The sequence below is a fragment of the Bos mutus genome, chromosome 4 (genome assembly GCF_027580195.1).
Source record: "Bos mutus isolate GX-2022 chromosome 4, NWIPB_WYAK_1.1, whole genome shotgun sequence".
NCBI lineage: Eukaryota > Metazoa > Chordata > Mammalia > Artiodactyla > Bovidae > Bos > Bos mutus.
In genome coordinates this window covers 44,598,760-44,742,938 of record NC_091620.1, presented here as the reverse complement: position 1 = coordinate 44,742,938, position 144,179 = coordinate 44,598,760, and the positions used below count along the sequence as shown (strand labels likewise).

The 144,179-nt window shown below is 37.2% G+C and overlaps 3 protein-coding genes across 5 annotated transcripts; 2 read left to right on the top strand and 1 right to left on the bottom strand.

The window, feature by feature from the left end:
- Positions 1-18,775: 18,775 nt before the first annotated feature.
- On the top strand, positions 18,776-50,043 carry STEAP2 (STEAP2 metalloreductase). Its single transcript, XM_005891858.3, has 5 exons — positions 18,776-19,354; positions 34,693-35,217; positions 38,040-38,567; positions 41,438-41,602; positions 43,726-50,043. The coding sequence occupies exons 2-5, from the start codon at positions 34,726-34,728 to the stop codon at positions 44,011-44,013; spliced, it is 1,473 nt and encodes a 490-aa protein (XP_005891920.1). The 5' UTR covers positions 18,776-19,354; positions 34,693-34,725; the 3' UTR covers positions 44,014-50,043.
- Positions 50,044-56,374: 6,331 nt separating this feature from the next.
- CFAP69 (cilia and flagella associated protein 69) lies at positions 56,375-118,462 on the top strand. 3 transcript variants are annotated; one of them, XM_005891859.3, is made up of 23 exons: positions 56,375-56,685; positions 65,856-65,915; positions 67,367-67,432; positions 69,968-70,077; positions 72,810-72,886; positions 76,334-76,432; positions 79,422-79,571; positions 79,673-79,850; positions 81,516-81,639; positions 84,021-84,069; positions 84,166-84,287; positions 86,940-87,156; positions 91,130-91,294; positions 94,333-94,451; positions 96,119-96,237; positions 102,655-102,736; positions 108,344-108,536; positions 109,920-110,057; positions 110,635-110,711; positions 112,181-112,378; positions 114,018-114,104; positions 115,664-115,768; positions 116,263-118,462. In XM_005891859.3, exons 1-23 carry the CDS (start codon positions 56,566-56,568, stop codon positions 116,431-116,433), a joined length of 2,826 nt encoding a protein of 941 aa, XP_005891921.3. In that variant the 5' UTR covers positions 56,375-56,565; the 3' UTR covers positions 116,434-118,462. The 3 variants fall into 3 exon arrangements, with proteins under 3 accessions (XP_005891921.3, XP_070225524.1, XP_070225525.1); XM_070369423.1 differs by lacking the exons at positions 65,856-65,915; positions 67,367-67,432; positions 69,968-70,077; positions 72,810-72,886 and having other exon boundaries at positions 56,558-56,685; XM_070369424.1 differs by lacking the exons at positions 56,375-56,685; positions 65,856-65,915; positions 67,367-67,432; positions 69,968-70,077 and having other exon boundaries at positions 72,811-72,886; positions 79,433-79,571.
- FAM237B (family with sequence similarity 237 member B) lies at positions 118,461-127,831 on the bottom strand. Its single transcript, XM_070369425.1, has 4 exons — positions 127,701-127,831; positions 127,500-127,585; positions 125,853-126,217; positions 118,461-125,379 (listed from the first exon to the last, which is right to left on the bottom strand). Exons 3-4 carry the CDS (start codon positions 126,212-126,214, stop codon positions 125,358-125,360), a joined length of 384 nt encoding a protein of 127 aa, XP_070225526.1. The 5' UTR covers positions 126,215-126,217; positions 127,500-127,585; positions 127,701-127,831; the 3' UTR covers positions 118,461-125,357.
- Positions 127,832-144,179: the final 16,348 nt, after the last annotated feature.

The following is a 144,179-nucleotide window of genomic DNA, read 5'->3' as shown; positions in this document are numbered from 1 at the left end:
TAAATCTTCAGGGTAGGCATCTACCAAATTGATCAAGCAGGGGAGATTTTTCCAGACTTGAAAAAAACGAATGTACTGGGCAAATCCAAGGTGAGGGGGTAAAGGGAGGCTGAGAATGAGGCAAGAATCTGATGAACCTGTTTTATTCCCCATTGTCCCACTTCCTTATTTGCTGCTTTTCACAAATCCTATTGAATATCAAGATTTGGCTTCTTATGAATAAGATGCTTAGTAGAAAAGCATATTAGCTTTTCCAAGCCCATAAATCCCTTTTAAATGTCCACAGAATTCTACAATTTGATGAAAATGTATTGAAAAACATAATTTATACAATTGTGTCATTAAAAAAACGTTTAACTATTATTAAAGGAGTTCAGTGCTGTTGAATACAAATATTTTGGATTTGCTATTTATGTTTATGAGCTGAAAGGAATTTTAGGAATTGTCTAATTTCCTCACTTTACATTTCTGTTTTATTTTCTGCAAGCAAAATATTTTGTTTACTTTGGGATTATGTTAAAGAAAAGGGAATTTTTTTCAGAAACAAGGAATAGGTGATAACTTTTTTTAAAAGAAAAGAAAATTAAGGAAAAGGGTGCTTTGACTGCATTGAGCAATATAGGAAAGATATTTACCAGACATAAAATTATTTCTAATAGAAAGAAGACATATAGGTTTGTCAGTTTGCTAGAGTAGCCTTTGGTTTCTTTGGTTCTTTTTTAGTGTTTTCTGAGACGGTCAGTTTTATACAGCATAGAATCAAGTGAAAGTGGAACTGAAATAATTTGCAAAGTTGAGAGATGGTTGTGACCAAAGCCCCTTGATTCTGGTTCTAATCTGTCTAGTGAACTGGGTGTGCTCCAAGAGATTAAAATTCACCTGATGCAACAAGTGAGAAACAAGGAAAAAAACTTTGAAGAGCTCTAAGGTAGGAGAGATTATGGCTATTGCCTCCGTTTATGTTAAGTATCCCTTTTTTTGAGTATGTGTTTGTATAACTGATAGAAATCAAATCATCTACTTGCATGTGATTTTAGATGCTATGTTTTTATAATTAGTTCAGTCTCCAACATCTTCAACAAGGAATCATACAGTGACAGAGAACTCAGTGTTTTGTGAGACAGTCTATTTCTATCAATACCAGCCATTGTTTCTAATGCTACTATCCAGAATCTTGACCTGAAAAGATATTCTTTATCTCCTCTTATCCTTCTCCCACAACAACAAATCCCCTTTCAAGACATTGCTACATCTGTTAATGATATAACCATTTGCTAAACTAAAAAACTTGGTGTTCCCTTTTATCTAAAAATCAAGTCTTGATACTAAGTCTAGATTTCACTTTGGAATCTGTAGCTTCTGTCCCTACACAGTTTCATTATACCATCACTCCTGCTTATACTCATTCATCATGCGAAGTGAAGTGAAAGTCGTTCAGTCCTGTCTGACTCTTTGTGATCCCAAGGACTATACAGTCCATGGAATTCTCCAGGCCAGAATACTGGAGTGGGTAGCCATTCCCTTCTCCAGGGGATCTTCCTGACCCAGGAATCAAATCCAGGCCTCCCGCATCGCAGGCAGATTCTTTACCACATCTGAGCCATAAGGGAAGCCCAGAATAAGAAGTGGGTAGCATATCAGTTCTCCAGAGGATCTTCACAACTCAGGAATCAAACCCAATTCTCCTGCAATCGAATTGCAGGTGGATTCTTTACCAACTGAGCTATCAGAGAAGCCCCATTCATCATATAGACATAGATCGACTCTGATACAATATGCAAGAAGATTATACAAGGACATGAGTATCAGAAGGGAACATTGAGGACCATCTTGGAATCTGGCTACCATATAATATGACAGGAAAGATGTCCACTGACAATGTTAGGATCCTTGAAGAAGAGGATATCTTTCCTGATAGGTCTAGCAGAAAGAGCTCTAGAGATAAAACTGATTTTCTTACTTTAGAGTGTGTGCCCATTCATGAACCAATAATTATGACTAGAGGAATGGACTCCTTTAATTGGGCACATCAGGGTCATCTGCTCTTGGCAGGGGATGCTGTCATCTCCACCAGAAACACTGAATCAGAAGAAAGGGGATGCTGCACAGAAAAATTACATATGTCCTCTGTTCTACCTCACACTTGCACTGCTTTGTTAGTCTTCTAAACCTCTTCACATTACCTCACCTCTTTGCCTTCCTTTTCAAATGGTACATGGGCTAACAATTAATCTCCTAAACCTCAACTTGGATCAAGCTTTCTCTTTTATCAAAATCTCCTCCAAATAGCTCCTCACCACTCATTTACATGGTAAATCTTTATTCCATAACCTGGCATTCACACTCTTCCACAACCGGACTCGAACTCCTTTCCTAGTCTAGTCTACAGTTTTGCACCTCTCTGAAAAACTGATTTTCTCTCTCTTCCGAAAATGGCTTTGACTCCATGGCTTTGTTCACACTGTTCTCATTCTTTATCTCCAAGAATGTTTTTACCTCTCTTCATCCATATTCAAAGTCCACCCGTTCTTCAAGTACAACTCTTTCAGTTTACTTTGATATAGCTTTCTATACTCATCCCAGCATGATAGAACACCTCTCTCTCTCATGGTATTTTTGTTGTATCATTCTTTGGCAAGTATGATATACTGCTTTATTCAATTGTGAATTCATATCTTAATAAATAACACATATTATCTACCTATATCTATTTATTTAGATTGCAAACTTCTAAAAGGCAAAGATTATGGCTCTTTTCATCCTATGTAAGGCTTAAAGTAAAAAAATGAAAGCCGCGCAGTTGTGTCTGACTCATTGCAATCCCATGGACTGTAGCCCACCAGGCTCCTCTGTCCATGGAATTTTCCAGGCAAGAATAATGGAGTTGGTAGCCACTCCCTTCTCCAGAGGATATTCCCAATCCAGGGATCAAATGCGAATCTCTTGCAGCTCCTGCATTGGTAGGTGGATTCTTTACCACTGAGCCACCTGGTAGGCTTGGCTTGCAAATTAATAAACATTTGTTTATTTGTTTATTGATCTTACCTCTGTCTTTAACCCAGTATGAATGTCTTTAACCCAGTTTAGGAATTGAATGTCTTTAACCCAGTTTAGGAATTCAAATTTCTGATCAATGTACACATTAAGGAAAAATGCCAAATTTCCACTGACTCTTTAATCACTGTACCATGACACTCACATTTTTAAAATTCCTTTGACATCCTAGGTTCAACAAATTCTACACCTGAAGAAAGACTGTTCAGTATTTAGAAAGATACTCCCATTCTAAAAAGATATGTACTTTCTACCACATATCTGTAGAAAAGATGAATGGTGACTTGGAAAAATTAATTGAATTACTGACAAAAATCTAGATGATTTTAGCCAAAAGTTAAACACTACTATTCCAAGCCATCTATCTGCAATGATTAGATTTACCATGCTTTTAAAGATTTACACTTTAAAGGAGGCTGTTTGGACCAAAGCACAGTCAATGCGAATTGCTTCTAGGAAACTATTTTTGAAGGAATTTGGCTGTTTATGTCTTTGGCCAGAATTACTTGAGAGTTTTGGCCAGAGGTCTGTATTTTACTTTCCTGGTACAAATGTGTACTCACAGTATTCTGCCTGCAAGAATACCTTACCAAAAGGAAACCCACACCACTTCATCACAAAAGGACAAGAACTCTCTCAAGAAAGCTACTGGCGTGCCGTCTAAATGAAGAATCCACCATCATTATATCCTTACCAAGTATCTACTAAGAGATTGTTCTAGGTACTGTGGATAAACACTGTGCTAAGTGTTGGAGATATACAAAATCCAAAGGTTACTCTAGACAGATTCCGAATACAAAACAGTATGCAAGCTCTACACTGGTAGGAGGGTAATGTACTAAACATGGAGAAGAGGGAGTTTTGTGTGGGCTGGGAGAAATTAAGAAAGGTCTCATAAAGAAAAGAGATCTAACCATCGGATCACTTAGTAGAGGTAGGTAAGTTAGTAGACTTCACCAGGAAATAGGACTGAAAATGACATAATCTAGACAAATAGGATGTGAAAAGAGAGCTTACACATGGATATAGCAGGGAAAAGAAGGTAGACAATTTGGAAATACACAAGAGAAGAGTTTTGGTAGCCTATGTTTTGTCCTACAGACAATGGAGATTATTGAAAGATCACCAAATAGTTTTAATATAAAATGAGAAATAAATTGCTAAAATAATTTTTAAAATAAATGAGACAGACAATTAAAAACAGAATCTTTTTTAACAGAAATCACAGATAGCTTAGAAAGGAATTAATAAAGCTTTATGAGTAGGAGAAGGAAAAAGCTACCCACCCTAGTATTCTGGCCTGGAGAATTCCATGAACTGTAGAGTCCATGGTGTTGCAAAGAGTCGGACACGGCTGAGCGACTTTCACTCACTATGAGTAGGAAGTATAGAATTTAAACATTACAGTAGTTAAATCATACATAACTAAAATAATTCAGCACTTTGATTAATATTTAGTGCTTTTTCCTATTTACAAAACAATCTATACTCACAGGAATCCTTAGAACAAGATAACTGAAAACTTGGTAAAAAGGAAAATTATAAGTAAAAATTTTAAAGCTATTGTGATATACAAGGGAGATCAAAAATTTTGCTCCAAAATTCAAGTACATAATTTTTGTGAGAACTTTACTTAAAATCTATTCACAGATACTTTTGACATGATTATATCATGCTTTTAATTAGTTTGAAGCACTTAAGATGTAACAGCTTAGAAGAGTTTTGCTGATAGGTGTTGGCGTATCAATAGCTTCAGAAAGTTAAAGCTCAGGCTTCCCTGGTGGCACAGTGGATAAGAATTTGCCTGCCAATGAAAATTCAATCCCTGGGTTCAATCCCTGGTCTGGGAAAATCCCACATGCTGGGGAGCAACTAAGCCCTTGAGCCACAACTGCTGAGTCCACTAGCCAAGCTTACTGAAGCCTGCACTCCTAGAGCCTGTACTCTGCAAAAAGAGAAGCCACGGCAATGAGAAGGCCATGCACTGCAAGGAAGAGCAGCCCCCCACTCACCACAACTAGAGAAAACCCATGCAAAATAACAGAGACCCAGTGCTGCCAAAAATACATACATAAATAAATAATTTTGTTTAAGTTAATGCTCATGTGGAGAGTAGTGACCAAAAAACAAAAAATTCACACTCACCAGTTAGAATAATCCCTTTAAGTACAGAAACAAACAGCTACTTGTATCAGAAATTAATTGTAATTATAACAAAGTAATTTACATTTCTAATGACCTTGCATCATGAACAAAACATTAAATTACATAGCACTTAATCTGTTTAAGGTCTTGAGAGATTGCTATCAAGAATAATTTTGCTTCCATAGAGATCAGACTTGTGGTTGCCAAGGAGTAGGGGGAGGGAGAGGGATGGACTGGGAGTCTGAGGTGGGTAAATGCAAACTATTACATTTAGAACAGATAAACAACAAGGTCCTACTATATAGCACAGGGAACTATATCCAATCTCCTGGGATAAACCATAATGGAAAAAACATCAAAAAAGAATATATTTATGTGTATAACTGAGTCACTTTGCTGTACAGCAGAGATTGGTAAAACGTTGTAAATTAATTATACTTCAATAAAGAAATTTTAAAAAGAATAATTTTCTTTAAAAATTTTGGACTTAATAGGGAGATTTTAAATTATTTAAACCCATAATTATTCAAAAGAAATTATAAACTTTGATAATAATAATTAGCTTGGGAAAGTTGTCTATTAAAATAGCAGCTTCAAAACTAGAAAAATATGAAAATTAAATAAATAACATAAAATAAAGTTGCAATTATATTCAAAGTCAACACGATCCTAATTATGACTTGTATATATGTTATACATATACTGGGATACAAGGACACAGGCACAGCAGTCACTATTTTAACAAGCTTTTAGTACTATTTCTCAATCAGAATGCCACCACACTTACGAAGAGTGCTTATTATTGAATCAAAATATCTTTTGAGCAAAAAGTTAAAGCATGAGTTGGAAGGTTATATGTACAAAATAATTAAGGGATATTATAAAATTATTACACCTCTTAATGTTTTATTTCGGCTAGAAATCCAGGTTAGCAAAAGTCAAATGGAAAAACAAGGATTTTAAAAGTTCAGTTCAAGATGAGAAATGTTAACTGAAATGTTTGTTTTGTGGCTCTGGACATTTACTGATTTTCCCTGCCTAGATTCTTCCATTCTCAGTTGTTCTTCATCCTGGTATTTAACCTTTCCCAGTGTAGTCTTGGAGAAGGCAATGGCACCCCACTCCAGTACTCTTGCCTGGAAAATCCCATGGATGGAGGAGCCTGGTAGGCTGCAGTCCATGGGGTCGCTAAGAGTCGGGCACGACTGAGTGACTTCAGTTTCACTTTTCACTTTCATGCATTGGAGAAGGAAATGGCAACCCACTCCAGTGTTCTTGCCTGGAGAATCCCAGGGACGGGGGAGCCTGGTGTGCTGCTGTCTGTGGGGTCACACAGAGTCAGACACGACTGAAGTGACTTAGCAGCAGCAGCAGCGGCAGCAGTATAGTCTATCTGCTCTTAAGGAAGATGCCCTCTTCCCCAGCTGTAGGTATGGATTCTGGATCAAACCATACCTGAAGCTCTTCCTTTCCATTTGAAAGCCAATGTATTTCTAGTATTCCTTTGTCATTTTGAATTGATTTGCATTACACTATAAATATGTTTTAGATTTTATTTTATTTCTATATAATTCATATGAAATATATGTGCATAGTTAAAATAATTTTAAGGAAATGAACACTCCTGTAGCAGACATCAGCTCAAGAATAAAATCTTAGTGTATCAGAGGTCCCCTTCCTTGTTATAGCTGACTCCCCACCTGAATCCTCAGAGGTAGGCAGTATGCTAAATTTTTGGTCTATCATTGTCTTGCTTTCCTTTATCATTTAGCTCCTATGTATTCCTATCTAAAGCTATTTTCAAAATAGTGTTAAGATAAACTTTTCACTTTCATTCTCTCACAAGTGAATGGTGGTATTTTTCAGTCCCTCCATGGCTCCTTTTGAGTATGATAAATGTTAATATTAGTGTAAATGGATAATTTTTTTACTCTTTTGGCTCACATTCTTAAATGTGTCTTATTTAATAAATCTATCCATATTCAAAGGTTACAAAGATATTTTCCCATGTTTTTGTCTTTAAAGGTATTTTCCTATATTTTCAAGTTTTCCTTTTAGAGTAAGTCTTTCGTTTTTCCTAGATTTGATTTTTGTGGAAAGAAGTACAATTTCATTTTTTTCATAACACAATGTTTTATAAATTAACATAAACAATAGCACTTCTTTCCTACTGACATACAAGCTCTGGCACATATCAAAGTTTTCCTCTGTGCCCGGGTCAGTTTCAGTGTTCTCTATTCTATTCCCTTAGTCTGTTTGTCTAACCCTGTGTTAAACAATTTTCTTGGCTTTATATTAGCCTTGATATCTAGAAGGGTAAATCATCTTACATTGTTTTTCTTCTCTGGGAATTTCATGACTTCTTGATCTTTTGCTATTCCATGATAATTTTAGAACTAATGTGTATAGTTCCATGAAAAATTCTGATGGTACAACCATTGGAATAATACTGAGAAAATAGATGTATTGGGGGAGAATCACAATTTTACCATATTGAGTTCTTCTACACAAGATTATGAAAGGTCTTCATGCTCATTTGGATATTTTTAAATTCCTTTTCCAATACACTTTAAGTTTTTCTCCAAAAAGAGACTGCTTATCTTTCATTAACTCTATTAGCAGGTACTTGGTGCTTTGGGTCACTGTAAGAAATGGCATCTTTCCTAATTGCATTATTGACTGTTCATTGCAGTACATAGAAATACAATTGGCTTTTATACGTTGATGTTTTTATCTAGCAATCTTGATAACCTCTGTTTAAATAGTATACTTTATCTGTAGATTCTCAGGTTTTCTATGTAAAATTACAGTTGACCCTTGAACAACAGGGATTTGAAGTGCATAGGTCCACTTACATGTGGATTTTTTAGAAAGTAAATACATGCTATAACACTGAATGATTCACAGTTAGTTAAACCTATAGATGAGGAACCATGGATACATAAAGCCTACTGTAAATACATACTTGGATGCTCACTGTGGTGAAGTGGAACCCCCGCTGTTAACCCCCTTAACCCCTGCTGTTGTTCAAGGGTCAACTGTATTTCATCCATGAATAATGATAATTTGCTTCCTCCTTTTTAATCATTTTGCCTTTTATTTCTTCTTCTTTCCTTATTACACAAGCCAGGGCTACAGGTACAGTGTTGAACAGTGATGGTTATAGAGGACATCTTTGTCCTGTTCATCATTTAAGGATATGCTTTCAACACTATGTTAGTAAGTACTGCACATTTTTTGGACAGGCTCAATGGCAGGTTAAAAAAGTTTCCTTTTAACCCTCCTACGCTGTTAGTGGGAATGTAAATTGGTGTAACCACTATGAAAAGCAGTATAGAGCTTCCTTAAAAACACTAAAAATAGAACTACCATATCATCCAACAATCCTACTCTTGAGTATATACTTAGAAGAGAGAGAATGCTAATCCAAAATGATATGTGCACTCCAGTGTTCACAGCAGAACTACTGACAATTGCCAAGACATGGAAGTAACATAAGTGTCCATTAACAAATTAATGGATAAAGAAGATGTTGTATGTATGTGTGTGTGTGTATATATATACATATACATACACGTAATGAAATGTTGCTGCTGCTAAGTCGCTTTAGTCGTGTCCGACCCTGTGCGACCCAATAGACGGCAGCCCACCAGGCTCCACCGTCCCTGGGATTCTCCAGGCAAGAACACTGGAGTGGGTTGCCATTTCCTTCTCCAATGCATGAAAGTGAAAAGTGAAAAGTGAAAGTGAAGTCGTTCAGTCATGTCTGACTCTTAGCGACCCCATGGACTGCAGCCTACCAGGTTCCTCCATCCATGGGATTTTTCAGGCAAGAATACTGGAGTGGGGTGCCATTGCCTTCTCCGAATGGAATGTTACTCAGCCATAAAAAGGAATAAAATATTGCCTTTCAGAAACATGGATGGGTCTGGAGACTATCATAATAAGTGAGGTAAGTCAGACAGAGAAATACAAATATTGTATGATATCACTTATCCGTGGAATCTAAAAAATAATACAAATGAATCTGTTTATAAAACAGAAACAGATTCACAGACATAGGAAAGAAACTTATGGTTTCCAAAGGGAAAAGGGGTATATACATTAGGAGTATGGGATTCACAGATACACACTACTATATATAAAATATAGAAGCAACAAGAAATAACTGTACAACACAAGGAACAATATTCAATATCTTGTAATAACATATAATGGAAAATAATCTGAAAAAAACTATACATATAACTGACTCACTTTGCTGTACAACTAAAACTAACATAATATTGTAAATCAACTACATTTCAGTTTTAAAAGTTTCCTTCTATTCTGTTTGCTAAGAATTTTTTTATGAATAGAGAGTTATGCAGAATGCCTTTTCTGCATCTACTGAGATAATCATGATTTTGATGTATTATCTTTTTTAAAAATTTGCTATTAAGCAAATCAGGTTATTCATTTAAAAACATTTTCTATTTAATTAAAAAATAAAATTGTACCATATTTTAGTAACTTTTGTTTCAAGGTTATGCTAACCTCATAAAACAAGCTGGGGAACATTCTTTCTTAATTTGTTTTCTGGAAGAGTTTGTGCTATATTGGATTGGTCTGTTCTTTAAATGTTTAGATAACTGACCAGGAAAGCTTCCTGTGCCTGATTTTACTTGTTTTTTACTTTTTACTTCATAAAAAGAGTTTAATTAAAGATTCAGTTTCTCAAAAATGTATTAAATTCTCTTACTGCGGTGGCCGACTTTTAAAAATCTCCTTGTGATTCTGTCATACTATGTTTCGAGGCTACATCATTAGAGGCATACAAGTTTAGAATTGTTTTACCCTCTTAGTGAACTGAATATTTTACCATTAAGTAGCAGCTCTCCTTAAAGTCATTTCATCTGGTAATAATATATTTAGATCATGTTTCTTTTACTTGACATTTGACAGGTACCCCTTTTGAATCCTTAATTTTTAGTTTTTCTGTGTTCTTGCATTTTACACCTGATTCGTATAAATAGCATAAATGTTTGTTTCAATCCAGTCTAAAAGTTTTGCCTTTTGATTGGAAAGTTTATTCCATTCATAGTTGTGATTACTGATATATTTAGATTTATTTCTATTTTATTATGTGCTTTCTATCTGTCCCATTTTGTATGCCTTTCCCTCTTCTCTCAAATTTTCATTTTCCCTCATCCTCACTCCCAGGAGACAAATACTCCCTGTATCACTGAGAAAAAAGAAGCAGTCAGAGGAGAACTTCCGCAAGCTTACCCAGAACATCTAGCCACTTCACTGCATCTAGACCCATCTATAGTGTCTTTTCTTCCATTGAGGATAAACTATTCATCCTCCCAACAAAGGCCAGCCCCACCATTCCTGCACTGAATCCCATGCCCTCTTACCTTCTCAATGACCTTGAGCAATTCTTCACTCAGCAATTCCTCAGCAATTCTTCACTCTCTGTTATGTATCATCTGTCTTCTGCTCTCCTTGGGATTGTCCCTATAAGCATACATATACAATTTTTTCTATCTTAAACTGTTCCTGGTTCTGGAACCTGTTTTCTCCTCCACTTATCACTCCAATTCTCTTCTTTATTTTACAGAAAAAGTCTTAGGAAGAGTTGTCTATACTTGGATTGCTCTGTTCTTTAACTTGTCTCCAGTTTCTGTTCTCCCCTTCTCTAAACGAATTGCCATGAGGTAAGTTATCAATGATCTTGTTCTTATTTCTCCTCTTACTTGATCACACAAAAGCACCTGACACTCCCTGGAGTACTCCCCTTTCCTTGAAATACTCCTTTCACTCAGCTTCCAGGGCACTCAACAGTTCCACTTTTTCTCTTACCTTGTTAGGAGAAGTGTCTCTTAATGGTATCTTAATTTCTTTTGTCCTTTACTTTTCATCACCACATGTTGGAATGTTCCACAGCTCAATCCTTGGAATTCTTTCCTTTTTTAACTACCTATACTCCATTGGTGAATTTGTGATTTAAATATTTCAGACTCAGCAGCGTGCTTCATGGCGGTGGGGATCTGCTTTGTCTGTTACTGTGTCTCCCAGCCCCTTAGAGAGACACACAAAGAATACTCAATAAATATTTGTAGAATAAATTAATAGCTTGAAAAACATAAAAATAAAAGTTATTAGTCACTGTTTTAAAGTAAATATGCAAGTGGCTCAGTCATCTGACTGAGTCATCTGACTCTTTGCAGGTCACCCCATGGACTGTAGCCCACCAGGCTCCTCTGTCCATGGGATTCTCTGGGCAAGAATACTGGAGTGTGTTGCCATTTTCTTCTCCAGGGGATCTTTCTGACCCAGGGATAGAACCTGGGTCTCCTGCATTGCAGGCATGTTCTTTACCATCTGAGCCGCCAGGGAAGCTCTCAAAAATAAATCTTCTTAATAACATGCTTCTGGAAAAGATGGCTCAAAACATTAAGCTGCCCATAAAATGGGTAAATTGACTGGAGTGAAATAATCTAGGAAATAATAAGGCCCAATATATATGTACATTGAAAATTGGAGACCTGGGGACTCCTTTATTAAATAATTGCTTAAGAAAAATAAGAGAAATGTTGTCTTGGGCATTTTTAAGCCAATGACCTACCTTTTACTTTTTGCCTTAACAAAGTAGATTGCAAATTTTAGAACGGGCCTTTAAATAGTAATACCTTTGGTGAGCTGCTTAGAGAACAGTACTTGATTGTTCAAATTTAATGAAAAGGAAAAGAAAAAGAGATTATAGAAAGCCCATTGATGGTATCTTTCCCAGAGTCTCTGTTTATTAAACAATTTTATTTCTTCTTTATTAAAATGTCCATCAATTCTTTTGTTCATTTGCTGGAGCTTAAACTTCTATCCTGAATTTGTGTGAGCTATTTTAAATAATTTGACAACAATTTTATAAATTTACAGGAAACATTTCCCCTCATCTTATGTTTTTAAAAAACATAGAACTTCAAATTTTAACACTTCGACCTAAATAGAATTTATTTTGGGGTACAGTATGAAATTAAGTATTATAAAATGCTTTGTTATTTGTCAACACTATCAATTCTGAACACATTTGTAGTAAAATAAATGGAAACCTCTTTTTTAGGGTTAGTTGGATTTAGTTATAAAATTTCAACATCTTAAAGGACATTTCAATTTTACTTAAATGTATTTTAAGATAAATAACCTAGGTTAAATATAATGTTAAAATAATACAACAGATTTAAATGGGCTCCTGTTTAACATCTTTCCCACTCCTAATCTTCTCTAATCCTTTTATAGTAATAAGGGTTAAACATGTATGTTTATAGAAACAGTAGTTATGTTTTGTTTCTTAAAGCTAGTTTCTTTCATGGGTATTAATTTGCAAAGTTGATGATGACTCAATTATTTCCAGAAAATGAATCTTAAACTGGGCATCAAAAAGATGATGAAATGACATAAAACAATGTCTTTGTGATTATTTTTTTTTAATGAATGAAACAAAGAGGAAATTGTCTACTGAAAAAAAATTATACGGCTATACTTTTCTAAAAAGGAGTTCATATGAGAGGGATATAAAGTAGATATAATTGATCAAAAGAGAAATGAGCATTATTTTTGCTCTTAAACAAGCCTATCTATCACTGCATAACAAATTGCTGCCAAATCGACAGCTTGAAACAGTTTATTATCTGTCAGTTTTGTAAATTAAGTTATTCTGGCTTGGTGACTCTCATTCTGGAGTCATGCTTTTGCTCAGATAGTAGATGAGGCTCGAGTTACGTGAAGACTTGCCTTGGACATCCAAGATGGTTTCTTCATTTCACACTTCAACTGGATAGGCTCTTCAGGCATCTCTCTCTTCCATGGCCTCTCTATGAGGCCAGGTTGGGTTTCCTCATAGAATGGTGGTCTAAAGTAAATTTTAAGTGGCTACTTGTTTCCCCTATAACATGAGCTCTGAGACCAAGTGACTCAGTGACTCAGACTTAGATGTCACAAATCATCACCACTACTGCACTCTTATTTGTTAAATGGGCCAGCTCAGATTCACTGTGGAGGATACTGCACAAGGGTGGTAATTGCTATAACTTGTTCTTCTGACTAAATGCTCTTCTGCTACTTTGGAGAATTTAACTGTGTATTCAGACTAATAGCAGAGAATAAGAAAAGGGCTGAACAAGCATCTGAAAGTCATGTCCTACTCTTTGTGACCCCATGGACTGTACCCTGCCAGGCTCCTCTGTCCAAGGGATTCTCCAAGCAAGAATACTAGAGTGGGTTGCCATTTCCTCCTCCAGGGCACCTTCCCAAGCCAGGGATCGAAGCTGGGTCTCCTGAATTGCAAGCAGATTACCCACTAAGCCACCAGAGAATCTCCCAACTGAATGATAACACATGAAAGTTTGGCCCCTTGAAGGGCACATTTCTTTATTAAGTGCCAGATGTAATAACAACTTACCATACTATAACAGTGGGCATATTGAAAATGTCATAAAATTTTAGACCTTGACGGAATTTGAAAGTCAATCTTTTTTTTCTGTTTTGTTTTTTGGCTACATTACATGGCTTGCAGGATCTTAATTCTCTAACCAGGGACTGAACCTGTGCCATGGCAGTGAATGCACCAAGTCCTAACCACTGCACAACCAGGGAATTCCCAAAAGCAAACTCTATTTCAAAGACATTCCAACTAAGGCCAAGAATGGTTAAACAACTTGCTAAAGGTTTATATAAATCACTGAAGACATTCTAACTCTTAGTTTACAAATTTGCATGCAACATGCCTCCTTTTATCCACAAGTATTTGAACTAAAAGGCTTCCCTAGTGTCTCAGACGATAAAGAATCCACCTGCAATGTGGGAGACCTGGGTTCGATCCCTGGGTTGGGAAGATCCCCTGGAGGAGGGAAAGGTTACCCACTCCAGTATTTTCACCTGGAGACTCCCCATGGACAGAAGAGCCTGGTGGGCTGCAATGCATGGGGTCGCAAAGAGTTGGACATGACTGAGCAAATAAGCACATTTGAACTAAAACTTTACTAACAAGACAACTGACCTAAGTATGGTTTTCCTTATTAATTTTTAAGAGCTCAGAGAGTGACACCTGTGATGTATTAAAAAGTATATATAGAGAAAAAAAGCCCAAGTTTATTATAGACTAATAATTCTCAAATTTGAGTAAAGTATGAACCCCTTTTTAAAAAAAAAGAAAGGAGAAAAACTCTCAATGGCCACATTATTGACTTAAATTTCTTATTTAAAAAACTACATGATTATAGTTTTGTATCATATTTCAATTATATATTTGTATTATAGTTCAAATACAAAACTTTGTGTAAAATTCTTAGGATTAGAACATGTACATAACTATGAAACCAAAACAAATGTGCAAGTTTGTTGAATAATATCTAACACATATACTAGTTTATGGATAATAGCCATTTTATATGTAGCAACTCATTTAATACCCAGAATAACTCTATAAGGTTGGAGACTATTCATTTAATAGATGAGAAGTCAAGATACAGTTGGTCAGTGGGGACCTGGGTTTCACAATTAATTGAGTATGAAAAATATTGTTGGACAGAAATTAAATTGCTGCTTGTAAATTGAGTGTGGTACTGACTGTACCTCTGTAGATCTTCTGGGTTTAACATACTTAAAATGAGTACTTGAAAAGATACAGGTACCCCAATGTTCATGGCAATATTATTTACAATTGCTAAGACATGGAATCAACTTAAGTGTTTATCAATAGATGAATGGATAAAGAAGAAATGGCATATATAATGTATGTACACACACAGAGAGAGAAATACTACTCAGCCGTAAAAAAGAATGAAATTTTGCCATTCACAACATGATGGACTTGGAGGGCATTATGCTAAGCAAAATAAGTCAAAGAAAGAAAGACAAATACTGTATGATATTACCTATATGTGGAATCTAAACCATACAGGAAACTGCTGCTGCTGCTGCTGCTAAGTCGCTTCAGTCGTGTCCGGCTCTGAGACCCCAGAGACAGCAGCCCACCAGGCTTCCCCGTCCCTGGGATTCTCCAGGCAAGAACACTGGAGTGGGTTGCCATTTCCTTCTCCAATGCATGAAAGTGAAAAGTGAAAGTGAAGTCGCTCAGTCGAGCCCGACTCTTAGCGACCCCATGGACTGCAGCCTACCAGGCTCCTCTGTCCATGGATTTTCCAGGCAAGAGTACTGGAGTGGGGTGCCATCGCCTTCTCCAACAAGAAACTAGTGAGTATAACAAAAAAGAAGCAGAGTCACAGATATAGATAACAAACTAGTGATTACCAGTGGGGAGAGGGGCAACACAGGGGTAGGGCTTAAGAGGTACAAAGTATTAGGTATAAAATAAGCTAGAAGGATATACTGTACAACACAGGGAACATAGCCAATATTTTATAATAACTATAAATGGAATATAACCTTTAAAAATTGTGAATCACTATATTGTATACCTATAACTTACATAAAATAAAATTTTAATTAAAATGAGTTGGAGAGTGACTAATTTCTCCCATCTCTTTTTTCTCTTCTGTCAGCTGTTAACTACACCTTGAAAAAGCACAAATTAATGTTATTTGGTATTCACTTGAAGCGAATGTCTTCTTAGAAACTAAGTCCACAGATACATTCAAATCATTTTTCCATTTTATACATCATTTGTCCATTTTATAATTGGGTTATTTGTCTTTTTATTGTTCAGCTCTAAGGTCTCTCATTAGACTTTGACAGGGTGATACTGCTAGGCACCAATGCCATGATTAATGCAAAAACATGCGTTCTGAAATTGCATACTTATACTCGGTCACAAAGTGGTCATCTATGAGATCCAGAGTCAAATCTGCTTCTACTGAAATTTTGTAGATTATAATTAAAAATATACATTTTAAATGTTTAATAAAATACTGATATCAGAAATATTCCTTCCACTTACTATAGCAAAGAGCAAATTTTTCAAAGAGGTTAAGGCAGTGTTAGTTGCAATAGCAAAAGAATAAAAAAAATGTGTCTTCCTAAAGCTCAGGGTAAAGAAAACAATTCTATACTAGTATTATGGACGATAGCAATTAAAAATTATAAGCATCTGGACTATATTGATGCATGCAAAGTCATTCATGAACCAATGTTAGCCACAAAATATGTCTTAAACAGATATACACTCATACATTCTAATAGATTTATAAATGTGTCTACATCATTTGTCTTCAGACAAAATTTATGAAACATATTCTTATAAATCTACCAAAATTTATTATTATACTTATAAATGTATATAATTTTATCTTCAATATACTTCAAATATATTATATATAAATTTATTAAAGTACATGAATATGCATTGACAAAAAATGTAAAGTAATGGTAACAGAATTTTATGTTTATTGGTTTCAGAGAGCAGTGTTTCAAAAAATGGTTCTATTTCATTAATATTCAGTCCTCAAAAAAGTTTGGGAATTTGTTGGGGAGAAGTAAAGGAAATGTCTTTTAGGTAGAAATTCTCAGAGCCTTTAACCCACTAATTTGAATTGTGAATCTCTAAAATAAAGAAGTTCATCATATTATTTATCTGTTATTATCTGTTATTTTAGTCTGTTATTTTCATCATGATTTACATTTATTTTACTTGTGTAAACGAATTTGTGTAAATCTCATTTGTACTTGTTCACTAATTTATTGTCCCCAAACTATCAATTCTAATGGGACAGGTAAGTATGTCTATTCTTCACCATTTTCCAAGTGCCTTAGCCAGGGCACACAGCAGGAGCTCAATAAATACTTTTGTAGTGAATGCATTACTTGCAAGAGCATTTTGAGGGACTAGAGCTTGAAGTTACATACTTTGGAAATGACCACTCTAAAGTTACTCAATTGTATAATAACTTCAAAGAAAATACTGTGTGAACGTCTCTAGGCCATTAGAAATCCATTTAATAACTTATTGCTGTACTTCAGTGGAATCCATTACTACTTCATGGAACTAAAGGGATTTCTCAGAGAGCATGTCATGACCTGGAAAAATCTTGCGAAATCATTTTTATACTCTGCAACTCCAAATGACAACTGTAGTAAAAATGACAGTAACCATGGAAGAAGTTGAAAGGAATCATGTTTGCATCAATACCAACAATTCTGGGAAACACATCTGGTGACCTGAGATTTTCCATGGAGAATGTCTTATTTTAATAGTTCAAGTAGACATGTCTTCTGGAAATTGCAAATTACTGACTCATTGGTTCTCTTTTAGGATAAGCGATTTCACATATAACTTGATTTTTTTGAATAGTTCAAATCCATGTTAAGACAGCTATTAAAAATATTTAAAATATATGTCTTACCTACCTGTTTGATACAATAACATAGTTTAGGATACTTAAAAATCCTTTGTTTTTAATAACCCTTGTGGAAGTTATATAATGCTATTGTATATTTTAAGAACATGGGAAAGCTAAGCACTTCATCAACTACTAAGTTTCATGCATTTCCTCTACCTGCCCCATAGAAGTGTTAAAAATACTAATTTCATTATTTCATAGTGTTGAAACAAAAAAATAAAAATTGATACAAAATTTAATTATTTTTTTCCCAGTTACCAACGTGGAAAGAATTTTACCAGATGCCAGTGCCACCACATCATGACACATCATTAATGGGTAGCTCATGTCTAAACTTTTGAACTTAATATTTGGCTGTGGGGGAGGGGGCACATGTCAAGTCAAACAAAGAATGTATTTCCAAAGCAGCATTTGCAAAGGTTAATCTCGGTATAGACTGCAAAGGGGAAAGTGCAGTGTCCAGTAATCGATCCAAGACCTGCTTCAAGAGTTTTTCCCCCCTGGTTAATAAAACACCGGAAGAGATTATTTTTTAAACTTAAATTTGCTGAAATGGGGATTTACTGATCTATGAAAACTAATTCCCCAAATTTAAGAATCTTCAGTAAATCGATTTGACATTTGAAAATAAAGATCTCTTGCTTCTGCCTGCATCTTCGGCACAAAAGATGGATACCTGGCTATTTGGCAATCTGAGGGGTTGGGGGGGAGGGGGTATTTATTTACATAATCCTCAAACCAAATCCTCAAACAGCTCAGGAATCTTCTGAACACTCAAGGCCATTGTGGAGTAGGCAGTTAAGTGGCATTCCCAGGAACCCAGGTATCCTACCTCACCTGCCGTTCCCCGCTCCGCTCCCCCCCTCCCCGCTCCCGACCTATTACTCTTTTTCTCCTACACCAAGCTCAAGCACCACCAGCTAGAATGAAGGTCAAAGCTAACAAACTGCTATGTGGTCCGCCAGCTCTGAGGGTTCTCTCCTATCCCAGGGAGTTGTTAAATGTTGTTCATGAAAGGGCATTTCTGAACATTTTATTCCAAGGACACAGTCAAGCCAAAAGATGATTTGGGTGGGTAGAGGCGAGGGAAAGAACACGTACAGGATAAAAAGCGCAGTTTCTTGGAGACTTGCCAGGAACTGAGAGTGGGGAGAGCGGGGGTGTAATTAAAAGCAGAGTCTAGACTGGAAAAGGCGGCTGTACAGCACACAAGCAATGGAGGAGAAAAGTGGGCTCGACTGTTCTAAGCGGCTTCAAAATGAATACTGGAGGAGCCCTGCAGGGAGGCTCAGGCCACGGGTGGATGGATACTCAGCGGCTCCCAGGAGGTGGAGAGGTTAGGGGAAGCGCCAAGTTGTAACCGTACAGCCAGTACTCCCCGCCGCTTTGCTTGCACTTCCTGATGGTCCACGTACTCCCGGGCTCTCCCCAGATCTTCCCCTCACCCTCTCCGAGCTCTCCGACTCCTCCCCCGCCGCCTCAGCTCTCCCACCTAGCCCGCTAGGGGTCCCCGATCCCGCTCCGCGCTCTGCGGGCTCCCTGCGCGCAGCCCCTAGCGGTGGGTCTTGTGAGGCCGGCAACAGCGCGCCTCCCTCCCTCCTTCCTCCCTCCCTCCCTCCTCTCCGTGCTCCCCAGCCCTGCGCGATCCAGCTTGGGGAGGCGGGGAAGCTGCCCGAGCGCGACCGCAGCGGTAGCCACCCTGCAAGCCGCCAGCCGGAGGCACGGTCCCTAGGCCCTAGAGCCCGGGGAGGCCCCCGGGGAATCGGCACTGCTGGAGAGATCTGCGAGGCCCGTCCCTGCCCGGCGCGGAGGGCGCGGAGGTGAGTGTTGGGGAGAGCGCCAGGCGCGGTAGCAGCTGCAGAGTTGGGGGTCAAGATGCGGTCGGTGCCAAGCGCTTCATGCCTCTTTCCCAGGATTCTGCGGCGTCCGCTCTGAGCTTCTGGGGTTCCTGATCGCCTGGTACCTTGAGGCAGGGAGTGGGGAGGGAGTCTGTTCCACGGATTCAGACCCCTACTTCGCCGAGCTCCCAGAAAGTCCTGGGGTTGGTTGGGCCCAGGAGAAAGGAGGCCAGGAGAGACACTGTCCCAGGTAGGATGTGGCCCAAGGGAACGAAGGGAAAGGACGGACAGGTTACCTTAGCCTGCCTGATACTCTTCTATCCACTTTAGGTTCATGCAGCGTATTTCACTGAAGATCCGGCAGCGCTGCTTTGCGAACGTGTATATCTTTCTAGTAGTCATTTTGTTTATTACCCAATGATGTGACCGTGGTGTGTTTAGGCCATTATGTGTTAGAAAGTAATTGGCCTCTTCTTTGAGTGTCCTAAATTATCTAAGTCCTGTATTCAGCCACAGCCAAAACTTGTTGAAAATTATGGCCTAAAAATCTTGCTCTTAAAATAGAGCAGAGAGATAAAGAGAATTTTTGTTGAGAGATTTCCAATTATTATCTTCCTTACTGCCTTGGAGAAGGATTGGTGTCAGTTTTTGCTCCTCAGGCAATACATTTTTTAGATGGAAAAACTTATTCCAGGTCATGGTTAATTATCACTCATCACCTTGAAAGTGGGAGGAGTCGAATTTCAACTCCTGCCCCACCCCCACTCTCTTGACTTTGATTGGATTCTAGTCAAGCTAACAACCCCCGCGCTGGGAACCTTTTTAGTTCTCTGCAAACCACATCCCCGCCACGCCCACACACGTTTTTCACCTATATTATTTCTTCGTCTTGTTGATCTCCATTTATTTATTTTTTCTTTCTCTAAGTCTCTTATTGTTTTTTAGTCTGCAGCTGTCTCTGTTTCTCTTCAGAAGAAAAATACCCATCCTAGAGATTTTGCAGGATATTTAGAAACATAATTTGAAAGGCTACAGTTTCTTTGTCTTAGCTAGTCAGACTTGGAGGGGGGGGGCAGTGTGAGGGGGTAGGGGATGGAGAGGTGTTGAGGGAGTGAGACAATATCAGTAATGATGAATTGAGCAAATTGTGCAGAAAGGAAATGAAAGGCTATATATCCAGGTCACTTTTTATTATCTAGTGACATGGAAAACAGACTTATAGTGAGTGAGCATAATTATAATACTGCAGTTTCAGTGAAGAACATATTCAGGGCATCGGGGAGATGCATTTATTCTGTGTTCAGCCAGTAACCATGACATTGACTTAACTATGACATTGATATATCATCCCCTTTGGGCCTGTGGGCTTGCTGTCTTCATCAGCAAAATGAGGGATCTTATCTGGAGACCTATTACATCTCTTTTGTCCATGATACTTTTGGATGCATTTGACAAGGAAGAATATTTATCGTATTCTTATGTACTATGTGTCAGAGACTATGGAGGGAGTGATGGACAAGACAGACATGGTTCTACCCTCAGGGAGCTGATTTTCCGGTCAGGAAAATAGTAATGAGTAAAGAATAATTACATAAGAAAGGAAACTTAACAGGGGCTCAAAACAAAATTGGAGTGAATCATTTTACTGAAGAGACATGATAGCCTCTTCATAGGATGAGAAAGTGATTTTCTTTCTACTTCAAGAAAAGGATTCTGTGACTGGAACATAGGGAGGAACAGTCATACTGGATAATATTGAAGAGTTATACTGGGGCTAGCTAGTCCATTCAGAGCCTTCAGGTCAGGTTCATTTAGGTCAGAAAGGTGTGTGAGTGAGGGCTGAGTTGTGTCCAACTCTTTGTGGCCCCATGGACTATAGCCGGCCAGGCTCCTCTGTCCATGGAATTTTCCAGGCAAGGATAGTGGAGTGGATTGCCATTTTCTTCTCCAGGGGATCTTCCTGACCCAGGGATTGAACCCATGTCTCCTGAATTGGCAGGCGGATTCTTTACCACTACCACTGCCACTTGGGAAACCCGTAGGTCAGGAAGGTGACTGTAATTCAAAAAGCAACACGAGGCCGTTGATTTTTAAGGAGGTGAAAGATATCATCTGATCTACATTTTAAGACAATCTTAGCTGCTACCTGGAGAATGGTTTGGAAAAAAACGAAGAAATATGTAGAGAGACCCATTAGAAAATGTCTGCAGAGTTCAGGTGAAAGATGAGAGAGACTTGGATTAAGCTGGTGTCATTGGAGAGAGATTTTTAAGAAATATTTTGGAAAACAGAAGTTGGTGTTGGGTTTTACGTTAAGGGTGAGGGAAAGCAAGGACTTGAAGTTCACGTCTAGATTTCTGGCTTGACCGAATGATGGGTATGTATGCTTAGTTGCTCAGTTTTGTCTGACTCTTTGCAACCCCCTGGACTGTAACCTGCCAGGCTCCTCTGTCCATAGGGTTTTCCAGGCAAGAATACTAGAGTGGGTAGCCATTCCCTTCTCTAGGGGATTTTCCTGACCCAGGGATCGAACCCACGTATCCTGCTTTGCAGGAGGATTCTTTACCACCTCAGCTACCAGGGAAGCCCAAATGGGTAATGATATCATTTACTGAGAGGAGAAAATTTGGATGAATGTGAATAGATCTGAGTAGAAAAAGCTGTTTCATTTTGAACCTGTTAAGTTTGAGATGTCTCTGAGGAGATCATAACAAAAGCTGCTTGGAAGGAGAAACGGGATGGTGTCCAGGCCAGAAATGGACAGACTGTCCTTTGATAGGTGAGATTGATAATGGTGAATTTAAGGTGAGCTGAGTTTTCAGATTTTTCTTTAGCAGCTTTCACCAACTTGAGTGCAGATAACAGTGAAAATGGATAGCTGGGTTCTTCCACAACTAGAGATTTGCCAAGTGGATGTGATGGAAAGGAACTACAACAGAATACCACTGCCTGGGTAGCTTAAACCACAGACATTTATTTCTCACAGTTCTGGAGGCTGGCAAGTCCCAGATCAAGACACCGGAAGATTCAATCTGGTAGGGGCCCACTTCCTGGTTCATAGACTTCTCTCTGTGACCTCATGGCAGATAGGAAAAGAGAGCTCTCTGGGTTTTATTTTATCCAGTTGATAAGGGTTCCACCCGTGTGACCTAATCCCCTCCCAAAGGCTGTGCATACTAACACCCTCACATTGGGAGTTAGGATTTCAACATATACTTTGGGTAGGGTGATAAACATTTAGAGTGTAACAAGAGTCCATCTTTTTAAGTGAGTAATGATAAATACACACTGTGAAATCTAGGATGGATAAAGAAACCAGTAGAGTGAGAATATAGTAAACAGATCAGATTTCTCCTGCTATCTGGAATTATCAGTGTGACTATTTGACTAAATTATTGGAAGGCCAAGAGATAGTGCTTGGAGATATCTGAGGTGAGGTGGAGGCAAAGATTCATTGCCTTAGATGAAGGAAATGAAGCCATGAGATTAAATGGTTCATCCATTTGAATGATGAAGTGGTCAGCATGACAACTGCTGGGGTAGAGAGGAAGACTGTGTTAGTATTGGGAGCCAAAGTCACTGGTAATAATGAATAAGCCAGAAATCAGTAGATGATAGCAGTGGGCATAGGGAGAGGATGTTTAATTTTGCCATGAACTTCAAAGGAGCTTGAGGTTTGCAGGACAGAAGAAGAAAGATTCAGTATAGCCTGCAAAGTAAAAAATACACCAACCTCATTGCCTGGCCCCAGAGGATTACCTTTTTTTGGTAACATATCCAAATCAGCAGGCTTTGAAAGTCACCAAGATCTCTGAGAACAACAGTCCTTTCAGAGTTATTATCATCCAACAATTAATGTTCTAGATGTTTGTGAAACAAATGTGGTTCTGTTTTATAAAATTAATATAACACAACAGCTGCCATTCAGCCAGAGGAATGTCAAGGAAACTCCACTAAATTGAAAATCTTAAGAGGAGATGTATCTGAGTGTAATAGAATTCTCTTAGCTTGATAATATACTTCAGGTGGAAGCAGTGACAAATTTCTTCTTCTTGGGCTCTAAAATCACTGGATGGTGACTGCAGCCAGAAATTAGAAGACAGTTGCTTCTTGGAAGGAAAGCTATGACAAACCTAGACAGTGTATTAAAAAGCAAAGACATCATCTTGTCAACAAAGGTCTGTATAGTCAAGGATATGGTTTTTCCAGTAGTCCTGTATCGTTGTGAAAGTTGAACCATAAAGAAGGCTAAGCACTGAAGAATTGATGCTCTTGAATTGTGGTGCTGGAGAAGATTCTTGAGAGTCCCGTGGACAGCAAGGAGATCAAACCAGTCAATCCTAAAGGAAATCAACCCTGAATACTCATTGAAATGACTGATGCTGAAGCTCCAATACTTTGGCTACCTGATGTGAACAACTGACTCCCTGGAAAAGAGCCTGATGCTGGGAAAGACTGAAGGCAGAAGGAGAAGAGGACGACAGAGGATGAGTTGGTTGGATGGCATCACCGATTCAATGGACATGAACCTGGGCAACCTCTAGGAGGTGGTAAGGGACAGGGAAGCCTGGTGTGCTGCAGTCCATGGGGTCGCAAAGAGTCAGACATGACTTGGCAACTAAACAACAACAACATACTTCAGGGATTAAATGCATACATCAAGTCAAAGGTCCACTCAGGAAAACTGTGACCTTGAGATTTCAAGGAGTCTGTGTACTACTTAAATCATAATGTTAAAGGTCACAAATTTGAAGTGTTACAGTGTTAAATATAAGCTAGCAATTCCCATTATTATATAGCTATTAGTCTTAGAAACTAAGAGTTTTGCCAAGAGAACGCACTGGTCATAGCAAACACTCTCTTCCAACAACACAAGAGAAGACTCTACACATGGACATCACCAGATAGTCAACACCAAAATCAGATTGATTATATTCTTTGCAGCCAAAGATGGAGAAGCTCTATACAGTTAGCTAAAACAAGACCGGGAGCTAACTCTGGCTCAGATCATGAACTCTTTATTGCCAAGTTCAGACTGAAATTGAAGAAAGGGGGGAAAACCACTAGACCATTCAGGTATGACCTAATCAAATCCCTTATGACTATACAGTGGAAGTGAGAAATAGATTTAAGGGACTAGATCTGATAGACAGAGTGCCTGATGAACTATGGACTGAGGTTCGTGACATTGTACAGGAGACAGGGATCAAGACCATTCCCGTGGAAAAGAAATGCAAAAAAGCAAAATGGCTGTCTGGGGAGGCCTTACAAATAGCTGTGAAAAGAAGAGAAGCGAAAAGCAAAGGAGAAAAGGAAAATTATAAGCATGTGAATGCAGAGTTCCAAAGAATAGCAAGGAGAGATAAGGAAGCCTTCCTCAACGATCAATGCAAAGAAATAGAGGAAAACAACAGAATGGGAAAGACTAGAGATCTCTTCAAGAAAATTAGAGATACCAAGGGAACATTTCATGCAAAGATGGGCTCAATAAAGGGCAGAAATGGTATGACCTAACAGAAGCAGAAGATATTAAGATGTGGCACGAATACACAGAACTGTACAAAAAAGATCTTCATGGCCAAGATAATCATGATGGTGTGATCACTTACCTAGAGCCAGACATCTTGGAATGTGAAGTCAAGTGGGCCTTAGAAAGCATCACTATGAACAAAGCTAGTGGAGGTGATGGAATTCCAGTTTAGCTATTTCAAATCCTGAAAGACGATGCTGTTAACGTGCTGCACTCAATATGCCAGCAAATTTGGAAACTCAGCAGTGGCCACAGGACTGGAAAAGGTCAGTTTTCATTCCAATCCCAAAGAAAGGCAATGCCAAAGAATGCTCAAACTACCGCACAATTGCCCTCATCTCACACGCTGGTAAAGTAACGCTCAAAATTCTCCAAGCCAGGCTTCAGCAATACATGAACCGTGAACTTCCAGATGTTCAAGCTGGATTTAGGAAAGGCAGAGGAACCAGAGATCAAATTGCCAAAATCTGCTGGATCGTTGCAAAAACAAAAGAGTTCCAGAAAAACATCTATTTCTGCTTTATTGACTATGCCAAAGCCTTTGACTGTGTGGATCACAAGAAACTGTGGAAAATTCTGAAAGAGATGGGAATACCAGACCACCTGACCTCCCTCTTGAGAAACCTATACGCAGGTCAGGAAGCAACAGTTAGAACTGGACATGGAACAACAGACTGGTTCCAAATAGGAAAAGGAGTATGTCAAGGCTGTATATTGTCACCCTGCTTATTTAACTTATACACAGGGTACATCATGAGAAACACTGGGCTGGAAGAAGCACAATCTGGAATCAAGATTGCCAGGAGAAATATCAATAACCTCAGATATGCAGATGACACCACCCTTATGGCAGAAAGTAAAGAGGAACTAAAAAGCCTCTTGATGAAAGTGAAAGAGGAGAGTGAAAAAGTTGGCTTAAAGCTCAACATTCAGAAAACGAAGATCATGGCATCCAGTCCCATCACTTCATGGGAAATAGATGGGGAAACAGTGGAAACAGTGTCAGACTTTATTTTTCGGGGCTCCAAAATCACTGCAGATGGTGACTGCAGCCATGAAATTAAAAGACGCTTACTCCTTGGAAGGAAAGTTATGACCAACCTAGATAGCATATTGAAAACTAGAGACATTACTTTGCCAACAAAAGTCCGTCTATGGTTTTTCCAGTGGCCGTGTATGGATGTGAGAGTTGGACTGTGAAGAAGGCTGAATGCTGAAGAATTGATGCTTTTGAACTGTGGTGTTGGAGAAGATTCTTGAGAGTCCCTTGGACTGCAAGGAGATCCAACCAGTCCATTCTAAAGGAGATCAGTCCTGGGTGCTCATTGGAAGGAAAGATGCTAAAGCTGAAACTCCAGTACTTTGGCTACCTCATGCGAAGAGTTGACTCATTGGAAAAGACTGTGATGCTGAGAGGGATTGGGGGCAGGAAGAGAAGGGGACGATAGAGGATGAGATGGCTGGATGGCATCACCGACTCGATGGACATAAGTTTGAGTGAACTCCAGGACTTGGTGATGGACAGGGAGGCCTGGCGTGCTGCGAATCATGGGGTCGCAAAGAGTCGGACACGACTGGGTGACTGAACTGAACTGAACTGAGTCTTAGAAACGAAAGAATTTTAGGTTAGAAAGGACTGCAGAGTCAAATACAACTTTTTTTTTTAACAAAGGAAACTGAAATTAATAGTAACAAGATGATTTCAGAAGCCTAGGCCTATCCTTTCTCCTTGATACCACATAAATAAAACTTTCTACAAATGCCATAGTCCTCTCATTTATTTAGTCTGTATCACCTGTAAATAACATCAAAAGAAAAGATAGAGAAACTCTAGGGCGGTGCTAGTCCAAGTCTGGCCCATGAACTAGGACCATGTGTATCACCTGGGGTCTTGGGAGAAAGGCAGGCTCTCAAGCCTCCTCCAGACCTAAAGAATCCAAATGTGCATTGTAGCAAGATCCTCAGGTGATCCTACCCACATTAAAGCTTGATAATTGGTCCACCTGGAAACCCTTGTCTGTTCAGGTCAGTGGAACCTATGATGCCTGAAGAATTGAGGAGAGAAGCCCCTAGTTAGAGAAGGAAATGACAACCCACTCCAGTATCCTTGCCTGGAGAATCCCAGGGACAGTGGAGCCTAGTGGGCTGCCGTCTCTGGGGTCGCACAGAGTCAGACACGACTGAAGCGACTTAGCAGCAGCAGCAGCAACAGCCCCTAGTCAGACAGAAGAGAGACTCTTACTGAAACACTCTGAAATTTGAATGTTATGAAATAACAGGAACAAAATATGCCGTGCGGTGTGATGACACATTTTAAGGAATGGCACTGTCCTTTCCAAAAAATGAAGAGAGGAAATTGAAAAACAGTGAGTGGACCTTCTGAGACAGCTCAGAGCCTGCAAGGGAAAGGGCTGCATCCTCCAGCTTCCAGCATCCAGGGGCCGCTGTTAGTCTCTTGCTAGGGTTACTTTTCATTATTACAAACAACAATGTGAAAAGAAATGTAACTGAGTATCAAAAAGCCCTATCTGTTATCTCCAAATACTCAAATGAGTATGTGGTTGAATCCTGCCTCTTTTAGTATAGTTGTTGTCAATCTTGGCTGCGAATTAAAGGATATCATTTAAAATCCTGATGAAAAAATCTCTTAAAAAATTCAGGCTGAACTTTAGACTAATTAAATAAAATCTGGGGTTAGGGGTGGTGGTGACTGGGTATCACTATGTGGTAAAGCTCCTCAGGTCACTGGAGGGTGCAGCTGGAGTTGAGAACCACAGCTTTAGAAGGTTGTTCTCCATTGTGGAAAGAGGCAGCTCTGAGACTGAGATTCTGCCCCTCCACTTAAGCCAAGTAATAGGTGCCTCTATTTCACCCATACTACCGAGCAGAATCAGCAAAAGACAGGCCACAATCTACTGTGTGAAAGCCAGGGGGATGTTTAGGACATTGCAGGAAGAAGGATTTTTTTTTTTTTAAAGAAGCATATACTAGTTTAAAATTTAATACTGTTATTAAAATTTGAATAACAACAGTTATTGCTGGTGGGAATGTTCTAAAACTGGATTGTTGTGATGGTTACATAACTCTAAATATACTGAAAATTATTAATTTATACATTTTAAATGGGTAGATTTCATGATATGTAAATTGCACCTCCGTAAAGCTTTTTTTAGTTGCTATATATGCTTCAATATTTATAGTTTCATCATATTGTTTGGAAGACCAAGAAGCCAGTGCTTGTTTGGTGTCACTGAAGTGTTAATACCTAGCTGAATGCCTGGGGGGTCAGGCTCAAAAAGACACTGGATGGGAGAATGGTTGGGGATGGATGGTGAGTATCCTTATGACCTTTGGCTGTGGACAGATTTCTAAATTGATGTCAAAAATAAATAAATAAATTGATGTCAATCATCAGAGATCCCTACGGTTCACAGCACCCAGTGGACACTGGTGCCTTTTCTAACCTGTTCATGGTATGGCATTGAAAGGGGAAATGGGTTTGTGTAGAGGCTAGAGTACTAGGCCTTTCATAGAACATTATTTATTTGTAAGTTGCTACAACACAGGAAAACTTGTATTTGCTAGCCAGTAAACATAGGCGTGGGCTTCTCTGGTGGCTCAGTCAGTAAAGAATCTGCCTGTAATTCAGGAGACCCAGGTTCCATCTCTGAGTCGGAAAGATCCTCTGGAGAAGGAAATGGCAACCCACTTCACTATTCTTGCCTGGAAAATCCCATGAACAGAGGAGCTTGGCAGGCTACAGCCCATGGGGTCACAAGAGTTGGAAACGACTTAGTGACTAAACATAGGTGTCCTTATCTCAAAGTATAATCTGCAACACGTTATAAAATGGGGAGATTATATCAGCATGATATAACCTGCTATTCCCAGCTTCATTTGGGAATATGACATACCCCCTTGTCATTCAGTTTGCATTGCTATGAGAGTCCAGGTATGCACAAGACCCCTGACTGTGCTTGATGTAACAGGCTTTCTTATAAGGTGGATGGAAGGATGTGTATAGCATCTTCTGTGCCCTAAACATAGAGGAAAAGTGGGTAGGAAGGATGTTGTTGCTTTAATTTATTGAAGAAGATCCTAAAATATTTTTATCAACTGAAGTTGTTGGGCAATACATTTTTAAAATTAAATTTCTAGACTAACCTAAATTTAACCAGAAAGCTTTTTTGTTTAAAATCTTCCTACCATGAATTAGATTGCTTTCTTTCCCTAATAATTTCAACATAATAAACATATAAAGTTTTGTTTTGGTGATTTAGGACCTAGAAATATCATAAAATCATACCCATATAAAATATATTGAATACATACTGAGCCTAGGAAATATTTTGGGAGTTACTTGTTATTTTGCTTATCTCATTTAAATTCAGGTTATTTGAAAAGTCTGGAAGGCTTGGAGTTAGTTAGCATTATTTTGCTCTAATGCTATTATATTTCTTTTCTGAAAATTCTTCAGTTGGTTCTAGAAAACATGAACACAAAAAGACACTCAGATCCAAGTATGAAAAATTAATGAATCATTTGTAATTACCATAGTTTATAAACAGAATTTCAAAGAATAAATCTGCATAGTTTTAATAAAATTAGTTTCATAATTTTGAGGGAATGATTTTTAAATGAGGATGCATACAAATTATCCAAGAGTTTCAGCTGAAAGAATTTAATAATCTGACTTAAGTGGATTTAAATATTCAAATGGTGAATAGTGGTTGGACTGCCTTACATTAGGGCAGTTATTCTCAAACTTAAATGTGCATCAGAACCACCTGAGGACTTTTTATAACAGATTGCTGGGCTCCACCCCCAGGGTTTCTGATTTAGGAGGTCTGGGATAGTGCCTAAGAATTCACATTTCTAACCAGTTCCCAGTACTGCTGATACTGCTGGTTCAGGGACCATACTTGGACAACTGCTGTGTTAAGAAATCACATTCTGATTTTTCTAGCAGAATTGCAGCTTTGCTTCTGGGCTTGTCTAAAGGACTTACAAATTTCTTCCAAAAAATGAAAGCCTAAAAAAAAAGACCCCACCTCTTCCCTCAAAGAAATTCTTTATTGTTATAAACAGGTGAAAGTGAAAGTGAAAATCACTCAGTTGTGTCCGACTCTTTGCGACTCCATGGACTATACAGTCCATGGAATTCTCCAGGCCAGAATACTGGGGTGGGTAACCTTTCCCTTCTCCAGGCAATCTTCCCAACCAGGGATCAAAGCCAGGTCTCCCACATTGCAGGTGGATTCTTTACCAGCTGAACCACAAGGGAAGCCCATAAACAGTTGGGTTTTATGTTTATTTAAATACTGAGAGACTGTAGAGGTTATCTTTTTGCAACTTAAAGATCATGATAGTAAAATCTCTAGTTACATAAAATTAGATGGGGATATTTGATATATCATCTGAGGATTAAGCAGACATCTCCAGCAGCAGGGAAGTTGTCCAGGGTGCTTTCCCACCTCTTCCCAGAAAGATTTTCTCTCCAAAAGGCTTAAGGAGCACTTTTATATAAGAGTTTCCAGTAAAATAAAAAGAAGGGGAGAGGATCTATATAGGACTGCCAACTCAAACAACTTTTATCACTATCCTTATATGAGAAACAGACATTTTGACCCCTAAAGTTAGTTAAGATATACTCTCAGAGAAAAGGACAATTTGGCAAATTGAATAATTTTATGAAAAACTCCCTACTGTATCCATATACTTTTTAATTGCTGTTGACCAGTGATAGCTTCATATTTGGGAGCCAGTGCTCTAGTACTTTGAAAGTAAGGTCACAGAAAGCCAAATTTAATTTTGGGTCCTTGAGGTCTTAAGCTAGAATAAACCTGTAGTGTACCTCCCTTGAAACATTCTGTGTAATTTTGAGATTATTTTGCAAGTACAATTCATATATATAGAATGATTTGAGGTAAGGAGACACCATATGATACTTTTCTCTCCCTGATTTTCTAGAATAACTATGCTCTGATCATACTATCTAATTCTTAATTATATGCTGATATGAGTCTGTTTTTCTTTCTCTTGCTTTTTAATTCAAGTATATCTTGTCTTTTCTTAAATGGAATGTAAACTTAAGTGTAAGCACTGTGCTTCTCTTCTTTATATCTTCTGTGCAAAGTACACAGTGGCCTGAATAAATTCATGCTGGACCACGGAAAAACAGATCTCCCTTTAGATTATAGTTGCATCACTCCTTATCAGTGGAAATGTACAATGTAAGGTATTTATGACTCTTACTTTGTAAATAGGTAAACCTTTTTCAGCTGTTGACATTATTCACTTCTTATAACCCTATTAAAAAATATTTATTTATTTCACTGCACAGGATCTTAGTTGTGGCATGTGGGATCTAGTTCCCTGACCAGGGATCGAACCCAGGGCCCCTGCATTGAAAGCTCAGAGTCAAAGCCACTGGACCAAGGAAAGTCTCTTATAACCCCATTTTTTATGGACATCACAATTGTAAACTTCAGCTCAGCTGTTAACTAAGTGATCCAAAATGATAGCTTACAGAATTGAAAGGAGATTCATGAGATTCTTACTCCAGTGTCTCGGCACCCACAGTTTGTGGAGAGGAGGTGCTTTTTAGGTCTATGTACAGGTGAGTTCCACAGGACCCACACATATTTCTTGGCTCTTTTTTCCTCCCCTCTAGAAGCAGTATATACCTTCATGGTATTTTCAGTGCCCTCACAGAAAATGGGTTGCTACCTGGGGGTTCTTCAAGAATTACCCAGCAATCAATCATGGTTTTTTTTTCATAGTATTAATAAAGTTATATCTTGGTTGGTTTTGATCTAAAACTTGGATTTACTGATGATTGATTAATAGCTATAAATCCAAACTATATAGCTTTGTCATTGTTGTTCAGTTAGTTCTAAGTCCTGTCCAATTCTTTGCAGCCCCATGGACTACAGCACACCAGGTCTCCCCATCCCTCACTATTTCCTAGAGTTTGCCCACTTTATAGTTTTGGGTTTACCTAAAACTATCTGAGCTATGATTCATACTTTATTTAGAGTTAGTATTTCTTTTTGAAGAATAAAACTAATGGGTGACTTTTGGTGATCTTGATAGTTTTAAGATATCCCATACAATGTTTGCACTGCAGTGTTAGAATTAGCAGAGGTCAAAAGACTTATATGTGAAGCTGAGTTGTGTTAACTACAAAGTGCACTGTCTTTGATAAGTTGCTAAAGTTCTCTAAGCCTCTGTTTCTTCATCTTTAACATGGGCATAGTAGGTACTTCACAGCCATCTGAGAATTAAATAAGATAATATATGTGAAAATATTGCAAACTATGAAATAGTATGTGCCATTATCATATGCTTTCAACAGTGTACAAATAATCCATCTCTCAAATCCATTAAAAGTTGTTTTTTTTCCCTCATGAATGCTTTTAATTACTTAAAACTTTGATGAGAAGAGTCTCATTTATTAGACCAACTTCTATTTATAGGCACAGTCATACAATTAAAGGGTTCAGTTAAAACTTGCCATTAGAAATACAATATGAATAAGGCCCAGACACATTAGGACAGAGTCATCTATTAATATGTATAAGATACATGGTATTACGAGGTACCCAGAGATGACATTATTAGGCCCTAATATATTTTTACTTGTTCACATTCTGATTTACAGAAGGGGTTTGAACTTACTTTGTAAAATAAGCAGATAAGTGATACTGTTTTTATTTTTGCTTTCATTTGAAAAGGTCTTGATCATCATGATTCTTGGGAGATGCTACGATCTCTACTCAAAAGAACTTGAGACTGGGATACAGGAAACTTGGTTTCCTGTGTGAGAATCTAGTAACTCTCCTTACCCTTAGATAATATATATGACTAGGGGTAGGTCAGTCAGTTCACCTTGAATTGTTTAATGAAATGAGCATTGATTTAATTACTTCTGGTTTCTTTAACTGCTCCTGATTCTCTAAATACCAGGAATATTTCTCGGAGGATGCTGATAGTTTTGTACCGCCTTAGTGCCTCTGACACCCCCTCCACCCCCGCTTTTCAGGGTGTGTGAGATCACCCCAAGGGAAAGCAAATAATTATCACCCCTTATAACTTGAAAAGTGTGAAATGAAACATGTAATAGACTAAAAAAATAGTGAGTTTTCCCCTCTCCCAGGACCCAAGTTAGACACTGAGATGACTAGGTAATGCTAAGGAGCAATGACATGGCTAAAGAAGGAGAATATACTCATACGAACACAACCATCTCTCTTCTACCTTGCCACTGCCCTCATATCTTTCTTTAATTCCTTACAGGCACCCAAATGAGACATACCTTGCTAGATTGCCTGGGTTCTAATCCTGGTTCCTCTAGTTTCTCTTTTGTGACCTTGTACAAATTATTTTCTGCATGTATCAAGTTTTTTCATCTGCAAAATGGGCACGACAATATTAGTACCCATCTCATAGGGTAGTTGTGAGGATGCAGTCAGTTAATCTATAAAGCACAGGGCTGGCACACAGTGTATGCTATATGAGTATCAACTAATATTATTGTCTTTCTAAAGATTAATTTACTGATATATTTGCAGTCATTGAACATGTTCCACTTCTAGGGTAAAAAGTTGAATTTTCCTGGCTCCAGTAATTTCAATTTCTAAAAACCAGAAAAACATGTTTTTTTAAAAACATTCCACCTGTTCCTGTAAAATCCATTAAGTTCTCTGAAGAGATCCACATCTGCTGTTAGTATAAAAGAAATTGAACATTGCAGATAAAGTGGAAGAGTGTTTTTCATTCAGACCTAACAGTGACACTGATGCCCGGCCATCTGAATAGTATTCTTGAGCAAGTTACTGCAAATAGGAACTTTCCAGGTGTTAGTCACTAAGAAAAGAATTTGACAGATTTTTTTCCGGAAAAAAATAACTGCATTATATTCAAGGCAACCGATGCAAAAAAGGGAAGAAAAAGATTTCGTAAGTATTGTGTAATTTAAGACCATAAACACATTACTAACCCCCTTTATACGGGAAAACTTTCTCGATGATAAGTTAATGAGACATAAGGTGGATGATAGAAGTCTATAGTATTTAATTCTTTATTATATTTTGATGGCTACTTTTCTGAAAATGGTAAACCCCAGATTTCATTTTTTTTAGTAGCTGATTTAGCTTACTCTCATTTAATAATAAAGCTCTTACTAGCTACTTACTAGCTACTTACTAGCTACTGAGGTAGTCCCAAATGACTCTAGACAGTTTGGGGTTATAAATGGTCCTTTGGGTTTTACTATTGTTTGTCCTTCTTCTCTTGTCTCATGAGCTATGATGAGTCGTCACAGTCCTTCTTTACCTCTAGTGGCATTCACACTGGTTGCAACTGTGTTTTTTTAAAAGTTCTCCCTTGCTGAAAACTTCATTCTCGTTCCTTTTGTGCTCTAGAGCCTTGCTGTTCAAAGAGGGGCCCCACAGACCAGCAACATTGGTATCACCTTATTAGAAATGCAGAATCTTGGGCCTCACTCCAGACTTACTGAATCACAATTTGCATTTTAACAAGATTCTCAGATGATTCAAATGTACATTAAAATTGGAGAAGCTCCAGTTTAGCACATCAACTTTGTGACAGTTCATTTTTCTATTTCGAGATCCATTTCTGGCTTACAAATTGTGTCTTGTGGTGTTTGATGTTATATAGCTTGCCAGATTGTTTTATCTCTAGAAACAGGGATGTTGTTATAACATCAAAAAGTGTATTCATGTTTGGTAATAAGTAATTGATGAGTGCTTTATTTTCTCTCCCCTAGGATATCCCTGGTGATCTTGGAAGAGTCCATATCATGGAATCGATCTCCATGATGGGAAGCCCCAAGAGTCTTAGTGAAACTTTTTTGCCTAATGGGATAAATGGTATCAAAGATGCAAGGAAGGTCACTGTGGGTGTAATCGGAAGTGGGGATTTTGCCAAATCCCTGACCATTCGACTTATTAGATGTGGCTATCATGTGGTAATAGGAAGCAGAAATCCTAAATTTGCTTCTGAATTTTTTCCTCATGTAGTAGATGTCACTCACCATGAAGATGCTCTAATAAAAACAAATATAATATTTGTTGCTATACATAGAGAACATTATACCTCCCTGTGGGACCTGAGACATCTGCTTGTGGGTAAAATCCTGATTGATGTGAGCAATAATATGAGGGTAAACCAATATCCAGAATCCAATGCAGAATATTTGGCTTCATTATTCCCGGACTCCTTGATTGTGAAAGGATTTAATGTTATCTCAGCTTGGGCACTTCAGTTAGGTCCTAAGGATGCCAGCCGGCAGGTATGTATTTTTACATTTTATTCTTATTTAGCTGGTATTTTATACTTAAATAGGTAGACAAATATATACCTAAAAAATGAATTCTGATGCTCTCCCATGATTATCATTTTGAAAACTATGTATGAGCTCCTGAAGATTCGTGTCCTGACCTTGTAAGGACATATTTCTATCCTCAAAATGATGTAAAAATCTGAGAAAATAACTTGAACATTCCTATCATAATCAGCTAATTGAAGAAAAAGACAAATATGTAAGAACATATTTCTATCCTCAAAATGATGTAAAAATCTGAGAAAATAACTTGAACTTTCCTATCATAATCAGCTAATTGAAGAAAAAGACAAGATTCGTAGATGAATAATGGGCCATCTCCTTGCTTCCTCAAAAATTAAAACAGTCTCAAACATGTCTTTTTTCTTTGCCTCTCTTCCTCCTACCCTTTCTTCCTTCCTCCTCCTTTCTTTGCAAACAAAAAGATGTAAACAGTGTTTGCCTATTTAGTAAACAGTGTTCCATCTCTGCTTTTATAAGTAAACACATAGAGTAGTGCACCTTAAAATTTTTTCAGAAGTGTAGTTATGCATTATATTGGAGCACGATGATAAAATACTTTTATTATTTTTGCCCACAAAGACAGTTGAGTAGATGTCTTAGAAAATAAATTCAAGTATTTACATCACTGTATGCAGTAAAGAATCTGCCTGAAATGCTGCTGCTGCTGCTGCTAAGTCGCTTCAGTCGTGTCCAACTCTGCGCGACCCCATACAACAAAGACATAGTTCAATCCCTGGGTAGGGAAGATCCCCTGGAGGACAGCATGGCAACCCACTCCAGTATTCTTGTGTGGAGAATCCTCATGGACAGAGGAGCCTGGCAGGCTACAGTCCATGGGGTTGAAATGAGTCAGACATGACTGAGTAACTAAAGCACAGCACAGCATGCTGCATATGAGAGTCATGATTAACTATTCATTTTCAGGTGTTTAATTTGGAAGACCTAGGAAAAGAATATATACTTTCCTAGAGACTGTTCCAGAGAAGGCAATGGCACCCCACTCCAGTACTCTTGCTTGGAAAATCCCATGGACAGAGGAGCCTGGTAGGCTGCAGTCCATGGTGTCGTGAAGAGTCGGATACGACTGAGCGACTTCACTTTGCCTTTTCACTTTCACGCATTGGAGAAGGAAATGGCAACCCACTCCAGTTCTTGCCTGGAGAATCCCAGGGACGGGGGAGCCTGGTGGGCTGCCGTCCATTGGGTCGCACAGAGTTGGTCACGACTGAAGCGACTTAGCAGCAGCAGCAGCAGCAGCAGCAGAAACTATTCTGAAGCATTTTTTTCTTTTGCATATCCACCAAGGTTTAGCAATAGATCAAATCAAGTAAACGAGAGATAAACCTGAATTTAATCCTTTGCCTGTATTAATGATAATTTTAATATTCAATAAAATAAATTATGGAACAAGAGATTGTTCAATGTGAAATACAGAAAGAGTTTCATTTGTGTCTTCTTTACATATGTTTGATTTAGTCTTTTAGGTAAATTATAAAGTTTTATAATTTTTAGTGTTTTTCCCCAATGAATTAAATAAAAAAGTTTAATTGACCATTGTCACACCTGTAATAAACTGAGAATGCCTTTCCTTATTTCTTTGATATATATTTCTCTACCTTCACTGTTCCATTTTAGAAGTTCTAACAGTATAGACTTTTTCATTTATATGGCTAATGTTAGATAAAATTAATAATCCTAAGAAGTCTACATTCTTTCCATTATATAACTAGGTTTAGCAGGCAAGAATTTCAGTGTGGTCTGTTCCAGAGCATGTATATAAACATCTTCAGGGATATATTTAGGAATTTGTTTTCCCTGAACATCACTCAGAGATTTTATAGCAAACTTTAGTGAACTAATCCAGGTTCACTCCAGCATGAACTTGGTGTTCAACAAATATTTGTTGACTTCTCAACCATATTACAATATATAAGAGTATTCGGTAGTTTGAAAGCCCACCCCCACCCCTACTGATCTCGATCACATCAAATGGCAGTTACTTTTACTATTTAAATTAACTAAGCCTAATAATGCCATTTCCCCCCACCAAATATATTATCCTCATTTAAAAATGAAAGAATTTCATAATTCTGACCAATGAAGTAATATACCTGAGATTATCCCTGGTTTTGGTTAATTGGTTTCTAAGCCAGAAGGTAAATTTTATAAATAGTATAGCATCATGACATAATTTAGAAGTTTTCATTGCAAATTCAGCCATCTCATGCTTATTCAGCATACTCATCTTTTCCCTTGCTGAATAGCCATAAAGGGCATTGCCTACAATCGCTCTGGAAGAATCACTGCAGTCCTAGAGCTAAGCTGTCCATCAAAGCCTGGAGAACCAGCCCCAGCCCACGCCCTGCAGGAGTGTGGGAGCTGGATGGGGGAGGGGATCGGCCAGCAGCTTGAATTCCACCTAGACTACTGAAGAGAAGACCTTACCTTATCTGTTCAGAAGCACAAGGTTTAGAAATCTTTCCTCCTGCCTCCCTTCCCCTGAGGACCTGGTTCCAGGTTCACGCTAGACTTTTCTGCATTTTCATTTCATGTCATGGAAACTAGCAAGGAGTTTGTTGTTTTTTTACAATACTATCTTAACCTATAAATAAACAGATTAATAAATTAACAAATGCTTTATCACCTTAGTTTTTTGTATCACTCAAGGTCATCATATGTGATGCTCCATGGATTAAATGGAGCATGTGATTGTTACCAGTTTTATAAGCAACAATGGTAATGATGAGTCTTCTGGTTTTTTCCCACAGGTTTATATATGCAGCAATAATATTCAAGCTCGACAACAGGTTATTGAACTTGCCCGTCAATTGAATTTCATTCCCGTTGACTTGGGATCATTATCATCAGCCAGGGAGATTGAAAATTTACCCCTGCGACTGTTTACTCTCTGGAGAGGGCCAGTGGTGGTAGCCATAAGCCTGGCCACATTTTTCTTTCTTTATTCTTTTGTCAGAGATGTGATTCATCCCTATGCTAGAAACCAGCAGAGTGACTTTTATAAGATTCCTATTGAGATTGTGAATAAGACCTTGCCGATAGTTGCCATTACTTTGCTGTCCCTGGTCTACCTGGCAGGTCTCCTGGCAGCTGCTTATCAGCTTTATTATGGCACCAAGTATAGGAGATTTCCACCATGGTTGGAGACCTGGTTACAGTGTAGAAAACAGCTCGGATTATTAAGCTTTTTCTTCGCTTCGGTCCATGTTGCCTACAGCCTCTGCTTACCAATGAGAAGATCGGAGAGATACTTGTTTCTCAACATGGCTTATCAGCAGGTATGGAGCATGTTTGATATTTATCTGATGCTGGTAAAATACTTGATTAGTATAATTTATAAAAACTAAGATTTAAAATAGTGTAAAACTTTACATACTTTGTAATAGAAATGTTGGTATATTTAGGGAGGGGAAAGAATTATTCTTTAAACAAGGTTTTTGCATAGAATTATATGGCTAATTCAGAATAATTTATAGTTAAAACTTCTGTCATCCCTTTCTCTGCAGAATAAAAGCAGAGAAGTGAAGAGTTGGATTTTATTTTCCTGTTTTGTTACAACTGCAGTGATTACTTTCAGCATCAGTTAATTATTTTATAATTGGCCATGTTCCGTGAAATAATAAGGCAGCTTTTAGTAAACACATACAATAAAATTAAGCCTAGTGAAAATATAAAAAAGAATAGCAAGTCAGGATTGCTGGGTTTTGTTATCAAAAAGCAAGAAAGGTACTGGTTCCTCAGGTGAAGCTTTTCTAGCACTTAACTCTTAAAGAAAATCTCAGGGACAGCCTCGTGGAATTGGCTTGATGATGGCATGTTCCTTAACAATTTCCATTCAGTAAATATCAGGGGTTTCATTGAAGCTCTTTGATGTAGCATTTTTCAGTGAAAGTTGAGCACAGTATAACAAACACATGTGTAAGAGCTTTTGCATTTTATAAGGAAACAAAGCATTATGGTCCAAGTGTGTAGCATCCAGTAATTACACTTGTTTCAACAATAAAACCTAAAATAATTTGAAAAAAAATTACTAGATTGATGTTCTTTAAGCCATTTTCTCTAAAAATCGCTTCACTTAAATGAATGGTAAGGCTTTGATGTCTACTCTACCAGCTTCCTCACCTCCTTCAAGCCTTCCATTTGTTGACAAAAATAATAATCGATAATCAGATTAGAAGAGAGTTTTATCCACACCAGGCTGAAGGCTATAACCTGGGAAACAACCTCTCAGTAACTCTGAGGGGACTGCTCTGAAGAGGCAGGGAAGGAGCCAGAATGTATATGAATTTTTTAGCTAGGAAATAAGTGTGGTCAAACATACATCCTTGATAAAGGATTACTGCTAATCACAAAGAACAGATATTTCAAGTTAATAATTTCAGTGTTTTTCTATGTATTGGAAGATGCAGGAATCTGGGGTCATTGAAATTCTCCCAGAAGTATGCATCTGAACTATCGAGGGGCCAATATTTCATAGCCCAGAAAGCCTCACCCTTCTGTTTTCTTCCTGAATCCTCCTCATGGCCCATTGTGAACTGACAAAGGATCGTGATTAAACCCTTTGTACAACTTGATGGTGGGCAGCATTCTTTTTTTTAATGGTAAAGCTGGATGTACAATGTATGTTTGTACATAAGACAGGCTGTTCTTAGTTATAAAGTTCAAACCAAATCATGTATGAGCCAGAATGTGAGATTTTTTCCCATCAAGTCCTTATCTCCTCAGCAGGGCCTTCATTGGACACTGTTTGACATTCTGCCACCTGCTTCTGACTCAAGCCTGGTACTCCCAGCCTCTCCTACTTCCCCTGCTGTACCTTCTCTTTGTTCAATAGTATTTTCCACCTTCTAACACACTTTGTGTTCTTTATTTCCTGTTCTCTGCCTTCTCGCATCAGAGTGTAAGTTCACAAGAGGAGGAGTCTTTGTCCATTTTGCTCACTGATACATGCCTAATGCCTGGAACTGTGCCTGACACATTGTAGACACTCAAAAAACATACTCATGGAATGAAGGGGTGAATTGGGAGGGCGGGTATTAATAGATAGACACAGGTTGTAGGCTCCAGGTTTACTGGGGTATGCTGTTATTCTGTATTGTTGTATAGATGCCAAATGAGATAGTAAGAACCTTTTCTCCACAGAGGAGCTCTGTGGCTTCTTTCAGAATGTTGGTATTGATTGCTTCAGTGAACTAGTGGCTAAGAAATAGCCTTTCTCTCTTTTGTTTAAACTTCAGGTATGGTTACCTGGTATGGTTCAGGTATGGTTACCTGAACTAAACTTCAGTTTGGTTACCTGGAAGTGGACAAAAAGTAAAGCTGGTATTAAGTTAGAACCTGTTTTCCTTGAATAGATCAAAGCTTCAACCCAAGGAATCCAAACCTTGATTCATACTCTAATTATATTGTTTGCATGTAAACAGACAATTCTAAAAGTAGTTGCTATGCAGAATCCGACATATTCAGAGTTAAAGTCTGGCTTGATTATATGTGCATTATCAATGTAAGGAGAAGACATTTGGAAAAGTACTGAATGAGGCAACTAGACAGTTGAAAAGTATATTAATGAGGTCATTCAAGTAGATAAATATTTGTGCTCCCTAGGGCTTTATCCTCAGGGCAATTTCAACTTCCTGGGGAAAAGAAGGTAAGAAGAAAGAGGTAAATCAACATGTAAATATTTTGTGAGAAAGGAAGGAACAAAGTTTAGAAATCCCCTGCTTGGATTCTAAGTTGAACTAAGGCCAGAATATTCAACCAAGTTGAAACCAACTTTTAAAAGTACTGGAAAACTAACTGCCACTACTTCTTTAGTCTCCCTGTGGAACCAACCACTCAGTATTTCAGTGTTGGGACTCCAGAGTCCATGTCAGCACGATGTATTACAAATGTGTCAACTACCCTTATCACATATGGGTGAGGAAGGAGAGGACCTTAGTCCTCTTTCTGTTTAACTCTCTCTTTTCTTTCCCACACACCTGGAACAAATAGCATCCAGTAATAGGTTCTCCATAACAGTTCATTAAATTGAATTAGTGCAACTTAAATATGTATGTATATGACACATTCTTAGGCCAAGAGTGAACTCTGTGCTGAATCAGTTAATGTTCTACCAAACAAAGGAAATTCACATTTGCTTTCTTGTTAGGTTCACGCAAATATTGAAAACTCTTGGAACGAGGAAGAAGTCTGGAGAATTGAAATGTATATTTCCTTTGGCATAATGAGCCTTGGCTTACTTTCCCTCCTGGCAGTCACCTCTATCCCTTCAGTGAGCAACGCTTTAAACTGGAGGGAATTCAGTTTCATTCAGGTACATGGTGTTTGGTGAGGGGATGGGTGGTACAGAATTTTAACTACAATTAAGTACAATTAAATTTTAAATATGTTCCTTATGAAAGAATGCCCCTGGGACTGCTGTTTATGCAAGTAGCTCGTGGAATATATGCTGCTAGAGGCCAGCTTAGGACCATTCTGGTTTAGTTAATAAAAGACCAGTACAGGACTTTACTGGAAGGTTTTGATAGCACTGCCTACTATGTTATAGATACAGGTTATTTTAAAAAGGAATAGAAAGTGGGAGGCAAGTCAGCTTAGATCAAATTTAATACCAAAGTCAATGTATTATTGGCCAACTCAATGGAGACTTATTTTATATTCTGAGTCATCTTAATCTGTCTAGAAAAGTTTCATTAGTTGTAATTCAAGTGGAGAGAAGCTCAGTCTGAATATTTTAAAGGAAATGTGTATATACACACAAATACAAGCAGTAACAAAACTAGGTTAATGGATTATGACAAGCAGCCAGCCGTATGAATCTTGTTAGTATATGTATTTGGTACATCAGTTGTATACATATGTGTATGAGGGATTTCAAAATAACATTTGTTGTATGATAAGTTAAACATTCACTTTCTCTAGTAATAGCTATTTAATGAATTTGCATATTTTTAAAATATATAATTCAAATTTAGATGCTACCTAAATTATCATAAAACCAGTATTGGTTGTATCCAAATGATTTATAGCACAATATGCAGATGAGTGGCATCTGGTGGTAAACTAACTTTTAGTTGTTTTGGGGTTTTGTTTTTTGCCTATTTGCTTGTGTGTGTGTTTTTTTTAAGTGGTCTAAGAACCTCATTCAGAATAAGGGCCTATCCCTCATCTAAATTAATTTTTACTTTTTGGGGGAAATAAAATGTGAATATTTTTCCAACTGCTAGTTTAATCTCACCTGAAAAGAAATAGAAGGCACTCTGATAAAAGGTGCTGCTGCTGCTGCTAAGTCGCTTCAGTCGTGTCGGACTCTGTGCGACCCCATAGACAGCAGCCCACCAGGCTCCCCTGTCCCTGGGATTCTCCAGGCAAGAACACTGGAGTGGGTTGCCATTTCCTTCTCCAGATAAAAGGTGCTAGACAGGTGCAAAGTATCATGATAAATTTAGATGAGTAATTGCAAGCAGAACAACTTTCTGCTAGAGAGTTCATCCTTCCCCAGTGAAGTTAGACATTACATTATTATGCTGATAGAGTGCTACATTTTGTGTAATATAGACCATTTCTCAAATAAGCAGTTAAACATAATAAAGGGAACCCAAAATGCTGAACTTCTCTATTTTTAAACTGTAAACTTTTTAACAAAATACTCTTATAATCTCATTCAATATGGTCAGTAAAACCATTTGAAATGCTTTTTATGTTACACATTAATACTATAAGATTTTTCATATTTATCTTCAACTATATGTGTGTATACCTATGAGTGCTCTTTAGCATTTAATTATATGCATGTGTATATATGTATACATGTATTACATATATATGTACTATATTATATATAGTATATATATACACTCACATACATTTTAAAAAATATACACAACTGGTAGAAATGTGGATAACCTTTAAAAGAAGTTTTCCAGTTTTTATCAGTATCCTTAAGGAAAAGCCAGATGTTTTGACCAGTAATCCCACTATTAGAAATCAATTCTAAGGAACTAAACCAAAATATAAAAAAGGGCTTAAAGTGATATTATAAAATAGTTGAAGAAGGTAAAAAAACAGTAAATGATCAACAAAAAGGAATGGTTAGGAAAATTATAGCACATCCATTCAGTAGAATACCTTTTAAATTAAACTCATGCTTTCATGTTTAATGACATGAGGAAAAGTTCTAGATGTAATAAATAATCAGAATATTAGAAGATATGCAATTTGGCCTTATTTGTGTAAAAGAGAGTGTGCATATAAATGTAAGAAATATATGAAAATATTAAAATTGTTTAATTCAGTAGATAACAAAGAGTAACTCAATAATTTAAGATAAAGTTGTGTTTTCAAAATATAAACATAGTATATCTGGATGGATTAATTTATGAGTTTGAATAATTTTGCTTCTTATTCTGTTTCTCTTTCTTCTTCCCCTGTCCCAAGTCTACCCTTGGATATGTCGCTCTGCTCATAAGTACTTTCCACGTTTTGATTTATGGATGGAAACGAGCTTTTGAAGAAGAGTACTACAGGTTTTATACACCACCAAACTTTGTTCTTGCTCTTGTTTTGCCCTCAATTGTAATTCTGGGCAAGATTGTTTTACTCCTTCCATGTATAAGCCAAAAGCTAAAGAGAATTAAAAAGGGCTGGGAAAAGAGCCAATTTCTAGAAGAAGGTATTGGAGGAGCAGTTCCTCATCTCTCACCGGAGAGGGTTACAGTAATGTGATGATAAATGGTGCTCCCTGCTGCTACATGAAGTTCTCCTCATGCCATTATTTTTATGACTTCCTTTATCTTCACTTGCAAGTGCTCTGTCAAACTGCTGTGGGCTGAAACCTGTTCAATGAGATCTCAACTGAATTAATGGTAGAATTTTCTTCAAATTTGTTTTCCCTAATGTCACATTTTGCCAATATAAATTTTTGTAGTCAATTTACGTTGAAACATAGGTATGTTTTGTTTTGTACAATTGTAATGCTATTGTTATTTTAATAAACTTTATTCCATAATCAGGCAGAAATATTTGTAGTTAATAGTATAGATACAACATAATGTTAAAAAAAAAAAAACTGTGCAAACCAGCAGAACTTCAAGTTTTAATATAATGTGATGGATATTTTTTCCTGAAGCTTAAGTAAGATTCTAATTATTATTCAGCTTAAGAAATAGAAATGCATAACATACATTATTTTTAAGAAAGGACACATTAGGTTAGCATCTAGGTAAGGGTATATGTTAACATCCCTATATTTCTTTCATAAGATAGGGTTTGAACCAATGTGATTTGTGAGCAAACACAAAGAGACAAACTGAACTTGAACTTGAAATTATATTTAAGATGCATTGTAGAAATGAGATATATACTGGTAATGTGTACCTCATGAAAAGTTTTATTCTTTACCTTGTTGCAGAGCAGTTTTATTTGCATATTAATATACTGACCAGGGAGAAGACAGTAATATATGGCCTCCAAAACTGATTTTTCTAATATAATACAAATCCTGGGAATCTTATAATTATTTCTAGTTAGAGGGAAAGCATTAAGTTTACATACGAATAGTTGTTTATCCGCTGAGTTTTGCTGTTGCACCTTAACCAGTCATACTCTGAATGATATAGGATTTTACTGACATTCATTAAGGGATTATAACATGCCAGGCACTGTTCTAAGCACTTTACGTATATTTCCCATACGGTACTTACAACAGCCCCTTGACAGAGGTGATTATCCTCATTTTACATATAAGAATACTGGATGGAGGATAGAAAAGTTAAGTAATTTGCTCAAGGTCATGCCAGAGCTGGTATTCAAGTCCAGGCAGTCATATTTCAGAGGCTATGGTTTTAGCCACTAGGCTGTTTGGCCCCTGCCCCATCCCCATGCATTCCAATCTAGATGCTTCCTCTTTAGTATAAAGGCACTGACATTCTTTATCGTGTGTCATGGGTGTCAAAAGATATGTGAAGATACAATTGTAAATTTATCCTTGCTTGGGGATATAATTCACACTCACCCTAGGAAAGAATCTTGCCTGGGACAGAACCCTAGAGATCAGTGGCAGTCCATATACCTCTTTATGCACCAAGGGACTCCAGTAGAGATAGGACTGTAGTAGTAGTTAACAGCGGAGGTCCTATGGAGTCCTAAAAAGTCCCTGTAGATTTGGTCATCTCTTTCTCTCTTCTTGAGACATCCTCCTGCATACTCAGCCATTCATTAGGAAGCAGTTTGCAACTATGAAGGATATTTAGATGAGTGGGTTAATTATGAATCTACTCTAGAGACAAAGAATCATACAAATTATTCATGAATTTTTTCAGTACTGACATTACACATTAAAATTGCATTTTGTTCATACTTTGGTTAGAAAGTCCTACATTTCCCCCCCTATTTGCTCTTTCTTTATTAAAAGAGAAAGTTGCAAACAAGATACAATGATATGTATTCCTCTTCCTGAAATTTTAACATTTTAAAACTTACCCAGTAAGGTTCTACTGAAACCAGCTGCCAAAAAGAAAAGGACTTTTATTCAGTAGAAGCTACCTTTCCCACCAGTGGCTCACTCCCTATCACCAAATCATGTCAGTTTGGTAAACTGCTCATGATTCTCTGATATTCTCTCCTTGGTGAATTTTAGTAACTTGTACTTTTTAATTGAGCTTTTCATTTTAATTGTAGCCTTTCCATCTTGATAATCATTTACTTGTTAGTTCTCAGCAGGAATTCAGTGGGGTGATAACTTCAAGGTAATATCTATAAACTATATAGTGGACTTGTGAAATTAACTACATATTTGTAATAATTTCTTGTCCCTTCAGTTTCACTTCATTTAAGCCACGCTTTCGCCAGTTAATGTGAAAATACAGTGAAATAGTTTTAAAACTTAGACTACTATTGAAGTATATTTATATTGTTGCATGTATATATTAATTAGCTAATAAGATAAAATTATCACTATTACAGATAAATGGGGCCTTTGAAAATATGAAAAAGCGAAGTTTATGAAGTGTATGTAAGATGTAACCATTTGTTTGAAATGGTAATATCTTCTTTTGCGTACTACAAAGCTGACATAATTTTGAAGTTTTAGAATAAATATAATATGTGCATGCTCAGTCACTAAGCCATGTCCAATTCTTTGCAACCCCATGGACTATAGCCTAACAGGCTCCTCTGTTCATGAGATTTCCCAGGCAAAAATACTGGAGTGGGTTACCATTTCCTTCTCCAGGGGATCTTTCCAACCCATGGATCCAACATTGGCAGGTGGATTCTTTACCACTGATCCACCAGGGAAACCCAAGTGTAATATGTTCATTATAATTCTAAATGTTTAAAAGCTTTTCTAAAAGTAGAAAAATACTGACTTTTAATTGCTTTACTTAAATAACTTTTAACTGCTTTATTTTACTACTTCCTACCTGATTACTTTTCTTAATCATCATTTCTCATAATCATTCTTTAGAAATCATTACTCTGACCTCAGACGTATGACTGAATTTTGCTCTTGCTAGATGTGAGAAAGTAGTGGGAACTTTAAAGTAGGAGGCTTGTTTTCCTAAACTATATTTTGAGAAGTGTCCCTGAGAAAATTATAAGAATGTAGAAAATATATCTAGTTCTGAAAGTGAAAGTCGCTCAGTTGTTTCTGACTCTTTGCGACCCCATGGACTATGGAGTCCATGGATTTCTCCAGACCAGAACACAGGAGTGGGTAGCTTTCCCTTCTCCAGGGGATCTTCTCCACCCAGGTATTGAACCCAGGTCTCCCACATAACAGGCGTATTCTTTACCAGCTGAGCCACATGGGAAGCCCTAGTTTTAATCCTATGCAAAATAATTTATTTTTTTCCTAAGAGGGAATTAATTATTGGACTGAATCATGCTACCTAGCTTTTATGCGCAGATTTCATATGTCTCCTCTATTAAGGATATTTAAAATCATGTTTAAATAGGAATATATTCATGTTAGCATATATTTTTCAAAGCATATATAGAAATTAGCCTAGATTGTCTACAGGTAGAGGTTTTTATTTAAATTTTGAAATATTTTAAAGTATGAATAAATTATATTTATAGGTATTTATCAGAGATAATTATTTTGTGCTATATATGGGATTGGTTAGTGAGTTCCAATGCTAAACTACCTGATTAATTTCTTATAAATTTTGAGTTGATTAAGGGATTTTACTTTCAAAATTAATTTGCTAATAGTAGCCTAACATATATTCATTCTTACAGTGAAATTATGAAAATTATTTGTATAAAAGGGCTTTTGAGAATATGTCATATCCAATTTTTTATTGTTTATCTCTTAGTAATGTGATAGAATCTTAATTATTTTTAATTGCCTTTTTAAAATATAAATTTATTTATTTTAATTGGAGGCTAATTACTTTACAATATTGTATTGGTTTTGCCATACATTGACATGAATCTGCCACGGGTGTACATTGCCATTAAACTATTTCATAAAAAATTCTGTACATAGAGGTTCCCCCTGCCAAAAAGTTTTTATTTATGAAATTTAAAGTTTCTTATGTGATATTTTAAACAAAGTGCCATCAGTGTAATTCATAAATATTTCTTTAGGAATACTATGAACACTGAACCTGTGTCAATCTATAAAATCTCTATGTTGAAATAAGTATTTAAACAGCCTAAATTGCTGCATTGAAATTATTTTATAAGTTCATGACTTAAAGTAGTGTAACATGTAGTATAATAACCCGAGCCTGGTGTTAAGATTTATATTTGTGATGTGTTGTCCTAAAAATGAGCTGCTCCACCCTCAGTTGTTCATAAGCCACTAAAGCAAATTCTGATACATACTCATTATATGTAATTGCTCTAAATGAAACTGTAATGATTTTAGTGGAAACAATTTGTTCATACTTTTGAACAGTGAATTTTATAGAAACAAATAGCTTCTTCAATTTTGTTTTAAGCAAACTTCTAAAGTGCTAATATTCAGAGATTCTGTCAATATGTTACCAAAAAACATTTAATTTAGCTGAATACATGTACACACCATAGTCCCCCCTACCATGGTTTCATTTTCTGTGATTTCAGTTACTCACAATCAACTGTGGTTTGAAAATATTAGATGGAAAATTCTAAAAATAAACAGTTCATAACTTTTAAATCGTGTGCCATTCTGAATAGCATGGTGAGATCTTGCGTGTTCCCACTCCAGCTGGCCTAGGACGTGAATCAGCCCTCTGTTCAGTATGTCCTTCCCTTAGTTACTTGGTAGCTGTCTTGGTTATCAGATTGGCTGTTGTGGTATTGTAGTGCATGTAATTCTTATTTTACTTAATAATGGCCCCAGAGTACAAGGGTAGTGATGCTAGGAATTCAGATATGTCAAAAGGAAGTTGTAAAGTGTCCCCTCTAAGTGAAATGGTGAAAGTTTTTGACTTAATAAGGAAAGAAAAAAAATTGTATCTTGAGGTTGCTAGGATATATGGTAAGAATGAATCTCCTATCTATGAAATTGTGAAGAAGGAAAAAGAAATTCATGCTAGTTTTACATTGCACTTCATACTACGAAAGTTATACAGTGTGTGACAAGTGCTTAGTTAAGATGGAAAAGACATTATATACAATAAGAGATTTTGAGAGAGACAGACTACATTCACTTTTGCTACAGTACTTTGTTATAATCTTCCTATTTTATTATTTGTATTTTGTTGTAATATCTTACTGTGCCTAATTTATAAATTAAACTCTGTCACAGGTATGTGTGTATGGGGGGAAGAAACATAGTATATATAGAGTTTGGAACTATTAGTGGCTTCAGGCATCCACTGGGGGGTCTTGAAACATCCCCTGTGGATAAGGGGAGGGCTACTGAACAGATTTTTTTTTTTAACTTCCCAAATCATTGGATTAACATCATGCAATCATCCAAAATTAGGGCGGACTATTTGGATTCTCCCAATGGCTAGATGAGCTAATATAAATGACCAAAGCAGGTGTTTTTTTAATGATTTCCAAATTGCCAACTTCAAGGATGATTCTTTTATTTTCTTTAAAGGTCTTTCATAGTTTTGCAGATACTGCATCTGAAGGGGGACTGGAATTGTCTCCCTGTGTCTAGTTACCCTGCTTTAAAAGCTGCTGCCCATCACATTCAACAGCCCTCGCAGTTAAGTCTTCATTTGTGACTGAGTGTGGACCAGTGAGTGTAGAGGTGCAAATAAGTGAATTCTTAGAAGTCTCTTCAAAGAAAAGCAGCATGTGTTCCTTTATCTTAATCCTCTGTCTTGCTGCCAAAACTGTCGTATAATAGGAACTCTTGCAAATATCCAAGAAGACCAAGAGTAAACCCTAAGGAGGGCATGTTAGAAATTAAAAAGGTTTTGACTGCTTCACTACTTTTACTGCCTTTTCCTGTATTTAATTCATTGTAAATTTGGGTTTCTTTATATGAAATCAAAATTAATCCATCCTGGCCTTCAGTTCTTTATTACAATACCGTATAACACTGTTTGAATAAACTAGATTGCAATAATTCTTATGTTTAAAAGTTTTTAAAGGATAGTGTGCAGTTCACATTAGAATTGATTTTCCATTGTTAATTAATTCTACTCATTTTCCTGCTTTTATCTTTCATTGAATATTTTGTATCTGCTTAGAAAATACTGTCTTCTTTATAACTGTGTAATAGATATTTGATAAAACTCCATAATCTCCAAAATACCATTATCAAATTAATGCCATGTTTTTATATCATTCTCATAGATCTGCCTTATAAACATCTAAATAAAAATGTACTATTTAATGTGATTTAATTTCTTTTTTGAAATGTTATGTACAAATGGATTTTTCTTTCTTACTGAATAATCATTCCGGTATTGGATGGAAGCCATCTATACTTTGCTGGCTGTTTCTTTTTAGAAGCATCCAGAAAGCATTCATGTAATTGTTTTGTGTTTGGAGGGAGTTTTGTTTGCTTTTATCAAAGCAGACATGTAGAAAAACATCCATCTAATGAGATGGTATTCTTAAAAGTATTTCACTTCACTAGCATTTATTAAGTATCTTTAAACTAGGACTGAACACAGTATTCAAGCTATAGTCTATAGATCCTGATAGCAGGAACTCTGTCTTACTACTATATTCCTTTGTTGTTCAGTCGCTCAGTCGTGTCCTACTCTTTGTGATCCCATGGACTGCAGCACATCGAGCTTCCTGTCCTTCACCATCTCCTGGAGTTTGCTCAAACTCATGTCCATTGAATCAGTGATGCCACCCAACCATCTCATCCTCTGTCATCCCCTTCTCCTGCCTTCAGTCTTTCCTAGCATCAGGGTCTTTTTTAATGACCCTGATGGCCAAAGTACTGGAGCTTCAGCGTCAACATCAGTCCTTCCAATAAATATTCAGGGTTGATTTCCTTTAGGATTGACTGGTTTGATCTCCTTGCAGTCCAAGTGACTCTCAAGAGTCTTCTCAGTTTGAAAGCATCAATTCTTGGCACTCAGCCTTCTTTATGGTCCAACTCTCACATCCATACATGACTACTGGAAAAACCGTAGCTTTGACTATATGGACCTCTGTTGGCAACTGTATTTCTAGTGTCTAGTAAAATACGGTCCTGCAGAAACCAATGAGATAGTATGACTTGCCTCATTTTTACAGAAAATTATGTTATTTATCAGCCAATTTCTATGTAGCCATGCCTGCATCCTCCTGCCCACACCCTCCCCATCATCATCTCAGCTTCCTAGTTTGCCTCCTGGCCAGTGGTTAGAGCTGCCCTATGGGCCCAGAGAGGAGTCATTGCTATTGCTGTCAGTGCCACCATCACCCCCACCACACTGTCGTACTGATATTCGTGCCTGTGCACAGGATCTGTGGAGGTTCTGGCTCCCCCTGCAGCTGCCTGGAAATGTGTGGGTATTAATATCCTGAGAGTAGAGTTCAGATAAAATACAGGACACTCAATCAAATTTGAACTGCAGAGAAACAACAAATAAGTGTAATTCTGTTACAAATACTGCATGGCTTTTCACCTTTAAATCTGGCAACCCTACTTCAAGGGTGAACTTTGATCAGAGTTGAAGCATAAGAGGGTGCTAGTAGGTAAGTTCTCCCTTCATTTCCCCAGATGGACTGTTCCAAAGTTCAATAATTCACAAGGCCTCCATGAAAATATCCCAAAAGACCGAGCACTTATAACTCCATTGTTCCAAAGCTATGGCACCTCAGTAACACCTATATTTGTACATCCTCCTCCACTGCCTGCCTCACTTCCATCTTTTCCTCCCTCTGCTTAGCAGAGACAGTGCCTGCCCCCAACCAACTGGCAGAAGGGGAATGTTTCTTGTTTGTTTGTGGAAGACTCTAGGGAACCTAGGCTAGCACCCTAATTTTGGTAGTAGATTCTTCAAATGGAAAAAAAATATGAAATGATTTTTACAAAGTCAGGCATAGGGCTCTGCAGACTCAAAATCCAGATTGGTTGAGAACCTTGAGTGGATACATCTCCCAGGGATGGATTCACACTGATAAATGTACAGTGATAGATTGTTAAGTCAGAAATATCTGAGAAATACCTGGACTTCCCTGGTGGCTCAGATGGTAAAGAATCTGCCTGCAATGCAAGAGATGTGGGTTTGATCCCTGGGTTGGGAAGATCCCCTGGAGAAGGGAATGTCTACGCACTGCAGTATTCTTGTCTGGAGAACTCCATAGACAGAGGAGCCATTGAGAAATATCAATGTCCTAAAGGCAAAGAAACTGATATTGCCTCAACTAAGCACATTCTACTCTTCAATCTGTTCTTTACAAGAATTCTAATTATAGTCCAAAGGATGTCGGGATCAATTACAGGCTAAATTATGTCCCCCTAAAATTCACATTGAAGTCCTAACCCCTAGTACCTCAGAATAACTACATTTGGAGAAAGGGTCTTTAAAGAAGTAGTTAAGGTAAAATGAGGTCATAGTGGTGGGCCCTAATCCAACATGACTGGCGTCATTATAAGAACAGTAAGAGTAGATAAAGATACAGAGGGAAGACCATGTGATCACAAAGGGAGAAGCCAAGGAGAAAGGCCTCAGAATGAAACCAATCTTGGACACCTTGATCTTGGACTTCTAGCTTCCAGACTGTGAAGAAATTAAATTTCTGTTGCGTAAGCCACTTAGTTTGCTGTATTGGTTCCCACAGCCTTCAAAGACTAAAACATGGTTCATAGAATCAGAACAAGTCAAGTTAGTTACAGAAATTGGGTAATTAACATCACTAGAATAAGCTTGTCCGATTAGTCCTACTCCACAACAAAGACAGTTCTCTCCTGGGGTTACTATAACCTCCCACCATGTAAACACAATAAATAGCTTTTAGTTCTAAAAGTTCAAGAACATTTTCAGTTCATGGAACTATGAACTGGAACTACGTCATGGGGCTGAAGCTTTGATCAGATAAAAGTCACTCTTTATAAGTTAATACCATTTATTTCGTTGCCCCACTAAACATGAATAGCTCTTGCAGCTTCCTATTTAAAAATCACTTGCAATTTGGATTATTAGTACACTTCATTAGAATGGTTGACAACCAAACAATGGTTGACTTTGTTTTTATGTTCCATGTACTTATTACTTAGTATCAAATTGCATGATTCTGTTAGAAGGAGGTAATTACTTTTGTTTCTTTTTTATGCTTTGTTTCTACAGCACTCAACTTGAAAGATTTTTGAAAACAGACTTAAATTTCAGCTTGTATGTATTTTTTCTGTTACATAATTCCCCTACAGGGAACTATAATCACACTTCCCATGTGCTATAAAATTTTTCTGTTTAAAATAAATTACTCTCAGAAAGAAATAATACTTGTGTGAACATTTAGAACACTTGGCACTAGGTTATTGACTACCAGATTCATATATAATCTAAAATATTAATTAGAAATATTCTTAATTCATGCTAGTGAATAATTAAAATTTTCCTAAATATTGTTAATTAGGGTGCAAACAACTATCAAGAAAAAATCAGAAGAAGAATATTTATTTCCTAATATTACATTTAAGTTAAAAATATATTTAGCTTTCAATGTTACTTTTAAAAATGGTGCATAGTTCAAAAAATTATTAAAACTTGGAGTTAATCTTTAAGTCTACAGCAGCTTTTAAGAAATTATAATTTGTAATTCAACAGAAATGTTAAATTCTGCTGAATTGTTACCAGAGTGAAGTATTTTTATTCTCTGTGTATGTCATCTCTCATACATTTCTCTACTATTAATTTATCTTTTTGTGAAATAATTTACCATTTCGGTAGTTAGCCATTTAACCCCACATCCTTCTGGGTTCTGCTGTCATAAAAATGTCTTTAGTGTTCTTAACAGTTTTTAGAAATCGATACTAAAGAAGGATCCATGGGCCTTCCCTGGCAGAACAGTGGTTAAGACTCTGCTTCCAGTGCAGGGGTTAAGGATGCTGGGGGTGGTTAGGGTACAGTGTGGGGTTAGGGACATCAACCCTGACTTGGATGAAAACCCAGGGGTAACATTACAGTTAACCCTCTGTATCCAAGGTTCCATATCCATGGATTAAATCCACCAGTTTGTGTGGGACTGTAGTCTGTATTTATTGAAAAAAATCTGCTTGTGAGTGGAACCCACAGTTCAAACCTGTGTTCTTCAAGGATCAACTGTACATGCAAACCCTTGAACCCTACCCCTACTTACTAAAGCAGACCCTGGAAATGGGGCTCAGAAGTCTTTTAATTAGCTCTCTGGACAATTCTCATGCACATTAAGTTTTGAGAAATACTTCTCTAAACACTATGCCAAAGGCTTGGGGTGTAAAAACCTGGGTAAGTAACTTTCCTTGTTTTAAAAAATCTCAGTCTAGCAGGGAGTCTGCTGAGCCAGTAAATACCATTAAATGTGTGGAGAGTACAAAAACAGAATGACAGACAAAGCAGCACCTAAAATAGCAGAGTATACAGAGAAGGTTTCCTAGAAAAGGTCCCAGGAACTGAGCTTCATAAGGAGTTAGACATTGGAGGACAGTCACGGGTACAAAAGAAGCAAAGGTAATGCCCGAGGAAGTTTGGCACCTGTGTACAAGTGAAGTAATTCAGTCCATATGGCTTGAGCGTGGGGTGACTGAGGATTCTATTCTGGTTGCTTCTCACCTGTCAAAAGATAAAAATCATTAAAGCAAAAAGAAAAAATTGCAGTTAGATCTATTAACTTCCCAGTAATGGACTCACTGATGGAGAAAAGTCAAAAGTTTTTAAGTGCTAGAAAGGGGGAGTTCGTGGGATTTGTGCTAATTAAGGATGGGAAACTGGTACTCTGGATATGGGACAGAATGAATATATAGGTTGGTACACAACTGGTTAAAATAAAAATCCTATTGTTCATTTTTTAGAAAAACGTCTTCAGTTAAGTCCAGTTAGAAGAGTTTGGTTTCCCAGGGCCAGTGAGGTTTATGGACTCTCATCACCTTCAGTCTATTGTGCTAAATCACAAAAGTCAGCTGATATCTCCTAGGTAAGCTCACTTTAAGTGGAAAATTTTCCTTGGCGATCCCTTTTCTTCATCCTTCCTCATCTTGAGATGCCAGAATGAGCACAGAGAGGATTGCAAGTCATTGGATTATCAGCTTTCCAAGCACCATTTTAGGCTTTGGTGCCATTCTCACAGGATTCCAGTCTGTTTATCTAAGTGGTTTCAGTCTCCTCTTGATGTAGTATACTTACACAGTAATTAAGGTTACGTTAACAATACAGTTCACACACCCTTTGCACTTTCTCGGGTTAATAGCAACCTTAGACCTACTGAACCACCTCTGGGTGTGAGGCCTGAGAGGAGCTCTAAAAGCACCAATGAGTAGCTGTAAAGATTAAAAAAAAAAAAAAAAGAATGCTGAAAATGAAGCTAGGGAGTTTCAAGAAAGGGTGAGTGGTCAACAGTGTAAAATACTATAGACAAATATACACCAAGATGCTGCTGCTACTGCTGCTGCTGCGTCGATTCAGTCGTGTCTGACTCTGTGCGACCCTATAGATGGCAGCCCACCAGGCTCCCCTGTCCCTGGGATTCTCCAGGCTAGAACACTGGAGTGGGTTGCCATTTCCTTCTCCGATGCATGAAAGTGAAAAGTGAAAATGAAGTCGCTCAGTCGTGTCTGACTCTTAGTGACCCCATGGACTGCAGCCCACCAGGCTCCTCCGTCCATGGGATTTTCCAGGCAAGAGTACTGGAGTGGGGTGCCATTGCCTTCTCCGACACCAAGATGAGGACATGAAAATGTACACAGTCTTTGACCACAAGTGGTGGTAACCTCAGTAAGGGCAGTTTCCGAGGACTGGGGTTAAACAGAATTGAGGAAACAGGGACTGGAAGTGTGCAGTACTCTTTCAAAGAAACTTGGTTTCTTTGGCTGTGACTCACATCAAGTGCTGCCAAGCCCAATCTAGGTTTTCCATTTCTATTTGTAGAGCCAGAAATGTCATATAGATCATCTTGCTTATTATGTGCCAAGCACCACTTTACAAAACCATCATCTTATTCAGTCCTCTCACAGCAATCCTATTGATGAGAAAAGTGAAAAAGTTATGAGAAAAGTGGAGTTTCCAGGGGTTAACTTGCTCTGAATTCAACGATTTTACTCGAAGGCCTTCCAGCATTGTGTACAATGCTTTGGTGCTCACTAAAGTACAGAAGAGGTAAAAGGCTACGGAATGTAGGTAACACTGGTCTCTTCTTAGGGATGAGATAAACTGCTCAGCTTCCAGTATTAGCATTCTATCTTTCATCATTCCTGCATCCCACATCCACCACCGGCCCATTCTTGTTTTAAGAAGGCCCAGCGCAAACTACAAAGATTGAGACACACAAGCCAAGGTAACACTCCACCGTTACCTACTGAGGTCTTCGCCCCTCTTCCCTCTGGAACGCATGCAAACCTAGCCCCTCCAGAATTTAGGATGTAGATAAGGGTTTGGGGTAATTTGGATCCTCCGGCTTCCGTAGGAGCCCTTTTTGCAGCTTCTGGCTCCTCCCCTAGCAACGCTTTAGCTTGTTAGCAACTTGCAAGCCTGAAAGCGGCAAGGTGTGCGGGTGGGCGGCAGGGGCGGGATGCGAGTGGCGTCGCGGCAGCAGAGGCCACGGGCGGACCCCCGGGACCTTTCGCGACTCTAGCCGCTCTTGGGCGGCTTTCACTTTTCGGTAGCGGATCCTTTTTCTGTCTCGCGGCTGCGGGCACAGTGTAGGAAGGAAGGAGACGCACCCATCCCTCGCTCCACAGCCACAGCCATGTCCAGAGCGGAGGCTGCGGAGCCGGCCGAGGCCCCGGAGCCCAGCAGCAGGATCAAGTTCAGCAGCCCTCGCCAAATCCCGATAGTCGGAGTGGTGACGGAGGATGAGGAAGTGCAGGTATGGCCAGGTGTCTGTGCTTTGGAGGGTGTCAAGGACTGGGCGGGGTTTGAAATCTGGGGGCGGGAACGATGCCTGGAGGCAGCGAGAGCGGAAGTGGGGGCCCGAGTGGAAACCAGGGCAGCCCACGGGACGGAGGTTCCAAGCGCAAAGCTGATCCTTCGAACTGCGCTGCCTGCGAGGGGAGTTGGTTGTCGTCAATCAACCTGTCTGGGGACTTGTGTCTCGAGGTCCTCCTGAGTCCTCCCAGAGCGTCCCAGTAAATTGAGTAGCCGAGGTTTGGAGACTTGGCTTCGAAAAGTGTGAGGCGACGAAAGGCCTGAGAGGGAGGGAAACATTCTTAGCGAAAATTTGATTTGCATTAGGCTTTTATACGTAGAACCCTGTTATCGTGTGCTGTTCTTGATACAGGGGTAAATCCTCACGTGTTTGAATTTGCTGCTACCAAAACCTGCATCTGGAGGGGAGGAAAATACTATTAAAATTAGAAATTAAACAACATTTTTATATGAAATTGGAATCTAGTTTGGGAGGGCGTTGGAGAGAATTGGAATTGAATAGAATTGATTTTATTGTGCTCGTATATTTTGGTTTTTACTTTTTGTCATACAAAACTAATTCTAATTTCTGTTGAGAAATTTCACTTCAGAACCCTGTGGATCTGTAGCAGGGGTCTTTAGAAACTCCAAGTTGTTTGTTTCATACTAGGGTTCCATTGCTCCTCCCCAGAGAGCCATGATCAAGCCTAATATTAATGTGAATTCTACAGAGGAATCCTGCACTACCTCCTCACACTGATGGTGTGGGGCCACTCTGGGAATTCCTGTTGAGGCCTCACAATGCTCAGGCTGCGTCAGGAACCCTGTCTCCTGTGCCCACATCCTGGAGCCTTGGAGAGTTCCTTAGGAGCGGTTGGTTGACTGGGGACCTCTCCTGTGGTGGGAATAGGGTTGCACCCTCTGAAGATAGACAGACATTTAACTTATGGAGCAGCAACACTTTTGCATGAAGAGGAGCAGGTGTTGAGGGAATTTACCTAATCGATTTTGTGGAAGTAGTGCAGTCCAGGCAGGGAGAAGAATTTTGAGGAGCAACAGATGTCCTTTCACTCCCAAGGCTGCAAGGGGGCTCAACGCTACCACTGTTCTCCCAGGCACCTGGCAAAACTGAGAAGTAGGTGAATTTGGCATCTGATGGCTTTCATTCCTCCTTTACTTGGTATTACAAAAGGGGGTGGGGTGCGAAGTTATAGGAGGCAGGCAACCATGGGTTAAGAAGGAGAAAAAGGGGGAAATACTTTTAACAGACCGTTGCCAATATAGTCCACAACATATCAAGTAATGCAGAACAAGCATACCTGTGTATATATGTGTATATTTTCTCCCTTCCCTTTCCCTTTCTTTTTTTCCTTTTCTTTCATTACTATCTCTTCTTATAGAGCCTAGGATTCTTCTCCAGGTAGAAATCAGTTTGTATTGATTAAAGTTCCTACCCTGTTAATAACTGCTTCAAGAAGGCAGTTTAGCTGGGTACTGTAGATTTTCTCAATCATAATCCCCAGTGTGGAGCCTGGGACTCTTAAAAACCTCCCTCAAATGATTTTTGGCCTCGAAACCTCTGAACTAGATGCATGTAAGGTCTTTGCCATCCTCAGTGTGTCAGGTCTACTTCTCTGTCCTGTTTGCAGGGTTTCCTAATGCGTAACCTGTACTTTATCTCTACCACACAGTCTGCTTAGAGCTACCTCTGTGAGGGCAGAAACCTTCTCTGTTGTTTTTTCTGTAGTGTCCCTATTATCCCCCAGTAGCAACCAGCACAACACCTGGTACACAGGAGGGGATATTAACTGTGTGTGGAAGTGCCCCCTATTATCCCCCAGTAGCAACCAGCACAACACCTGGTACACAGGAGGGGATATTAACTGTGTGTGGAAGTGTCCCCTATTATCCCCCAGTAGCAACCAGCACAACACCTGGTACACAGCGGGGATATTAACTATGTGTGGACTGAATGTCCTCCCCTGTTTTTGGAATTTAAATCTTTCCTTTTCACCTTAGGTGAAAGGTCCTACCTTTCCACCATAAAGTATCCCCAATAGGAAGCACTTCCCATTCATTTTCACACTTACAGACCTTCTTCTCATAAATGGGTATAGTCCCCAGCCTGAATCACACAGTTTCTTACCTAATGATCTCTTGTTTTATATTTGTTACTATTTCATTAGTCTTGTTTTGTCTCTCCCATTAGCGTATGGTGCCAGAGAAGGCAATGGCACCCCACTTCAGTACTCTTGCCTGGAAGATCCCATAGATGGAGGAGCCTGGTGGGCTACAGTCCATGGGGTTGCTGAGAGTCGGACATGACTGAGCGACTTCACTTTCACTTTTCACTTTCATGCATTGGAGAAGGAAATGGCAACCCACTCCAGTGTTCTTGCCTGGAGAATCCCAGGGATGGAGGAGCCTGGTGGGCTGCCAAATATGGGGTCGCACAGAGTCGGACACGACTGAAGTGACTTAGTAGCAGTAGCATTAGCGTATGGGCTTCTTAACTGTAGGACATATATCTTAATACTTACATGTCCTTCCCCACTCAACTCTAAACTGAGAGTATATATTTAATTCTTCTTAAGTAGCTTATAAAATCTTCTGTGTTCCAGCCACACTGGCTCCCTGGCTTCTCCTCAACCATGCCAGGTGTACCCTGCCTAAGGGTCTTTGCAATTGCTGTGCCCACTGCCTGGAAGTTTTCCCCTTGATATCCATGGCGTGTTACCTTACCTCCTTCATGACTGTAGTGAAATGTTACCCACTCTCCTCTTTTACCGACAATTGCTTGAGCATCTTAGCACTGTTTACTCCCATTTCTCCAGAGCATTATTACCTTGCAGTACACTGTATAACTTATTGTCTCCCCCAAACCATATCACTTCCTTATGGAAACAGAGATTTTGTGTGTTTCATTCAATACCATGTCTTTACCACTTAGAACAATATCTAACACAGCAGTTCAATTCAGTCGCTCAGTCATGTCCAACTCTTTGCAACCCCATGAATCGCAGCACACAAGGCCTCCCTGTCCATCACCAAGTCCTGGAGTTTACCCAAACCCATGTCCATCAAGTCAGTGATGCCATCCAGCCATCTCATCCTCTGTCGTCCCCTTCTCCTCCTGCCCCCAATCCTTCCCAGCATCAGGGTCTTTTCCAATGAGTCAACTCTTCACATGAGGTGGCCAAAATATTGGAGTTTCAGCTTCAGCATCAGTCCCTCCAGTGAACACCCAGGACTGATCTCCTTTAGGATGGACTGGTTGGATCTCCTTGCAGTCCAAGGGACTCTCAAGAGTCTTCTCCAACACCACAGTTCAAAAGCATCAATTCTTCGGCACTCAGCTTTCTTCACAGTCCAACTCTCACATCCATACATGGCCGCTGGAAAAACCATAGCCTTGACTAGACGGACCTTTGTTGGCAAAGTAATATTTCTGCTTTTCAATATGCTGTCTAGGTTGGTCATAACTTTGCTTCCAAGGAGTAAGCATCTTTTAATTTCATAGCTGCAGTCACCATCTGCAGTGATTTTGGAGCCCCAAAAAATAAAGTCTGACACTGTTTCTACTGTTTCCCCATCTATCTGCCATGAAGTGATGGGACCAGATGCCATGATCTTTGTTTTCTGAATGTTGATCTTTAAGCCAATTTCTTTACTCTCCTCTTTCACTTTCATCAAGAAGCTCTTGAGTTCCTCTTCACTTTCTGCCATAAGGGTGGTGTTATCTGCATATCTGAGGTTATTGATATTTCTCCCAGCAATCTTGATTCTAGCTTGTGCTTCTTCCAGCCCAGCATTTCTCATGATGTATTCTGCATAGAAGTTAAATAAGCAGGGTGACAATATACAGCCTTGACGTACTCCTTTTCCTATTTGGAACCAGTCTGTTGTTCCATGTCCAGTTCTAACTGTTGCTTCCTGACCTGCATACAAATTTCTCAAGAGGCAGATCAGGTGGTCTGGTATTCCCATCTCTTTCAGAATTTTCCACAGTTTATTGTGATCCACACAGTCAAAGGCTTTGGCATGGTCAATAAAGCAGAAATAGATGGTTTTTTGGAACTCTCGTGCTTTTTCGATGATCCAGCGAATGTTGGCAATTTGATCTCTGGTTCCTCTGCCTTTTCTAAAACCAGCTTGAACATCTGGAATTTCATGGTTCACATATTGCTGAAGCCTGGCTTGGAGAATTTTGAGCATTACTTTACTAGCGTGTGAGATGAGTGCAATTGTGCGGTAGTTTGAGCATTCTTTGGCATTGTCTTCCTTTGGGATTGGAATGAAAACTGACCTTTTCCAGTCCTGTGGTCACTGCTGAGTTTTCCAAATTTGCTGGCATATTGACTGCAGCAGTTTGACAGCATCATCTTTCAGGATTTGATGAACAAAGCATCACTTTGTTCGTAGTGATGCTTTCTAAGACCCACTTGACTTCACATTCCAGGATGTCTGGCTCTAGGTGAGTGACCACACCATCGTGATTATCTGGGTTGTGAAGCTCTTTTTTGTACAGTTCTTCTGTGTATTCTTACCACCTCTTCTTAATATCTTCACAGCAGAGGCATACAATAATATTTGTAGGTTAAATACATTATTGTAAACAGTTGACTTGAGTGGGTGTCATGGCTGAGCTTCCTTGCCCAAATTTGTTTTCCTTCTGAGAGCCTCTGAGGACTTACACAATTTGTTGCTTGATGTCATATCCTGGCACTATCTATAATTCTTCCATGTACTGTGTACTTAAAGTGGCCTATCCCTGTTGTGGAGTAATTGCTAGAAGTAATCTCTGGGTCAACTGAGGTGTCAGACAGAGAACTAAGGTACAAAGAACCAGTGTTTCTGCATCAAACAGCCCTGCTAGCCCATACAGTCACTATGTGACCTTAATACGTTAGATCTCAGTTTCAACAACAGCGATAATGATTCTACTTTCATATTGTAGATTTGAGATATGTTAATTAACATATAAAGTACCAGAGACATAAATGGACCATAATAAATGTTAGTTCTTTCCCTGTAACTAGGTATCAAATGAGCAGGAATTTTTCCCCTTTGAAATGTTCATTGGTAAAGTGGGAAAATAAGTGCATCCTATGACTTGAAGTAACTGGAGGTGTAATTTTCTTCAAAGCAGTTAATTAAATGAGCTTTTGATCTTAAAAGATTTCGTTAAATGTTTTTATAATCTTCCATAAAATCTTGTGATGATAATCACAGTTATTTTTATATTTACATTTGTAAATTCTCTCTTGCTGCTGCATTCTGCTTGTGTGATCTTGTTTACCTAATCTCTCCCCATTATTACTTTAAGCCTGTGATTTAGAAATCTCTGCCCCAAATTTAACTCATCTCCAGCCTCAACACAAGCCTCTTCCTCCAGCGTCCCTGTTTCAACAAACAGTGCTACCGCTTATGTCATTCCTCAAGCCAGTCAGTCATCCTTACCTTTTCCTTCTCTTTCCTGCCAAATCAAATCACTTATTAGAACCTGCTGATTCTGCCTCCTTGATGCTTTTCATTCCACTTATTGTTGTGTATCCTGGTGGCCACTGCTTTAGTCAATGCCTGAAGTCACAGACTAGTCTCCCACCTCCAGTCTAGATCTTTCCAGATCAATCTGTACTCAGCAGACAGAATTATCTTTATTGTTACATTCCTCTGGTTAAAACCTGTGGAAATCAACAAAGATCACCCTAATGAGAATGAACACCGACTGTTTATGCAGAGCTTGGTGTAGAAAGAGTCAGCCAGCATTACTTATATTTGGCAGAGACTCCAAGGGAAGCTTCACTGTGAATAAAAGGGAGGCTTCTGCTTTGCTCTTGTTGACTGAATGATTGATTTGGGGAGCATACTTGGCTTTTTCTGGTTGGCCCTGAGTGGCAGATGTGGTCAAAAAATAGGGAATGTGATGATCATTGACCAAATACTGACTTTTCTGAGCCAACAGCTGCAGAGGTTGTGGTTTGACTCCCTAGGTTGCTTGCTGCAGAGGTTGGAGGACAGAGTTCTGTTACCAAGTAAAATCTGGCCATTGCCTATTTTAATATCCAGTCTCTCAAACCATTCAATATCTTCTGATGAGCCTTATCATAGTATATACAAGGCCACCTGTAAAATGGTGTTAATAGTATCTACCTCACAGAATTCAGTTAGTAAATATTTAAAGAGCTTACAACTGTACCATTGTTGTTATTATCACTAAGATTAGTATTCATGATTTGACCTCTGCTTACCTTATCAGCAGCATCTGTAGCTTCTATCCCTTGCACTATCCTCTCCTACCTTTTGACTCACCAATCCTCTAAATGCCATGTTTTTCTTGTCTCCAGGCCTTAACACATGCTACTCCCTTTGCTCCATCTCTCAAACCTTCAGTTTATCTCACAAATCCTGTTCAATCTCACTCTGCCTGCAGATTGCTTCTTTCAGAAGCTGTCCCAGATTCCCATCCCTCCTCCCCATGCCATTCTGTCCCTCTCTGTATAGTTCTGGAACACACCTCTCAACATTCATGAACCATTTTGTAGCATGTTACCTATATTACCTATATCTCATGCCAGATTTGATAGATGCTTGAAGTCAGGACAGATGTGTTCCCCACACCTACCATTTCTGAAATGTAGAAGCTACTTATAAATATTTATAAATGGAAGAAAAGGCTAAGGGAAGGAGGGAGAAATCTTAAAAATATAACATTTGTCATGCAAATAAAACTCTGAGTAACACGAAGTGATAATATAAAATAAATTTAAGATAATATAAGTTAAATCTATGCCTTAATCTTTACCTACCTGGTCATTTAGGGGGAAAAATTCTGATAATAATACAGATTTTAAAAATAAAATTCTGCACTGACATTTCATTTCAATATCTTTTCCAACCCACAAAACCAATATTGCAGAAAATCAGAAAATAAAAATTCACTGTACATTTTTATTTCTCTGAGAATGCAGGGAGAAAAAAGGACAACTGAGGTGGCGGCAGATGGCACTGTTAAAACTCCAAATCTTAAAAGGCAAAATTCTATTTATCAAAAAATTTTTAACAGTAAATTTAATAATTTAAGCAATTTAATAGTAAGATGTAACACTGTTAATGATAATCATAATACCTAGGATAAATAAGTATATAGTACACCTTTTTTGATAATTTTTAAAATGAAAATCATATTAAGTAAACTCAGGGACTTATTCTGCAGACAAAGTTAGAACACTTAACTGAAAATTGTATTTGACATTTCTTAAGATCAGAACATATTAGTTTGTAATTGTGAAAGGAAAGGAAATTCTAGACCTAGGAGGCAATGAAATAATGACTATGTAGAAATATGGAAATGTATGTATTATAGACTTAAAAATCAGAATATAAAATAGTGTTAGCAGTAAATGAAATTATGTTTTTATATGTGGAAGCAAAAACAGAAAATAAAATATAAGTAAATATATAAAACAGAAAATAGTATATAAAAATAATAAGATGTATTTTGATGATAAGAATGGAGGCGACACATGAACTGTGTCTCAAAGGACCTGTGAGGGTTAACCAAGGAGACGGATAGGATCGTAACAACAATGAAAACAGAGGAGGGGGAAGGGCATTAGTGGAGTCACTGAATGATTTAGATGTGTTGTGTTCAGATTTGAGTTTTATTGTTCTGACCAGAGGGGTAGAGGACAGTGTTGAAGGGTGCAAGACTAGAGGTAGGGAGAACAAATAGCAGGAAGGCTTCACAACTGAGTGAGAAATAAGAACTGAATAAATCATTAAGCTGGAGTGGGCCAACTACCATAAAACTCTTCGAGGAAAACATAGGCAGAACACTCTTTGACATACATCAAAACAAGATCTTTTTCGATCCACCACCTAAAGTAATGAAAATAAAAATAAACAAATGGGACCTAATTAAACTTAAAAGCTTTTGCACAGCAAAAGAAGCCATAAACAAAACAAAAAGACAACCCTTAGAATGGGAGAAAATATTTGCAAACAAAGCAACTGACAAGGAACTAATCTCCAAAATATACAAACAGCTCATGCAGCTCAATATCAAAAAACGACCCAATCAAAACATGGGTGGAAGATCTAAATAGACATTTCCCAAAGATGGCCAAAAAAAACACATGCAAAGATGCTCAACATCAGTAATTATTAGAGAAATGCAAATCAAAAACTACAAGGAGATATCATCGCACACCAGTCAGAATGGCCGTCATCAAAAAATTGATAATAAATGCTGGAGAAAAGAGAAACCCTGTTACACTGTTGGTGGGAGTGTCAATTGGTACAGCCACTATGGAGAACAGTATGGAGGTTTCCTAAAAAACTAAAAATAGAGCTACCATATGAGCCAGAAATCCTACTCCTCGGCATATATCCCGAGAAACCCATAATTTGAAAGGATACAGCATCCTGATGTTTATGGCAGCACTCTTTACAACAGCCAGGACACGGAAGCAACCTGAATGTCCATTGACAGATGAATGGATAAAGAAAATGTGGTACATATATACAGTGGAATATCACTCAGCCATAATATGAACAAAACAATGCCATCATTGTAAAGCATCTCTATTCCAATAAAAAAATTTTTTTAAATGATGGAGTGGGCTCAATAAATCTTTAAGATGTAAAATCTGTAGAACTTGGCAGTTCCTGTTTTCTAATATGGGTGATGTAAGAGTGCTGGGAAAAGGGATACCTAGTTCAGGAAGGTGGTCTCCTACCTGTAGTTTAGAAGCTAGTCTTAGGTATATCTGCATAGACAAACTCAGTGTATACGATGTGTATCCATGAAATGTGTAATATGTATGAAATCACTTTATTTCTCAAGGCATGGAAGTGCTGTTATTCCAGATGCTCTCTTGGGCCTTTTGGAACTATTGAAATTTAAAGACATTGAGACTCTAAAATAATACCAAAATTCAGAGGGTATTTTTTTTTTAACTCCAAAATTTATTTACTCCTATAAGTCTCAGCTGCTTTTCATTCTCCCCTCACTCTCTTTTTGTCATAAGGTATTTTTAAGTTGCTAAGAGATAATACCATATAAAAATAATGTGTTTGATGTGATTTCTTGATTCTCATGATACAGAATACTGTGAATTGTGTTTTTAGGGTGCCTTCAAGTCTATGGACCTAAATCGTGTCATCAAACTCTTCGAAGAGACTGGTAAAGTAAGCTTTGGGAGAAAATTTCTCCATTTCACTTAGAAACTGTGATTACCCTGAAAGGTAATATGTACTCCCCTAAATATAAGTCCCATTTCTCCTTTCATTGACAACATTTCAAACAGTATATGTCTTCTGTTTAAATTTAGTATGAATATATTTAACCTGGTAGGTACATATATATGAATATAATATATACATATGTTATACGGGTGAATATAAACAGAAATCATAAGAGTATATTTGACTCATCTAGCCTTTGTTCATGCTTATTACCAAGTAGGATGTGGGCGCAAGGGTAGGAAACATGTATCATGATATAGTACTTAAAAATTTTCTGATATGAAATTAGGATATATACATACTCATACACAGTCATAAGTAATTTATTTTGAGAGAACTCTCATACAGAATGTAATGGAAATAAAGATACAAGACTCAAAACTGAGAGTTTAGGCTTTGGCAGAAAGGATAATAAATGCATGTGCATACATGTTTATAGGACACTCTGCTGATGTTACTCAAGAATTGACTGAATGCCTAAAAAGTCAGTATACACTAGAAAATTATTACAGGATGAAGATTGCATGCTTTCAGTATGTGGGAAGTAGGCTGACCATCGTATCAAAACAATGTCCTGTGATTAACAGGTGCAAAAATTTAGTCATTGTCGTAACATTTTTTAGTTTCTATACTTTTACATAGAAAGAAAAAACACAATAAAAATAATGCCTTTTATAAGAATAATTTCTTTTGTTGGCTCTGATTGTTGTGAAAGTTATTTTTAATTGTGAATATATCTACAGTTTTTAAAAAAGGAAACCCAACTACATAGAGCTCTTAATAGCTTGTTAATTAAGGGTAGCCAAAATATGTGTGTGTGTGTATGTTTTGTTTAAATTGACTGAAGATGTTTAGTTTGAGCCATTATATTCGGTGTATTTTAGGTTAAAAATACAACTTCTGGAGTCAGATGGTCAAAACTGACTTCATACATCACCGGTTATTAGCTGTATGATTTGGAGTAATTAGTGTTTCAACTGAGTTTCCTGTTCCAAAAAAGAAGGGTAATAAAAATACCCTCCTAATAAGGTTATTTTGAAGATTAATGAAATGATATCTATATATATTGCCTAAATGGTATTTGGCATAGAAAAATGCTCAACATACTTCAAGTATTATTAATATTTCTGGAAACAGTTACTGCTTTTATATTAATCTAGTTTTGATTTGCAATTTCCTATTTGAATATATAGTTTATTTTTACCTTCACTATTTTAGGGAGCATTTTATAATGCTTACATTATAATAAAGTAATTTAAGAATTACCTGATAATGTGTCTTTCTTCTTACATTAAGAATTACCTGATAATGTGTCTTTCTTCTTACATTAAGGGAAAATTTTAAAAATCTCAACAGAATAACACAAAACAACTAAAATAGATAATTTGTTTCAGGATGATTTGGAAGAAAGACAACTTAAATCTGTCAAGAAATTGGTGCAGTGTTATCAAAATGGATTTGTATCCTTTACTTATATGTGTATGTTTGTTTCCTTTATCCTAAAATGGGAGAATTTTTATTAGGAAACATGTTAGTTTCCCATTGCTGCTGTAACAAATTACCACAGACTCAGTGCCTTAAAACCACATACATTTTTTGTTTTATAGTCTGGAAGTCTCACTGGGCTCAAGGAGAGGTGTTGGCAGGGCTGGTTCCTTCTGAAGGCTCAAGGGGAGACGCCATTCCTTGCCTTTGTCAGCTTCTATTAGCAGCCAGCATTCCTTGGCTTCCTGGGCCCTTCCCAAGAGGTAGCAAAGGACCACCCCTCTCACCTCTACTTTTGTCATCACTTCTCTGACCCTCTCCTGCCTCTCCTTTCCTTATAAGGACCCTGTGATTGTATTTGGCCTACCTGGATAATCGTGGAAAACTTTCCCATCTCAAGGCTTTTAATCACATCAGAAAATTCCCTTTGCCATATAGTAAGAAAGGTAACATTCACAGGTTCTAGGGGTTAGGATGTAGATAACATTGTTGCTGCTACTGCTGCTGTTGCTAAGTCACTTCAGTCTTGTCCGTGACCCCATAGACGGCAGCCCCCAGGCTCTCCCGTCCCTGGGATTCTCCAGGCAAGAACACTGGAGTGGGTTGCCATTTCCTTCTCCAATGCATGAAAGTGAAAAGTGAAAGTGAAGACGGTCAGTCATGTCTGACTCTTAGCGACCCCATGGACTGCAGCCTACCAGGCTCCTCCATCCATGGGATTTTCCAGGCAAGAGTACTGGACTGGGGTGCCATTGCCTTCTCCGAGATATCATTGAACAGGCCATTATTCTGTTTACCACAGAAAATATCTAACATTTTATGTCTTTTAAAAAATTATATTTTTACCAGATAATATAAAGCGGAAGAAACAGTATAATGCAACATTAACTGTGTAGTGTCAGTTTCTATAGACTCAGAGAGACAGTAGATGTAGTTAGGAGGGACAAGTCAAAGTCCTGTTTCTACCAATTTACTTGAGTATTTGCACTGTTGATAAACTTTTTAATTTTTTCACCCTTATGAAACAGGGATAATAGCTCCTCATGAGGTCACAAGGAAGACTAGATAACACACCAGCATTGCTTGATAATCTTCAAAACATTCTATAAATGTGTTATTCCCAATGAATATACCCCCATGAATATATAGAGACTAGTGTGTTTCAAAACTATGTGTGATTCAGAACCAGTTTGCTGCCAGGGGGTTGTTTTCTTTTTTAATCTTTGCATATACATGGTATTATAAAATACAATAGAATTGTCACAGGAAACTCACTTTCTATAGTTATTTTTCCATAGACTGGTAACATACAGTTCCAGAACTGGCATGGTCCACAACTACAATTACAGTAGTATTGATCTAAATAAACTTTAACAGTTGTCCAACCAGGTTTAAAGGAAATACCAGTCTCTAATGTAGCTTAATATTTCAAAACATCGTAAGCCTCCCATTTAGAGAAATGTGCCTTATAATTTTCTCTAACTCTTTTCTCACCTTATTTTAGCCTTGTTTTATATGGATTTGTTTGGTCAGTCAGCTACTGAGGGCTTGTGGCTATCAAGCATTGTTTACTGGTAGCCGAGAAAGTGTACTAGCACGTGATTTCTTTTCCTATCTTAACCTGGTAACTCAACACCTCCATTGTTTTTTCTTCTTCAGGCCAGAGAGCTGGTGGCAAACGGCTCTGTTTCTGAATGTCTTTAGTAATCTGACTTTAGACTTTATAAAACATAAAGCAAGGATAGGTTAGAGAGGTAGCTTAGTCATTTCCCTAGGAAGTTAATGGAAGTTTGTATTTCTAATACATCCAGTTCTCCTGTCTTTTTCAGAGAAGCTCCTAGAAAGAGACTAGAAGTGATCAGATTCAGTCAAGAAATACAAGTCACAGTTACCACGTCCCCTTAACTATTAAAAAAGTGAAATTTGTTTATGTATCAATTGGGTTTTTTAAACAGATAAAATAAAAGTTGCTTTTACCTGAAAGTCTAGAAGGGTACATTTTGCTTTCATAAACTAGTCTTAAATAAAATTTCAACCAATATAAACCTTAAAAACAAGAAAAGGCAACTGAATAATGTTAATAAAATAATGCAGGAAAGTAAGGTAGGTTTGGTTTGGTTATTCCTGAGCAATGTATGTTTTATATTTGGGTGGAGATGAAGGATATAATTGAGCCATTAAGTTATTTTTTTTCAAAGTGTTATTACTCATTGCCAATAATAAGTTATTGCTCAACTGAGTATGTGATGTGGTAGTTGGTAATCAGATTCTAAAGATGTGGTGAGAAGAGAAAAAATATTTTGAATAAGAGGTTACTGAGACAGTTAAATAATATTCCTTTAAAAAACTGGTTCTGTTTTTCTCTTTACACTTCAAAATTAGTGTAATTAAAGTAGGGTCAACCATGTTTAACGAAATAGATGGAGTTCTATAGACTTTCTTGATAGAAATACTGTACAGAATATGTTAATAAAAATCTTAATTTTATTTCTTAACTAACAATATTAAAGCCCTTAAGGGATTTAGCACAGATATTTAAAATTCTGAATCTGTGTGCAGAAAAAATTAAAACACAGCCCCATTTTATAGAACCTGCATATAATATCATAAAATTATGTGGGTAAGTTTTTAAACTTTATTTTATATTAGCACGCATGCAGTATTTTATGTTTTATCTTACAAAGACATTATGCTTTATGGTGTAGCAAAGCAATATAGAACTCAGGAAGCTTCACTTGATCACTTGATTCCAGCAGCTGATATCTCAAAGGTAGTCCATTTTACTGTAGTCTGAGATTGCTGGCCACAAGAACTTAAACTGCAAGTATATTAAAGTGTTTTCTCATAATAAGTTACCTCAAGTGAATGAGAAATGTGAGATGTAAATGAGAGGTTATAGTATTTTTAGAGAATCCTTGAGAAAATTTATGGATAATACTAATTTCTGTCTAGTTTTTTCTATCTCTTTAAAATATTTGACTCTCAAAGATATGAGAGTCAAAATGTTTTATTTGATCTTCCAAATTTGAATAAAGAAGGATTTATCACCAAATTATTTGGGGGATTATTTTTCAAAATGTAGATTAGAGATCAGAATTATAAAATTTATATATTCCATCCTCTGTACTATTGTTTCAGCAACCATTTGGGGGAACAGCCATATAGTTGCTAATCAAGATGTATATTAAAATACATATTCCCAGTTTTCAATATAATACAGTAGAGGAAATTTCTTTAAAAAGAGATAAACTTTTTGACAATTGAACCTTCTAAACCTTTCTACCAATTTAACTTTAAAAAGTTTCTTTTAATTATAAATAATAGTATTTATACATAGTAAGTATATCTCTCACTTTTAGATTTAGTAGCAATAATATTTCCAATTTTCCTACTAAGTTCATTTAAGTTTTTTGATACCTGAACAAATGATTGAAAATACTTTATTGAAAGTCCTTACCATGCCTTTTTAATAGAGACCATGGAAAATAAAGAAATAAATTATTGCTCTAATGCTGTCAAGGAACTGTAATACACTAATTGGAAATTATTTTTATATTGATGTGAGATAATATTATGTAAAATAGTTTCAGATTTTGAGGCCATGCAATCTTGTTCACAAGCATTACTTTCCGTATCAGTGTTACTTGAGCACTCCACCAAGAATTGGTTCTTTAGGAAAGCTGTAACTGAATGTTTCATTGCATAATATGAGAAATCTTTAGAGATGCACTCTTCACTTACCTTCATAGTTCATAATTGTCCACATTCTTTTTTAAAAGTTTCCTAATTTCTCCTTTTATCATGCACTTTTCCATACCATACCCTCACTTGATTCCCTTTTCAGGTCATTTTGGGGATATAAAAACATTGAAAATTTAAAAAGTAAAATCAAGCCCTTCTGTTTTGGCCTCTAAGTAATTCATTTTTCTCAGTGCATCAGAAGCATAATGCTTACTTTTTTCATAACCTTTTTGGTGGGAAACTTTTCTGATGCTTTATCCTTTAGTTGTTTTCTTTGGTAATAAAAGGAAAAAAATATGACAAGAAGAATTCATTTTAGAGTTTTTCACTTTAGAGATTCAACAATGAGCTGGGTGTCAAGTAGTAAATTACTTGAAATGAAAAATTCTAGAAATGACACCTAAAAATACTAGAAATGAACCTTGATGACATTTATAAAATTTTCCTTTTCATAGTTTAACCTTGAAATATCTTTTAATTCTAATTGGTATATATATATATATATATATATATATATATATATATATCCATATGTGATAGTTCCCAGTGCTGTTTTTCAACCACTTGGTTAATTTTTCTTGAAAAATATGATTTAAAAAGTACTATATATATATAAGATATATATAGTACTTTAATATTATATATGTAATATTAATATAATATATAATATTATATTATACATTATAATTATATAATATATTTATATTATAATATATAATATATAAATATATAGTCTATATATAATATAATAATTACATAATATTATAATATAATATGTAATATATTATATATACTTATATATATAAAAAATATAGTGCTTTAATATTAAAGATATTAAATATCTTTAAATAGCATATAAAGTTCAAATTTTGAACTCCTGAAGTGCTGAAATAGTTGGTATTTTTTATTTAGGAAATTACTTTTATCTCTCTGACAGACTAATGACGTAGGTTCAAGTGCCCTATCTTTTCTGATTTGTGAATCAATAAATTATTTTCAAATAACTTTGGTTATGTTGGTGTGAAATATGATTCAAATATAATTAATATTTGTTAAATTGAATTCTTTAGTGTCTCAAAAAGTATATTTGTTATTTTGTGGATGGTAACTAATCCAATTAATAAGGAAAAAGTCACTAACCCTTAAGAACAAATAGACCATAGATATATTAACTGGAGTTTCAAAACTTCAGGAAGAAAAATCCCTAAACAGCCTTTAAGCTATAGGTAAAACTAGACCTGTGATTTGTATCAGCTTTTCTAGTGTACTCCTAATTTTGATAGAAGTACAGATATAGTATTATCTTACCCTCAGAGAGGAAAGAGGATTCTTAAGTTTTGTATTTATGTAGTATTGCGAGATGGCTTTCTTAACTCTTGGCTTTTATGTCCATCTCTCTTCATTTTTATAAACCAATTTTATTTTGTTTTATTTTGGTCAGCTGGTTAGAAAAACAAATTTTTTTTGGTAGTTAATTCTCCAGGACTAAAGAAACAGGTTATTTATCCTCATTTTAATCTTTAGAAGAGAAATTTTCCTCTGTTTTGCAAATGATGCTTCAGTGAAGGACTTCATTAAACATAACTCATATATTGTTCATTCTTATTGAAGCTTGCCATTTTTGAAAAAGAAAGCATCAGATGAAATAACATATGCTGAAGATACTGCTAATTCAATTGGACTTTTGGGTGAGTTAAGATGATTGGGCCACTGACAAGAAGGAAATATCTCTTTCACTAAGTTTCACTAAGAATACTCCTTCTCTTTTCTTGTTTTCTGGTTGCAGATTAATCATAGTGTGCTTGGTGATATTTTTGTATTATCTTCCACTCAGGTGTTTCATGATACCAACAGGATTTTTTGTTCCTTAATTATAAGGACTGGCAGATACTTCTTTGTGCTTATATGTCTTGATGTTATGTATTTAGTTTGTTGAAATGTTTAACATTTTTTTGTGTGTAAATCAGAAGTACATGTTCCTCTCAGTAATCACAGAAATGTTTTCATCTTTGAACTCTAATAACTGCTTGAATCTAATTGATTGCTGGAATTGATTGAGGGCCCAATTATTTATTAAATAATTTAAGATCATAAAATGCTGGAATATTGGGAACTTTAATATAATATACATAAAGATGCCTGTGTTTTATATACAAAAATATAAAAAAATCACAGGCAGTTGTTTATATTTGGCTTATAGCTCAATTTTATAGAGAAAGAAAATAATAGAAATAAGATAAAACACTATGGCTCCTTGAATCAGCCCGAGACATGACAGCATGTTCCCAAAACAAATCCTAAATTAAATTTATGCTTATTAATTTAGTTTTTGTTTATATAGTAGAAACAAAAGAAATACAAATTATAAGTAAGTATTTACTGAATATTTATGTTCCTAACATTATATTCCATATTGAAAGATGACAGAAACTAGTAAAGTACTAGTATCATTTAAAATTTTTAACATAGACACTAACACTTTTATGTCTAAATAAAGTTTCATAGTCTTCATCTGTAGATACTTTGGGAGGAATTATTGTGGCCTACAGTGGGTGAAGAAGGATATTAGAATAAACATGGGGAGTTAGATAAGATGACCTTAAGGAACAGGCAGGTTGGAAACTAATGGGAAACTTTAATTCTATGAATCTCTATCATCAATAGAAATTTACAGTGAGAAGCCAACCCGGAAGAGGATATGATAGTTATTAACAGATTAAAATGTGTAGATTTGGTTTGGTTGATAACATTTAAAAACTCTCTGTTGCCCTTATTACTTTTAAATATGCATTTGTATAATAAATACATAGCCCTTTCTTACTGTGTCAGTCTGCTGTTTGTTGAATGCCTGCCCACAGAGCATGTTATTGCCTCATTTGAGGGCAATATGAACTCTTAGCTAAAAAATGAACTCCTTTCACTGATTACTTACAATAAGTACTGCTGTTCTGTCCTTTATTAATTGCTGGAAACATGAGTTGAAACTAAATTGTAATACAAAGTTTTGAAAAAAGGATATTCATTTTAACTAATAATTTCCAGTTTCTACTTGTGCTGTTTATAAAAGTGAATTATATTACTTTTTCTCCTAAATAATAGATATTTTTCCACTTAACAGCAGGATTCTGGAAACACGAAGGAAAAAGTTGGTACTCCGCCCTGAGATTATAAAACAGGAAACCATGAAAGATGATCTGAACTTACAGGAACTAAAATGATAGTGAAACAGACAAGAAACCTTAGCATTTCCCATAAACTTGGTTTGGGTAATTTTGTTGGAAAAGTTTAGTTGTTCCTATTGCCTAATTTGTTTCAAAACATAGTTTTCAACCACAAAGGAGGGTCCCCCAAAATTAAGAGAATAATCTTGAGCCTGTCTTTTTTTTTTCTCCAGTGTTAGTTTTTGCAGATAGATTCTCCTAAAGCTAGGCTGTCTCCTTCATGCTCCCTCCTCCTGTCCACTTGCTTACCCACTCACTGACTACCCTCAGAGATAAACATTATGCAGGACCTAATGCAAAACACAGATCTTCAAGGGACATCTAATTATCTCTTTCCCTCAGAGAATCCAAGCAGATCTTTTTCCATCCTGAAGCTGATACTCCTGACTGCAGTTGTTCTGCAGGTGCCCAGAAGGCATGGATCATTTTCAGAATCCCACTGATCATTTTCAGATTCTCTTAGGGATCATACATGGAGGACTTCGCCAGAGCAAATGCAATCCAGTTTGAAGTATAGGCTAAAGCCAATTCAGAAGTTGTTTAGATATGACTGAAAAGGAATCTTCCCTATCCTCCATCCCTGCCACAATAACTTGAACATAAAATTATTACCAGCAGGACAAAGACTGCCTAGAAACACTATCTTCCAGTCTGTCACTAAACTGAGGGGGCAGAGCTCAGCTGGAACTTTTCTAAGCAAAGGATACATTATTAGAGGCAATAGATTACTGGCTGTCTATCTAGGGAGGAAAACTCTCAGCCCTTTTCTAAGGCTAACTCATTTAATTCTCACAGCAATCTTTAAAGTAGTAACTATTTCTATACCAATTTATGGATGAGAAAACTGAGACACAAGTTTATACAAGTAGTAGGATGGCAGAAAGTGAAGAGGAACTAAAAAGCCTCTTGATGAAAGAGGAGAGTGAAAATTTTGTTTAAAGCTCAACATTCAGAAAACGAAGATCATGGCATCTGGTCCCGTCACTTCATGGCAAATAAATGGGGAAACAGTGGAAACAGTGTCAGACTTTATTTTTTTGGGCTCCAAAATCACTGCAGATGGTGACTACAGCCATGAAATTAAGAGACGCTTACTCCTTGGAAGGAAAGTTATGGCCAACCTAGATAGCATATTAAAAAGCAGAGACATTACTTTGCCAACAAAGGTCCATCTAGTCAAGGCTATGGTTTTTCCAGTGGCCGTGTATGGATGTGAGAGTTGGACTGTGAAGAAAGCTGAGCGCCAAAGAATTGATGCTTTTGAACTGTGGTGTTGAAGACTCTTGAGAGTCCCTTGGACTGCAAGGAGATCCAACCAGTCCATCCTAAAGGAGATCAATCCTGGGTGTTCTTTGGAAGGACTGATGCTAAAACTGAAACTCCAGTACTTTGGCCACCTCATGGGAAGAGTTGACTCATTGGAAAAGACTCTGATGCTGAGAGGGATTGGGACAGGAGGAGAAGGGGACAACAGAGGATGAGATGGCTGGATGGCATCACCAACTCGATGGACATGAGTTTGGGTGAACTCCGGGAGTTGATGATGGACAGGGAGGCCTGGCATGCTGTGATTCATGGGGTCGCAAAGAGTTGGACACGACTGAGACACTGAACTGAACTGAACTGAAGTGGTCAAGCAGGATTTAATCTTAGGCAATCTTGTTCTAGCTGCTAAATACCATTCTTTTCTTCTTGGGAAGGAAAGGCTGAGTTGATTGTTGGCCAAGTGGTACAAGGATAGATAGGGTGTTTTGTGTGTGTGTGTGTATGTGTGTATGTATTTAAAATTACATGATCCAGTTTGAATCTCTGATGATGATATTTTAATAATCATGTTACTAACACTTTATCCTTAAAACTGTAAATAAACATATGTCATTGTTATTAAATAGCATTCATTCATCTTTCTGACAGGTGACTTAATGAAAATACAAAATTCTGAATTGAGGATTCAAATTTGTAAGTGTATTATTGACTTTTATCATGCAGAACCACCAAAAAAGCATATTACAGGTAAAGTTTTCAATACTGTTTCAGTAATAACTTGTGTCTTTATAAAACAGAACATTCTCATTTCTCTTTGAACTTGTAAAGACAGAGCGGGGATCATAAATGCAACACATCAAAAACAGTCTTTTTGGCAGTCTCAAGCTCTTCAGTCATTTTAAACAAAAAAATTATGTTTTTCTCAACTTTAGATATTCTGATGTTAAATATTTATAACAGAATTTTTAAGGTTAAACCCAAACTAGTTTAATTATAATTATTACTATTAATGTAATTTAATACTGTTGATAATATTATTATTTTCTAACATTTATAATGTTAGATCCCCAAAGCTAATACCATTCTCCACCACTTCTGGAAAAAGAATTCTGCATGTTACAGCTAAGGGATCTTAATATATAATGATAAAATGAGTCACACTGAAATGGGTAGTATCAAGACAGGGGGCACTTGCAATATGGAGGATATAATGTTACTTTAGGATATATTTCCTACCTTCATAGTTTCCATAATTTATAATCAGTTTAGGAAAGGAGAGAAGATATAAAATACATTTTAAAGTTCTCTTTTCCTTAAGATAGGTGAAAATAAGACTCTGGTAGGAAAAAAAGATTACTTAGAATAGGGGAAAATGGGAAGACATCTGAAGTGAAGAAATGAGTAGAGAGATTATTAACTCTCAGATTCGAGATATCAATGAGATAAACAGGAGGAAGTGTTTGATAGATAGTAGACACTGCATACTAATGGAAATACAGGTTTGGAATTCACCCAAATAGAGATGAAAATTGAAACCATCTGGATGCTTGAGTTTTTCCCAGGAGATAAAACACATACATGGGAAAGAACCAAGAATAACAGCATGGAGAGGGCCCATACTGAGATCCAGGGGGAAATAAACGATCCAAAGAAATTGGCAGTGACAGAAGGTTCAAAGTGGAGGATGAAAAGCAAAAGATCGTCATGTCTTGTATGCCAGTGAATAAAATATTTGATGAAGGAAGTAGTAGTCCTAATGTCAAATACTGTAGAGGCTTCTGTAATTGAAGAGTCAAAGTACCAATTGATGTGATATCTGGAAAACTCTAGTACATCTTTGGTGGAACTATTGCCATAAATAGAACAGATACAAGACCAAAGAATGAAAGGATTGTGAGAATAGAGGCAGTGAATGCAGACTTATATATTGAGATCAGATGGAGAAGAAAAAGAAGGAAGATGGAGAACAACTCAACTGGTAGCAAAATCAAAGAAGATATTTGGTTTCATTCATAATTTTTTGGATAGGGGAAAACTTCTTTTTCCCCTATAGGCAGAGAAACAAGAAGCTAGTATGTGGAAAATGAGAGGAAGAAATTCCCAAAGCATGAGAGGATGGAATTAAGAGTACAAGCATAAGGTTAACCTAGGCAATATATACACTGTCTTTTTAAGATAGAAAAAAAAGGAAACAAATGATGTATAAGATAAGACAGAGGAGTTAAGGTACAGAAAAGTGAGGCTGATCTTAATTTAACCAGGCTCTGAATATTGGAAACCTTAGGCAGTGCTCTCAGTAGCTGTCACACAGTTGGTTTCAGGTGATGGCATGGCTGGATATCTGGGACCACAGCTGAGAAGTCATCAGTAGGGCAATTGTATGAGACATATCCCTGGGGACAGGAATCAGGTTCATGAGCCTTAATATTACAATATCCTTCTATATAAATGTAAACTAAATATATAAAGATACAGTAAGCATGAAGTACAGGCATGCAACCAGGCTATTATGCAAATAAAACCATGATTTGCGAAAATATTTTATAGAATGAGAAAAGGCTTACAATAAAATGTTTAGCGGCTACAATTGAACATAAAATTCTACATACAGTGTATTGTTAAAATTATATGATATATTAAAAATATCAGTACTATAAGAAATATACCAGAATGTTAAGGTTGTTATCTCTGAATGATGAAATTATGCAACTTTTGGTTTCCTCTTTATACTTTTTATATACCTAAAGTGAGTAGCTAGGGCATACCATAGAGAACCCATCATAGCAAAGGACAGGGCCGTGTCCGGGGCTAAAGATCAAATGCATAAAGATGAAATAACAGATGTCTCAGAACCATGGCAAAGAATCTAGTTGGTCTCAAAAGTCAAGAAATCAGGGAGGTAGATAGTATATCACTACGAGAGAAAATAGCTGCATCTCAAGTAAGCAGGTACCCTCTGCTGTGTATTTAATCTCTCTTGAGTTGAGAGATTGTTGGGCAACCACCTGTGCAGCTGTGTCAAAGGAGAGGTGGTGGTGTTGCTCATGGGGGCTATTATCACCAAGAATCATACTTCCTTAAAATACCATTACATTTCACTAGCATTTATCAGAATAGCATTATATTTTCATTGCCAAATTACATTACCAAATTGCATAATTGTGGTTCCTTGAAAGCACTAAAGTCGTGAATTGACTTGAATATGAATACATTTAGTATCTGTAATTGTGCCATTTTCATTTATGGAAAAGTATATCTAGAGACAAGAAATAATGTTCATTTTAGCATTTAAGATATGTCTCTAAAACTGTGGTCCTATTTCAAATTCTACACTAGGGATCAGCAAACTATGGATCCTGAGCCAAAACCAGCCCTCTGTAAATAAACTTTTATTGGAACACAGCCATGCCCACTTATTTTTATACAGTTTATACCTGCTTTCGTGCTATGGTAGCAGTGTTGAATATTTGAAAGAGAAACCTTATAGGCTGCAAAACCTAAGATACTTATTACCTGGCCTATTATAGAGTAAATTTGCCTGCCCCATGCTATCCCATTTTAAAATGCCATATCAGTTCAGTTCCGTTGCTCGGTTGTTTCCGACCCTTTGCCATATACTTTAAAAAAATTTTTGTTGTTGTTGTTGCTGTTTAGTGATAAATTACTCATTTGTTTGTTTAATGTAGATGATTTCTATGTGAAATAATTGCACATATTATTCACTAATTGTTGTTAGGTTACCAGCAGGCTAGTTCCTCATATAAGATTAAAATGGCTGAAGTTGGAGAACTGGCAAAAACAATGATCCAGTCATTGGAGTTGCTTGAAAATCAACTTGTTGAGAAACTTTGGGTACTTAAAGCTCTGCAACATCTCTCAACTTCTGGTTTGTATATTACGTACATAACTGAACACTTCATTCTCAACTATTTTTGTTTTTATCTAATAATGTCGAGTCTATAAAACAATTTTAGAATTTATTTTCAGAAGTTAATTGTACTTTAATGGTGAAAGCACAAGCAGCCAGTGGAATCTGTGCTCACCTCAATGACCCAGATCCCTCTGGACAACTTTTATTTCGTTCATCTGAAATACTTTGGAACTTACTGGAAAAATCTTCAAAAGAAGAAATCATACAACAGCTTAGTAACTTGAAATGTTTGCTGTAAGTATATGGAGTTAGATAGGAATGTTTTTAGCCTTAAAATGATAGCTGGTGACATAACTAAACTCTGTTTAAATTTGTGTTCAATTAGGTTTTTGATTCATGTGATAGCTATGTTTCAGGACTTTTTTTTGTACCATGGTATAAATGTATTTGCATAATAACAAGTCTTTTCTTTCTATGTGGAAGACATTTAAAGTAGTTTGTTAACAAAAGTAAATTGTGTCCTTGAGTATATATAAAGTAAAATTAGATATTTAAAAGGACTCTCTCATTTGTTCATTTAGTAAACCTATTTTTGAGTATTTACTCTCTTCTAGATATTGCAGTAAGAATTAGCAATAAAATGAGTGAGACTTATTCATTGATTTATCAAATAATTACTGTCTGCTCTGTACCAAGTTCAGTACTAGGCTGCGGAAGTACAACTGGAAACAGTATAGAGGTGGTCTCTATACTGCCATGGCTTTCATGGCACTTGTATTACGTTAAGAGAGACAAGTAAATAGGCAACTAGAAGAGAGCATACTAAACATTATGAAAGAGAATTGTTGCAAGGTCCTTCATGTTCTCCAGAAGAGGGTAGATCAGTACATTTTTGTTTGCAAGTGACTGAACCCCTAACTCAACTGATTTAAACCAAATAGGAAATTTATGAGTTCATGTAACTACAGAGTCAAGGATAAAACTGATTTCATGTGCAGCTGTATTCAAGGCTCAGCAAATATCAGGACTTGAGCCGGCTTCATCTCTCTTCACTGTTTTCCACTGTGTTGGCTTAAGTCTCAAGATCCATATGGTTAGACCCAAGAAGTCTAGAATCACATCATCACAACCCCAAACCAAGCAGAAGAGAAGACTTCCTGTTCCAAAAGCTCAAAGAAAACTTTTCTGAGTTCCTGCTAACCTGGTGCTGACCATATGCCCATTCCAGAGTGAATTACTAGTGACAGAAAGAAGGAATGCTCTAACTAGCTTCCTTTTAGTTAAAGGCAGCATCACAAGAAACAAAAGTGGGGAAAGAGTGACGGCCTAAATAAAAATAAGGATACTGTTATCATAAGAAGAGCAAGCAGGTCCTAGAAGATAAAGTGACAAATGCCCATTGTACAGGGAACCTAACCCGTATTTGGAGAGTTAATGAACACTTCATAACAAACCCTAATCTGGTATCTGAATGCTAAATGTGAGTTAGCAACACAAGAGTTTTGCATGTAGAGAGCATCCTAGACAGAGGAAGAGAAGGGAAAGCAGAATTTAGCAAAATTGAAAAATTTAAAGAAATTCAATATAGTAAGAGAGAAAATACAGGGTAGAATGGTGAAAGATGAAGCTAACGATGTTAGCAGAGATCATAGCATGGAAGGCCTGATAAGCCGTGGTAAAGAGGTAGGACTTTATCCTGAGAACAAAGGAAAAAGCCTTTAAGTAATTTTAGAAAGAAGAATGATGTAACTGAATCTTTATTTTAGAAAAGTCACTTTGACCACCATGTATAGACTCGATTGAGAGATTCTTATTTGCTCCCTCAGTGAATTACAGGTAGATTTGGAAAGAGAAAAGATTAGAAATATTTTGAAATGAATAAAAAAGGGAGATTTTGGTGGGAAATACTTGAGTATTTCCATAGAAATATAGCTTTAAAGATATGATTTTATTTTTTAGGGCTTTGAAGGAAGTATTTAAAAATCTGTTTATAAGAGGCGTTAGTCATTATGATCGTCAGCTTAGAAATGACATATTAGTGATCACAACAATTATATCTCAAAATCCTGGGGCACCAATGATTGTAAGTATAAATCAAATTGCATTTTAATTTTAATTGTGGAAGCGGTGGGTGTAGGGGGCAGGAAGGAGTCCTAAACGGTGTTGTAACATTTATGTGAAAGTGAAAGTCATTCAGTCATGTCCGACTCTTTGAGTGACCCCATGGACTGTCCATGAAATTCTCTAGGCCAGAATACTGGAGTGAGTGGCCTTTCCCTTCTCCAGGGGATCTTCCCAATATTTATGTACTTTGTTGTAAATACCAGGTTATGTCATTATGGTCACCAGTATACTTGCGGTCTGCCAATTCTTCTTTGCATCCCTTTGGACAGCTGAGATCTTCCTCATGTACTCAATATTTACTGTTCATGATGTTTTTCATCTCTTCCTGATGATATGAGTTTCTAACTGTTATCATTCCTTTCACCCAAAGAACTTCCTTCACCATTCCTTGTGATGCAGATCTGCTGACTGCTAGCAACAAATTTTCTTAGTTTCTTGTATCTTAGAATAGCTTTAATTAACTTTAATTCTTGACATCTGTGTTCACAAAATACGGAATTCTAGATGCAATTTTTCTTCTGTTTTAGCACTTTAAAGATATCATTCCACTGTCTTCTGGCCTCCATTGTTTTCTATGAGAAGCAGTCATTATTTCAAATTGCTGTTCTATGTAAAATGTATCACTTTGTCCTCTGTTTTCAAGATTTTCACTCTGTTTTTGGTTTTCAGCAGTTTTACTATAATGTGCCAAGATATTATTTTTTCTCTGTATTTGCCCTGATTGAGATTCATAGATCTTCCTGAATATGTTAGTGTTGTTCAGTGTCTGACTCTGCGACCCCATGGACTGCAGCACGCCAGGCTTCCCTGTCCTTCACCATCTCCTGGAGTTTGCCCAAACTCATGTCCATTCAGTTGGTGATGCCCTCCAACCATCTTATCCTCTGTCATCCCCTGCTCCTCCTGCCTTCAATCTTTCCCAGCATCAGTCTTTTCCAATGAGATGGCTCCTGGCATCAGGTGGCCAAAGTATTGGAGCTTCAGCTTCAGCATCAATTCTTCCAATGAATATTCGGTATTGATTTCCTTTAAATTTACTTATTAACTTTGATTTAAATTTGCTGAATATGTAAATTTAAGGAAAAACCAGTGATTCAGTGGCTCAGATGCTAAAGAATCTGCCTGCCATGCAGAAGACCCAGGTTCAATCTCTGGTTGGGAAGATCCCCTGGAGAAGAGAATGGCTACCCATTCTAGTATTCTTGCCTGGAGAATTCCATGAACAGAGGAGCCTGGAGGATTACAGTCCATGGGTCTCAAAGAGTCGACCCGACTGAGCAGGTAACACTTTCACTTTCACTTGGAGAGTTTGAGACCACAATTCTTTAAATATTTTTCCAACACCATTCTCTCTCTCCTGTCCTTCTGAAACTGATTATACTTAATTTCTTTGATATTATCCCACAGGTTGCCTGTGATTGCCTCTGTCTTCTAGTTCTTCAAACCACTAAGATTACAGGTTTACCCTGAATTTTAGCATCTCTTTAAGGTGCAGGGCCTGGCCTCAGTCTAAAAGTCATTTTTTTCATTCATTACCTACATAGCTTCCTAGTCAAGGCTGCAATATGTAGGTGGACCTGTGTTTCTGTGGAAGCCTTTGGTCAGTCAATAAATCTTCATTAGCATCCTTGCAAACACTTGGGTGAATTCCATGAATGTGAATCAACAGGTATAACATCTTCACATTTTCAAGAAAACAGGTAGATCTTAAAGTAGTAGGAATATATAGTTGCAAGCTCAAAAGCCCAAAGTTTGTCTTATAAATTCTTCCTAATGTACAAAGTCCACCTAGAATCTCTCTGTAAGGAATGAGTTCCCTCATGCTGAAATGTTTGCGGTTCTCGTCATTCTTCAGGGCTTTTTGGGTTAAATAGGAATTGTTTGTTTTCTCTTGACCAAGCCTTTCATATATGAGAGTGGTTGATGTCAGGATGAAGAACTGGGGGGTGTTAAGAAGAAAAGCTGTTGAAAATAACTATTTTCTTTCCTTGTTTTGTCAATTGAAGCTGTGGATAATGAATTACATAAGTAACTTATAGTAAAACATTTTTAGGTTCCTAACAAATTTTAAACAGCATCTTATAAAATATTCATAGAATAATATAAAATATTTCTTAGGACCTACAAAATTAAGTTTAATATTAAATAAAGTACAGGCTTATCTGGCTATATGCTTTTATTTTCTTGCTTTCATCCCTTCCTATTATTAGTGCTTTATGAATTCAAATCAATGACAAAGGAGAATGTGACAAATATACTTAAATATTAGGTAAATATGGGAATCTGTAACCTAATTTCCATATAACTAATTCATCCGTTTCTTTTGTGTATTTTTATTAGGAGTCTGGCTTTACCAGGGATTTGATATTATTTGCGACATTTAATGAAGGTAAAAACCATAAAATTTTCAAGTTATAATTATCTTAATATGTCTTATACATCATTTCAGCTTTTATTTTCCTTTTCCTTTTTTTCTCCCTCACAGTTAAAAGTCAAAATCCTTTGGTAAAAGGTCTTAAGCTTTCTAATTCCTATGAAGATTTTGAGTTGAAGAAATTGCTGTTTAATATAATTGTGATCTTATGTAAAGATTTATCTACTATACAGGTAAAAAGTAATCAAAACAAAAACTTAAATTGTCTCACTTTGTAGTATAACTTTTTAAAAGTCACAGCTGCAAATCTTTCATCAGTCCATATGTTTACCATACTACTACTACTACTAAGTTGCTTCAGTCATGTCCGACTCTGTGCGACCCCATAGATGGCAGCCTACCAGGCTCCCCGCCCTTGGGATTCTCCAGGCAAGAATACTGGAGTGGGTTGCCATTTCCTTCTCCAATGCATGAAAGTGAAAAGTGAAAGTGAAGTTGCTCAGGCAGGTCCGACTCTTAGCGACCCCGTGGACTGCAGCCTACCAGGCTCCTCCATCCATGGGATTTTCCAGGCAAGAGTACTGGAGTGGGGTGCCATTGCCTAAGTAACAAACTCTTACTCACTGGAATTTCATCTTTTCAAAATTTTTCATATCTATTAATGAATAGTGATTTTACCTAAATTAAAATCAAACAAGTCAAGGAAAAGCAGGAGAACCTGGGAGATTTATTTATATATTTAGAGCTGCTAAAAAGAGAACATAATATGAAAGGCAATCCATATAGGCCCACCCAGCCTAATAGTCTCCCTGACCATAGTAATAAGGGATGATTTAATGCTAGAAGAATTGCTCATCTCTGTGATGCCCCTTTCAAGCCTTATGACCCTGCTTTTTCTCCACACAAATCTAACTTCTTTGTACACACACACACACATATATAAACACTCGGCTTCCCTGGTGGCTAACACAATAAAGAATCCACCTGCAATGCGGGAGACCTGGGTTCGATCCTTGGGTCAGGAAGATTCCCTGGAGAAGAGAATGGCTACCCACTCTAGTATTATGGACTGGAGAATTCCATGGACAGAGGAGCCTGGCGGGCCGCAGTCCATGGGGTCACAAAGAGTTGGATATATGAGTGACTGACTCATATATATATTATCCATGAATTATCTTAATACTTTATATCCTAAATAAAGCATGATGTAATTTGAAGAACACTGGAAATGAATTTCAGTCTGTATTATCATCTACTTGCTATATGACCTTGGCAAAGTCACCTGAACTTTCTGAGGCTCAATTCCTCCGTCTCTTGTGAGACTGAGATAAAGGCTTTGTAAAAGGTAATAGAAAAAAATGACTACTTATTAACAATTCCATCTGTTTAGTTAATAATACTAAATTAGTTGAAATTTCATTTTAGTCTTAAAACTCAAGTTCCAGGGAGGCATTCAGTCTATTAACATTATTAGTAATAATATAAAAGTGGTGTAGTATGGTGATTAAGGCTTTAGTCAGGTAGACTCCAGTTTCTTTGCTTTCTAGTAATGTGATCTTGAATAAGTATTTTAGCTTATCTCAATTCCAGTTATCTCAATTTAAAAATGGAAAAAATACCTATCTCATGAAATTATTATGAGGATTAAAAGAGCTAAGAAAAATTTTTGGTAATACCACTTTGAGGAATATACCAAAAAATGCTCAGGAAAAAGCCTGTCTTTGTAATTATAACTTTATTATTCATATCAAAAACATGTACTCTGTAGAACCTAAATGTATTTTCTGAAATGTCATGTAGAAAATCAATAGAATGTGTTTTATTATTGCAATGGAGTATCATATAACTATTAAAATGACAGATACAGAGTCAAATGGCACAAAGGTTATGGTAAGTTACTTAAAGCACAGAGGTAAGCAGTGGAATCAATCAGTTTTTTTTCTGTCATATGTTTGTGTTTGTGGCTCAGTAGTGGTAGTGATAATGAATATGTGTACTATTACTTACAGTTCACAGAGTATTTAAAAAAAAATTATTCACTTAATATAGCAATGCTAGAACTAATAGTTATTTTTGCTTTCTCAGTTCTACATCTTGTGCTCTTTCCATGTGGAATAATATAAATTTCAGAAAAATCCATAGATACCGTTGTGAAAATGTCTTTGTAGAATAATGCCAGATGAAAAGAAAATTGAATAGAATATAGCACATGGTGTGTTACTATCTTGTGAACCATAAATATGTATCAGTCAGAATCAACTATAATATTAACTTGATTGTCATATTATCATAGCATTGTACTTTTTATTTTTATTGAAATCATGGATTCAATACAAACTAGATAGAGTACTTGTATAAGTTCTGTTGCCTGTGCTTAAAAATTAGCTGTAGTCATGATCATAACTTCAGACAAAATTGATTTCTTGAAGTGTACAATTTCTTAAAGTATACAACTCAAATATACAATTGAGTTTCTAAAAGGTTTCTTTTTTAGAAAAGCAAGGAAGGCAGAAATAACCACCAGCTTATTTGCCCCAAATTTTTGACTCTTGTGGTTTTATCATAAGCAGGAGCTATGTTATAGCAGTTCTACAGTTATAGAAACTGCATATATAAGTAATATAGATTTTTTAATTACTACTTATTATGTATTATTGTCAGCCATAGAGTGCATAGCCCAGAAAGGGGGATCATAGTGAACTGTTGTTATTATTGAGTTTGGGTTTTGGTTTTTTAGTTTTTGGTACTTAACATAGCTTGGAATCTTTAGGAAGGAAATATTTTGAAATCATCATCAATAACACATCAAATTGGAAATCTTTTATTAAATTTCCTTAAATTGTTTTAATTATGTTTCTAACATAGTACTTTTGCCTTTCTCGTAGCTATTAATTGATGGCAAAGTTATTTTGGCTTTGTTTACCTATGTTAAAAGGCCTGAGAAACACAAAATACTTGAATGGTCTGCAGCACAGTATGAAGAACTACAGCTGCACGCAATTGCCACTTTGTCATCAGTGGCTCCTTTTTTAATAGACGAGTACTTGTTCTATAAGGGAAATGCTCAAGTCCTTGAATTTCTAGCATGGTGTGATAACGAAGGTAAGTGGGCTTTCAGATTCCTGTCAAAATTCCAATTTACATATTTCAACTGAATAAAAGTGAAAATGAAGTCGCTCAGTCATGTCCAGCTCTTTGCGACCCTATAGACTATAGCCCACCAAGCTCCTCTGTCCATGGAATTTTCCAGGCAAGAATACTGGAATGGGTTGCCATTTCCTTCTCCAGAGAATTTTCCCAACCCAGGGATAGAACTTGGGTCTCCCGCATTGCGGGCAGACTCTTTACCATCTGAGCCACCAGGGAATCCTTCAACTGAATGGTGGTATACAAAAAGAAATACAATTAAAAGGAGAACGAAAAATGTTGCTCTGACCTTCAGTGATTTTAATATATTTAAATTCTGTTTAAAAAAAAAAGTCTGAGATTTCATTTGGAGTCAGACGTTAGTAAATGTTAGCTATACCTGATGCATACCTTTCGGTAAAGGAAATCATTCATTTAAACTGATTTAAATTCTTTATATTATTAGACCTATCCAATAATTATATTAAGTCCTATAATATTGAAATTAGTCATTCAACAAATATTTATTGAATGCCTCAGTTCAGTTCAGTTCAGTCGCTCAGTCGTGTCCGACTCCTTGCGACCCCATGAATCGCAGCACACCAGGCCTCCCTGTCCATCACCAACTCCCAGAGATCACTCAGACTCACGTCCATCGAGTCAGTGATGCCATCCAGCCATCTCATCCTCTGTCATCCCCTTCTCCTCCTGCCCTCAATCCCTCCCAGCATCAGAGTCTTTTCCAATGAGTCAACTCTTCGCATGAGGTGGCCAAAGTACTGGAGTTTCAGCTTTATCGTCAGTCCTTCCAAAGAAATCCCAGGGCTGATCTCCTTCAGAATGGACTGGTTGGATCTCCTTGCAGTCCAAGGGACTCTCAAGAGTCTTCTCCAACACCACAGTTCAAAAGCATCAATTCTTCGGCACTCAGCCTTCTTCACAGTCCAACTCTCACATCCATACATGACCACAGGAAAAACCATAGCCTTGACTAGACGGACCTTTCTTGGCAAAGTAATGTCTCTGCTTTTGAATATGCTATCTAGGTTGGTCATAACTTTGCTTCCAAGGAGTAAGCGTCTTTTAATTTCATGGCTGCAGTCACCATCTGCAGTGATTTTGGAGCCCAGAAAAATAAAGTCTGGCACTCTTTCCACTGTTTCCTCATCTATTTCCCATGAAGTGATGGGACCGGATGCCATGATCTTCGTTTTCTGAATGTTGAGCTTTAAGCCAACTTTTTCACTCTCCACTTTCACTTTCATCAAGAGGCTTTTGAGTTCCTCTTCACTTTCTTCCATAAGGGTCGTGTCATCTGCATATGTGAGGTTATTGATATTTCTCCTGGCAATCTTGATTCTACCTTGTGCTTCTTCCAGCCCAGCGTTTCTCATGATGTACTCTGCATATAAGTTAAATAAGCAGGGTGATAATATACAACCTTGATGTACTCCTTTTCCTATTTAGAACCAGTCTGTTGTTCCATGTCCAGTTCTAACTGTTGCTTCCTGACCTGCATACAGATTTCTCAAGAGGCAGGTCAGGTGGTCTGGTATTCCCATCTCTTTCAGAATTTTCCACAGCTTATTGTGATCCACACAGTCAAAGGCTTTGGTATAGTCAATAAAGCAGAAGTAGATGTTTTTCTGGAACTCTCTTGCTTTTTTGATGATCCAGCGAATGTTGGCAATTTGATCTCTGGTTCCTCTGCCTTTTCTAATGCCTACTAGTTACCATATGTTGTTTTATCTGCTAAAGAAACATTTATATTCAAAATAATAAAATCCTACCTTCATGGAGCTTCAAATCTAGATCTCTAGCCACATATTGTCTGCTAAATTAACAAGAGCCATAATTTATATGACTATTTCATCTCAATTCTCATAATTCTTAGAAGGGAAATATATTCTTTAAAAAAAATTTATACAGAAGATACTGCTTTCTTTTCTGGTAGTAACTTTGCTTTGGAAATAATTTTACATTGTGAATTTTTATTAGATCAGGAATAGCACTCATTTATCAATGAGGGAGAGAAAACTATGGCTTATTTTTTTTCTCTAGCTTTTAGTATGATGAGTTATTAAATTGTCATGTTAAATTCAGTTCAGTTCAGTCGCTCAGTCGTATCCGACTCTTTGTGATCCCATGAACCGCAGCACACCAGGCCTCCCTGTCCATCACCAGCTCCCAGAGTTTACCCAGACTCGTGTCCATTGAGTCAGTGATGCCATCCGACCATCTCATCCTCTGTCATCCCCTTCTCCTCCTGCCCTCAATCTTTCCTGCACGTTAAATAAAACAATTCTCCTGCATCTCCTTTATATAATTTATATTTATAGAAATCTATGAGACCAAAGAAAAGCAAAAGGTAATGCTGCTTAACCAAAGGAACCCTGATGGCTAACAGTTATTTAGTACCTACTGTGAGGTAGGCCTTAACCCTTTCAACAGTATTAAATTGTTTAGGCTTCAAAACAAATCTAGGAGTTATAGGTTCTGTTATTAGCCCTGTAGGTCAGTGGATAGAACTCAGTCAGAGGAGTTCAATAACTTGTCCCTTTCAAATAGTAAGTAGCAGAGCCAGGATTTAATACAGGGAGTCTAGTTCCAGAATGCACATTCTTAAACGTATACACATTACTGAGAATAGTATTTTGAACTTTTTTTTTTAGCACCAAACAAAAAGGTACCTCTAAAAGAACCTTTCTAAGAATGCATATTATATCCAAGAAAGAGCAAGACTGACCATAAAGCTAGAGTAATTAAAATTATAATGTACTAAACTTGGAATAGACCAGTGAAATGGAATATATGGGAGGTGGGCATTATCAGAGATGATATTGCCAATCAATGAGAAAAAAATAGTGCTCGGGCAGTCGGCCCTCTGTGAGAAAAATAAAGATTAGATCTTTTCAACTTGTTTTAAAAAGTTAATTGCAAAATGAACTAAAACCCTAAATGTAAAACACTGTAAAAAATCTTAGAAGAAAACATGGGAAATTATCTCTATGATAATAGGGTGAAAAAAGATTTTTTTAAAAAACAGAAGAGTTTAAACTATAAGATTATAAAAGATTATTAAATGTATCAATTACTGTAAAACAGAAATATCTGTGTGACAGAATGACAGAATCTGAATAAGATAACAATCTACAAGTTGAGAGAAGATATTTATTCACCCCTCTGACTGATAAACAATTGGAATTCAGGCTCATAAAGAACTCTTAAATATCAAAAAGAAAATAACTCATTAGAGTAGACAAAGAATAAGGTTTTCCAAGAAAAATTTTCAAAATTTTTGAAGAAAATCTCAAATTTTCAAAAAAAGAAAATTAAAAGACACTCAACCCCACTGCACTACAGAGGAAATGTAATTGCTCTGCAAATTAAGATAACAGTGAACTACCATTTCACATTTAATAGATCAAGGAAAAAAAAATCTATTTTTATACATTGTATTCATATAACCACTTTGGGAAACAATCTGGCAACTTGAGTAGAACTTCATGTGGGTGTACCCTACAGGATTCTGGTGTCACAGGCAAAACACTTTGTGGGAACAAGAGGACATGAACTAGAATCATCTTAGCAGTTTGTACTAGTGAACAGATAAACTGTTATTTATAATGTGGATGTGGAAAACAGTTAAAACTGAGTGATCTCGATCTACTTGTAACCATGTGAATAATTTTTAAAACATAATGTTGAGTTAATAAAAAACAAATGACAAAAGATACATGCAATAATGATACATTTGAGTACAATTTAAAAATACATATTTGTATACAGTAAATAGAAAGAAGAGGGGAATTGAAATCACATTTACTTCCCTAAAAAGAAAAACCCTGAAGTATGACAAAATTTTACCATCTTTTTAAACTTATATAGACAGAAATAATATCTAACTAAATTTCTTGATGTAAACTAAACTATTAATATTTTTCTACAGATTCCTTCTTTAGTCATGGTAACAGTTTTCATGGTGCAGGTGGCCGTGGCAACAAGTTTGCCCAGATGCGTTACAGTTTAAGACTCTTGAGAGCCATGGTCTACCTTGAGAATGATACTATAAACAAGGATCTGTGTGAAAACGGAGCAATTCAGCAACTAATAGGTAAAACATAACATGTTTCTGTCCTGATGAAAGTAGGATTCTTATAAATTAGAAATTTTGTTTTAAATGTTTTTCTATACATTTATTTTGTCTGATAGCTGACAAACTCCTGAATATTTCTTGATTTTTGTTTCATACTATTGGTATAAATTAGTTTGTCTTTACTAAAACATCGGGATTACTTATCCTTTAAACATTTGTTTATTTAATTCAGATATGGTTTCATTTAGGATTATCTTTATCCTTTTTTTAATTGACTATTGTTATGTCTCATTCTGTTAGTAGTAAGATCACCATTTTTTGGCCAGGCCTTTTGGAGTCATTTTAAAAGAGGAAAACATTACATTTTCCAATGCATTTGGCATACCAGAACACTGGTACACTGGTGTATTCAGAAATTTACATAGGCTTTCTGGTGTGAAATATCAGGATATCCTTAATTTCTAACTTAGAGTTGACAGTGCCAAGTCACTTTATCCCCAACATTCATACATGTGAGCTCAAAATTGAGTTCTCAAAAAATTGAGAACCCCTAAAGTTAAAACTTTATGCCTTTTATTATTAAAAAAATAATAAATAGTTCTCTGGCCCTAACCTTTCCTGACTTTGAGGAGTAAGACTTATATTAATCATATTCATGTTCAGTGACTGCCACATGGGTAAGTGATATAGTTTGCTGGATGTCAGTTAATTATAAATGCTTACTCAAAAACTTTCTTGTCTGTTAAGACAAGTGCCCACTCTTCCATCAGTAGTAGATTGGGATGAAAGTGAAAGTCACTCAGTCATATCCTACTCTTTGCGATCCCATGAACTATATAGAGTCCATCGAATTCTCCAGGCCTGAACAATGGAGTGGGTAGCTGTTCCCTTCTCCAGGGGATCTTCCCAACCTAGGAATTGAACCCAGGTCTCCTGCATTGCAGACAGATTCTTTACCAGCTGAGCCACCAGGGAAGCCTGGATCGGGGTGGTACCCTCTAATATTATTACAAATAAACCAAATGAGGATTTTGAAAAAAAGGGGCTAGGCAAAAACATTCACTGTATTGATGAGTTTACTTAGGATGACCAAACCTGAAAGTAGATTTTATCTCTTCTGTGCACATTTCATTATGTAGAATTCAATGTTAAGGCCCCAGCCTAACAGGATGAATACAGTTTTCCATATATCCAGGAAGAAGTCTTAATCTTACCTGGGTGGTAAGTGGGGAAGGAAAAGCAAATAGCAAGGGTTCTTTTCTTCTTAGGACCTTATCCCTTTATCTTGAAAGAAACTGATCTTTATTATGTGAGTTCCTAGAGGTAGGGATCTTCTTTTACTGAGTCTAACAGAGGGCTCCGTAGTAGTAATAAGCTCAACAAATAGTAATTGTATTGTAAACACAAATGTTTATACACCTGTTGTCTAGGCACTGATGTCATAAATATGTATAGAGCAGAACTCTCAGGACCTTGCCTTAATGGAAACAAAAGGAAAGATATATGTCATAGAAAGATAATATGAGTTACCCTGCACCATCAGTAAAGCACCTAGTGAGTAGTACAGAGAGTAAATGGCACAGGGTAGTTTTCAAGGCTGGGCAATCTTAACAGGAAACTTTATGAGTAAGGGTGTGAAGGTAAGGCTGTTTCAAGAGGAAAAAAGAGAAAGAAATGGTCTTTCACACAAGGGGACAGCATTAGCAAAGACACGAAGCCAAAATATACATGATAGTGTGTTCAGAGATAGTTTAAGTGGAGTCAAAGTTTTATGAAGATAAATAATATGAGATAAAGTTAAGTGTTAAGTCAGAGGCCAAGCTAGAAAGAGTTTTGAATGGCAGATAATAATAGACTTTGAACTTCATCCACTTTAAGCACAGGGAGCTATTAGTAGTTTGGATTAAGGAAGTTATATATACAATGCTATTTTAGAAAGAGGAAATACAAAAGAAATATATCTAATGATTTAAAATAGGACACAGGGAGGGTAAATGTAGGGAGTTAAAGAATAAATATTAAGAAAATAATTCAGTATTAACATTTATTACAGATAACAGAGAAAGTGACATAGCTGTACACAGATAGGAAGAAGAGGAGTTAATCTAGAAAAGAGAAGCAGACCTGAGGCAAGCCAAGTTGGATTCCTAGAAGGTGTCCTAATAAGAGAATATAGGCCTTCTGTCCATGGCATACCTTTGCCCTGGCCTCCAGCACACTCAACTAGCCTTCCTAGACTCTGATCCTTCACCTGTAATCCTTCACACCATAACAGGACCAAGAACTGTCCCTTCAGGGACAGCTATGGAAATAGGCTATAGTTTCCATGGCCCTTTTACTTTGAAACATAGCTCCACACCTTGCTGTTAATGCTAATTCCCTTTGATTGCCTTTAAGTGAAGAAAAGTGACTTTTGTTCCTTATATAAAGTTTAAAGGAGAAGTCCTTTTTGAAGCAAAATGTTCTTGTGAATGACATTCCATCAGTGTAAGTGACCGTTTTCAAGTCTTTTAAAATTTTGATTGGAAGCAAGGGAGAACTTTTAAAGGACATAGGGATATTGCTACCTCAGTTGTCAAAGATGCCTTTGGGTAGACATAATTAGACAACACAGAAAGCAGTAACAGAAATAGAAAACATACTTAGGGCACTCTTCCAAATTGACCCTGTTAATCATAAGGACAAGAAGAGATGAGGCAAGCTAAGATCAGTATTTTGGTCATATATTTGCAAAGGCATGTATCTTTGCCTCATGAAACTGCATATTTTTAAACAGTTTTGTTTTCTTGGTGAAGTATCAGGTTGGAGAAGGCTGCTTTAATAATATTCAATTAATTATGTACTAGAAATTCTATATATATCAGAATATTGATTATATTGAGAGCTCAAAGAATCTATGTATCATCTATCTACAGCTTCTAGGAAACCATGCAATGAAAATAACCCTTTTAAAGATAGTTCTAGTTGAAATTTTATAAGAATTTCAGAACAGTAATTGATCAAAATAAAAATACAGTGTTCAATAACTTTACATTCTTTAACTTTCTTCAAATCAGGAATCTTTAAAAATACAATAAGCAAGTATAATGATAAGGAAGAGGCCATTCTTCTGGAAATTCAGTCTGATATTTTACTTATTTTGTCTGGTCTTTGTGAATATCATATTCCTGGGAAGGTATGTATGCCTGTGAATCATTGTTCAGATCTTTCAATCCCATAACATTAGGAACTATTTCTTAGTAAATGTCCATAAATGTTGGTGTTTTTTAATCTTACGATAATTACATAAAGTATATAGATTTAAGTATATAGTTCGATTTTGACAAACATCATCCATTTAACCAATATCCTAATTAATATATAGAATTTTTTCTCTCTATAATCCTTTCATGCTGCTTAGCAGCCATGCCCCTACTTGCCTCTAGGCAACCCACTGTTCTGATTTCTATCTTCATAAATTAGTTTTGCCTATTCTTTAACTTTATATGAATCAGTTCAGTTCAGTCGCTCAGTCGTGTCCGACTCTTTGCAACCCCATGAATCGCAGCACGCCAATTATCTACCCTATTAGTTCTGGTTTTTGTCACCCAGCACCATTTCTGAAATATATCCATGTTGTTGCATATATCAATAATTCATTCCTTTTTATTGCTGAGTAGTATTTCATTGTGTACCAAAATTTGTTTCTCTATCCCTTGATGATAAGCACTTGGGCTGATTCCATTTGGGACCACTATGTTTAAAGCTTTAATTAAAGTTGCTGTACTAGTCTTTTTGTGGGAAAAAAATGCTTTCATTTCTCTTTGGTAAATACCTGGGAGTGCAACTGATGAATCATAAGCTAGGTGTTACATTTTGAAGTAACTGGCAAATAGTTCTCCAAAGTGGCTGTACCGTTATAAATGCTATTTTGTGTTTGAATTGGGTTCGTATCTAAAACTAAAAGTTAAAAAAGAGTTTAATTCCTTTTGATCTTTTTAATGCCTTAGAAAACTCTGAGTCTCAGAGATTAATAACTTACATAATAATACAGATTTGGAAATAAAAAAATTTAAAAATTATGAAGGCTTCAGTACAGTGATTTGAGGGAGAAGCAAAAAGAACAATAAATACATACTTAGCTCCAAGCTTTGGTGAAACTTCTTATATTCTATCATCTTGTGCCTATGTTCTTCTGGAAAATACTCATAGTCTTGCTTACTGGGACCCAGAATAGAATAACAGGACTATAAGAAAGGTACTTAGTATGGGACAAATATTGACTGGTAATAACGTTATATAAATTATTAAAAGTTTTAACTGCTATTGATTATTTCTCTCTTGGAAACATTAGAAAATCTTCCATAATAGAATTTTAACCCCTTAAATTAGTTGTTGCTATCTGGTACTTATCTGACATTATGTTAGACTACATTCACTACAGTGTGAAAAAAAAAAACCATGAGACAAGTCTTATGGGTTTTTTCTTTTAAAGAAAGAGAAAGAGGAAAAATATAAATGGGCATTAAGTTGGCATATTGATTGGTATCCTCTCTTAAAAAATGATCAACTTTACAATAATTTGTCTTAAGTTCCTGAGAAAAGTGAGTAAAAATTAAAAAAACAAAATTACTGTACTGTATTCCTTGCTGAGATAATCCCATGGACAGAGGACTCTTGTGGGCTACAGTCCACAGGGTCACAAAGAGTTGTTCATGACTGAGCAACTAAGCATGCACATACACACTATTTTCTTAACAATGTTGTATTTTCCTAGTTGAACAGTTTTATGGGACAGGATGAAATGGGAAGGGAAATGAGTATTTGTTTATTTCAAGAAATAATTGTAAATAAATCTCTTAGGAAATTTTTGGAACTGGAGGAGTGGATATAATTCTTCATGTAATGAAAACAGACCCCAAGAAGATACAGAGTGGATTAGGCTATAATGTACTTCTTTATAGTACATTGGACAGCATTTGGTGAGTATGGCTGTGCCCACAGTAAAAGAAAATTACCTCTCTATCTATGTATCCATTTTCTTCCCTCAAAACTGCAGAAGAAAGACAAGCCTTTTTCTTTTCAATAGTCCAAAAATGACACTTACAAGTATACCTTAGAAAGTAGTCTTGTCCATCACTCAAATATAAAAACCATTCTTGTATCTAAACTTAGATCCTTATATTTGTGATTTGAATGCTTTCCATTTTGGCCTGGCCTGGGAAAACACAAGCATCTACTGTTACTCATATAGTATTCTTCATATCCTTCAAAAGGATATGAAGACTCTTGAATTCCTCATTCATCTTATTTAAAGAGTTGAAAACCAATTGATTAGGTATTTCCTAGTCAATATTATTTCCCAAAAAGTTTAGCATCCCAAAGGGCAAATAATAAATAAACTGCTTTTCTTAACATCAATTTATGAAATTTTGTCTTGGGGGAAATTACTTGAGTTTCATATATCATTAACACTTATACATTTCTTTTGTTCTATTTGGGTGGAATTCATGAGAGATTTGTTTAAGAAAAAAAAAATCCTCATGACTAGAGACCTAATAGATGTATGTAGAACATTCTGCCAATAACAGCAGAAAACACATTTTTTAAATCACTGTAATATTGTGATTTATAATTTAAAAATTTACATTTGGTCCATTTCTAGTACAGAACCCCCCAAACTCTTATAATTTCTTAATAAGAGCAATGAGAACATCTTTTGTTACAATATTTGGTCTTTTATTTTTAGTTCCTATAAAACTTTCAGAGTAATAAAGGTGAAAGTAGTATCTTTCTTTATTCATAACAAGCGCCTTTCAACTATGTCTGAATTTATGGTACTAAGGTGATTTTTGGAAATCCCCTAGATAACCACAGGATGGGAGCCTGGTTGCCAGGGAACTAACTATATAGTTACTTAAAGGTTGTAACTTTCAGCTCCACCCTCAACGTCCAGGGAGGGGAGAGAGACTGAAAATTGAGTTTAATCACCAATGGCCAGTGATCTCATCAGTTATACCTACACAATGAAGCCTCTATAAAAATCCTAAACCATGAGATTGAGGAACTTCCAGGTCAGTGAATACGCGGAGTTGCTGAGAGGGGCATGGAAGCTCCAGGCCCCTTCCCTATATACTTTGTCTTGTTCATCTCTTCCATCAGGCTGTCCCCAAGTTATATTATCGTATAGTAAACTGGTACTCTAGTAAGTAAGCTATTTTCCCGAGTTCTGTGAGCTACTCTACATCTGGTTGGTCAGAAGCACAGGTGACAACCTGGACTAGAATCTAATTCTGGGGGGAGGAAAGCAGCATGATCTTGTGGGACTGAGCTCTTAACCTGTGAGACTGGATGCTGACTCTAGGTAGTAGTTTCAGAATTGAATTGAATTGGAGGATACCCAGTTGATGTCCACTGCGAATTGAAGAATTGTTTGGTATAGAAAAAACCTACACACTTGGTGGCCATAAGTGAAGTATTTAGAGTAGTTTTGAGAAGAGACACAGAGATTTTTGTTTGTTTGTTTTACAAGCACATATGGCACATTCTCTAGGGTAAGTCATGTACAAGGTCACAAAACAAGCCTAGACAAATTTAACAAAATGGAAATCATTCTTTTCTGACTACAACTGAGTTCAACTAGCAATCAATAACAAAAGGAAACCAGAAAAATCCACAAAAGCATGGAAATCAAACAACACACTTTAGTATAACCATTGGATCGGAGACAAAAACAAAAAGGAAACTAGAAGATATCTCAAGGCAAACTAAAATGAAAACACAACATACCTAAACTATTAATAGAAATATACAATCTACCAAGACTGAATCAAGAAGAAATAGAAAGCCAGCACAGATCAGTAACAATAAAGAGATTAAATCCATAATCAAAAACCTCCCAACCAAAAAAGTCCAGGTCTGGAGAGCTTCGCATGTAATCTGTACAAGGCAAGGATGCCCACTCTTACCACTTTTACTCAACATAGTACCATAAGTTCTACTCAGAGCAGTTAGGCAAGAAAAAGAAAAAAAAGCATCCAAATCAGAAAAAAAGGGTAAAGTTTGCATCTGTTTGCAGATTACATGATCTTAATATGTAGAAAACACTAAAGACTCCACCAAAAGACTGTTAGAACTAATAAATGAATTCATTAAAGTTGCAGGATACAAAATTAACATACAAAACAATTGCATTTCTATATACTAGTAATGAACTATACAGTAAAGAGGAAATTAGAAGCAATGACATTTGTAATTTCTAAGAATAAAGTTCTTAGAAATCAACATTAACAAGAGGTGAAAGACATAGTGGTGCAATCACAAGCGATATGGAGGCTCCTCAAACAATGAAAAATAGAGCTGCCATATGGTCCAGTAATCTCACTTCTGGGAATATACCCGAAAGAATTGAAATCAGTATCTTGAAGTGATAGCTTCATCCTGTGTTCTATGCTGCGCTGTTCACTGTGAATAATTATTCACTATTCACAATAGTAAAGATACAGAAACAACAGAAATGTCCATCAGATGAATGAAGAAAATGTGTTATGTACATACAGTGGAATATTTCTCAGCTTTAAAAAAGAAGGAAATCCTACCATTTGCAACAACATGGGATACATTATGCTAAGTGAAATGTCATTCAAAGAAGGATATCTCTTATACATAATTTCTCTTAAACACTGCATCTAAAATAGTCACAAGTGTAAAAGTAGATAATAGTATGTAGTATGATGGAGTATGTAGAGTGATGGAGCGAGGGAGGCATGATGTGTTGTTCAATGGATTTAAAGTTACAGTCATACAAGATTAGTAAGTTCCAGAGATCAGATCTGCAGTGTAGCACACGGAGGAGCCTGGTGGGCTACAGTCCAGGGGGTCACAAAGAGTCAGACACGACTGAGTGACTTCACTCACTCACTCACATTGCACATAGACCTACTCTAGAATATAGTGGCTAGAGTTAAGGTAAGATGTTGTGTACTTAAACATTTGTTAAGTGAGTAGATCTCATATGTTCAATGGTCTTATTCCCCCCACCAAAAAGAAACACCAACAATAAAAACACACAAAGGGATATAAGGAAACTTTAATAGGTAATAAATGTTTTTATTACCTGGATTGTGATGATAGCAACACAAGTATTTGCATATGTCCAAACTCACCAAATTATATACGAAACTATATACAGATTAAAAATTCCAATTATACTGCAATAAACATGGGGGTAGTAGGGAAACTCTGATGAATATTACTTTCCAAAGGATAAAGTAACTAGATGTATCCCCTGGAAATTCTCTCGTTTTATACAGAGCTGGAATAGTCAGCTCTCTTCCAGATAAACATGGGCAATGGGGCTAATCAATTATCTAGTTTCTTTTTTACTACAGAGAAGGATATAGTGATAACATGATAACCTGATCTTTAGTTTCAACAGCAAAGTCTTATTGACCAAAGTGCTGTATTAAGCATAGTAAAAAGTTCAGACATGAGTATTGAGTACCTTCCTATATACCAATATATTGGGCTTCAGTGGTTACTGCAGAAAATAACTTGATGTTTTATCCCTTTTTTATTTGATATCTCAAAATTATACTAAGATAAAGATAAATGACTTTATCTGTGTCTTTTACTAAAGCACAACTTCAAATACCTTTGTATAATAGATTAGTAATAAATAAGTTGGACATGAGTTTTAGCAAACTCTACTGCTACTGCTAAGTCACTTTAGTCGTGTCCGACTCTGTGGGACCCCATAGACAGCAGCCCACCAGGCTCCCCAGTCCCTGGGATTCTCCAGGCAAGAACACTGGAGTCAGTTGCCATTTCCTTCTCCAATGCATGAAAGTGAAAAGTGAAAGGGAAGTCGCTAAGTTGTGTCCGACTCTTCGCGACCCCATGGACTGCAGCCTACCCGGCTCCTCCATCCATGGGATTTTCCAGGCAGGAGTACTGGAGTGGGGTACCATTGCCTTCTCCTTAGCAAACTCTGCTGTTGCTGCTAAGTCACTTCAGTCGTGTCCGACTCTGTGCGACCCCATAGACGGCAGCCCACCAGGCTCCCCTGTCCCTGGGATTCTCCAGGCAAGAACCTGGAGTGGGTTGCCATTTCCTTCTCCAATGCAGGAAAGTGAAAAGTGAAAGGGAAGTCACTTAGTCGTGTCTGACTCTTCGAAACCCCATGGACTACAGCCCACCAGCCTCCTCCGTCCATGGGATTTTCCAGGCAAGAGTGCTGGAGTGGAGTGCCATTGCCTTCTGGGAGATAGTAAAGGACAGGGAAGCCTGGTGTGCTGTAGTTCATGGGATCGCAAAGAGTTGGACACAACTTAGCAACTGAACAGCAGTAACAACAAAGTTCAGTGTTTAATTGGTAATACCAGGCATCAGATCTTTTTCCTTTTCTTAGAAACTTAAATGAGTGAAGTTCTCATCTATTCCTTTGCATCATGAAAGGACTTTAAATATTATCAAACACTTAGTTCTATATAAGTATCATATTTCTCCTTCATTCTGTTTACATGATACATCACATTATATTTCTTGAATAAGCCTGACCTGGTTATGGTGTATTATGTCTTTATTTTTTATGTTGCTGGATTCAATTAGCAAATATTTTTAGATTTGGGGGAGAATACCATGTTAATGTAAGTTTAATATTTCTTTTTTATCAATATTCCCTGAATAGTTTTGGAATCTAGTTTATTTTGACCTCAGAAAACAAGTTTGGAAGTATTCCTTCATTTTATTTTCTCTAGAAAGAGTTTGCATAAGATTGTTTTTATATCTTTCTTAAATAATTTGTGGAATTCACCAATTCGTTTTCCAGTTGAAAAGAAAACTGGAATTTTCTTTGTAGAAAGATTCTAAAGTATAGGTTTCATTTCTTTAATATGTATAAATATATTAAGATTTTCTACTCATGCATAGGTTCTGATGTCTTTTTATAGGGACTTATTTTGTCTAAATTTTTGTTATTTCCTGCTATGTGAGCATTTATAATATCCTCTTAGTATTTTTAATGTCTGTAGGATATAAAGTGATGCCTTCTTTTCCTTTCTTGGTATTAGTCGTTTCTGCCTTCTCTCTTTTTCCTTGATGGGTTTCACTAGGGTTGATCGATACCAATATTATTAGTCTTTTTAAAGAATCAATTGTTGCATCATTGTTTCTATGCTATTTTGTTTTTCTATTTAATTAATTTTGTGGAATTTTTTTTCATTCAATTTTATCTTTTCTATTTCTTGAGATAGATGCTAGGATCATAGATTTTTCAACTGTTCTTCTGCTCTAATATATCCATCTAAGGCTGTAAATTCTCCTGTGAAGCCAACAGGGTTCCATATGCTCTTATCATTAAATTCAAACTGTTTTCCAGTTTTCATTGTGATCTTCTTTTCAATCTTTGGGAAATTTAGAAGTATATTATTTAATTTCTGAACAGAGAAGGATGTTCTATTTTTTTCTCTTATTATTACAATAATGCTATGAATTAAAGAGGCAAAAGACAGGCCATGATAGGCATGAGAGAGTTACTACCTCAAAAGTGGGAACAAAATAAGTGTGACTCATACCCATAGGTGGTAAAACTTGAAAGCACATGAGTGAAAGAGGCCAAGCTGATGGCCTTTATGCACCAACCCTCACAACCACCACTACACACAACCACCATCACAAAACAGCCAGCAGAAACAGGTCTCTCTCTTTTTTTTCCCCAAGAGGGAGCCATGTTAAATAATTATCATATTATTTTTGAATCATAGATAAATACCATGTTAAATAGAAAAGAGATTTCAATTGACCCCAGCAGGCTTGCCATTCCTGGGAAGACTAGAGGGAGATTGGGCTCAATTTACCACCACCACCAGCAGTGACTTGTTCAGCCCATGTCTGTTGCAACCCAGGAAAACAGTGAAAGGAAACAGTGAAACCCTGGCAACAACCTCAGCCCCTCACTCCATGTGAGGCACTTCACAGCAGGCACTTCAGCAAATAATCTCATGCCAAGATAAGATGTAATTAAAAGCAATTTAAAAAAGCAAGTATTTCAGGTATGCCAGCACTGTAAAAGACAGTAAATGAATAAAGCTTGAAGAAATAGTTAATAGAGCAACCAGAGGAGACCTTTAGGAATAATTAATTTTGGGAAAGCAAAGGAGAACATTGCATCTACAGAAAAAAGGCAGCAATGAGAAACAATTGGGATTAGTTTTTAAATAGTTGAAATTAAACTACACTGGCAAAGTCTCTTCAAAGTTCAATTTTTAAGCAAAGAAATAAACTGATTTGAGAGAAGGAAGGAAAATATTCTTTGAGAAGATATTTTTGATAGAAATAAACTCACAAATTGAATTTAACAATAAAGCCTTGTTAAGTTATTACCTTCCTTTTTATTTAAGGTGCTGCATTTTGGGATGTTACCCCTCAGAGGATTACTTTCTTGAAAAAGAAGGCATTTTTCTCCTTTTGGATTTATTAGCAGTAAGTATAATAACTGTTTAACAAAAATTAAATATGTCTTTATTAGCTCTTTACAAACTGAGTATCACAGAACACTACTCTGTGATTAAATGTGCCCCCAAATAGTGTTTAAATGTTTGTTTTAAACAAAAATCCCTCCTGGAGTTCCATAATGTGCATTGGCATAATAAAGAGTCTGAAAATTCCTCCAGTGAAGAAATTGGTTTACTTAGATGAATGTTCCCAAACATATGACAGCAGGGAATTTGTTTTATGTGGATTTTCCCCCACAAAATTAAAGAAACAGCTAGACTACTTCAAAGTCAATAATCATTTACTAATAACTTCTAGCTTGACAAACAAGGAAAGATCAACATTAAAAAAAAACAACTGTGTGATTTGTAGGTAATGTGTGTCATAGAATAATCCAGAAAGGCTGAGAAGAATGGCAAAGACTCTCATTTATCCTTACAGTAATCCCCTCCTAGCCTCAATAAGTGTGTCCATAGTTAAGATAATATAAAGAAAAAGTATACTTTTGTTTCAGTAAAACTCTGAGAGAGATTCTCATGCAGAGTTCTAGGTATGTCACTGCCTGTGATTGCCACCATTCTTGATATTATTAACAGAATAACGAGCCTACTTTAACTTAGCAAAGATACTAAACTTATTTGTGTCCTTTCATCTCTGTGAAAGAAAATTAGTTGACACCAGAGATGATAGCAAGCTCATTAGATATAAAACACTACAAACAAAAAATAAGTAAATAATAATTATAATAATAAAAATAACCCACCTTGAATGAGTCATAAGCAGAAACCCTTTGAAAGTTCAGAAAATTGAGCATAATACAAAGGATATATGCATAGCTCTACTTGCTGCTAAGTCACTTCAGTCGTGTCCAACTCTGTGCGACCCCATAAACAGCAGCCCACCAGGCTTCCCCGTCCCTGGGATTCTCCAGGCAAGAACACTGGAGTCAGTTGCCATTTCCTTCTCCAATGCATGAAAGTGAAAAGTGAAAGTGAAGTCGCTCAGTCGTGTCTAACTCTGTGCGACCCCATGGACTGCAGCCTACCCGGCTCCTCCGTCCATGGGATTTTCCAGGCAAGAATACTGGAGTGGGGTGCCATTGCCTTCTCCACATAGCTCTACTCAGGCAGACCTAAACGACATATATCTCACCATGTTTCTCTGACTAGAGTATGTCTAGAAGCACATGGTCAGTGTCAGGGAATTCTCAAAGCTACAAAATTAATTTGGCATATCTTCCTGGAATGTAGCTTCTACTTAATATTTGGAAGTAAGGAATGATATTGTGTGTGTGTGTGTGTGTGTGTATATATATATATATATATATATATATATATATATAAAGTAATTACAATTTATTTTAAAAATTAAAAGACATTTCTTACTTATATTCATTCTCCTTCACCATTAGGGTTTCTGGATGGAAAGATATGAAGGCTGGTAGGAGAAGCGATATAGCACAGTGATTGTGAGCACAGACTGGAATCAGTCTGATTGAGGCCTCTTGGAGTTGTTAGCTGTGTAACTTTGACAAATTATTTAACACCTCTGTTACCAATTTCTTCATCTATAAAATAGAGATAACAGTATTATCTACCTCATGCATTGTTGCTAGGATTGTATGAATAATTATGTGCATGTGTGTATACATTTACATGCAGTGGTTTGAATAGTTCCTGACATATTTTTGCTGTGTTTTCTTGAATGTAATTATTAGATTGTACTGAATGAGTTCCAGAAAAACATCTATTTCCGCTTTATTGACTATACCAAAGCCTTTGACTGTGTGGATCACAAGAAACTGTGGAAAATTCTGAAAGAGATGGGAATACCAGACCATCTGACCTGCATCTTGAGAAACCTATATGCAGGTCAGGAAGCAACAGTTAGAACAGGACATGGAACAACAGACTGGTTCCAAATAGGAAAAGGAGTGCATAAAGGCTATATACTGTCACCCTGCTTATTTAACTTATATGCAGAGTACATCATGAGAAACGCTGGGCTGGAAGAAGCACAAGCTGGAATCAAGATTGCCGGGAGAAATACCAATAACCTCAGATATGCAGATGACACCACCCTTATGGCAGAAAGTGAAGAGGAACTAAAAAGCCTCTTGATGAAAGTGAAAGAGGAGAGTGAAAAAGTTGGCTTAAAGCTCAACATTCAGAAAATGAAGATCATGGCATCTGGTCCCATCACTTCATGGGAAATAGATGGGGAAACAGTGGAAACAGTATCAGACTTTTTTTTTTTTTAGGCTCCAAAATCACTGCAGATGGTGACTGCAGCCATGAAATTAAAAGACGCTTACTCTTTGGAAGGAAAGTTATGACCAACCTAGATAGCATATTCAAAAGCAGAGACATTACTTTGCCAACAAAGGTCTGTCTAGTCAAGGCTATGGCTTTTCCAGTGGTCATGTGTGGATGTGACAGTTGGACTGTGAAGAAAGCTGAGCGCCGAAGAATTGATGCTTTTAAACTGTGGTGTTGGAGAAGACTCTTGAGAGTCCCTTGGACTGCAAGGAGATCCAAACAGTCCATTCTAAAGGAGATCAGCCCTGGGTGTTCTTTGGAAGGACTGATGCTAAAGCTGAAACTCCAGTACTTTGGCCACCTCATGCAAAGAGTTGACTCATTGGAAAAGACTCTGATACTGGGAGGGATTGGTGGAAGGGGAAAAGGGGATGACAGAGGATGAGATGGCTGGATGGCATCACAGAATCGATGGATGTGAGTTTGAGTGAACTCTGGGAGTTGGTGATGGACAGGGAGGCCTGGTGTGCTGCGATTGATGGGATCACAAAGAGTCGGACACGACTGAGCAACTGAACTGAACTGAACTGAATGTAGATTAAACCAACCAAGCTAATTATAAATTACAAATAATCTTTAATGAAGTTTGTATATAAACTTCAACCATTGACATTTGCCTCCCTCCTAAAACTGAAGTATGTGGTGGTAGTTTTAGTTAAGTCATATCTGACTCTTGTGACTCATGGACTGTAGCACACCAGGCTCCTCTGTCCATGGGATTTCCCAGGCAAGAATACTGGTGTGGGTTGCTATTTTCTTCTCCAGGGAATCTTCCCAATGTAGGGATCGAACCCATGTCTCCTACATTGCAGGTGGATTCTTTACCACTGAGCCATTAGGCATTCCCAAAGTGAAGTAGAAGAATAAAAAACTGACTTGATTAAGGATTGTGATTAATACAATCTGTTAAAATATTTATTCAGTGTGTAATAACTGGACATGGAACAACAGACTGGTTCCAAATAGGAAAAAGAGTACATCAAGGCTGTATATTGTCACCCTGCTTATTTAACTTATATGCAGAGTACATCATGAGAAACACTGGGCTGGAAGAAGCACAAGCTGGAATCAAGATTGCTGGGAGAAACACCAATAACCTCAGATATGCAGATGACACCACCCTTATGGAAGAAAGCGAAGAAGAACTAAAGAACCTCTTGATGAAAGTGAAAGAGGAGAGTGAAAAAGTTGGCTTAAAGCTCAACATTCAGAAAACGAAGATCATGGCATCCGGTCCCATCACTTCATGGGAAATAGATGAGGAAACAGTGGAAACAGTGTCAGACTTTATTTTTTGGGCTCCAAAATACTGCAGATGGTGACTGCAGCCATGAAATTAGAAGACGCTTACTCCTTGGAAGGAAAGTTACGCCCAACCTAGATAGCATATTGAAAAGCAGAGAAGGAAATGGCAACCCACTCCAGTGTTCTTGCCTGGAGAATCCCAGAGATGGGGAAGTCTGGTAGGCTGCCGTCTAAGGGATCGCACAGAGTCGGACACGACTGAAGCGACTTAGCAGCAGCAGGAGCAGTCAAGGCTATGGTTTTTCCAGTGGTCATACATGATTGTGAAAGTTGGACTGTGAAGAAAAGAGCGTCGAAGAATTGATACTTTTGAACTGTGGTGTTGGAGAAGACTCTTGAGAGTCCCTTGGACTGCAAGGAAATCCAAACAGTCCATTCTAAAGGAGATCAGCCCTGGGTGTTCTTTGGAAGGACTGATGCTAAAGCTGAAACTCCAATACTTTGGCCACCTCGTACGAAGAGTTGACTCATTGGAAAAGACTCTGATGCTGGGAGGGATTGGGGGCAGGAGGAGAAGGGGACGACAGAGGATGAGATGGCTGGATGACATCACAGAATTGATGGACGTGCGTTTGAGTGAACTCTGGGAGTTGGTGATGGACAGTGAGGCCTGGTGTGCTGCGATTGATGGGGTCACAAAGAGTCGGATGCGAGTGAACTGAACTGAACTGAATAATTGCTCATAAAGGTTAAATATTACTGAGAGTTTACTATGTGACAGTGTGTGTGTATGTTAGTCACTCAGTCGTGTCTGACAGTTTGCGACCCTATGGGCTGTAGCCCTCCAGTCTCCTCTGTCCATGGGATTCTCCAGGCAAGAATACTGGAATGGGTTACCATGCCCTCCTCCAAGGGATCTTCCCAACCCAGTGATTGAACCTCTGTCTCCTGTAGCTCCTGGGAAACCCCATATAAGTTATAATAACTCTCTAAAGCAGGTAATATTATCCATAATTTAATCAAACAGGAAACTGATAATGTATGTAATTCAGACAACAGGTTACATGTTTCTTTTGCCATATTCTATTAGCAGTACACTGTAAGAGTTTCTCAACCAAAAATATTTCACACAGAAGCCATAACTGTGTGGACGCCTTTGCTCTACTTGGACTTCTCTAGTGTGCTGCCATCCGTGGGGTCACTAGGAGTCGGACACGACTGAGCGACTTCACTTTCATTTTTCACTTTCATGCATTGGAGAAGGAAATGGCAACCTACTCCAGTGTTCTTGCCTGGAGAATCCCAGGGACAGGGGAGCCTGGTGGGCTGCCGTCTATGGGGTCGCACAGAGTCGGACACGACTGAAGCGACTTAGCAGCGGTAGCAGCAGCATACCTAAATTTTAGTTTACTGAAAACTGTTTGTAGAAAAACAGGAAATATGCTTAATAAGATAATTTTTCTTAAATGCTAATCTACTCTTTTATGGTTGCTGAGTTTCAAACTACAAAATTATACTTCGTTTTGATTTATTTTCACATGTGACTGCCATTTGGAGTTACTATCAGTTAGTCTCTTAATAATAATGAGGTTACAGCAAGGATGAGTCTTAACAAACTTTAATAAACCAGGTAAATTTAAAAGATCCTATAATTACACTCTTATGTATAGCACAGATGACCTTGATCCACTTAATTTCAATATTTCTTTTTCTTATTGAACTAAATCAATGACATTTTTGTTCAGGGTATGTTTATGACTACATCAGAATTATATTCAATCTTTTTATTTCTGTTTTTTAAAAGTCTCTATTGTTTGAAAATGAACTCATTACAATGGTATCTATTTTAACAGGAGATGGTCACAAATCATACTTAGAGTCTTGATTTTATAAGGCAGTCATTTAGGAAAAAACCTACTGATTAACACAATATTTCTCTTTTAAAAGACAATAATTCTTAAAATTTTTATTTTTTTATTTAAAATATATGTATTTATTGCAACATTTTTCTTTTTCTGTTTCCTTGCAAAAGTTAAACCAAAAAAAATTCTGCAATCTAATACTTGGAATAATGGTTGAATTCTGTGATAATCCCAAAACTGCGGCTCATGTCAATGCTTGGCGAGGGAAGAAGGACCAGACAGCTGCTAGTCTTTTAATTAAATTGTGGAGAAAGGAAGAAAAAGAATTAGGAGTAAAACGTGATAAATACGGGAAGATTGTTGGTAAGTGTATTTGTAATTGTTTGTAGAAATAATTATATCCGTATTTTTAGAAAGAGACATTAGGAAAGTATGGGGCCTTCTACCTCTTTGTTTAAAGTTCTTTTCACAGGGGTCTGCAGATTGAAAGAAAACTAAGTAAATTAGTAGGTTCATGTTTTTATAGAATATTTTCAGGAAATGGTATTTGATTATATTCTTTAACTTGGAAAACAAAACTTAACAGGAGCATTTTCTTTGGGTTATCTGCTTTTGTAAGTATTTTCAGTAATATTTCATTTACCAATAAAATTTGAAAAAACCTAAAGCATTTTCTTTGGGTTATCTGCTTTTGTAAGTATTTTCAGTAATATTTCATTTACCAATATAATTTGAGTGCTTAAAAAGTAGAGTGCTTAAGAACAATTTTTCTGGTATTTTGTACATTTCTGTTGATTCTCATTTATAGTTTAACTTTTATGTAAAGGAGGAAACTTTTCTAAATAAAAATAAATCAATGGTCATAAATTTAAATGACTAGACTCTAAATTAATTAAGTTTATAGTACCAGAATTTATATTTCATTTATCTATTCTATAGTGCTATATCGGAGAAGGCAATGGCATCCCACTCCAGTACTTTTGCCTGGAAAATCCCATGGATGGAGGAGCCTGGTAGGCTGCAGTCCATGGGGTCGCTAGAGTCAGACCCGACTGAGCGACTTCACTTTCACTTTTCACTTTCATGCATTGGAGAAGGAAATGGCAACTGACTCCAGTGTTCTTGCCTGGAGAATCCCAGGGACGGGGGAGCCTGGTGGGCTGCCGTCTATGGGGTCGCACAGAGTCGGACACAGCTGAAGCGACTTAGCAGCAGCAGCAGCAGCATAGTGCTCTATTACATTTTCTAAACCTCTTATGATTCTTATTATAATTTTATATGTTAGTATTGTTTATTTTTAAGTGAAAATACTTCCCCTTTAACTCCTGGTGATTTCTCTCTTCAATCCATTTGTATTATTTCTAACTTCTAACCCATAACATCATAAAATAGTTTTTATATTTATAGGATAACATATAGAAACCAAAAGCAAATAGGAGATTAAATCATTGTTAAACTGACATGTTCAGTTTCTGGATCTCAAAATTAGAAAAGTTTTTTATGTGAAAGTTTCACTTTTAAAAAGTAATTTTGTGAAATTTTTATACTTTACATAAATAGTAAAAAATTATATTTTTCCAACAGAATGGGGAAAAATTACTGGTTACTTATGTTTTTAAAAGAGTAATCATGTATCAGGCAGTACTGTATTCTGTTAGTATGATGTCTAGACTAAAATCTTAAAATTATTAATTTACTACAATTTTTATCTGTCCTTTCTATATTTTTATGATATCCATTGATTAGATACAAAGAAACCTCTATTTACTAGTTTTCAAGAAGAGCAAAAAATCATACCACTGCCTGCTAACTGCCCAACTATTGCAGTTATGGATGTTGCTGAGAATATCAGAGCAAAAATTTATGCTGTGTTGGGCAAACTAGGTAAGAAGTTACTTGTCAAATTCTAAAGAGCCTCTCTTTCTTTGCTGAGTATTGTGAATTGATTTCACTTTGGAGTCCGTTTTTCAGACATGATGAATAAAAATCCCTTTATATAGACAAATGCATGTTCCATTGTTATCACAACACAACCAGCTGCCCCTCCTTGAGCTCTGGATTTGGGGGAAGGCATCAGTAATTTTTAAGCTCCCCAGGCAATTCCAGAGTACAGTCAGGATTAAAGACAGTTAGTTTAGATGATTAGACTTAAATACTAGAATTCTGAATCACCTGAGGACTTAACTTCGCTTCTTATTAAGAAAAAAGTCCTCACTCTAAAGACTGTAAAAGTACAGTATCATGGTCCGACCACAGCACAGAAAGCGTTCCTTTTTTAATGACTACATAAGGATGACCTGGCAGAGGTTTGTTACAGGAGGAAGCCAGATGCTCACAGAAGTAACATTTACATAAATCAGGATGAAATCAAAAGGAATCATTTGCATTTTTATGATAGATATATGCCTTTTAGAACTATTTGCTCAGTTAAAGTAATTCTCTCTTTATAAACTTTGTTTAGATTTTGAAAATTTACCTGGCTTATCTGCTGAAGATTTTGTCACTCTATGTATCATACATAGATATCTTGATTTTAAAGTGAGTACCTTCTTAGCCTTTTTATTAAAATCTAGTATGCAAGTCATCAGTTGGGGAAGATCTATTCATATTTGTGAGCAATAATCCACATACTATATAGTTTTTAGTTTTCATTTTACATCTGATACTATTCAAGGAGCATACAATTAATTTATTGGGTATTTCCATGGGATAAGATTTCATCCAACTTTTAGTTTATAAAGGAAGATAGACATTACTGATATAGAAGCCTAATAGATCTTTAAAACATAATTTCTTCTCTTTAAAAGGGTATTTAGAGCTAGAATTGGGACTTCCCTGGTGATCCAGTGGTTAAGAATCCCCCTGCCAATGCAAGGGACACCAGGGATCCCTGGTCTGGGAAGATCCCACATGCCACAGGGCAACTAAGCCTGGTGCCACAACTACTGAGCCTGTGCTCTAGAGTGAGCCTGTGCTTTGCCACAGGAGAATCCACTGCAATGAGAAGCCTGTGCATGGCAATGAAGAGTAGCCCTGGCTCTCAGCAACTAGAAAAAGCCCACACGCAGCAACGAAGACTAAGTGCAGTCAAAAGTTTCAAAAATAATTTTCTTTAAAAGAGCTAGAATTGAATGAATTATTACTTATTAAAATAAATTATTAATACTTATTAAAGTATTGTTTTATCATTACATTATCCAATGGTCAAATATCAATTAATAGTCCTGAGTTGCTTACTTCTCTGGTTATATACTTTTTGGTAAATAAATGCCTTTGAACTTCTAGGAAAGCCTTTTTAAGTAAACATGCTCTTCTAATATTAGTACTATGTATTGAATGCTGTAAATGAATAAATCTCTATTTAAAAAGGGAAAACAAGGCTTAATTTTACCCGTATCCTGGATGAAAATTTTTTTCCTCTAAATTTAAATATACTCAAATGCAGTAATTTCCATATATCCCAGTATATGAGGTGGAGCTACAGCATGATGAAATCAACATATTAAGAGTTTTAGGTCAAGTATTACCTTAGCTAGAAGATGAGGGACAAGGCCCTATTTCTCGGATGACTAGGTACCAGGATTCCAGAAATCTCCATCTTCACTGTTCTATAAATTCATCTTGACCCAGTCTTCAAACAGGGCTTTAGAAAGGAAAGCATCAGTACTTCAGGAGGATGAGAGTAAAGCAACAATTTGTGCAGCTGTGAAAACAGAGTGACTATAAAGGAGAGGGCAGTGATTATGGCAATGAACTACACTTAGATAGTAGAGCCTTCTCTGTGAATACTTATCATTGAAAAACATTAGGTAAGTGATTCCTGAATACTCAAATGTAACTGTTGCCCCAAATCATTCCCAGTGCCACTTATTCCCAAAGAGTAAGTTAGGAAAAGCTGGTTCCGTAAGTGTTAACTTTGGAATGATCACTCAAATACATTTTAGGTTACCTAAAAGTATATCATTTATTTTTGGTTAATTTAACTTGTTTAAACTTTGCTATAACAGATTGGAGAAATATGGAATGAAATATATGAAGAAATAAAATTAGAAAAGCTAAGACCAGTCACCACAGACAAAAAAATTTTGGAATCTATTACAGCAGCATCAGAAAATATTGGAAAGATGGTTGTTTCTCTGCAAAGTGAGATGATTGAAAGCCAAGCATGCCAAGATGTGCAAAATGAACAAAAAGTATATACAAAAGTAAGCCAAAATAATTTCAGTGTATAAACTAGTTGAAATTATCCCTAAGGTATTTGCCTTACTTGTGAATGCTTCAGCACTTAGAGTCATTTTGTGATTTTCTTTTATAGTTACTTTCTGTGTCTTTGTACAGATTGAAAGAAAACATGGAGTGAATAGCTTGAAATTCAATTACTGTAGTCAATGCTGGTCTATGACATTATAATTTTATTTTTCAAGGCTTACATTTCCATTTTTGAAATGTCAGAGTTTCAAAAATTGTGGTCTATTTAAGTGTACACATCTAGAAAATTCTGACAAACAGTGTATCTCTGTGACTGTAAGTTTAACCTCAACGAGAAAGTCGGCCCTTGTCCCTCACTCTGTGACAGGCCCTCACTTGTATGCCAACCAGAGGCACATCTCCTCACCTCAGTGCCAAATCACATGCTGTGAGCACTCTGTAAATGTGCTCTCTGACTTTAGCTAGTCAGAAAAAGCCTGTTGGGAAAATATAAGCCATTTTCCCCCAAAAGCTTTACACAGGTGAGAAACAACACACCTGACGTTTTTGAGCAAATAGGTTAAGTGACTAAGTGAACTTGTCCACCAATGCAGAGATGATATAGACTCCCCATTGCTGCTTGGTGATCCTTTATGACTAAAGTTAAATATTTAGAACTCTTTAAGGTGATTTCCAAAGTGTTTTTCTATTGCCTGATGTTTTCACTTATACTGTTAAATGTTTATGTCTTCCGTCTAGTGGAACTTAGCATCCACTTATAAATTCTGCTCCATCTTAGATACCTCCCTTCTTAAAAGTTTTATTTGTTGGAGAGTTTTTATTGCAATGCCATTTAAGCCATTCTTTTGATCTTTAGTGGAGTATCCCTGATGGAAGTTCTGCTTCTCAGTAGTTATATTGAGTGGCAGTGTTCTGCTGTGTGGACTAGCTATTGCTGATCTGCTGGTTATCGTTGCTTTGTTATCATGGCTCTGACCCCACTTATTTTTTAGCAGTTGTTTAATTAAATACCCTTAGGTTCATAATTTAAGCTTAATAATATACTATATACCAACCAAGGGCATGTGTTTTCTGATTATATATTTAGTGGAGAGTCTGTTGAGAACCACAGTCTTTGTAGTTTGTCAGTAGTATTTCCCAGACTGTAACTCCACAACAAACTCAGCACTCTCACAAAATTGCTTGTCTTGCTGAAGTCATAAATTAGAAGAAGCTCCACCAATATAATCTTGCCTAAACTATTATCAGTGGCAGCAGAAATCTCTTTATTTTCTCTTGTGGATTTGCTGTTGGGTCATTTATGTAACTTGCTCTGGATTATACTCTGTTTTTGCAAGTGATATTTATTTAAAACAGTCTTGCTGAGAACGATTATTGTTATTCTCATATTTTATTTTTTTATAACACCAGTTTTTCATTACATTTCATGGGAAGCAGTTCAAACCTTGGCCACGTAGTGAGGAAAGAATTTTGTTTGTTTGTTTGTTTGTTTTAAGACTTTTGTTATTTAAGTTGTTAAACTCTAATCTTTTTGCTAGTTGGTCTTAAAATTTATATTGGCAAAAACTAGCTCTTTCTTCAAAATAGAGGTATTCAAGCCCTTTGACGAACTCTTACTTATCTTTCTCATTTCAGATACAAGCCACACACAAGCAAAGAGAATTGGCTAATAAATCATGGGAAAATTTCTTGGCCAGAACATCAAATGCTAAAACTTTAAAGGTAGGATTTTTTAAATATTATGATAACCACAAAAAGCAGCCAACTCTGACAGAATTTTTCAGGGAAATATTCATTCACCTTTTTCTGTTGATCTTTCTGTGGGATACCAACACTGTTGATCCTCATTTGCAGTTTAAGATGATAACTGAAACTAAGCATTTTTCACAGTTTCAGAAGATACCACTCTGAGTTTCATTTGGCTTAGCAGGGTGATGCAAGGATGGTGTTCCTGGTTTGCATAAAAGAGATGAGAGTTAGTCAGGAATAAGCAGGAGTGTGCTCCTGCTTTCCATTCTGAGCCTTCTTATTCACTGATTCTGTAAGAAGCAGAGTGAAGGACACAAATAACAACTGTCCATATTGCCCTCTCGATCAAAGATGTTTTCCCTGTGACCACCACAAGAAACATTATATTAAAGATTAAATAGGAATTTGAGAAAATGTGATAACATGCTTCAGCAATAAGCTTGAAAGTAATCTAAAAAGTTTATAATGCTAATTGTTCACTTGAAATATGTAAGAACATCATAGAGTTCCAAAATCTCATTACTTTTTTCCATTTGTGCTTGGGATACACTTTTACATATGTGATAATTTTCCTCTAAATATGAAATCATTAAATGATATATTAGCCCACAAAAATAGTGGAACCATATTAAGATAGGAAAATCAAAATTAACAACAAGCTTATTCAAGATACCATGTCTCCCCCTTCTCATGAAAAGTTCTTCCCAATGTTATTTACAAAATAGCCCCATAACTACCTGTACTTTTAAGGAAGAGTTTATGAAAACCCTTCCACACAGATTAGTTGTTACCTAGGATTTCACCTGTTCTAGTGCCTCAACTATTGAATTTGAAGGTAACTGCAGCAAATTATCAGAGAAGGCAATGGCACCCCACTCCAGTACTCTTGCCTGGAAAATCCCATGGACGGAGGAGCCTGGTAGGCTCCAGTCCATGGGGTCGCTAAGAGTCGGGCATGATTGAGTGACTTCACTTTCACTTTTCACTTTCATACATTGGAGAAGGAAATGGCAACCCACTCCAGTATTCTTGCCTGGAGAATCCCAGGGACAGAGGAGCCCAGTGGGCTTCCGTCTATGGGGTCGCACAGAGTGGGACACGACTGAAGTGACTTAGCAACAGCAGCAGCAAATTATATAGTTTGCATTATTCTGAATTCTTAAAACATTTAAGTGTACTGGATTAGTATTTGTACAAAATAATTTGAAAACATGCATCATCTATTGTAAATTTAGTAGTTTATTCAACCATGTGCAAAAAACTGAGCCTGATTTCCTTAGGAACTATTTTATCCCTTGGTCATATATTGCCAGTACCTCTGGAAATTTCAGTAACATTTTTAGTTGTTTCCTGCAATGTGCAAAGGATATAACTTGCTAATAACTATTTTCTTAGCTTAAATGAATAAATGCTAGATCTAGTGCTAATAAATTATAAACCAGACACAAATATATTTTGTATACTTCTTTGTAAGTACCATAGTTAATGCTTTAATAACAATTTTATTTTCTTTCTAATTTAAAAATCTTCAGAAAGCAAAAAGACTTCAAGAGAAAGCTATAGAATCCTCTAGATATGGTGAAAGACCACCAAATGCGATATTTCACAGAACAGATATTAAAGGCCTTAACGCAACAGTAAGATTTTTTTTTTATCCATAACTTTTCTTAATAGATAATGAATTTAGTTCCCAAAGAATGTTATTTCCATGAGGTTTTGTCTCATACTTTTTCTTTTTGCTTTAAAATGTCAAGTAGTTAAGGCATATTTATCCCTGCCCTTACCTAGTGCTGGTTTAGACCAGACCTAGCCCTCCAGGATTCCCAAGAAACTAATGTAAACACTAGTCAAAGTAGGTCTCTACATCTCATTGACAGGAAGTGTGCAGTGCCTCCTTTGCTTGTTAATAGATCCATACCATATTCCAGTGTTCTTGGTGTCCTCTTCTGGAAATAATTTGGCCCTGATTGCAAAGGCCCCAAAGCCCTGATTTTTCCATTATTACACACTGCCTCCTAGTTACTATATGCATTTTGTGTCTTATCCAAAGTTAGCTAAAGGATGAATAAATTTTCCTCTTAGTGAAAATTTTTATAAATGGCCTCTTAAATGTTTAATTTTGTTTTTATAGGTGCCTTCTGGTGGGGTAGTAACAGTGGAAAGCACTCCTGCCCGATTAGTGGGAGGACCTCTGGCTGATACAGATATTGCTCTTAAGAAACTGCCTATTCGAGGAGGAGCCTTACAGAAGGTGAAAGCAGTAAAAACTGTGGATGAGCCAAAGAAGAGTGATCCCGCATAAAATACTCTAAAGGATTTTTGAAATAAATTCCACTGATAATTTTTAGCTAAATATCTTTATATATAAATGTAAAGCAAACATTTTAGAATAAATATTTTAGTAAAATACTATTAAAAATAAAAGTAAGGAAATATAATATATTGTTATTAAAAGTATCAACATATACTGTGAGAAGAGTTATCATCAGTTTCTTTCTAAAGATTACAGTCCTCTTAACTGAAAATTGTAAAACATATTGTATCAGTTAAGACTCTTTCAACTGATGTGAACAGCTCCAACTGATTTGAGCCAAAAAGCAAAACAAAAAAAAAACCACAATAACAAAAGTCAAATATAAAACTAATTAAAACTATAGGCATTGTTGGATCCAGAAACTGAAACTCTGTGAGTAGATCTTCTCTTTTCCTAGAAGCTCCTGAATTATATTCTCCCAGGTTGATATCCAGTAGGAAAGAGTGCATGCCTACCTCTCAACAGTCTCTGCAACTGTCTCTGCATCTTGGGACATCTGATTGGCCACATGCCCACTCCTGAACAATTCATCATGACCTTAGCCAGATCTGAGGACTGCTTACACCCAGAGCCTGAAGGTCAGTCCCATCTAAAGCATATGGTTAGAGTGGGGTCAGGCTAAGTACATAAGTTATTATAAATATATATAAATATGGACAGCAAAAATTTTGCAGCAAGTATGTTGGTCAAAGTAAAAGTTCTTCTCCTATAAAAACCAAATGTTAGTCAGAAGCTAAACAATAAAAATTAAAAATAAAGATAGTTTTTAAAAAATTTTATTTATACTTAACTGGAGAAAAATTGTTTTACAATGTTGTGTTGTTTTTGTTGTTCAGTCACTCAGTCATGTCCAACTCTTTGTGACCCCATGGACTGCAGCACACCAGGCTTCCCTGTGCTTCACTATCTCACAGAGTTTGCTCTAACTCATGTCCATTGAGTCGATGATGCCAACCAACTATCTCATCCTCTGTCACACCTTTCTTCTCTTGCCCTCAATCATTCCCATCATCAGGGTCTTTTCTAGTGAGTCAGCTTTTCACATCAGGTGGCTAAACTATTGGAGCTTCAGCTTCAGCATCAGTCCTTCCAATGAATATTCAGGGCTGATTTCTTTTAGGATTGACTGGTTTGATCTCTGTGCTGTCCAAGAGACTCTCAAGAGTCATCTCCAGCACAGTTCGAAAGCAGAGTTCTTTGGTGCTCAACCTTCTTTATGGTCAACTCTCAGATATGACTACTGGAAAAACCATAGATTTGACTATCTGGACCTTTGTCCTCAAAGTGATGTCTCTGCTTTTCAATATGCTGTCTAGGTTTATTATAGATTTTCTTCCAAGGAACAAGTGTCTTAATTTCATAGCTGCAGTCACTGTCCACAGTGATTCTGGAGCCCAAGAAAATAAAGTCTGTCACTGTTTCCACTTGTTCCCCATCTATTTGCCATGAAGTAATAGGACCAAATGCCATGATCTTCATTTTTTGAGTGTTGACTTTTAAGCCAGCTTTTTCACTCTCCTCTCTCACCTTCATCAAGAGGCTCTTTAGTTGCTCTTTGCTTTCTGCCATTAGGGTGGTATCATCTGCATATCTGAGGTTATTGATATTTCTCCCAGCAATCTTGATCTTGTTATTCATCCAGCCCAGCATTTCACATGATGTACTCTGCACAGAAATTAAGCAGGGTGACAATACACAGCCTTGTCATACTCCTTTCCCAATTTTGAACCAGTCTGTTGTTCTGACTATTGCTTCTTGACCTGCATATATTGGTTTCTGTCACACATCAACATGAATCAGTCATGTCCCCTCCCTCTTTAAGATCCCTCCCACCTCCCACCCCATCCCACACCTCTAGATTGTCACAGAGCACCAGGCTGAGTTCCCTGTGCTATAGAGCAATTTCCCATTAGCTATCTATTTTAACTCTTAATATATAAATAAATCCCAATGATACTTCTCTTTAATGGGGATGGAAAGTGGGTGTGGAGGGAAACTCTTTTGGTGGTGGAGGTACCTTGCCACATAGAGGTAGATCCCTTAATACTGGATGTAGAGCAATAAGTGTCTGTGTCCCTGTGTGCCATTATGTGTTTCCAAAGCCTGGAACCCCATCAACCCCCTTCTTCACTCAGGAAGCTGCAAAGTTGAGTTCCTGTCCAGGGCTGGGAGAGACAAGACTCTGTTTCCTCAGAAAGGAAAATATGTTGGAATTTGAGCCTAGTCTCTAGACCCATAGGGTGCACATAGCAGTGTACTGGCTAAATGTATAAGAACCAGCTCTTCAAGGGGAAAAAGCTCTTATATATAGTGTTTGCCAATTTGCATGATATAAATATTCCCAGGATGACCAATTTCAAGCTACCAACATGGTGCTGCTGAAAGCAGAGTTGGGAAGATATGCATAGGATCCACTTGCATTATCAAATAAAAGAGGGTTCCAACACCCCACTGGGCCCACCCTCTCCTACTTTCTCCTCCCTCTTCCCCTTACACTTCCTCCTCCAACTCACATTCCTCCAGGATTTTTCATTATTCCCTCTGTGAGGATAGTAGCATTTGCAATGAGAGAAGAAATGACAGCTACTGATGTTGTTCTAATTAGAATGAGTTGCCAGTGACCTCTCAGCCTGGCCTGGCTGCCCACTCTCCTGTGGCTCATAGGGGTACATAATATGCATCAGCTTATCAGTGAGCTTTGTCTTCTCTTGAATCCTTTTCTCTATTACCACCACCCCCAAGAGAACAGCAGAAGGCATAATTTGTTCCTCTTCTTCACAGGCAGTCCTAAGCACAAAGGTTCCATGTAAAGGGGAGTGTAAAGAACCTGTCTGCCAATGCAGGAGACTTAAGAGACGTGGGTTTGATCCCGGGTCAGGCAGATCCTCTGGAGACAGGCATGGCAACCCACTCCAGAATCCTGGTGTGGAGAATGCCATGGACAGAGGAGCCTGGCGGGCTACAGTCCATAGAGTCGAAAAGATTTGGACACGACTGAAGCAACTTAGCATGCACGCACACATGCAAAGAGGAATGACTGAGACACAAGAATGGGTGTGGACAGGAACCTGCAACAATGAGATGGCCCATACAAAAAGCACCAGATACACATTGGGTACATCTGAGATACATACAGAATGGAGATGAAGTGTCCGTGACTAAGAGAAAGGAATGTTTACCCCATTTTGTAGACTATAAGTTCCTTCCTCAGGCTCCAAGCTCCCTAAAGACAAGACAGAGACCATATCTCATTCATTGTGGTAACCAACACCTTAGTTAATTACTGAATAAGTGTGATTGTAGCCCCAGCTCCTGGCAGCCTTTCCCTCAACTTACGCAAATACAGCAAAGTCCTGAACTCAAAGGGAAGATTCAACCAACAAAACACTATACAAGGAATGCTAAACACAGACACGTTATGGTAGTTCAGATGCATTCGCTTCATAAGAGTGGTAGACTTTCTCTAAAATCAGGCACAAGTACTATTACATTAATATGACCAGAGAGTAGAAATAGAATTGATATTACTTGGGTGAATATCAATTTTTGTATATAGTACAACTTGGTATCTCCAGATTTATTAGGACTGACTGTAATCAAAACAGTCTGTGCCTTCTGTAGAACTTCTCCCTGTTGTAAATCTCACCCATCAGAAAGAAGAAAGGTAAAATAGGGCAGGTTATTACCATTCAACAGAGGAAGAAATGTATGTGGATGAAGAGTAGTAAGGTTGCTTAATCCAGACGCTTGTACTTGGTAGACAGACAATACCCAAGATCCCATGTTATAGTTCTAGGCACCCAGCAGTGAGCCCGCAAATCAGTCCCTCTGTCTGACATTGTCACTAATTCTAACAAGTCTCCATCTCTGCTCACATCTGTGCTCCCACTACATCACTCCTGAGCCCATCCAGCCTGGCTGAAAGGTGGATAGTATATTTCCTTCCATGAGTCAACTGAGACAGAATTTTAGCTCCCAAACTTTTACTAATAAACTAAATGAAAAAATAGTCAAGAAAATAAAAATGGAGTTTAGTGAGCCCAGAAGAAAGTGGCTTCTACGCTGTTCAATGAGAATCTTACTACATGAGGGAGGAGTTCATTACCTGATTAGATCCTTTCAGCCAGTGCTTGCTCATATTGGATGAAAACCAGTGAATAATTAGGTGAACAACTATTGCTCTTCTGTTCCTCAGTCTGCCTTCTGGAACACAGGGTACATTTCATATCACAGGGAAAAACTATAATGTTCACCCTAAGTCTTTGGGGATCAAATATCCAGTTTATTTAATCATTCCAGACTATGAATCTGGCCAGCTCTTTCTGAAGTGCTGAAATTTGTTAATATTCCTCTATACTGACACCAACAGAACCAAACAAATTTACAGGTTTAACATAGATACATAGAGGGTATAATAAAACTAGTCCCTCTCATTACTTTGTCAACAAAGGTCTGTCTTGTCAAGACTGTTTTTTCCAGTAGTCATATATGGATGTGAGTGTTGGACTATAAAGAAAGCTGAGTGCCGAAGAATTGATGCTTTTGAACTGTGGTGTTGGAGAAGACTCTTGAGAGTCCCTTGGACTGCAAGGAGATCCAACCAGTCCATCGTAAAGGAGATCAGTCCTGGGTGTTCACTGGTAGGACTGATGTTGAAGCTGAAACTCCAATACTTTGTTTGGCCACCTGATGCGAAGAGCTGACTCATTTGAAAAGACCCTGATGCTGGGAAAGATTGAGGGCAGGAGGAGAAGGGGATGACAGAGGATGAGATGGTTGGATGGCATCACCGACTCAATGGACATGGGTTTGAGTAGACTCCGGAAGTTGGTGATGGACAGCGAGGCCTGGCATGCTGTGGTTCATGGGGTCGCAAAGAGTCGGACACGACTGAGCGACTGAACTGAACTCATTTTTTCTCACCTACGGCCAACACAGCCTAAGCTTACATTAGTCATTGGCAGCCATGTTTCATGAACACTTATATTTAATTTATGTAGATAGTTCCTTTTCAAGGAAATGTAACATAACTTCCCATTCCCTAAAGTGTGGGTTATGCTTAATGCCATGCTTTCAAAGAATACAACATAGAAAGAGAAGGGAAGGTAACTTTACAGCTAAGAAATCTGGTAAATACTACCTTGCATACTAAGTCACTTCAGTCGTGTCTGACTGTGACCCCATGGACTGTGTAGCCTGCCAAGCTCCTCTCCCTATGGGATTCTCCAGGCAAGAATACTGAAGTGGGTTGCCATGCCCTCCTCCAGGGGATCTTCCCAAGCCAGGGATTGAAGCAGCATCTCTTATGCCTCCTGCACTGGCAGAAAGGTTCTTTACTACTAGTACCACGTGGGAAGCCCAAATACCTTAGCCAAGGTTAAACACCATCCGTGGGGTATGTTATGTTGACAGCATGTACCCTTGATATGAAGTGTTGAGGACAGTGCTTTACCTCTGTAGTTTTCATCCCCCAAAACCTATAACCCCCATCAAAACCAGAGAGAAACATCAGGCAAACCCAAATTGAGGGACATCCTGCAATATACCTGGCCAGTATCTGGAATTGTCAAGGTCATCAAAAACATCTTCTTAGAGTCTAAGGAGACATGACAACTTAATGTAAATGGTGTCCTGGATGGGATAGGGTTGAGTGGGGAACAATTCATAGTTTTCTTTTCCCTTATTCCAAATCATCAGACTGGAACAGCAAGAGGACATAAAGGGGGAAAACTAGTGGAATTCAAATAAAATATGAAGTTTAATTTAGGTTGTATCAATACTGGTTCATTAGTTATGACAAACATACCAGACTAATGTAAGATGTTAATAATATGGAAAAATGGGTGAGGCGTATATAAGAACTCTCTGCACTAGCTTGCAACTTTTCAGCAAATTTGAAACTATTCTGAAATAAAAAGCCTATTTAAAGTAAAAAAAAAAAAATTCTCTAGGAAGAGCAGAAGAATTTTAAGCATAGGCACTCAGTAAATTAACCATTGTATCACCTCATGAAGAAATATTTTGGGAGCAATATTAGATGGTTTTATTTGTTTTGTTTCTCTGCACTTTGAAGCATGTGGGATCTTGGTTTCCCATCCGGGAACCAAACCCATGTCCTTTGCAGTGGAAGTAGAAGTCCCAACCACTTGACTTCCAGTGAATTCCCAATATATGTTTTGCTATCTTTTTTCCCTCCTTAGCTTTCAGCACTATGAAAAAACAACTGGTTTTGAATTAAGCTATAAGAGTTCAGCATATACACAAAGCTGTGAAACTGATTGAGTCTTTACCATAACACCACTGCAAGAATGGGTGGGTTTTAATTTTTTTTTTTTGGATCATCGTCGTATCTGACTAGTCTGATGATTTGGAATATGGAAAAATAGAACTATGAATTGTTCCCCACTCAACCCTATTCTGGCTACCATTTCTCTTTGGTTAAAAAAAAAAAAAGCTTATATTTTGGTATCATAAAAGTGATTTTGAATTAATTATATTATTTTCTGCTGCATCTTTGTCCCACAGCAGTGACAATTCTGGAAGCAAGGGTTGTGTCTGGATTACTCAGCAGTGTACCTCCAAGCTCAAAGAATTTGTGTTGAATAAATGATGAAAAAAGAATAAAATTTTCTATATACAAATGACATGATTTGTGCCCAAAACTGGGGTGATTTAACAGAGCATTATATCTAAGTATCATCAAAGAGACTTAAGATGAACGGCTCTAAAACCAGAATGCTCAGTTTATTTTTAACATCTTTAATAATCCAAGGTAGCATGTAAATTTAACTAGGAGAACTATGAAACCATTTTCAGTTAATCTATTTTGGAAGGTTAGAAATTAATTTTATTAATATTAAAAAGCTTATCATTGGTGCAGTAAAATTTTTATGACAACAAGGATTGCTGACAACTGGTTGAATAATTTTTTAGGCTAAAATGACATGATCTTGCTTTATGGCACTCAACTGTTGAAGTTCCGAAAGAGGGCTGTTTTCTAAGGGAAATCATGACCCCATGCCTCTACAAAAGGAAATGAATTAATCAGCTTCATGGGTATTTGGTCATTTTTATAAAAGAACATATGGCCTACCCTCCAACTAGTTGATTTTCTGAGCTTAGGCATCTATCTGTAATTGGCAAGATAAAATATTCTCAATCTAGAAACTTATAATATTAAACTTAAAACCTCATATTATCTGTAACCAGTTATTATACAAAACTTATTTATATGAAATGCTACTTGTAAAAAAAAATACCTGAAAGTTATGCAGTCCATTAGGACTCATGGGACCCCTGAAATTATGTACAAAGTATGAGTGTATGTATATAAAACCCCTAGTAAAGGGTCTATAATGTCATCAGAATTTCAAAGTGGTCCACAACTCAAAGAATGTCAGGTCCCCTCCTTTAATTCAAAATTTATTCTTGGATCAAATGAAACCATCAGACAATTCATATTATTTTTGATGCTTTTGAAATTGTATTTAATTGTGTTTGGGTGTGCTGGCATCAGGTTACATTGAAGGCTAGCTGTCACTGTTGGGATACTTGAAAACACAATGCTGTAACCCATGGCAGCCATTATAAAAAACCTATGGGACAGACTTCTATTGATCCTCAGACCTAGGAAAAGCTAGGCTCCCAAACATATTGCTTGGTCCCCACTGTGAATCTTAAAACCGCTCATGAGTCCCAATTCACATTGGAAATTCAGACTAAATTTATGGCTACCCTTTATCAAAGGTATAGAACTTTATGACATGCATTTAAAAGCACTGACCTAAAACTTTAACTGCATATTATTTGTTTTCTATCTATTTCTCATCATCCCAACCTCTTCATCTAATTCATGTTATTCTATTGTTTGGTATACGTCTTTAAATTCCACATCCTTTTTACAATAAAATGTGTTATATAAAAGGAAATATAAAAACAATTTTGTCTTCTAAAGACAAAAATTCTATCCAATTACATTTTACTAAAGGGCTTCCCTGTTAGCTCAGTTGGTAAAGAATCCACCTGCAACACATGAAACCTCAGTTTGGTTCCTGGGTTGGGAAGATCTAGAGAAGAGATAGGCTACCCACTCCAGTATTCCTGGGCTTCCCTTGTGGCTCAACTGGTAAAGAATCTGCCTGCAATTGCAGAAGACCTGGGTTTGATCCCTGGGTTGGTTGGGAAAATCCCCTGGAGAAGGGAAAGGCTACCCACTCCAGTATTGTGGTCTGCAGAATTCCATGAACTACAGAATCCACGGGGTCAGAGTTAGACATGACGGAGTGACTTTCACTTCATTTTTGCACTTTACTAAAATGAAGTTTCTTACTACTTTTCTGTTTGTTATTCCTTTTTTAAAAATGAGGACAATAAAAATGAGAACATAAAATGAAATTTTAGTCCTTAATGGATAAAAAATAATATATAAGATAGCTTGGTGATGAGACACATATATCAGAAGACACAGAGTATACTACATCAAGATTAAATATTACTTTTTAGGATAATATCGGCATTAGTTTTGGCACAGTTTTAAGGTCAATATTACATATAACACCAGATAAAACTGGTTGTTATTTTACCCCATTGATCATTGTATTAAAATATATATACTGTATTTGCATTTTAAGTGGTGTTTTCTTTTTTTTAAAAAAAAGATGCTTTACAAAGTGCCTTCTAAATTAAAAATTACTGAAAAATTATCCAAAAATATAGAAATGATGACTCAATAGGCATAAAACAATTACACATCAACAAAAATACAACCTTCATCAATATTAAATAACTGGAAATAACAATTTTGATAAATGCTGTAGGAAATATTTGAGCTCATAAATACTGACACAGGGTTAAATTTTCAGGTTGGTGCCATCCTGCTTGAGGTATTTTCTGTGTTCTCTTAAATGTAAAACTCACGTTTTATAAAATCCAGTCCTGTAAAGTCAGAGAGGAAAAATTGTTAACACTTATTTTAATATGATTCTTGAGTTTCCCTCCCTTTAAGCAACCCTACTGAAAATATTAATTTCAAAAGTCTGAACACATGTTGATGTTTAAAAAATTTTTAACAAATGTAATATGAATAATTACAGGGCTAAATGACTCTCTTATGAACTATTCATGGGGAAAAATAAGATGATTATTTAATGATTACCAAAATATATTATATTCCAAGATCATTTAAAATCAAGTATTTGCACATCAGAGCTCCCATGCTTTCTAAACAATATAAAATCAGCAAAAATGAAAATCAAAGCTGATCAAATTAGGAAAAATATGGCAAATTTGCTAGCTTATTAGATAAACTTTAAAAATCAGAAAGATTAAATGTTGAATTTTTAAGAAAACCAAACTGCTATTATCTAAGTACACATTTAAATTCTCTTATCTTCTGTAGAAAATTATACCTGGGAGACATCAACTGTCTTCTGCCCATTCCATGAGATCTTGAAAGCAAGCAGTCTACATACATGTCCCAGAAATCCTGAGCTATGCTTAAGAAGACATTATAATGTCTAGGCCACTGGGATTTTTGCAGGAACAACATGAAATTCCAGAAGGCATCCACATTGTGCTCTATCTTGAGTTCTTTGAGCTCTATCAATGTCAAAGAGCAAGTATTCCAGCACTGGGGATCAATGTCTTCCATGATCCCTGGGTTGTTGCTGGCAAGTACGCCCTTTTGAAATTCAAAGTCAGCATGAGTCAGATGGATCAGCAACATGCAACCCAAAGGCAAGTAGAACCATCTTCTTGTGGCAAAATCCATATTCTGTACAGAAAAAAAGGAATATGTTTTTAGTTTAAAAGAAAATTATTCAATTACTTTATGATCTGTTTAAACCTAAAAATTATAAATACTTATATATTTGGTTTTCATCAAATCAAAATTGCCTACTATGTATTTGTTGGTTTTCCTTTACCTTGCTGACTTTCAGACCTCCCCTCAAAAGGATATTAGAGTAACAACTTTACCAACATTCTGATAAAGTCTTCAGGAGTCACTGAAATCCAACACATGTTTATGAAGTTGTGATGAGATTCATTTCATCAAAGATCTTTGAAGCATGTGCTCCAACCTTTCCCATTTACAGGTTAGAAAATTTCTCTTGATATGGTTCAGCAAGTTCTTAGCTCTTCTGTCTCCCTATCCAAAACTCTTACCACCATACATTTCAATCAAGAGGATCAAAACGCAGCCCATTTTATGTGTAACCATAAGAAAAAGAGTGTGTGGTGTTTCGCTGGCATTTTCCAATCGATCAAGTGTTGAACGCTCAAGCACCATTTTAGGTTTCAAAGTTACTGATGAACTTTGAATATTCATTAAAAAATATGTGTTATGAACTGATTACTAGTGGATCCCTGCCTTTTCTCAAGTTGTTCAGGAGTATGAAGACAATAAAGATGATAGAAGCTAATATGACATGGTGCAGCACAAATGACATTCAAGAAATGTCATTCAAGAAATTCAAGAAAAATCCTGATATTTTCTTATGATTCTGTGCACAAGCTTCTCTAAAAACTGACTGCTCAGTAAATGGGCCTGAAGCCTATAGATGAAGTCAAGGTCTAAATTCGCTTGAATGGCCATACAGTTAACCATTCCAGGCTGGCACTGGAAATGTCCCTGACACAACCTTTACAACCAGGAGTGGAGTGTCCAGAACAGATCCAGGAGATGGGACTCACATTCTTCCCTGTGTACAGAGGTCCTTCACTTCCCCTCCCTCCAGCACCCCGCCTCCCGGCCAAAAGAAATAAATAAAGTTAGGTGAAAGACAAATCGAAGGAAACAAATTTAAATTTAGATTATTCAGGTCGTTTCACACTGTGGAAAATTGTGCAGATTTCCCAAACAGAGCTAACACGACTTCCCCCAAATTGTGTAGAGTTCCCAAATAGAGCTGACAGTAGCCAGTTTATGACACAAAGGGACTGAGTGGGACCAGAGAATTTTCTTCCCCGAGAATTTCAGGTTATACTTTCCCAACCAGTGCTCTCCTCCCGGATCGGGTCACCTGCACGCAGAGGGAGCTGGCGGGGAATGGTACCTCTCGTAGGCGGCAGAGACAGACGTCCTGGTGTGATGTCCTGCGTTCGTTCACTGCGCTCCCTCAGGTACGAGGGTGGCTCCTGCCTGGAGGGGGGACAAGAGGTCTCAGAGGGGACTCCCATCCCCTGCCCAGCCAAGCCCACCCACTGCAGGCAGGTGACAGGCGAAAGCGGTGCTGTGACCTGCCGCGAGCGCTCACCGGGCACCCTGAACTCGCCCTGAGGAACCCTCTAGGCGGCACCGTGCTGCGGAGTCAAGCGGCTCAGGCGCCCTGAGAGCGGCGCTGCGGGACCTGCTGCGGCCGCTGGGGGACCTGCTGCGGCCGCTGGGGGCTCGGAAGTCAGCCCTGCAGACCGAACCACGCGCCTTTTCTAGAGACGGAGAGCCGGCAGAGAGTGGGTGGCTGCTCTCAAGGCCCCGCCCTCACCTTGCTCACCTCCGCAGCTCTGAGACCCAGAAACAAGAACAATGTGAAAAACAGTAGTAAAGTCTCAAGACCATCTCACTAAAATATGACAGGTGAAAAATCCTAAACAAAATATTATCAAACCAAATTCAGGAGGATCTAAGAAAATACACATCAGCATCAAGCTGGGATTATCCTAATTAATGAAACATCAACACATGAAAATCGATTAGTGGATTCACCACATAAACAAATTGAAGAGATAAACCATTTGATAAAATTCAACACCCATTCAAGATTAAAACAAAAAATATTCTTAGTAAACTTAGAAGGGAATTTCCTTAATCTCTTAAATGATTACGGTTGCCAACAAATGTATTAGGTATATTCTTTTCTACTGTCAAATAACGCATGTTAAAACTTCTAGAACAGTGACAAAATTATATATTTCAAATACATAAAGACAAAGCTTAGTAACTAGTCACATTGATATGCTGCTGCTGCTAAGTCGCTTCAGTCGTGTCCGACTCTGTGCGACCCCATAGAGGGCAGCCCACCAGGCTCGTCTGTCCCTGAGATTCTCCAGGCAAGAACACTGGAGTGGGTTGCCATTTCCTTCTCCAATGCATCGTCTCTCCCTGGGATTCTCCAGGCAAGAACATTGGAGTGGGTTGCCATTTCCTTCTCCAATGCATGAAAGTGAAAAGTGAAAGTGAAGTCGATCAGTCGTGCCCGACTCTTAGCAACCCCATGGACTGCAGCCTTCCAGGCTCCTCCGTCCATGGGATTTTCCAGGCAAGAGTACTGAAGTGGGTTGCCATTGCCTTCTCCGCACATTGACATGAGATGGAAAGAAAAGATAACTAATGTTTTTGGTATGCCTGCTTTTGGGGGGTGACAGTAGCAATATGAACAACAGAAAGGAAGATTAGTGGGGAAGTTAAACTTGATCTGAGATGTGTTGCATTAAAATTGATTCTGGATCTTCTGGAGTATCTAAAATTTAGCTAGAAATAAAATTAAGTTGAGCGATCTCTGTTTTGATAAAAATTATTGCTTCCACGAAAGTATACACTGATAAAAGAAAGTTAAGATGAAGATAGAAGACTATGCCCAAACTTAGGGGTCCATGAACTTCAAATGGAATCAGTGAAGGAGGAAGAGATAGAACAATCAATCCATACAAGCTCCAGGGTGGTATGATGTTACAGAACCAAAGGGAGGATGCTATAGTGTGAATGTTTGTGCCCCTCCAAAATTTATGTTGAAACTCTAATCCCCAGAGGTGATGGTATTAGGACATGGAGGCCCATGGGAAGTGTTTATGGGACCAGTGCCTTATAAAAGGGGCTTCCCTGTGGCTCAGATGGTAAAGAATCCACCTGCAATGCAGGAGATCCCTGTTTGATCCCTGGGTGGGGAAGATCCCCTGGAGAAGGAAATGGCAACCCATTCCAATAGTCTTGCCTGAAGAATTCCATGGACAGAGGAGCCTGGCAGGCTATAGTCCACAGGGTCACAAAGAGTCAGAAATGACTGAGCGACAAACACCGCCTTATAAAAGAGGCTCCAGAGGGAACCTGGCCCCTTCTATCAGGTGAGGACACAGCCAAAAGAAGGCAATCCAGAAAGGAGCCTTCACTAAAACCCAACCATGCTGGTACCCTGATCTTGTTCTAGCTATCAGAACTGTGAAAAATAAATTTTTGTTGTTTATAAACTAGCTGGTTTGTGGTATTTTGTTATGTTATCCCAAATGAACAAGACAGAGTATATAGCTGAAGAATCAAAACACTGGTATGGGTCTCCACTTGGAAAACTGGTCTAGAAAATAATATTTTTCATGTGGCAAAAAGGAGTGATGAAACTCAAAAGTACACAATTTATTTAAACATGCTGCTGCTACTGCTGCTGCTGCTGCTAAGTCGCTTCAGTCGTGTCCGACTCTGTGCAACCCCATAGACGGCAGCCCACCAGGCTCCGCCATCCCTGGGATTCTCCAGGCAAGAGTACTGGAGTGGGGTGCCATTGCCTTCTCCGTTATTTAAACATAGCCATAATAAATTCATGTAGAAGCTTAGATTTAACAACTTGTTATTTATAAAGTCAAGTTAACTAATCCATCTAATTATAATTTCATCTAAAACAAACCCTGAATAATATCCAACTTTCCATGTCAGGTATCATTTTTACCAACATACTTCACTAGCAGCAACATATTCATCACCATCTTATCATGATCCTCTTATTCCCAGCATATTCCCATTGTCCCCAGACTTCATCATTTAAGTTATATCCTATCTCTCCCTTTCTCTCTGTTATGTTAGGCCCTGATCCCACTTTAAAGTCCCCTCCATTTAATTCAGCCTTCCTTCTGCAATTAAGCATCCATTTTCACTACAATAGTTGGCATCTATTTGTACTTGGCATCTATGGCTATATATATTGTCTTTTCCCCCCACGAGAACATGTAATCTTTCCTACTATCTTTCAGTTCAGTTCAGTTCAGTCACTCAGTCGTGTCTGACTCTTTGCGACCCCATGAATTGCAGCACACCAGGCCTCCCTGTCCATCACCAACTCCCGGAGTTCACCCAGACTCACGTCCATCGAGTCAGTGATGCCATCCAACCATCTCATCCTCGTCCCCTTCTCCTCCTGCCCCCAATCCCTCCCAGCATCAGAGACTTTTCCAATGAGTCAACTCTTCGAATGAGGTGGCCAAAGTACTGGAGTTTCAGCTTTAGCATCATTCCTTCCAAAGAAATCCCAGGGCTGATCTCCTTCAGAATGGACTGGTTTAGGAAATATTAAATACTATCTAAATACTAAAAATACTATCTTTATTTCATGTTCTTCTGGTGACTGGCATATGATGCAATCAGCAATCAGGAAATAATTTTTAGCTGATTTATCCTTCATATCCATGATATTCACTCCACTTAGGGAGTTTTGTCAGCTTTCCACAAGGCACACCCAAGTCTTTCAGAACTCTAGTATTGCCTGTGAAAATTTCCTGGGTTAGTCAGGCCAGTAGCTTATTCATTTGCTCCCATGCTTCCTACCTTACACTTATCTGTCACTTTTGTTTACCCTATTTCTTCTTTATATAGCTTTTATCTCCAGGAAATACTGCCATAATCACACTCCCACAGAATTCAGAAGAGCACTCCACACACAGCAAGGACATGTTGACTGACTAATGTTGAATACCCACACAAAGAGTAATTTTTCAATTCACTGACTTTCTGACTCATTATAATGAAAGACATTAATTAAAAAATCTACCGATGTAATGGCCTTTAGTAAACCATAATAACAATGTATTTATCAAAATGTGATTCAATGACCTTAGGGAGAAAACGGGCAGGAAATGAAGTTGAAACAAACAAGTACCCTGCGGAGAAAACAAGCACTAGCTGACTGCTGACAAATTGAAGGGAAAATATGCAATTTTTTTTTTCAAGAACATAGGAGAAAAAGATGAACCAAATACTGACTCTGAAACAGGAGAAAAAAAAAGAGTTGAAGAGAGAAGTTGAAAAAAAGATCATACAATCTTAACGCTTGGCAAAAAAGACCACTAACAGAAATATTTTGTCATCATTTAATAAGTACAAGAAATAAAAAGTTTGACTTGGGTTTCTGTATCTTTATCTTTGGTTTACCTAACACAGCATATGCATAAACATGTATTCCAGCATCCTTATTTTACCTCTTTGCATTAATTTTTAGTGGTTGTTTTAAGGATCACAATGTATATCCTTAACTTTTCACAGCCTACTTAGGGTTAGTATTGAATCAATTCATGTCAAATACAGAAATCTTTTCAAGACAGGAGTTCATTCACTCACCCTTGCCTGTTTTCGCTAAAGCTGTCAAATGTATAACACCTACATACATTAAAACTCCATGATAGATACTACAATCTTCAATGCTCTCATCGCCACCCCCAACAACAAGATCTGAATTTGCATCTCTTTGTATTTCTCTTTAGCCTGTAGTACTTTCTTTAGTGGGGCTTCCCTAGTGGCTCAGATGGTAAAGAATCCACCTGCAGTGTAAGAGAGTTGGGTTTGATCCCTGGGTTGGAAGATCCCCTGGAGAAGAGCATGGCAACCCACTCCAGTATTCTTTCCTGGAGAATCCCATGGACAGTGGACCTTAGCAGGGTCCATAGGGTCGCACAGAGTTGGACACGACTGAAGAGATTTAGCATGCATGCACGCACTTCCTTGTTATTTCTTATAGTGCATGCCCACTGTCAATATATTCTTTTAGTTTTCTTTTTCTGAAAATATATTTTATTTCACCTTCATTCTTAGAAGGTAATTTTCACTGGATATAGAATTCTGATTTGTTGTAGTCTTGTTATCCCTTCCCCTCCAGCACTTTAAAGATGCTCCACTGTGTTCTGTTAGTCAATAATTCAAATTCAAATGCAATGTGTCATTTTTCTCTGAAAGCTTTCAAAATAACTTTTTCCCCTCAAATTTGATAATAATGTGCTTAGTTGTGCAGAGTGCAATTCTGATGCTTGTTGGGGCAATCTGAACACAGATCGGAAAAGAATTTCCAGACACAGTGTGTTTTAGTTGCTCAGTCATGTCCAACTGTGACCGTATGGACTGTAGCCCACCAGGCTCCTCAGCCCATGGAATTCTCCAGGCAAGAATACTGGAGAGAGTTGCCCTGCCCTTCTCCAGGGGGATCTTCCCGGCCCAAGATGGAACCTGGGTCTCCTAAATTACAGGCAGATTCTTTACTGTATGAGTCACCAAGCAGGCTCCAAGACAGAGTACTGCAGAAAAGAGTGAGTTTAAGAACAAAGAATAGAGATAAAGTGGGTATTGCAAGTGCAGCAGGCCAGCTTCCTGACAGACCAGGGAGAGTCGAGCGTTTTTGAGAGTTAATAGCCAATTTTTATAGCCTCAAGACAAAGAAAATTCCTGTTGGAAGGTTAGTGTTAGGTGACTGGTTGGAATGCTATAAGGTGTCTACTGTAGTGGGCATCTTTGTCTAATTGGGAGTCAGAAATTTTGCTAGTGATGATCATTGGGGCATTTGGCAATGGTTATAAAGGGACTCAGTCAGCTTTAGAGGTGAGCTTAGTTCTGGGTTTCCCTTCTGTGACTTTGGGGCAATGCCTCAACCTGTAGTCTGGGGGGCAGGACTCAACAATGCTAACTACCTAGAATTAGGCCACATTTGGCAAGTTAGGCGCATAATCCTACCCTCACATCAGAAGCCAGATGCAAATTCCAGAGTTTTCAGGTCACCCATGCTTCTGATCAACTGACTACCAACAAAGAGGTTTCCAGTACTCCCCAAAGTATTGTAGTTAACTAAGATGAGTCACAGGAACTTGTACTTGCATGTTCAGTTGCTCAATCATGTCGACTCTTTGCCACTCCATGGACTGTAGCCTGCCAGGCTCCTCTGTCCATGGGATTATTTTTTTATGATTTGACTGTACCAGGTCTTAGTTGCAGCACTCGGGACTTTTCATTGTGGCATGTGGGCTCTTTAGTTGCAGCATATGAACTCTTAGCTGAGGCATGCTGGATCTAATTCCCTGACTAGGGATGGAACCCTATAATTTTATCATAAAGTATATAAATCAGGACCAGCCAAGTGGAAAGACCCATAGAGTGAGGTCTGGGGGTCCAACCCACAAAGCTTTTGTGTCCTTAGAATGCCCGACCTTCCAGGCACATTACTGTATAATTACCTAATCAGGCTCACCTCAGTGACTAGACTTTTTACTGGAGTTTCATTACATAGGCTTGATTGACTGAAACAATTTTGAATATTTTGACTGAATCATTGGCCATGTGCTTGAACTCAATCTCCAGCCAATCCTGCCCTCTTCAGAGGCTGGGCTTATAACACCTAACTCAAAGCCCCAACCCTGTAATTCCATGCTTGATCTTTCTCATGTGGCTAGCCCCCATTTGGAGTCATCTTATTAGCATAAATTCAGGTGTGGGCCCAGAGGCCCACCATGAGTAACAAAGACTTTCCTATCACTCCAAGAAATTACAAAGATTTAGAGGTTGTCTCCTAGGGAATAGGGACAAAAAAACAGCCAAATTATTATACAACAGTGTGGTTTTCTTTGTTGTTATTTCATTTAAGGTTTGTTAAGCTCTTGAATGTGTAAATTTATATCCTCCACCAAATTTGGAAAATATTCAGCCACATTTTACTTATATATTATTTCTGCCCATTATTTCTTTCTCTCATCTCCTTCTGGGGTTCTAATTACACATATCCTAGAGCTTTCAGTATAGTTCCTGAGGCTCATTCATTTTTACTTCATTATTTTTTTTTCTCTGTGTTCCTCAGGTTAGACAATTTCTATTAATTTTTTTCTTTTTTCTTTTCTGGCTGGCATCTAGGATTTTAGTTCCCTAACCAGGAATTGAACCCATGCCCTCTATGGTGGAAGGCCAGAGTTCCAACCACTGGACCACCATGGAATTCCCAATAATTTCTATTAATATATCTTCAGCTTTGCTGATTTTTTCATCACCTTCATTCTGTTGTTAAGTACATCTGGTAAATTTTTATTTCAGATATTACAGTTTTTAGTTTTGGAATTTACATTTCTTTTGTTATAGTTTCTACTTATCTGTTAGATTTTCTATATTTCATTCATAATGCACATATTTTCTTTTATGTCCTTGAATGTATTTTATAGTAATTGCTTTAAATCATTGTCTGTTGGTTTCAGCATATGGGGCATCTATGGGTTGATCTTTGTTGATTGTCTTTTATCTCAAAAATGAGTCACAATTGCCATGTTTCTTGGTTTATTAAGTAATTTCAGGTTGTATCCTTAACATATTATTATCCTAGCAACTTTAGGTATAGCCTTAACATATATTTTGCAAACAGATTGGAGTCTGTAATACTCTCACAAAGAATGTTAGTTTTGTTTTTTTTGTTTTTGTTTTTTGGTATGTTTGTTTGGTTTAGCATGCAATTGATGGATTGGGCTATATTTTGGAAGGCTGACTGCTTAAAGTTTGTCCTGTTCAGGCGTGATTCAGGCATTGGCAGAAGAGACATTAAAAAGATTTAAGGATTCCTTTCTCTGGATCCCTCCTACTTTGGATTTTCCCCTTACTTTCAAGCAACTATAGTTATGCCAAACTCAGTCCTCTACTCTTCAAGCCACAAAACCTAGTGTTTTGTAGCAGAATTTTAGCCAAAATGCAGGGAACAGACTCAGTTTTGTCCTTAGTCTGGAAAAAGTGAAAACAAGGGACCTGAGTACAGCAACCCTTCTTACAAACTGTCAACTGCGCTCTAGAATCTACTTACTTTTGGTCATTCTCCAATGCCTCACTTATAGTTTACCCATGTCATATGTAGAAGGATCATCTAACAAGAGCAACTCGTGTTAGAATTCCTCCATCACCCTCATTTATAGGTTAAAAAATCTATAAAAGGAATTTATTAGAATTGAGGCTCACTAGCATGAGAGTTTGAGAGGGCAATGGCACCCCACTCCAGTGCTCTTGCCTGGAAAATCCCACGGATGGAGAAGTCTGGTGGGCTGCAGTCCATGGGGTCGCTAAGAGTCGGACACAACTGAGTGACTTCCCTTTCACATTTCACTTTCATGCATTGGAGAGGGAAATGGCAACCCGCTCCAGTGTTCTTGAATGGAGAATCCCAGGGACGGCAGAGCCTGGAGGGCTGCCGTCTCTGGGGTCGCACAGAGTCGGACACGACCGAAGCAACTTAGCAGCAGCAGCAGCATGAGAGTTGAGTTGAGTTGTGGTAGTAAGACAGATGTTACTGGGCAATTTCCTTAAATTTAATAAATACCACTAGTTTGAATTCATTGGCATGACAGTCAGTGTTAATCAAAATTCTATTATTTCTATAAGCACATGTTATAAAAACTCAGAGTATAATTGTGACATCAACTAATTTCATAATTTTTAATAAAAGAAAACCATCATGCACTTTACTCAAGAAGTATCTAATTAGCACTCACTTCTTGCCAGATGCTGAGCTAGGTTTGGAGCTGTAGTGGAAAACAAGTAGACAAAGCACTAGAGGTAGGAGACAGATAGTAAACAAGTAAACAGATATATAAAGAAAGGGGACCATTTTAGATAGTGGCAAGTGTTATGACAATAACAGAAGATAACTGAGAGGTGGCTACAATCTTAGACGTGGTGGTCTGGAAGATGTTTCTGAAGAGATGACATTTCAGCTGAGACTAAATGACATGAAAGAGTTGGCTAAGGGGACTTCCCTGGAGGTCTAGTGATTGAGACTTCACTTGCCAATGCAGAGGGTGCAGGCTTGATCCCTGGTTGGGGAGATCCCTCATGCTTTGCAGCCAAAAAACCAAAAACATAAAACAGAAGCAATATTGTAAAAAAATCAATAAAGATCTTAAAAATGGTCCACATTTTTAAAAATCTTTAAAAAAGAGAAAGAAAGAGTTGGCCAAGAATATAAGAAGAGCTGGCTATGTTAGAACATGTCAGGCAAAGGGAATTAGCTAGCAGAAAGGTCTTAAATTCGGTATATGGGTAGTGTGTTGTGTCAAGAGAATGTCATGAAAAAACTGTCAGGGACCAAGTCATGTGGGGCCTTATAGCTTTGCATTTCACTCTAATTGCAATGAGGAGATATGAGAGAATTTTAAGCTAGAAAAGAAAATTATCTGATTTATGTTTTCAAAGGATCCAACAGGTTACTCTGTGAAGCATGAACCAAAGGGGTCAAGGATAGAAGCAGGCAAATCAACTGGGAGGCTTTTACTACTGTCCAGGCAAAGGATAAAGGTAAGAGTGAAGATGGTGAGAGGGTATTGGAATTGGGAAATATATAGGGGGTTTGGCCAACTGGATCACTGAATTCCTGATGAACTGGTAGGAAGTGGGGGTTCATAAACTCCCTGTGCTTATATGGATGAATTTTTCAGGAGCCTTGAATGCCCTCAAATGGAATGAAATTTTTTGTGTATGTATTCACAGGGACTTTGTGTTGGGAGCATACACAAGTTTCATCAAATTCTTAAGTGAATTTGAAGTTGTCTCTGGAAAGCAAAGTCAGTGCTTCCTAACACTTTACCCTCTGGATTTTCTTTTTCCTTCCTTTTCTGTTTATGATTATGTAAAAGCAGAGAAGAGAGTAGAGACTGAATTGTTATCAAAGAATTTTAAATTTATATAAAGAAAGGATACATCTTGAGAGTCAGCTTTCTTTTTAATTTTACTTCATTGAGTATACAAGTACATATATATAAGGTAGACAAAAGACTCAAAGAACTCAACTTTCTGTTTCCAACAACTTAACCACTCCATAATGTGTGAAATTCTCAGACATTATGATTAGTTCTAGCATAGTGATTTTCATAAACTTGGGCTACAGTTGTTAGTAAAATGATACTCATTTGGGGATGATATATCCCACCTCTTTTATTCTTTTTTCCCTTTCTGATATGTACAAGAAATAATAATAATATAGCTCTGACTTAGTGGTAATTCCTATGTGCCTATATAAGTTAAATGAGTCAAGATCACTCAATTTTATATCTATCTAATTTTATATCTATATATATCTAATTCTGCTATAGACTCTAATATATAGCCTCATAGCAATGTTTTACAAGTAATCTTTGTTTGCTTTCTTGTCTCAACACTTTAATATCTTAGGAGGAAGTAATACAAAATTGATGTAAATATTATTGATTTTTCAATCTGTGAACTGTAATTTCTACACATCATAGATCTTATTGTCTTTTAACAAAAAAGAGTGCTTATTAGCTAATGAAACACCATTTTCCTTTGATTAAAAGGAAGAAACTACCTTTCATCTATGAGAGAATTTTCTGTCAGAAATATTACATGGCAAGATGGGTAATATTAACAAGATGACATTTCATGTGAAAGATGATTTCCTTAATGAAGAGATGTAATCACCCCCAACTGTTGGAGAGGCAGTTTACAGAGCAGGCAAAGAGAAGTCCAAATTTGAAATGAATGGCACACAGGAGAGTTTTCACAGTCCAAGATCAGCCCTCCAAGATTTACTTGAAGGATTATTTTTATTATTTCTTTTACACACCAGAAAGGGAAAAAAAGAATAAAAGAAGTGGGAAATGCCATCCTCAAATAAGTATCAGTTATTATAATAGAAATGTTGTAAAGAGAAAAATTCATATTAATTCCTTCTCCAGTTCCCCATAACTAAATTATTAATTAACCAGGAAGAGAAATGACAAATTTGAGATCACACACAGATGCAAGAAAGAACAGAAAATAATGTGTTAACATCTTGTTGCTGCTGCTGCTAAGTTGCTTCAGTCGTGTCCAACTCTGTGCGACCCCAGAGATGGCAGCCCACCAGGCTCCCCCGTCCCTGGGATTCTCCAGGCAAGAACACTGGAGTGGGTTGCCATGGCCTTCTCCAATGCATGAAAGTGAAAAGTGGAAGTGAAGTCGCCCAGTCGTGTCTGACTCCTAGTGACCCCATGGACTGCAACCTACCAGGCTCCTCTGTCTATGGGATTTTCCAGGCAAGAGTACTGGAGTGGGTTGCCATTGCCTTCTCTGGTTAACATCTTAGTCAAATTCAATTCCAGCTCCAAGTTTCTTATTTTTCAAAAAGGGAATATTGTAGGATATTGAATGACAAGTTACAGCTGAGATATCAAGAGGACAGAGATACTTCATACCCAAGGCAGGTGCCAGATCCAAATTCAGATTTTTAAAGGAAAGGATCACAAAATTCCTGGACCTCCAGGTCCTCCATCCTGGATGCGTAGGGATTAGGCTATGCCTGTTTCCTCACGCTCATTTGGATGTGTCTCCAGGAAGCCTACTGAAAGGAGCCTTTGAGAAACCTACTAAGAAAATGTATTGTCTTATTTCTGCAGTGATGAGGCAAAATGACTGCAGAGAAATCGAGGAGTCAAGAGATTGACTCAAAAACTGCTTTGATGGTAATGGGAGAGAGGTTCTGCTGTTTGGGGACTGGCCAGAACTCTCAAATGTGACCAGGTAAAGTCTACATGAGGGTTTCCCATGGCATGGAGGTGGGTAGTATATAAGAAAAAGCTCATCTTGGATTTAGTACAATAAGGCTACAGAAAAGGATCAAGGGGCTCAATTTACAAGGATAGGATCTATGTGGACCCCCAATTTCTGGAGGGAGCAAGGGCAGAGAGAGCCTAAATCTACCACTCGAATAGAGATCTATCCATTAGGAAATCAGAGGTGAGAGGCTCCAGTGATGGGACTCCGCCAAGTACCTACAAAACCATCCATGAAAGGGTCAGCCCTAAATATTTCTCAATCCCAGGACCTCAAATCTAGCCCACCAAACAAATTTTGAGTAAGGATTTTCTTACCTTCTTACCATATTTTTCTTCCTCTCTTTCACGCTCCAACCAAATCTGGAAAGGTCTGAAACCAAGATTAGCAAGCCGGCAACTAAATTCAGTCATAGCTGAGAGAGAGGAAAGATGTTACTGTAAGTTAAACGAAAGTGTGTTAGTCACTTAGTCATGTCTGATTCTTTGCGACCCCATGGACTGTAGCCTGCCAGGCTCCTCTGTCCACAGGATTCTCGAAGCAAGAATACTGGAGCGGGTTGCTGTTTCCTCCTCCAGGGGTCTTCCCCACCCATGAACCTAGGGCTTGTTCAATGTAAAAGTAACTAAATCATTCACATATAAACTTTAACCAACTGCATCATATAATGCTACCTAGAATAAACAACTTACTCTTTATTCTCTCTAAAAACAGCCTTAACTTCTCCTTTGTTCAACTACTGCCATCAGAAACTGTTTCAGCATTCTGTAACGTCAAGGGTAGGAGGGGTGATGCTTAGCATAACTACAAAACACGTCAGTTTCCCCTGGCCTAAGTTTTGTTACGTACTAGGGTTTTAGCTTAATCTTTCTCACTAAGAAGTATGTAAAAGCATTATGTAGAATAAAAGCTTCTATGGATTATGTTACCTTTTGATAGCTTCATTTTTTTCTCCTTTATTAGCATTCAGTTTGGTCAACAAAAAATGGGGCATATATAATATACCTAATATCCTTTCTAATGGATATTTCCAATCAAATAAAATACGGTTTGAGAAAAAGACTTAGTGTTTTCATGAAACAGTAGGAACAGAAATAAAGTTCTAGTGGGTTGAAGAGTGAGTGGGAGATAAAGAAATAGATATAAGAAATTAATACCAAAATATCTGGGAATTCTGCAGTAATCAAATGAAAGATTTAGTGTTCTTGCAAGAGCTAGATTGAATGAATTAATGAACTGAAAGGCCAAATGGGATTATCACACATTTAATTTTTTAAAACTTGTGTCTATGACTCTTAAGAAAGATTGAAAACATTATATATATTTTATATTCTATAAAGCTCTTGAACAAAATGAGTTTTCAATAAACTTCATTTCTGCTCACACAACCATGTCCTCCAATAAGCTATATGTTCTGCACCATCTCAGAGTACATTCTCTGTCATAAGCCCAAGTAGGCTACACAATGAGTGCAATGTGTACAAATGCTGTTGTAGCTTACCATGTATGGAGTGATAGTCTAACACACATGCCTAGGACAATGATTTACAAACTCTTACATTTTTTTAAACAACAATTTGTAATCAGAACTTTAATCCTAAGGATTCTCACTAAACATATTACAAGTGACAGCATAAAAAAAAAAATCTTGCACAGTAACTCAAAGTTCAGCACTACAACGTAACTTTCAACTAGCAGGACACTGTTATTTTGAGTAGTCTCAAATTTCCAAATAAAGAATGTTACAAAGAATTACTATTCAAATTATCTAAGAATGCTGTATCTTAGTAAGTGGTTACTGTTTTATGAAATATCAATAACAAAGAAATGGTTTACATAAATGAGAACTCTGAGTATACTACCAACTTTCCTGCTGCATAAGTACTTTTGTTTGGGACAAGCATTAAGCATCATTATCAAAGGCCCTTCTGATAATGCCACTGCCATTTTTATAGTAGATGATTAAAAGAAAGTATTAAAAAAGAGAGCAATCAATGACTACAGCAGAAGCCCTTTAAAACACTTTTTTCCTCCAGTACAAATGGTTGACAATGGGGGTCTTAAAAACATGATTCAAATATTTCTTAGGATTTCTCTCTCTATATATTTCCAAGAAAATAAACTTTCAATGATATCCTTCAAATTAAAAACCCAGGGATCGAACCCAGGTCTCCCACATTGCAGGCAGATTCTTTACCCGCTGAGCCACGTGGGAAGCCCTAAATTAAAAACAGGGTGCATTAAAAGCAAAGCAAAATCCTGTTCAATAGAAATAAGTTTTTTCCACTCACTATGAATTCAGGTATCTAACACTAAAATTTTCTTTCTCTCATTAATATAACTACTATGCTTAATTATTCTTGCTTAGTTATTCCAGTAACCATGGCAATGTTTTAGCACATAGCCAAGTGTATGAGACAAATTAGGAACTTGGTAACTGTTATATGTAATTTAAAATTATATGAAATTAAATTGTTATATGTAATTAAAAATTGTTATATGAAATTAAAAGATGCTTTCTCCTTGGAAGAAAAGCTATGACAAACCTATACAGTGTATTAAAAGCAGAGACATCACTTTGCTGACAAAGGTACGTTCAGTCAAAGCTATATTTTTTCCAGTTGTCATATATGGATGTGAGAGTTGGACCATGAAGAAAGCTGAGCACCGAAGAATTGATGCTTTTGAACTGTGGTGTTGGAGAAGACTCTTGAGAGTCCCTTGGGCTGCCAGGAGATCAAAGCAGTCCATCTTAAAGGAAATCAGTCCTGAATATTCATTGGAAGGACTGATGCTGTAGATGTAGTATCTACTACATGTAGATAGCTACATAGTTGGAGATGGCAACATATTCCCATTAAAAAAAGTATTTTCAAGATCAAGGTGTCAATAAGATATAGATATGGAATGACCAAGAAAGAAACTTTATAAATGTTCCCATCTGAAACATGCACACAACAGTCATGCTGAGCTCATGAGGGGATCTTGAACTCAGTGATATGATCAAATCTGTATGTTTAAGAGGAAAAAAAAAAAACTTCTCTGGAGATCATACGGATAAAGGACTACAGTGAACAAGACCTTTGTGTTATATTATTTTCTTTGGGTATGAAAGCTCGTGAAACCTGCTAACTTGAGTTATAGAATCAAGAAAATAATTAAGGTTAGACTGAATCTTATAGAAACAATGTCAGCTGCTACCTTCTCTTATACAAAGGATACCAAGAAGCCTCCACTGCTTTCACATATATCTCCCATGGAAGGCTCTCTCACCCTAAAGTTGGACATTTTTTAGAAGAAGGTAGGGCTTTTTGTTCATTTCACAATTAGAGATAAAAACTAAAAGTAAATGCCCTGAGAGCAATACACTGACTTAAAAATCACATCAGCTTGTAAAATGCAGGCATCAAAGCCATGCCTGAGGTCCAGTTTTGATAGGTACTGTGATAGAAAAGCAGAAGGGTTCTTAGTACCTGTAGTAAGAAGAGGTGATTAAAAGAAAGGAAGTCGAGGAATGCAGGAAATAAGGGTTAAGAACTAAAAACAAGCAATTATTTCAACGTTTTGTCCTTGTGGTGGCTCTGGAAGAGGAACTGTGGAGAAGAATCATTTTGTTAATAAGGCAAAAGCCTTTGATGTGTAGCTGACAATAAACTGTGGAAAATTCTTATAGAGACAGGAATACCAGACCACCTTACCTGTCTCCTATATCCTGAGAAACCTGTATGCAGTTCAAGAAGGAACAGAACCTTACATGGAACAACTGACTGACTCAAAATTGGAAAAAAAAAAAAAATTGGGAAAGGAGTACCACAGGGCTGTATATTGTCACCCTATTTACTTAACTTCTATGCAGAGTACGTCATGCAAAATATTATGGATGAATCCCATCCATGAATCCCAAACTGGTATTAAGATTGCCAGGAGAAATATCAACATCAGACATGCAGATGATACCACTCTAATGGCAGAAAATGAAGAACTAAAGAGCCTTTTGATGAGGGTGAAAGAGGAGAGTGAAAAAGCTGGCTTAAAACTCAACATTCAAAAAACCAAGATCAAGGCGTCCAGTCTCATCATTTCATGGCAAATAGAGGGGGGAAAAGTAGAAGCAGTGTCAGATTTACTTTCTTGGGGTCCAAAAACCTGCAGACAGTGACTGCAGCCATGAAATTAGAAGATTGCTCCTTGGAAGCAAAGTTATGACAAACTTAGACAGCATAAAAAGCTAAGACATCACTTTGCCAACAAAGGTCTGTATAGTCAAAGCTATGGTTTTTCTAATAGTCATGTATGGTTATGAGAGTTGGACCATAAAGAAAGAAGGCTGAGAGCCGAAGAATTGATGCTTTTGAATTATGGTGCTAGAGAAGACTCTTGAGAGTCCCTTGGACACTGAAGAGATCAAACCAGTCAATCCTAAAGGAAATCGACCCTGAATATTCATTGGAAGAACTGATGTTGAAGCTGAAGCTAAAGCTCCAATACAGCTTTGGCCACCTGCTACAAAGAGCTGACTCACTGGAAAAGACCCTGATGCTGGGAAAGATTGAAAGTAAAAGAAGGAGACAACAGAGGATGAGATGGTTGGATAGTATCACTGTCTCAGTGGGCATGATTTTGAGTAAACTCTGGGAGATAGTGAAGGACAGGGAAGCCTGGTGTGCTGCAGTCCATAGGGTTGCAAAGAGGCTGACATGACACAGTGACTGAATAACAACAGCAACAAACCCAATTTAATCATTACGAATGATTATTATTATTCATATTATTATGAATAATAATAACCTATATTATTCATACCAAAAGTTATAGATCAGAAAGTTAATATCACAGAAAATGCTGGGGTAAATTACCTCTTGAATAACTATATTAACAGAGAGAAGTGACAAAGATTATAAAATAGCATTATAAAATACCAGACTCCTTGATTATATTTGCTCATTTTATGCTTAAAGTAATACACCACACTTGCATGTGTGCTCAGTCGTGTCTGACTCTTTTCAATCTCATGGACTGCAGCCTGCCAGACTCCTCTGTCCATGGGATTTCCCAGGCAAAAATACTGGTGTAGACTGCCATTCCCAGGGATCAAAGCTGTATCTTGTGTCTCCTGGATTAGCAGGAGGATTCTTTACTACCAGTGCCACTTAAGTGTTTACAAAATACAATGTGGTGTTCAGGATTGGATCCTGGAACAGAAAAA

Coding starts and splice junctions, on each gene's coding strand:
- STEAP2 (XM_005891858.3), top strand. CDS start 34,726: ATGGAATCGATCTCCATGATGGGAAGCCCCAAGAGTCTTAGTGAAACT. Junction 35,218..38,039: donor CTAAGGATGCCAGCCGGCAG/GTATGTATTTTT, acceptor TTTTTCCCACAG/GTTTATATATGCAGCAATAA. Junction 41,603..43,725: donor GGGAATTCAGTTTCATTCAG/GTACATGGTGTT, acceptor CCCTGTCCCAAG/TCTACCCTTGGATATGTCGC.
- CFAP69 (XM_005891859.3), top strand. CDS start 56,566: ATGTCCAGAGCGGAGGCTGCGGAGCCGGCCGAGGCCCCGGAGCCCAGC. Junction 70,078..72,809: donor AATATCATAAAATTATGTGG/GTAAGTTTTTAA, acceptor TTCTTATTGAAG/CTTGCCATTTTTGAAAAAGA. Junction 110,058..110,634: donor TGCTGTGTTGGGCAAACTAG/GTAAGAAGTTAC, acceptor AACTTTGTTTAG/ATTTTGAAAATTTACCTGGC.
- FAM237B (XM_070369425.1), bottom strand. CDS start 126,214: ATGGATTTTGCCACAAGAAGATGGTTCTACTTGCCTTTGGGTTGCATG. Junction 125,380..125,852: donor AGACAGTTGATGTCTCCCAG/GTATAATTTTCT, acceptor CTGACTTTACAG/GACTGGATTTTATAAAACGT.